The 122,800-nt window shown below is 34.9% G+C and overlaps 6 protein-coding genes and 1 pseudogene across 6 annotated transcripts; all 7 read left to right on the top strand.

Moving 5' to 3' along the window:
* The first annotated feature begins 20,851 nt into the window (after positions 1–20,851).
* LOC128205309 (uncharacterized) lies at positions 20,852–57,160 on the top strand. Its single transcript, XM_052906843.1, has 6 exons — positions 20,852–21,045; positions 43,888–44,044; positions 49,896–49,978; positions 50,916–51,006; positions 52,644–52,655; positions 54,609–57,160. The coding sequence occupies exons 1-6, from the start codon at positions 21,029–21,031 to the stop codon at positions 54,801–54,803; spliced, it is 555 nt and encodes a 184-aa protein (XP_052762803.1). The 5' UTR covers positions 20,852–21,028; the 3' UTR covers positions 54,804–57,160.
* A 5,358-nt stretch (positions 57,161–62,518) lies between these two features.
* Positions 62,519–63,376, top strand: LOC128204528 (short-chain collagen C4-like). The gene is made up of 2 exons (XM_052905940.1): positions 62,519–62,588; positions 62,778–63,376. The coding sequence occupies exons 1-2, from the start codon at positions 62,519–62,521 to the stop codon at positions 63,374–63,376; spliced, it is 669 nt and encodes a 222-aa protein (XP_052761900.1).
* Positions 63,377–72,563: 9,187 nt separating this feature from the next.
* Positions 72,564–73,389, top strand: LOC128204527 (uncharacterized). Its single transcript, XM_052905939.1, has 2 exons — positions 72,564–72,633; positions 72,785–73,389. The coding sequence occupies exons 1-2, from the start codon at positions 72,564–72,566 to the stop codon at positions 73,387–73,389; spliced, it is 675 nt and encodes a 224-aa protein (XP_052761899.1).
* Positions 73,390–76,459: 3,070 nt separating this feature from the next.
* LOC128204525 (uncharacterized) lies at positions 76,460–85,921 on the top strand (annotated as a pseudogene).
* An 8,728-nt stretch (positions 85,922–94,649) lies between these two features.
* On the top strand, positions 94,650–95,530 carry LOC128204524 (short-chain collagen C4-like). The gene is made up of 2 exons (XM_052905938.1): positions 94,650–94,719; positions 94,926–95,530. Exons 1-2 carry the CDS (start codon positions 94,650–94,652, stop codon positions 95,528–95,530), a joined length of 675 nt encoding a protein of 224 aa, XP_052761898.1.
* A 20,173-nt stretch (positions 95,531–115,703) lies between these two features.
* On the top strand, positions 115,704–116,707 carry LOC128204523 (uncharacterized). The gene is made up of 2 exons (XM_052905937.1): positions 115,704–115,902; positions 116,106–116,707. Exons 1-2 carry the CDS (start codon positions 115,704–115,706, stop codon positions 116,705–116,707), a joined length of 801 nt encoding a protein of 266 aa, XP_052761897.1.
* Positions 116,708–121,521: 4,814 nt separating this feature from the next.
* Positions 121,522–122,619, top strand: LOC128204522 (foot protein 1 variant 1-like). Its single transcript, XM_052905936.1, has one exon. The coding sequence runs from the start codon at positions 121,522–121,524 to the stop codon at positions 122,617–122,619; it is 1,098 nt and encodes a 365-aa protein (XP_052761896.1).
* Positions 122,620–122,800: the final 181 nt, after the last annotated feature.

The following is a 122,800-nucleotide window of genomic DNA, read 5'->3' as shown; positions in this document are numbered from 1 at the left end:
GGCAAAAGCTTTTTAGTGACTGCTCCCTTAATATGGGCTAACATACAGCCACTTGTCCTAAAAATAGGAGGGGCGTAATTTGCTACATGTGCTGTTAAGAGGGGCTTGACACCATAATGATGATTCCAAAATCGGCAAATAAATTATTTCCACAAGACAAGCCTATTATGTCAATACGAGCTAGAATGAGGTCAATAATACACCTTTTTTATGATTAAAATATTTTGTCGCCGTCTCAGCTGAGTTAACCCGTTTAAAATTGGTGCATAATGGTTTTCCAGTGTATATTTGGCATGGGAAAATCGAGCAAATATATACCGAAGCTTTTTTAAAACTTTCTGGGTTTTACGTGGTAGACAACCCCAGTAAATTTGAATGGAAAAACTGCGAAAGAAACCGCTTTCGTAAGCCATGTGATACATCAGTAATAAGATTTAATGCGTTGTGCACAGCAATATCAAAGTTTTGACAATTTGTTCAAGCAATTGTACTAGGTGGAGTCTAGTCCCTTTAAAACATGGATCATGTGATTAAACTATGGCATAGTCAGATTACAGTAAATCTTGTAAAATCAATTGAACCATGTCAGTTTCCATAGAATCCTGGAGCAACATGTAGCTGGGAAAGATTTGTCATATTTTTAAATTTTAATATCGTTTCCGATCAATATAGGTCCTTGGGCGTAATTGGAAGTATTTCACAAACTTGAATGAGCATAAACAAGTTTATTTTATAATTATTTAAAATCAATATATGTATAACAAACATAAATTTTGACTTATAAACCTTTAAATACTAAATAATGCATTTATGGCGAATATTCATTACTGATTATAACAAGATTGTAACCGTGTTATCTAATAGCTGAAAACACAAAAATAGTAAATGATTGGTGAATGCTAAAAGATTTACAGTGATCTACTATAATATCATTAGGTAGAACTACTGTGTTTTGCACATTTTTTCAAATTAAACTTCGTAGCCTTCATAAAATCCATTGTTTTCGATAATTATTCATCCTTTTTGGAATATTAAAACAATAGTTTTTAATTGTGGTAAATCGTATTTGGGAGTAAGAGTGCATCTTAAATTTAATAAAATACAGTTAAAATAACAAGTGGTAGCTAATACATGTACTACTGATGAACTTGAATTGAATATACATGTATAAAGATGTGATCATGCCAAAAAACTCATAATACATTCAAGTGACATTCTTATCTAAAATCAATGCATGCATAACAAACATAAATTTTGAGCGATAAACCTTCAAATACTTTCTAATAAATAAATTATTTATTAGTAAGTATTTGAAGGTTTATCGCTCAAAATTATTATTTAATAATGCACGAATGGAAAATATTAATTACTTGTAACCAGATTGTAACGATTTATTAAATAACTGAAAACGCACAAATATTGAATGACTGGAAGGTCCTAAAAGATCTACAGTAATCAACTATCATCTGATTAAGTAGAAAAAAATGTTTTCTGCACCTTGCTTTCAAATAAAACACAGTATCCTTCATAAGAACCATAATTTTCGATATGTATTTATTTTTGGTGAATTATGGAAAAACATATGCATTAATTGTGGAGTAAGAGTGCTTCTTTAATTTTAAAATTTGCAAATTTAATGATTAAGTGATTGATTTAAAATGCAACATTAATAATAACACTTTGATCTGCATTGTCCAAACTGGGATCAAACACGATTTTTTTTAGAGATTTTGAAGAAGTATGGCTTCAGGCATTTTTTATCAAGCCCAATGGTTCACAGCAACAGTACACAGACTCATAATAAAAGTTATAATGTTCATGCTAATTTTTTAAAATGAACAAAAAACATTTTTAAAGGGACTTTACTCCGTATGATGAAATTGCGAAAAAAAGAAGAAAATTGTCAAAAACAGGTATATACTTGGTATCGATGTGTACAATGCATTGAAACTTACTTACTGAAGTACCACATAGTTTACAATTAATTCATTTTTCGCAGTTTTTTCATTAAAAAATATTACTAGGTATGTCTACCTAGTAGAATTCATTCCTTATGCATGATTGGCTAGTCGGATGTTATCACGTGATATTACCAAGTTAGGTTTATAGTTTACGTATTCCAACTGTTTATAAAAAGCCTTTGTAGTACAGTGGATACAACACTGGACTGCAATTTAGGCAATACCGTTTCGAACCCGGTCTCCGACTCGATTTTTTTTTACAATTATGATAACAAAGAGTAAAACATTTTATTAAATAATTGTCCTGAGATTCGTTACAGAATTATTTTTTTGTGCCAATCTGGTGTACAGTCCCTTTAAGTGTTGAACTTTAATATTCTTCTATTATTTTTCCGAAACAACCCGCTCGATTTTATTTTTTAGCATTCATCAGGTTGGTTGGAAGACATTGGGCTGATTGTTCAGAACTTTGTATATACATGTATATGTTAACTACGTGATTAACAACAATAACGTGACCTATTTGATGTGTTCAAAAATTAAAATCAAACCAGAAAAGCGGAGACATTCTTGCATACCGGATGTGTGTTTCCGGTCATGTGACCGGTGCTGGAAATTATTAGTCTTACACCCCCATGTAAGATGAGTCACGCGCAACAACGCGCCACTTTTTCCTTTTATTGTATGGTTTATGAAAAGTATATTATGCATTTCATTAAAGTGCAATAAAAATATAAGTAAACAATACCTTTAATTAAAATTGGAAGCAAATAATCGTAAAAGCGCTATTTTTAAAGGAACTATTTGACGTCGATAAGTGATTTAAAATTTCTGCGCTTAATGACGTCAGTACACGACGTCGCACGCGCTTTTTTGGTGAAATGTACAAAAGCACTTTTTCTACGTCAATTTGTCCACAAATTCATATTTTAGGTATACAAGAAAAATATCAACCCTGTTTTTCCGGTCCGGATCGAAAAATCTGACCCTTGGGCACGGCTGCGTCACCGGTAACTCGGCAAGCCTCGTTGCCGGCTTAAGCGCGTGCCCTCGGGCCGGATTTTTCTACCCGTACCGGAAACACATGATAGATACTTATACTCTTCTCAAAAATTGCAAGGAACACTGCAGTAATAAAATTTGAAAGTTAACAACGATGATTTTTATCACACTGTGAACGTTAAAAAACAGCGATGATGTAAATGGCATCAAAGTTCTGAGGAATTGGGCCACAGAAGATGTTTTAAAAATAGTTTGATACCATTTCTCCAATATTCACGAGAATAATACACTTAATAATTATTTCAAAATTAATGATCCATGAATATAGTTGACTTGTGCATTTAGATATAGTTATAGATAATGAAATATGTTTAGTTATTCAAAACTACTTTTGAAGCTGCACTCTCACAGATTGAACGTTTTGACAACTTTATTTTTGTCTTGGAACGAGCCAATTTTGGTGAAAATCCATGGAAACCAGTGATATGAGACTGCAAACAAAAAATAAGATCGCAGATTTTAATATTCAAGTTAAAAAAATGATGTTTTATGCATTTTTCTTAAACCGTTTGTAACGGTTTAAGCCATAACACATTAATTTTCAAACGGAGATATGAAAATCCACGATCTGATTTTTTGTCAGCAATCATATATCATTGGTTTGCAGATATATACGCAAAAAATTGCTCTTTCCAAGACAAAAAAAAGTTGTCAAAATGGTATATCTGTGAGAGTGCAGCTTTAATGTCAACTTGTTTAATTGGATGAGTTTAATCATACAATTTTTCTGTTCATATCAGAATCAATAACTGTCTAGGCTTTGTTTATGATAGATAAGTGAACTCATTATGAGACTCATTTTTTTCACCAATATGGTCTCTCTGCAAGAAAGGTAGGCTTCAGACTGATTTGGGACACCTCGGCCATTTTCCATCAAAAACCACCTCGAATGTGTGCCGGTATGTCAGTACAAATAGTTCATAAATTTTAAATGACAGTCCTATTAATAAATTATATACTTTTAACGTGTATTTTGTATATCTAAGTTTAAAATGATTTCCAGTGAAGTGTATTATTGCATAAACAAAGATTCCCAAGAGTAAATTCAAAATATTTCACTGCTCAATTGAAATTGCTACGCGACCTACTTGCAGCGTAGTTAAATATTAAGATTTCTTATATGTAAACCGTCCATATATATCAGGGGGTGTTTTCGATGGAAAATGGTCGAGGTGTTCTGAATGCCTTCAAACTGGGACAGCAGGAGGCGAAACAGAACAGACGAGTATTCGCTGTCTTCTACTAAGCACTATATTGAACAATCCAAGCACCAGGCCAATGCCGAAAAGGTAGAAGGAAAATCCCAGTATCTCGAGTAACGATCCAAGTTTTAATAAGCCTGACAGCATCAAGACTTCATTTACAAAGGAAGTTAATCCAAAGCAAACTGAAATATAAGAAAAAAATATATGAAAACTATAGACAGTATACCGAAAGACGTTAAAATATGGTATCAGTAGCTCCCTTGCTTAGCGCTCGGCATTAAAAAGTCAGTACTGGGAAAATCAGCAATCATAACAACTCGGCCATCTCCGGCAAGCTTCGAGAAAGACTTATTCCTGTTGGATACAGGCCGAGGTGTTCCGATTGGGAATATAAGTTTCTTGCATACCGGACGTGTTTCTTGCATACCTGGAAAACCCCATCTTACATACCCCATGTAAGACGAGTCACGTGCAACAACGCGCCACTTCTCATTTCACATATTGCATGATTTATGAGAAATATATTATGCAGCGTGCCCGAGGGTCGGATTTTTCGGAAAAACATGATTGATATTTTTTCTTGCATTTAGTAACCTAAAACAATGAGTTTGTGGAAAATTGACGTAGAAAACGCTCTTTTGTACATTTCATCAAAAAGCGCGTGCGACGTTATTTACTGACGTCATAGCGCGTAGTAATTTCAAATAACTTATCACAACATTTTTTACGATTATTTATTTTCAATTTTAATTAAAAGTCTTGCAAGCCAATATATTTGATTGCGCTTTATTGAAACGGCATAATATACTTTTCATAAACCATACAATAAAAGAAATGGCGCGTTGTTGCGCGTGACTCATCTTACATTGGGGTTGTAAGATGAGTTTTTTCAGCACTGGTCACATGACCGGAAACACACGTCCGGTATGCAAGAAAAATCCAGGGGCAAATGTAAAATATTGTGACCTGAATGTTCATGCTTTTATATTATTATTTATTTATATATTTTTTATCAATTGCATGTCGGCAATCTAGTGTCTGAGTGACAATTGCTCCTGTTCGAAATTCGGTTCTAATCTTGAAGGTGGTATTAAAGAAATTCAAATGAATTAAGTTTTTTTCGAATTCCGTTTGAAGAATGAGTTGCTTGCTTGATGTCATTATCGGGGTTTGAATGCAGTTGTGCTAGTAACAGTGTGTGGAGTCGGAAGGACTCCGCGCATATTTTTACCAGCCCAACTGCATTCATATCCCCGATAATGACATCAAGCACGCAGTTCATGACTTATACTAATTCCAATATTTCATTATTTCTTATCAGAAATGTTTATAAAATACTTAATATCATTTTTGTCATATTTTTCCTTACAGTATTTCTTTCCCACCCATGCTGTACATAGAACGACCCGACCGGTTAAAACATTTTATTGCTTCTTGTACAAAAATATTCCCAAAATAAAAACACTTTTTAACGTAATATTGAAACGTTAATGACAAATATGCATTAAACAAATCATAAATAAAAACTTGTCAACTTTTTGTTTACAAAATTGTGGACACAATGCAGACACAAGTACGCGTTTTATATTAATACGCGATGATTCGCGATCCGAACATATCGTTATGTTGCGTTCATCGCAAAATATTTACACCTCAACTTCCATTCCTTAAATGAACTGCCTTTTGGCAATTGCGTTTTAAAATAATAGTTGCCATAAGTGTTTGAATTTTACGTTTTAATGTGATTTCAAGTGGCTGATCTTTTCCCGCGTTATTGTGACGCCATTTGAAAAAATGCTTCCGGTTACATTCGGGTCGTTCTACTTACAGAATGAGTAGGAAAGAGTTACTGAAAGGTTTCTTCAATGGAATAAAGTATTTTAACAATTATTGAATGAAATAATGGTGTAAATATAAGGAATGAATTTTGACTCCACACACTTTGACCAGCCCAATTGCGTTCATACCCCGATAATGACATCAAGCCCGCAATTCATTCCTTAAATATTCGCAATTTCCGAAAGGCCATTCATTGGTCCAATAACATGAGCGAGTCACTTTAGTGAAACTAAGATGACTGACTGTAGCATCTTGTACACAATAAGTTACAATAATAATAGTAGAATTATTGATAATAAACAGACAAGTACTGATCGAGATGTCCATTTTCAATTTTAGCTAAGTTAGTATGTCATAGGTCAGGGCTGCAGTGACTCCATTAAACCTGTAATAAAATTGGTATTAAATCGGGTTAGACAATGATGGGTTCTCCAAACATGTGCACAATCTGGCCAGCATCAATATCGATACCAAGTTTCTTGATACCTTGGGGTGAAGCTTTCTGGATAGTTGATACATTGAGAAGAATTAATCACTTAACAAGTAATGGTTGCCGCGACCTTGACCTAATGACCTTAAATAAAAGGGGTCATTAGCAATAACCCTACTAAGTAAGAGGACCGTTAAGCGACTTAGATATATTCAGTGAAAACCATTTTTCTAGTTATGGTCACCTTGACCTTAACCTAGTAAATAGGTGTCATCTCCCAAACACTACAAATAAGTATGTAAACTTAGTTTAAGAACTCTTTAATTAGTCTGGATCAGGAGTTTTGGACTTTATGGTCACTATGACCTTGACCTTTGATCTACATTACCAAAAATCATTAGGGGTCATCTAGTGGTCACAAACGAAAATGCTGCAATTCCTCTAGCCTAATGCGGTACAGTCTTTGACAAGTTATTTATTGATGACGATGATGGACAAAATGATCCCTTTGCAACTGCCTTGCTTTCCAGGCGACAAATGACTATATAGTCTAAATGTCAGAAATCTACACGTACCTCCAATTGCGTTCATGGTTTGCAGATAAGAGACTTTCTTATAGCTCCAGTCATTGTTGATAACCTGTTAATGAAATCATTATAGTACAGCATTTGGTCAAAATTCACCCTTCAAGCCCTTCACTGGTAAATTGTCTTTCAGGCTTGCTCAAATTCTGAATTTTATGTAGCAGGGCTTGTAAAAAAAATGATGCCAAGCAGAAGTATAAGAATTCATGGTTGTTCATCCAAGTCTAATTTCGATGATTTGATAGTATACTGTAACAATTACAATACTTTTACCCATTGTGGATGGATTCACAGTTACTTGGTTTTTGGACTGCATTTTTGGCACATATCATAGAGTACTAAAACACATTTGTTTATGATTCTCAGTCTAAGAGATCACCCTAGGGACCAATCGACTGGCCAAAAATGCTGTCCAAATACCAAGTAACTGTGGATGGATTGACCACTAATTAGTGTTACTTTCATTGCACAAATATGATGTTTCTGATCGGTTGGCATTATTTTTCTACAAATACCCCTACTTGTGCATTCTCTTTAGTTTCTGCTATGAAATCACTGTTTAAGGGCTGGCAACAATGCAAAAGAGGGTGGGAAGGTCAAAAACTAAAACGTTTAAAAAGTTCATGTTTTATTTATTTTTTAGGAACGATCTTTTTGGGAGCGAAACATAGATTCTTGGTGACATGTTTTGGGGTAGTAAGTAGTTAAACAAATTTTACAAAAGAAGATTGTATCAAATTTTAGATGAAAACACATTATTTCGGAAAAGTCTGTCGACATTATTACTTTATTTTTATGTAAAAATGCCCAGACTATACCAACAATGATTTGAGAGTTAAATTCTTGATGATATCTTGTCAAATAAGTTAATCAGTTATTCCGATAAATTTGACTGGTATACATATTCTTTTTGTATTACGACATTTCCAGGAAAATGTAATTGCTTTTTGATTGGAAATTTGATAAAATATTGTTTCAACTGATATATGAATCATGCTTGTTAAATATTGAACAACAACACTAAACAGAAATAGATTTTTTTAAACATTTTAAATTTTGGTCCTTCAATCGACTTTTGCATCGCTGCCGGCATTTAATCGGAATAACTCACTCCCGATTTCTTCTGATCATCGATTATGATTTTGGTACGATTTTAATCGCTTATAAATGCATGTGCATACCATTTTTCTAGACATCACAATGAGTAAAAATGCAAAAATCAATGAATATAATACAAGGTTAGTTCTTTATATAAAAGGAAGTTGTACTGTTAACAACCCCAAAAATAAGTTGCTGTATTAGTACAGGTCTATGAAAGTCATCCTCGGCACCCCAGCGTATCATAACCTATATGATACCCTGGGCAAATCAGCTGTAAAAATTTCGTACTCATGAATAATCAATAAGGTAAAATCCAGCCGCTTGATTGGTCGCATGAGACCCACCTCATGCGGTGCGGAAATGGCCGAGCAGTTACGGATGTAATCTCGGTTCGAAATAATCCAATGAGATCACGGCTTACAAATCGCTTTAGGCAGGATATTGTTAAATATGCCAACGGCTCTTCACAAAGCAGATTCTTTCCTTTTTGTTATCGGCTATTTCATTGGTCGGAAAATGCTTATGATTATTCAATATTTACGAAGTTTTCCTAGCCAATTTGCCCAGGGTATCATATAGGTTATGATACGCTAGAGTGCCGAGGATGATGAAAGTCGACAGTCAAAAAGTCAACAGATGCCAGCCCGATTGTTTAGAACTTTGTTTAGTAAACAGCAATTTTAACGACATCATTGCTAACTTTCAAATCTTTACTCCTCTGGAAGCATAATTGATATAATGTTTTAGAACTGCTGTTTTTTCTAACAAGATTTAGACAACTGGTTCTCTATTTGTTTTATTTAAATATATGAGTCCATTATAAAAATGCATATATCTATTACGCTTCCACCGCAAACACGACTTGTAAGTTAGCAACGATTCCGTTTATCATGTTATTATTATATTTTAAATGTTTTTAGTGGGTAAAAGTCAAGATTTTATTTTAGACTTTTTATCCATTGTGCCATAAAGACAGAGTACTGTGGATATTTGGACCTTTTTACAATACATTGATAATTGAAAACATCACGTGATAATTAACCAATCACATACAAATGAAATCGATATATGCGGTTAATAACGGGATTCAAAAATGTGGTCTTCAAAGGCAATATTTGAACAAAAAACAACATTTGCTGAAGGCTCCAGCTGTCAATATCTGGGTTTTAAAACTCCTTATGATTTGCCACACTTTATTTCGTATTAGAAAGTGTATTTTACCAAACAATCGGCACATCAGAATTTGGAAAACACATATATAAAACTCATGCAAACTTACCATGGTTGCTTGAAGGATCATCGCTAATCCAAAAAGACCACAGCAGATGCCACCGGCTACCACCAATATCAGCCACCAGATCGACACTGGGAATAAATTACTTACACTTTGAACTTCAAAATTCCCCCAGGGCCTTATAAGTAAAAAATGGAAGAAGCCTTGCTTTTTCATTTCGGGTAATTTGAACGCGTGAACGCTTTAAATTGGAAAACTGGAAACTAGTGGTTTCATACTGCTTAAAGATTAGATCGCTGCAGGTTTTTATATAAATTTACGTTCAAAAATTGATGTTTTTAAGCATAAAACATTACATTTCAAACGCAATTTAAACACGGCGACCTGATCTTTTGTCAGCAGTCTTAAATCAATAGATTCAATACATTTACAAAAAAAAATTGGTTCCAAGACACAAAATATTTATTTTTGTCAAAACGATAAATCTGTGGGAGTGCAGATTAATATTCTCGACTGGAATTCATTGGAGCCATAACATTTTGTTAAGACGTGCTGGAGCATTTGCAACGCACTTGTAACAAAATTGTTAGTGTTCCAATGATTGTCCGGCGTTAATTACATATTAATAACATTTTATTAGAAATACGCCTCAACTTGTATATATATAAATTATGTAGGGTGCGGTAAGTAAATTGTAAAGAACAATTTGAAAGACCCGCTGATGTTAACAATTACCATACCTTCTGTTCCTTCATTCCAATCAACAACGCCTTTGTAGTCTAAACATACATCTACGTCAACTGCAAGACCGGACAAACAGGCCTTAAACAATCCAGTATTCATTTGTATCTCTGGTGTAGAAATCTGCACCCAGTTTGGGGTGGCATAGCCGACAATCAGTAGAACTGCACATACAGACTCAGTTGCCGCCAAAATAAGTGCCGTTTGCTTGACCTGTTGTAAAAATGAAAATAAAACAATTTGAATTGTAACCGCCAAGGAGACCAACATACTGGCGTTTATTCATTTCCAGTGAACTATTGTAACTGGATCGCAAAAATATACGATTTCATTTTATATTTTCTCCATGATTTTCGTACATGTGAAAACAGTGACTTGAAATATTTCAAACACAATTCAATATAGTGCAAAATGCGTTTTAGCCTATTAAATAACTTGCTTTTTATACCATAAATGACTCTATCATTTTTATGTCAAACACAATAAAAACAAGAGGGCCATAATGGCCCTAAATCGCTCATCTGATTATAAGTGTTTAACCTTTGTAATCAATATATAGCTTGATAGGTTTTCTTAAAGCTGTACATATGGTCCAAATTTCAAAATTGAAGCTTCAAAAATAAGAAAGTAGGTCAAAAGGTCACCTGACAATGTCAATTTGGATATATGTTTTCAAACTGTACACATGCTCGAAATTTCGTAACAGAGACTTCATTCTTGATATTTGTTTTCAAAATTCTACACATGGTCCAAATTTCATTGCTGTAGCTTCAAAAATAAGAAAGCAGGTCAACAGGTCACAGTCAAGGTCATCCAACCACAACATTGTTATTTGTTTACAGAATTGTGAACATTGTCAAAATTTCTTCGCTGTAGTTTCAAAAATAAGACAGAAGGTCAAAAAGGTGGGACCAACTTTGATCCAAGGGGTATTATATGCACACTCCTGGTAAAGTACCACTATATGACTACTTGTAACACATTATTAAAGGTCTGGGCCTAGCAGTTTCAGACAAGGAGATTTTCAAGAATACCCTATATAAGTCCACAGGAAACCTCATGGCATAGCCAGTTTTGACCACAGAGGCATACTTTGATGTTCACAAGCAATTGTGTTAAGTACAGACACACGAACAGACAGTGCACCATCCAATAAAATCAATAAACTGCCTAAACCTTTGAGTAATTGATAAAACTACCAATATAACCATTCTACCATCCAACACAACATATCTTTCCTTCTAAATATGACGTTTAAATTGTTGTGTACATATAAGGTTTATTCACTAACCACGTAAAGGGAAAGATTGTTACTTACAATAGTTTACATGTAGTTCAAAAGTCTGATTATTAAATTCACCATTGAGTAAAAATGAAATTCTTCTAGAAAATAAAGAGATATAATATAATAATTACTTCAACCTATAAACCTATAAAAAGAGCAATTATTACCTTAGAAGTGACTACTTTGAAGAATTAATAAAGTATGAAATGTATTTCCTTAATTGTTACTGAAAATAGACAACTAAAAATAGAAAATGCAATCTCCGACAGAAAGTGAGTCCATATGGCAAGATTTGCTGCCCTTGTTTCAAGAGTAAACTTTACATAGCTATCAGATTTTAACAAAATGTATTTGTAGTGAACATGTAACCCACATGGCCATTTTTGAACCCTTTGGCATACTTTGAACAAACTTGGTAGAAAACTACTAGACAATGTTACAAACCAAATATCTAATCTCTAGGCCTCATGGTTTTTGTCAATAAATGATTTGTAGTTTTTCCTTTAGGTTGCCATGGCAACCAGAGTTCTGCATGGAATTCATTTCTTTGAACATTTTTGAAAGTGTACCAACCAAAGATCATTCTTATCAAGCAGTGATTTTTTGGAATTATTTTTACCGCCTGTGCCTTGCAAATTGGGAAATAAAGTTTACTCTGGGAAAAATACAAAATCAGGCCAAATAGCTAATATAATGGAACATATACATGTTTTAACTTTTTTATGCATACATTATAACTATGCTGTGAAAGAGTAAGTCTTGTCAAGATTTTGTTTATATTTCAAGAAATTCATTGCCTTATTATTCATTAACGTAATCTGCATTTATCAAATTGGGAAAAATTATGAAATTTTGGGAAAAATGGACAGTTTTTCCCAAGGGGAAACAGCCTTTAGAAGGCAGTAAATTGCACCAAAAAATCACTGTTAAAATTTCAATAAAATTGCCCAAGCGGTTCACGAGAAGGTGATATCTATAAGCAATTGTTGACGCTGGACGACAGACGACGGACGGCAGACGCCGGACATAGACCGATCACAATAGCTTACCTTGAGCACTTTGTGCTCAGGTGAGCTAAAAACAAGGCCCCAACATGACGAAATTACTCACTGAATCCTTCAATCAAATCTCAATCTCAGTCTTGAGTTGTTTGAAGCACGCCAATTATAAAGTGGACTGGTAAGCCTCAAGATTATTGAAATATGAATATTAGTTTCAAAATTTCTTAAGACAAGGCTGAAGTATTTATTTCGCCAGCAGCTATACAAATTCAATGGCCGAGATTAGCACAAGCCCGAACGTCGGACTCGCTCGTTAAAACAAATATGGCTAAACTGGTATAGTCTCACTATCACAGATTGACAGTTTTGAGATTTTATTTTTTTGTCTCAAAATAAGATGATTTTGTTATCAATGTCTTTAACTCAGTACTATAAATAACTCACAAGAGAGCAGAGAAACGGTCAAAAATACTTTTTTCTTAACACGCTAGTAACGTTTTAGCCATTAAACATCAATTTTCGAACATAAATATGAAAAACTACGTGAATTATTTTGAAAGCAGTCTTATATCACTGGTTTCAGATTTATGCAAAAAATGTCACATACCATGACAAAAAATTAAAGCATGTTTTTAAAACGGTCAATCTTTCAAAGTGTAGCTTTTAATCATAATGACTGTACAATAGAGGCAAATATACTGTCTCCCCATTACATTAACGTACAATAGGTAAATTGATCGATGATATCAAACGCACCTAAATACTGATTATCTTCCATTCTACTGGTAAGCAAAGGTAACCACTGCCACATGTTCAACATCACTTATATATGAAGCAGAAATGTATAAATACTATAATTGTATTTGATATATTCCACTGTTTTAAAATTTTAGCCAGTTCTGCTATCGAAAACAAACATCAGCGTTCACAGGGCTTGGACACAGTATCGACGACGTCATTCTCGAATGTACTGATGCATTCAGTTTGGCGCATTTTCCCCCCTATAAAATGCACTTGAATGTCTATGAAATATAACTTTTAGTGCTCACTCGGTAAGATATTTTACGATCTTACATTGTTACAAACAAGAATCCTCTATGCATGCTTGAAAACCTTCCCTTTGTGAACCGATTCTCAGGATTCATACCAAATGGAACCGAAATTCATATTTTGAAAATGAAAGCAGATTTTTGGGCTTAGAAATCAAAGCCAACAAAATGGTATTGTTGTTCCTACGAAGTTAATTATCAGCTTTAATATGTACTATTAATAAGAAGAATATATGTTGAGTAATTTATAGACTTCAAACCCAATGATATTAAAATGCATGTAACATATATGTTTTCATCACCTAATGTGAATTTTTTTACCGATTATGATAAGCTGAAGTAATAAGTACACTCGAGAATATTCGTCATTTATTGCTGTTCAATGGAATAATAAGATACATGCACAACCAACAGGAAGTTGAGGTAAACTGGGATTCTTTGAGGTGTAACAATTATTCCTGGACAATGAATTCTGGATCATATTTTATATTTCATTATTAAAATCACATGGGTATAGGTGTCTCAAGACGAAGTTATACCACTATGGCAGTAATTCTGTATGCAGTTGATTCTGAATGACACTAGCGGCATTAGCGCCAGCAATGTAGGCCACAAGATAAGACTTTGGTTAAGGCCAGTTGAGCTATTTTGGGCTATCTTGGCTTGATAATTAAAAGAATCGTCAACAAGCGTTCTGGAAATAAAAAAAAAACAAATAACTTCTAATAATTTATACATCCCTGGACCTGGTTACATAAAATGATTTATTTTATGCATCGAGGTGTATCTTAATACTAAAACGCTAGTCCAAATAATTTTTGTACGTTGAAGGATATTTTTACGATTTTTATATGGCAAATCATTAAAATAAGCCCGTTTAAACACGTCTATTATTTTAGACTAGGCCTAAAAAATACATTTGGTTCGGGTTTTCCGACCCTACTTATTTTAAGTGCTTTTCAATATGTTAAATACCTTAAATGCTTTATACAGAAGATACCTTAACACCATTCTCCAATGATGAAAAAAGCATTTTGATATAAAGCTTAATGAAAAAAGCCTACCTACCCTACCTATTTTTGAAAGAGATGTTACCCTAATGCACCAGTCAATTGTAAACACGATTTTACCATCTGTCCGGGGTTGGCTGGACCGAAAGTCAAAGTCCCCGCTATTCCCCGGACCTGGGGGAGCCGTGGTTACAATTGACAGGTGCATAACCAAACCACAGTGGCTTGATGACAAAGGCTCATTCAAGTCATAATAAATAATTTTAACTAGCCAAAATTATATTTTATACATACTTGAACATGTATATCATCGATATATTAGTAATACATTGCCATAAACATAAAACGAGGTTTGAAAAAATTCAAAAATACCATTTAAGGCCCTACTAAAACGCTTGCTTTTAAATTCTCAGATCATGATGCAGTACCAATTACTTGCTGATTTGTTTTTAACTGATTAATGTACCTATCCTTATAATTCCAGTGGGCCTTGAAAGAAAAACCAATAACAGAATGACACATTATAGTGAAGATTTTAACAAGAAAAAGAATCAACCTACTTCGTTGGTCGCCATTTTGTTTACATGATGGCACGCGCTTACAAACTCTGTTGACGTACATTAATGACGTAACATTGATGACGTATCAGAAAGGCTAGGAGTCAGTCCGTTTGATAATATTTATTTAATTAAAACGTGTTGTCATACTTAAAGTGACACTCTCATTCAAAATCAATACATAAACATGTATAGTTAACAAGCATAAATTTGAGTGATAAACCTTTGACTTATTACTAAATAATGCACTTATGGAAAATATTAATTACTGATAAAATGATTGTAACCGTGCATTAAAATAGCTATATAATAATGCAAAAATATCAAATGATTGGTGAATGTTCAAATATTTAAGTAAGTACTGTGATCTTCTATCGTGTCATTAGGTAGAATTGCCGTGTTTTCTGTACCTTTCTTTCAAATTAAACTCGGTATCCTTCATAAAAATAATTGTTTTCGACATTTATTCAATTTTTTTCGTAAATTGAAACAATTGTTTTAATTATGGTGAACCTTATTTGGGAGTAAGAGTGCATCTTTAAACCACATGGTTGTACAAAGGTTAGTACATCTGAAGAATTTTTCGCATTTTTACTGTAATCATTTTTGGAAAATATATTTCTTCTAAAAATTGATCATATAAGTGACTGTACATTAATTGGTATTTAAGAGATGAAGTTTTACGATCCTGTCAAATTAACCAAATATTATAGAAGAAATTTCACATTTATTGAAAAACGTAGGCGACGAGCATAAACTGTTAGAATTGTTTCTATTTTGGAATTATCACTTATTCTATCATGATTTAACGGTTCGCTTTAGGCGGCGGATATGCGTTCATAATAATGTAACGACCCGTTGTAGGCGGCGGATGTGCGGGGAAGGGATCTGTTGGCCTTGGTTGACGTCGCACGTTACAAATGGTGGCAGCGGTAAGATGTTGACAACTGTCGAATAAGAGTTGCCTTACCCACGAATTTCCCAGGCCAAGACTCGGGAGGGGAAAGTAATGTAACGGTCCGCTGTAGGCAGTGGATATGCGTTCATAATGATGTAACGATACGCTGTAGTCGGCGGATGTGCGATCCGCTGTAGGGATGTGTGTTCATAATAATGTTACGGTCCGCTGTAGGCGGCGGATGGGCGTTCATAGTATAAAATTCCGTTATAGACGGAAATACGTTCATAGTAGGTATGTTTACTTGGTTGGAAATATGCAAAATAGCAAAGCCCGGGTTCTGTGTGGATAGAGATTTTACTGTATATAAAGATCAGCGGATCCCTTCAGGGTCGAACATGCTTTTCTCTGAAGGGATCTGTTGGTGTTTGTTGACGTCGCACGTTACAATAATATAAAAACGCATATCAGTTGAACCGTGCATCAAGTTAATATAAACTGAATGGTTAATCTTGTTTAAGGACATACTTTGGTTTTAAACACGGCAATGTAATCTAGCCATTGCGACCACCGGATTCCACTGGTATTGACACTTTACATGTTATTGTTTTTGAGTTTTTTACTAGTTGAAGCGAGAGGATCGTCAGAGTATACTCTGGTACGCTCGGCTGAACCTTAAATAGGGCAAAAAGAAAGAAAAAAATGTGTTTATGGTGATAGTCTCAAAATCAATGCGACGAGTATATAAAGCAATGCATAGCAAGTCAAATAATTCGCCAGGTACACATAAAGCTATGCAAAGCAAGTCAAATAATTCACGGAGAATATAAAGCAATGAATAACAAATAAAATAAATCGCCGCGTATATGTAGCAATGCATATCTTCAGTGTAGTCAAATAATTCGATGAGGATAGCAATGCTCTAATTATAGCTAGTCAAATAATACGCCGAGTATAGCAATGCATAGCAAGTCAAATAATGTGCCAAGTATAGCAATGCATAGCAAGTCAAATTATGTGCCAAGTATAGCAATGCATAGCAAGTCAAATAACACGCCGGGTATAGCAATGCATAGCAAGTCAAATAACACGCCGGGTATAGCAATGCATAGCAAGTCAAACAACACGCTGGGTATAGCAATGCATAGCAAGTCAAATAACACGCCGGGTATAGCAATGCATAGCAAGTCAAATTATGTGCCAAGTATAGCAATGCATAGCAAGTCAAATAACACGCCAAGTATAGCAATGCATAGCAAGTCAAATAACACGCCGGGAATAGCAATGCATAGCAAGTCAAATAACACGCCGAGTATAGCAATGCATAGCAAGTCAAACAACACGCCGGGTATAGCAATGCATAGCAAATCAAATTATGTGCCAAGTATAGCAATGCATAGCAAGTCAAATAACACGCCGGGTATATCAATGCATAACAAGTCAAATAACACGCTGGAAATAGCAATGCATAGCAAGTCAAATAATGTGCCGAGTATAGCAATGCATAGCAAGTCAAATAACACGCCGGGAATAGCAATGCATAGCAAGTCAAATAACACGCCGGGAATAGCAATGCATAGCAAGTCAAATAATGTGCCAAGTATAGCAATGCATAGCAAGTCAAATTATGTGCCAAGTATAGCAATGCATAGCAAGTCAAATAACACGCCGAGTATAGCAATGCATAGCAAGTCAAACAACACGCCGGGTATAGCAATGCATAGCAAGTCAAATAATGTGCCAAGGAAAGCAATTCATAGCAAGTCAAATTATGTGCCAAGTATAGCAATGCATAGCAAGTCAAATAATGTGCCAAGTATAGCAATGCATAGCAAGTCAAATAATGTGCCAAGTATAGCAATGCATAGCTAGTCAAATAATGTGCCAAGTATAGCAATGCATAGCAAGTCAAATAATGTGCCAAGTATAGCAATGCATAGCAAGTCAAATAATGTGCCGGGTATAGCAATGCATAGCAAGTCAAATAATGTGCCGGGTATAGCAATGCATAGCAAGTCAAATAATGTGCCAAGTATAGCAATGCATAGCAAGTCAAATAATGTGCCAAGTATAGCAATGCATAGCAAGTCAAATAATGTGCCGGGTATAGCAATGCATAGCAAGTCAAATAATGTGCCAAGTTTAGCAATGCATAGCAAGTCAAATTATGTTCCAATGAAAGCAATGCATAGCAAGTCAAATAACACGCCGAGTATAGCAATGCATAGTAAGTCAAATAATGTGCCAAGTATAGCAATACATAGCTAGTCAAATAATGTGCCAAGTATAGCAATGCATAGCTAGTCAAATAATGTGCCAAGTATAGCAATGCATAGCAAGTCAAATAATGTGCCAAGTATAGCAATGCATAGCTAGTCAAATAATGTGCCAAGTATAGCAATGCATAGCAAGTCAAATAACACCTCGGGTATAGCAATACATAGCAAGTCAAATAACACCTCGGGTATAGCAATGCATAGCTAGTCAAATAACACGCCGGGTATAGCATGCATAGCAAGTCAAATAATGTGCCAAGTAAAGCAATGCATAGCAAGTCAAATAACACGCCGGGTATAGCAATGCATAGCAAGTCAAATAACACGCCGGGTATAGCAATGCATAGCTAGTCAACTAATGTGCCGAGTATAGCAAGCAATGCATAGCAAGTCAAATAACACGCCGGGTATAGCAATGCATAGCAAGTCAACTAATGTGCCGAGTATAGCAAGCAATGCATAGCAAGTCAAATAATTCGCCGGGGATAAATAGCAATGCATAGCAAGTCAAATAATTCGCAAAGTTCATATATCTCAATGCATAGCAAGTCAAATAATTTGCCGGGTATAATTTGAGATGGCAATGCATAGAAAGTACATAAAGTAATGCATAGCAAGTCAAATTATTCGCGGAGTAAAATTCTATATTGCAATACCGAGCCAGTCAAATAAAATGTTAAGTACATATACTAGTATAGCAAATCAAATTACGATGGCACAGAGGTGACATGTGTATGTTTTTATTTATCCAGTGCGTACGACATACTAAGTCGTGGGCACACGACATAATTAACCAATCAGAATACACTTTACATACATGAATGTTGTTTGAAAATGGCTGATAGCAGAAACGATTTAATTCCATTATATTTTGAAGTGACACTCTTATTCAAAATCAATACATACACATGTATAACAAACATCAATTTTGACTGATAAACCTTTAACTACTTACTAAATAATGCATTTATTGAAAATATTAATTACTGATAACAAGATTGTAACTGTGTATTTAATGGAAAAAGCGCATAAATATTAAATGATTGGTGAATGCATAACGTAGAAATACCGTGTTTTATGCTCATTTTTTTCAAATTAAACTTGGTATCCTTCATAAGAATCATTGTTTTTGACATTTATTCATCCTTTTTGGAAATTAAAACAATATTATAAATTGTGGTAAATCTTTTCTGGGAGAAAGAGTGCATCTTTAATGCAGGGTTAACGTATGAAGAATTTCGGTTTCATTTTGCGATCAGCATAATATACACATATCACTCAGACATTTACATGGTTACGCGGGTGAATGTTGCTACGAAGAATCTATGGTGACCCTCTGTACTGTGGTTGACGTTATTAGCAACGCAATTGAACATTCTGGACCTCTGCATGGATACTGAGTCATGCGTCAACGTTGCATTGTCAATGGTTTACGGGTTCGGGCCAACGATGTTGCTACCATCCTTCGTATATTCGACCCTCGGGGTAAATTAAACGTGACAGCGTAAAGCTAACACCTTTAAAAAATCTACCTTAAAGTTCCCAAAACGTATACTAAAATTAATATTAGCTTCTAGTGGTGATGGTGTCCGGTTTGATCATTTGGGCGAGTGGAGGACGTATTCATATCATGATTTGAAATCAAACATAGAGCGTATACATTGTATTTTTATTCCAATGCCAATAATGTTATTTAACAGTGATGCGAAATCTAGTGTTACAGTAGGATATTTACACAATATACGAGGAGTAATCCAGAATTAACAGGACTGCCCCCTATTTATGTATCGATTAGTCAGCAACACCACTTCTATCGTTACTACCCCTTTCATTTGATCGCACAATAATCAAGATGTGTAATTATTTCCCGTATATGTTTATTGCATCATGCCAAATATCTAAATTGCTGACAGCCATGCTGACAACACAACTTGATTATTGTGAACGGTGGCACAGAGCATGAGTTACTATGTCGTGTGCACGAGATAAGTAACTCGTGCAGAAGAGTTACTAAGTCGTGCGCACGAGTTATTGTCGCCCGCACAAGTTATTGTCTTGCGCACGAGTTACTAAGTCGTGCGCACGAGATTATAAGTATCTTCCATGGCCGGGAGTGTAAGATAGGTTCATCCTCAGCCGAGCGTAGGGTGTTTTGCGGAAACAAGGTTTACCGTGGCATCGAGTTGACATCTGTATGTTTTAATTTATCTCGATCGCACGATATACTAAGTCGTGCGCACGAGATAAATAAAAACACACTCATGTCAGCTCTTAGCACCGTACAAATAACTGATAATTTAATTCAGCAATGCATAAACAGTCCAATTATTCGCCGAGATCACATATGATATAGCAATGTATAGCAAGTCATTTAATTCCCCGAGTAAAGCAATACATTGCAAATCAAAGTATTTCCCGAGAATATCTATATCATTGCAAAGCAAGTCAAAGAATTTTCTTAATTAAGCTGTATCCGTTGGCTAGCAACACAGCGACGACGTATTAAGCCAACCTTTAAGTATCGAAAAGGCATCGTATAACACACAGAGCGAGCGGATATAGCTTTTAATAACAATAACAGCTATACCATCAAATTACTGTGGTATTTTGTCTCATTAGAATACTGTTATTATCGCGAATATATTTCCATTTCTGTTTTGTTATTCTGGAAATCTAGGCGTGTTTAGTTGTTCGTATTGATTCGCAGTGTTAACTTCGGTTGACACAAATACTGTGTTGCGCTTTAAGCACTGTTTTGTTTTGTTTTGCTCGTGGATACGAAGTTAATCTTTAAAATGGGCCAGAAGCCAAGGTTGGTAATGTATGCTTCATAGTTTGATTTGGCTTGTATCATTATTATAATAATTATTTAGATAAACACGAAAGCTATTTTTTTCTGTAATATCATAGATTTTGAAAAAAAACTTGTTTGCTTAAAATTATTTATGCTGTATTCACAACATTAATGCTAATACAATTTATGTTATGTTATGTTATGTATAAAGTTGGCAGGATTTTATTTTAGTAAGATATGAAAAGTAGAAGTATTTTTGATATCATGTTTGCATGCTCGTGATAGCTTGTCAAATCTAACAATGCGTAAAAAGTATGCTGTTTCTGGTTTATAGACCTAACCTCTTTTGCCCCGACCCTAAATATTTCCATTGCTTCAGAATTTGTTTTTGAAATCATTTGTTTGATGTTTTTCTTTTATACGCTAAAAGTGGGGTGTTTTGGCTTTAACACTATCAAAGATGCTAATAATGGTTGTGTGCATGTCCTTAAAGCTGCACTCTAACAGATTAAACGTTTTAACATTTTTATAGTTTTTGTCTTGGAACCTGCCAATCAATGCAAAAGTACATGGAAATAAATGATATAAGACTGCTTACGAAAATTCAGATCGCAGATTTTCATATTTTAGGTCTAAAAATGATGTTTTATGCATTTTTCTTATACCGTTAGTAACGCTTTAAGCCATTAAAATATTTTTTTCTAGCGAAATATGAAAAGCTGCGATCTGATCTTTGGTCAGCAGTCTTATATCACTGGTTTGCAGAGATTTACGCAAAACATGGCTCATTCCAAGACAAAAATAAAAAAGTAGTAAAATGGTACATATGTGAGCTTTAAGCCGTTATACATTATATACATGTATTTGTGGTCCTTTATACAAGTTCACATAAATTATATACACTAACGGATTTAGGTTGGAGTGTCCCCTCATACCGGTAAAGATTGTAAATTATCTTTTATTTTAAATATTATTTTTGAAGTTTAACCGATATCACCTTGATTAATTGAAATGTGATAAAAAATATCTAAAAAATGAGAGAAGAAAATCATTTAAGGTGATACTCGTATTTAAAACCAATACATAAACATGTATAACACATATAATTGTTGACTGATAAATATTTAACTACCAAGTAAATAATGTATTTAATATGAAATATCAATTACTGATAACAAGAGTGTAACTGTGTATTTAATAGCTGCAAACGCACAACTATTTAATGACTGGTGGATCACATAATATTTAAGGAGATATACGATCGTCTATGAGGTAGAAAAACCGTGTTTTCTGCACATTTCTTTATCAAACAATTAAACACGGTATCCTGCATAAGAAACATTGTTTTCGATATTTATTCATCCTTTACGATAGATAAAAACAATTGTATTAAGTGTTGTACTGTTTATTTGGGGGAGTAAGAGCGCATCTTTAAATTAAAAAAGTTTATTTAGCTGAAATCCAGACCCATTTTGCTTGATAGGTTAGACCACTGCGTATGTGATCAGTTGTGTCTGCTATGTAGCAAAAACCATCATTCGGAACTCCTCGGCCATTTTTATCGAAAACAACCTCGGATATATGGCGGTACATCAGAAGAAGTAGTTCGTTAAATTTTGAATTATATCATTAATTAAATGTAGTGTTTAAGCTCTTATTTGTTGATCTGAATAGTATTATTGCAAACATAATTAAGACCCAAGAGTTTAATCATTAAGTTAAACTGCTAAATTAAATTACTACGCGATCTACTTGCAGTGTACCGATTTCTTACATTGTAAACCGTCCATATACATCCGAGGTTGTTCTCGATAAAAATGGCCGAGGGGCTCCGAATGATAAAATCATCAGCCAACAACTGACTAGTTATCTAATTGTTTGGAATAATTTGGCCATTTTCCGTCGAAAACAACCTCGGATGGACATGGACGGTTTACAATGTCAGAATTCTTTTAACTACGCTTCAAGTAGATCGCGAAGTAAGTTCAAAAGAGCAGTTTAACTTAATGACTTTACTCTTGATACTCTTTATTATTTATGCAATACTACACTTTACTGACAATTTATTTATATTTAATTGTTTTCGATGGAATTACTTAGAGGTGTTCCGAATGGTTATCCAGTGAGAAAGCAAGTTTGGTTAGCTAAAAAAACCAAGGTTCATGTTCGTTTCATAAATGTGCACATATAGCCAAAAACGTGGCAAATTTTACAAGATGGTACAGCATATTGGTAAACACCCTGTCGGAATATAAATAAATTTCATGTGTAAGAGGGGTCGATCGAAATATCTGGCCCAGAGGGCACGTGCGGAAGCCGATAACAAGCCTCGCCAATTTACCGGCCATGGCGATGCATTTCGTGTCTTTATAACATCCGGTAGATGGCGAAAATGACACGCCTAATACTATAAATATCTAAAACAGGCGGCGGCTATGTGCCACACTACCTAACCCTAACCCAACCCCAAATGACGTGTATAACCAGCACCGACTACGCCCCGCCTACGTCCGCTACTTGACGCTATTTAGACTAAGTATTTCTTCTATCATACCTAAAACGTAAAATTTTAGTAAGAATTGGCGTTTTAAATGCTGCCTGTACTTAACCAAAAAGCGCTTGCAAAAACATATACAACTAAGAAATAATTTGTTCAAACTGTGAATAAGTTTAAAAAATTCATTTTACTAAACACTGCATAGCAATAAGAACTACAAAGCACCAAGGTTTGGTCATCTGTAAGAAACCAAACACACGGATAATCATTACTCAAGTTAAAGTAACCATAAAGCATACATGAAACAGCTTGTACACTTATATAGATATTTCCCGCGTCTCTCATGGTAAGTCTCTTATTTGTACTGCATTTTAAATCTATAAGGTTAAACGACCAGGTGAACTAGTTTATTGTGAGACGCATTTAAAGCGCTCCGTTTGCAAGAATAATTACATCATTTCCGCGTGATGTAGAGCATGAATAATTACATCATTTCTGCGTGATGTAGAGCATGAATAATTACATCATTTCCGCGTGATGTACAACATAGGAACATAATAAAATATAGACACTCATGAAATACGATATATCTTTTTATGAAAAAAAAAACAAGATTAGAAATTGTCATATTCAAGGTGAAGGTAATTGTTCAAGTACTAGAAAGCCAAGGGCAATCGGAACACCTCGGCAATCTCCGCCATACGACGATCCTCGGTAGTTTGCCGGTGACTTAGTAAAAGTAGTTCGTACAATTAATATCAATACTATTAATTGACTATTTGTTTTAACGTCCAATTTATATTTTTAAGCTCAAATCAATTACCAATGAAGTGTCCTTTTGCATAAATCAGTAAAATTTCTAAGAGTAAAGTCCGAAGGGTTTACTGCAAAATTAAAATAACTACGCGATTTACTTGCAGCGTAGTTCAATGTAAAGATTTCTGACATTGTAAACCGCCCATGTTTCGAAGAAAAATGGCCGAGATGACTGATTGAAGAGAGCGAGAGCGTCATGTCAATATAAATGAATCTACATTGCCACGTAAGCAAATAAACGAAATATAGGAAATGTAAAACTTTGCTTTGATTGGTCGCATAGCAAACAATGAGCTAGTACAATATTTCTAAAATCGCCGGTTGGTTGTCAATAACGCAAAGTGGCGGATCCGTGGTCTAGTGGTAACACACTGGACTATCAATCCAGGGGTCGCAGATTCGATTCCCCGTCGCATCACTAAAAAATACTAATCGTCTTCCGGGAGGGACGTTGAATGGGGGTCCCGTGTGACACAGTGCTATACACTGGAGCACGTTAAAGAACCGGGGTAGCTCTAACCAGGGTTACATCCTGTCTGTGCACTATGCTCCAAAAACCTAAAATGACCAACAATCTTAACGGAGCACTAGCCGAATGGGCAAGGCTCGAGTGCGAGTATAAATAAGCTTACATACACAATAACGCCAAGTGGCATATTAACTACCGACTAACAACATTCTCAGCTATGGTGCCATACCAAACACGAGTATTATCTGTCAATGTTAACAGATATTAGATAGGTAATAACAATAACAATAATAACCGAATTTATTGTAGCGTATGAACTTTCTGTATGTGATTTTACTCGTTTGTTTCACATTGTTTGTAACTACGCATACACGTTGGCATTGATCATTATAAACATAATTATGTGTTGATGATAATTTACATTGTACAATACGAACTGAGCTGTCTGTCTGTCTGTCTGTCTGCCTGCCTGCCTGCCTGCCTGCCTGCCTGTCTGTCTGTCTGTCTATCTTGACGTATTGCTTAAACTGTACATTGAATTATCGGTATGCTGTATATGCATAAGATATGACACATGCTGTTATGTTTTGTTCTGTTCTGTTCTATTACACTACAAAAGTTGTTTGGATTTATAGTTTACTTGAATTGAATAGAACAAAAAGTACTACATGTGTATAATTAAAAAACAACATGGTGATTCTGGCTGTCGAGGCAGGTGGTGTTAATTGCATTGCGCTCAATAATTAATCTCAATCTTACTACAAAAGTACTGCTATAAGTGCACGTACTAGTTGTTTGTACTTCTGTAGGGTCTAATTTATATAATTTATCTGTGTCGATTACAACATGTTTTTGTCCATTACAGCATGTTTAAGTCCTTTACATGTGTCTGTCCATTACAACATGTATCTGCCTATTACAACATGTGCCTGTGCATTACAATGGGTGTCTGTCCATTACAACATGTGTCTGTGCATTACAATGGGTGTCTGTCCATTACAACATGTGACTGTCCATTACAACATGTGTCTCTCCATTACAACGTGTGTCTGTCCATTACAACGTGTGTCTCTCCATTACAACTTGTGTCTCTCCATTACAACGTGTGTCTGTCCATTACAACATGTGTCTCTCCATTACAACGTGTGTCTCTCCATTACAACATGTGTCTGTCCATTACAACGCGTGTCTCTCCATTACAACATGCTTCCAATACAACATTTGTCCATTACAACTTGTGTCTGTCCATTACAACATGTGTCCATTACAACATGTGTCCATAACAACATGTGTATGTCCATTACAACATGTGTCCATTACAACGTGTGCCAATTACAACGTGTGTTAGATGTCAGAATTAGATGTTAGAGGCTACAGACTCAATACGAGGTTTCTATAACCATGCTTTGTTTACCCTTGCTGCCAATATACAGACTCAATACGTCTTTTCTATAACCATGCTTTGTTTACCCTTGCCATGTTTTGTTTACCCTTGCTGCCAATATACAGATTCAATACGAGGTTTCTATAACCATCCTTTGTTTACCCTTGCTGCCAATATACAGACTCAAAACGAGGTTTCTATTACCATGCTTTGTTTACCCTTCCTGCCATTATACAGACTCACTACAAGGTTACTATAGCCATGCTTTGTTTAATCTTTCTGCTGTTTTAAGTCTCAATACGAGGTTTCTTTAGCCTTGCTTTGTAAAGGGTAACTTCCTGCCAATATACAGTCTCAATAAATCTGAGACTGCGATTAACAAGTCCTGCTTACATTTGTTATCAATTGATCTTTCTTTCTTTGTGGAGTGCACTGATTTTACATATATAGAAACAAATAACACATATTGTGAGCCCAGTTGTGATATTAATATCAAATGCCACTTCGAATAGTCGAACTAAAACAAGAATCACGCATAGACAAATTACGTGAAATGGTATTGACATTTTTCTCATGTTCCCTGTTGTTTTTCACGGGAATTATTTGCATATATGATGGTATTCAGATTATGTTTATTACGTTCGTAAATAGTTGTGAGACCATTGCAATTGGAACACCTCGGCCATTTCCATCGAAAATAAACTCGGATGTATGCCGCTGGATTAGAAGAAATTGTTCATGAAATAATATTAAAACTGAAATTAAAGCTGCACTCTCACAGATTGAACGTTTTGACAACTTTTTTTTATTATTTTTGTCTTGGGATGAGCCAATTTTTGCGACAATCCATGAACACAAGTCATATAAGACTGCTGACAAAAAATTAGATCGCAGATGTTATATTTAAGTTCAAAAACTGATGTTTTATGCATTTTTCTTAAACCGTTAGAAACGGTTTAAGCTATAACACATTAACTTTCAAACGGAAATATGAAAATCTACGATCTGTTGTTGTTTTTTGTCAGCAATCTTACATCATTGGGTTGCAGATATTTACGTAAAAAATTGCTCTGTCCAAGACAAAAAATAAAGAAGTTGTAAAAATAGTAAATCTGTGAGAGTGCAGCTTTAATATAGTCCTTCAACGTGTTATATGTATAACTAAGTTCAAATTTATTCCAAATGAAACATTTTACCACATAAATAGATAAGATTCCTAAGAGTAAAGTCCTTTTATCTGCTGAATTGAAATTACTACGCCATCTACTTGCAGCTTATAGTTAAATTGTAAACCGCCCATATACATCTGAGGTTGTTTTCTATTGAAAATGGCCGATGTGTACCGATTGAAATCCTTGCTGTGTCTTGTTATTAAGCCTGTTTCTGGCGTTGATAAATGTCAAGGCGTATTTTAACTGAGTAAAAATCTGGCATGTTCCAAAGCGCAAAATGTAGGACAATTAATTTAACCATTTTCTCAATTGAAATATTTCACCGAAATTCAACAGTTGATCTTCTATTTATTCTAAAATTATCTCTCCTAACAATACAGATGATGCATTTTATAAAAATCAGCTTTAAATAATGCACCAGTCAATTGTAACCATTGCCCCCAGGTCCGGGGAATAGCGGGGACTTTAACTCTCGGTCCAGCCAATCCCGGGTAAAATCCCCGCCCTGTGGGCTCAAACTGCTGAAAAAATCCCCGCCAAATGCCCACGCATCCCAGGAACCCTAGGTAAGGCCCATTCCCTGCTATTTTCGGCGCGATAACAAAATCCTTGCATTCACTCGGCACTGCGGGGCAACCTGGAAGGTAAAAACATTGCCCATTTTCACCGCTATCTCCGGTATACCCGCAGACCTGGGGGTTGGGGTGGGTGCGGAGGGGGGCTGGTTACAATTCACTGGTGCATAACGTATAACAATCAGGATTTTATAAACTTAGTTATTTTACTATACTGTTGGTGCTCTATAATTATAGTTATCACTAAAACGTCATCTTCCTTAGCAATGACACTACTAATAATGAAATAAGTCTCCAATATACGATCATTTTCACAAAGATGATATTTTCGATAATTTAGGTTGCCATATCCAAACATAACCGTAATTTAAAGCTGTACTCTCACCGATTTGACTTTTTGACTTTTTTTTGCCTTGGAATAAGCCAGTTGTATGCGTAAATGTCTGGAAACCAGTGATTAAATACTGCTGACAAAAGATCAGAACGACCCTTTTCATATTTGCTTTTGAATATTGATATTTTATGGCTAAAACCGTTACTTACACCTGAAATTTTCGACAGCTTCCCTATCAATTGAGATCTATTCTATTGTGAGTTATCTTATATCATTGAATTGAAGGCATTGATACCAGAATCCTCGACAAAAACTAAAATACGGTCAAAACTGTCAATCTGTGAGAGTGCAGCTTTATAGACCTCGAAGCATTTCATTTCAACACACACGTGCATTCAAGTAAAATATAATTGGAATTTTCAAGTTTTATTAAGTGTATTCGTTTCATGTTGGCAGGGTACGTTGTTATGCAAACCCCGAATGTCCCCACCCCCATATAAATTACCCGGAAGGCAAATTTATTCCAAGGTTTATAAATAATAATGGTTGATATAACAAGTATTAAATCACAAGTATTATAATTTTCAATAATATTATTCAGAATTTAAGTATAATAAAAATAAATCATGTGATTTAGTACTATTTACTGCTGCCCAATCATTAATTATATTTTTAGTCATATTTTTCATATATTTATTATTATTATTATAGTTTTGCCTCTTTGATTATAATAAGCGGTGGAGGCATAGGGCCTTGGCAAATCCACGGACACTCGTTGGGCTGACTTCCAGAAAGTTATAGTCTTAATTCGTTGTAATATGATGATATTTATGAAAAAATTCGTATGGAAAATTTATTTGTATTTGAAAGATTGCTTTATTTGCTTAGTATTCAATTTCATTTAAAGAGACTAGACACTAGATGGTTCCAAGCTCGCCAAATACAGTATTTCCTCAAAACAAGCTTAACATTGTCAATACGAGTAAGTATGAGGACTATAATACAGTGTGTGTATACCACGTGATATATTGCGTCATAGATGCTAACGAAGGGAGGTAATATTTTGCTTCGAATAAAGACTTTAATCAAAGCACTATTTCTTCACCATTTTAAATAAAACATAGCGCCATATACACCGCTTACGGAGCCCCGCCTTCGGTCTTTTGCCAGAGTTTGATTGAGAATTAAATTTCTTAAAACACTTCGACAAACATTTCCACAAAATTACCGTCTGGCGGAGCACTGTCAAAACATTAGTTAGGAAACAGGTTTGTCGAAATGTTTGATAAAACTTATTACCTTATCAAACTCCGGTACTAAAACAAAGTCGGGGCTGTTTAACGACATAGACTGCCCTATGTTTCATTTAAAATAGTGTAGTAAAAGAAAAGATATCTTTGTTTTAAGACTTCATTTTAAGCCAAATGTTGCCTTCCGATGTACCATATATGACGTAATTTATCACGTGGTATACACACAATGTAATGCATTAGTTTGCAAATTAAAATAACAATTTCTCTTTGCCTCAGCTGTGTTTACCCGTTTAAAAAAGTGCATAACGGTTTTCTTGTTTAAAGTGTGTATATTTAGCAGTGGAAGTCACGTGATTAGTACAGACACATATACCGACGCTATTTTTAAATTAACTGGTATTTATGTGGTAGACAGACCCAGTAAATGTCGAATTGGAAAAATACACAAAAACTGCGAAAGAGATATACGTCGTTAACGTTGTGACACATCAGTAAGTTAGATTAAAAGCGTTGTAAACGACGATATCATTTTTATGTACGTTTATGACAAGATCCTTTTTTCTTGCAATTGTATCATGTGGTGTCTAGTCCCTTTAAATTCCTGATCTTTTGACATCTTGTTTTATTATCGTTTATGATCATTTGCTTTGCTTTGAAAAACAAGATGCGAAATGTTATAGCCGAGCTGCGCTTGAAAATCCCTGTGTGTGCTGACTAGATTCATACTATTTTTGTTACTTTGATCTATCTACAGATATTGTGTGTCAATCCTGAAATTAATCTTTTTTTTTCAGTTTAATACGATTGAAATATGAATGCGTACAAGTTTCTGTTTGAAAACTGATATTACTTTCTTATCATATAATAATATTTGTGAAATGGTTTTTGCATGGGCGTGGTCGTTAAGACCTTCACAAAGAAACACTCTGTCTGAAGTTATTTCAAGATATTGATTGAGACTATAAATTGCGGTGAAATTTTGTAAATAGTAAAGGTTTATACGATACATGTACAAACATTTTGATTTGTTTTGTGGTCTTAAAGCTGCACTCTCACAAATTGATCGTTTCGACAAATTTTATTCTTTTGACTTGGAATCAGCCAATTTTGGCATAACTGTCTGGAAATCAGTGATTTAAGACTGCTGACAAAAGATCAGATGGCATTTTTTTCATGCTTACGTTCAAAAATTGAAATTTATGTCGAAAAATTCATCTTTCCTTAAAGCATTTGGAACGCTTTTAGCAATAAAACATTAAAGTTCAAACATACATATAAACACTGCGATCTGATCTTTTGACAGCAGTCTTATATCACTGGTTTCCAGACATTAATTATATTTAGTTGGGTATATGGGTCATAACGGTGTCTGAAAAAAATGGTTTATTCTTAATAAGTGATGATTTGAGTATACAGATTACAATGTCATGTGCCAGAACGGACAAACGCATGAACAGTTATAAACATAGCAGTACATTAACTGTAGACATAATAGAATAAACTGGACAAACGTCAACCTTGTGCAAGAACTCAATAATTGCATATAAACATATAGGGTTATTATGTTATCGCATTAAGTAAAACATTGTTGTATTTAGGTTCTGTATGAATAAAGGAAAGAAATCCTTAATATGAAAATAGCATAAGCTGACTTAAATGTGCGTTATTGTACATCATGTATCATCAAACATCAAAATATAGAATATAGGTATGTTATATATATTGCTTAATCTGCATGATTGTATTATGCTTGCACGAAAGCGTGCGAGAAACCATGTCCTCATTAGTAGAATATATCTCTTCTTGTGATTAACCAAGTCCTAATTAGTAGACAGTATATCCTTCTTGTGATTAACCAAGTCCTAATTAGTAAACAGTATATAGTTCTTGTGATTAACCAAGTCCTAATTAGTAGACAGTATATCCTTCTTGTGATTAACCAAGTCCTAATTAGTAGACAGTAAATCCTTCTTGTGATTAACCAAGTCCTTATTAGTAGAAAGTATCTCTTCTTGTGATTAACCAAGTCCTAATTAGTAGACAGTATATCCTTCTTGTGATTAACCAAGTCCTAATTAGTAGACAGTATATCCTTCTTGTGATTAACCAAGTCCTAATTAGTAGACAGTATATCCTTCTTGTGATTAACCAAGTCCTAATTAGTAGACAGTGTATCCTTCTTGTGATTAACCAAGTCCTAATTAGTAGACAGTAAATCCTTCTTGTGATTAACCAAGTCCTTATGAGTAGAAAGTATCTCTTCCTGTGATTAACCAAGTCCTAATTAGTAGACAGTGTATCCTTCTTGTGATTAACCAAGTCCTAATTAGTAGACAGTAAATCCTTCTTGTGATTAACCAAGTCCTAATTAGTAGACAGTATATCCTTCTTGCGAGAAACCAAGTCCTAATTAGTAGACAGTATCTCCTCATTGCGAGAAACCATGTCCTAATTAGTAGACAGTATCTCCTAATTGCGAGAAACCAAGTCCTAATAAGTAGACAGTAAATCCTTATTGCGAGAAACCAAATCCTAATTAGCAGATAATAAGCCATAATTACGAGGTTTTTGGTACATAGCTTATTATCTCCAAGTTACGAGATATTAATACGATTTTCCTAATGAGTTCATTGTATCTTCTAATTAGAAAATAGTATCTGCTAATTACGATCTAGTATATCTTAATTAGGATTTATTATATCCAAATAGGAAAAAGTATCTCATAATTATGAGAGTGTGTATCCTAATTAGGAGATGATTTATAAAAACATGTTATGGACAGTGTCCCTTAGAAGCTTCCATTTGTTTGTATTTGTAAAATCATGATGCGTTTTCTTATATCGTCATTTAAAGTTGCACTCTCACAGATTGAACGTTTTGACATTTTTTTTTAAATATTTTTTTGTCTTGGAACGAGCCAATATTTGCGAAAATCCATGGAAACCAGTTATATAAGACTGCTGACAAAAATTAGATCGCAGATTTTTATATATAAGTTCAAAAATTCATGTTCTATGCATTTTTCTTAAACCGGCTATAAAACATAAATTTTCGAACGGAATTATGAAAATCTGCGATCTGATCTTTTGTCAGCAATCTTTTATCATTGTTTTGCAGATATTAACGCAAAAATATGCTCTTTCCAAGATAAAAAATTAAAAAAAGTTGTAAAAATGGTATATCTGTGAGAGTGCAGCTTTAAAACAATATTCTTAATTGTGGTAAATATTATATGGGAGTAAGAGTGCAGATTGTACACAGTAGATCCGGTTGCTGTGCGGTGTCGTTTGAAATCGATCTGAGGGGCAGATGGGGACACATATACCGCGCATTTAATTGTAACAGTTGTCGTTTAGTTATTTCCCAATGGGTTGACGTGAAATATCTCATAGTGCATTAAAATATTTCCATTATGATATTAATTACGATAAATTTATTAGAAATCGGAAACTAAGACTACCAACAAAAAATATTCTTATCTCTCACCATAAGGCATGTTAATTTGGCATTGGACTTATATCTGTACGGCAGGCAATCAGAGATATATTAAAGTTTTTTTTCTACCTTGCGATATAACATGATTCCTTTGTTAAACGATTTCCCAAAAGACCAACAGATGTACGCATTTAAACGGACTCCCTCACGATTTCTAAGCTAGCTGTTTAACCTTTCCCTTTTGTGCGTATTACATTAAAAATACATTTATTTAGTTTTTATTCAGAATATTTTTTGTTAATACATATTTAAATATTTGCCCGGAAAAGCATCTTTTTTGCGGAAAAAGTTTAAAAACTAAGGCTGTTTAAATTTAAAAAGGTGTTTTGAGTGATAAACCTTTAACTTCATTCTAAATAATGCAAATTTATGCAAATTTTAATCACTGATAACAAGATTGTAACGCGTTTATATTATGTATATTCAATTTTCGAACGTAAATATAAAAAAAACTGCGATCTGACCTTTTGTCAGCAGTCTTATATCACTGGTTTCCAGATATATCCGCAAACATTGTCTCATTCCAAGACCAAAAATACATAAAAAGTTGTTAAAACGGTCAATCTGTGAGAGTGCAGCTTTAAGATAATTTGAAACTCATTTTCTTATCTCTCACAGCAAGTTTTTTTCAACTCACGTCTCTTTTATTTCCAATACCTCAGCAAACCTCATTTATTCTCAAAGTCATTACACCAGACACACGTCATTGTAAGTTCTTTGCCCCCTTGAACAATAGTCACATTAAGTTCACCTTAATGATAACCGTTACTAGAGGAACGAATGACGTAGAAGCAAATATTGACAATAAGTTTTTTTTTAACTGTTTTTTCAAAAATGTCTTTATGAGTCACTAGTGTATTCAGGGGGAGGGTGGCGCAACCCCCCCCCCCAAAAAAAAAAGCCGTTCAAATTTGCTTTTGTATGTCAACAATCGGAAACCCCCCGCTCAAAATGTATCATTTAGGAGTTGAATTATTTAATTTATTGAGGGAGTAACACAACTCCCGTATCTACATTTTAAGCAATACAAATTTTGATTCAGAGGAAAGGGCGCATGTCAAAAGATTGCGACCCTAAGTTACGCCCCCTCTAACGTCAATTCCTGGAACCGAATTGAAGGCATTGATACCAGAATCAGCTGATTCTTAGACAAAAACTAAAAAATGGTCAAAACTGTCAATCTGTGAGAGTGAAGCTTTAAAGACCTCGTAACATTACATTTCAACACACACGTGCATTCAAGTGAAATATAATTCAATTGCAAGTTTTATTAAGTGTATTCGTTTCATGGGGGCAGGGTACGTTGTTATGCAAACCCCGAATGCCCCCACCCCCATATAAATTACCCGAAAGGCAAATTTATTCCAAGGTTTATAAATAATAATGGTGGATATAACAAGTATTAAATCACAAGTATTATAATTTTCAATAATATTATTCAGAATTTAAGTATAATAAAAATAAATCATGTGATTTAGTACTATTTACTGCTACCCAATCATTAATTATATTTTTAGTCATATTTTTCATATATTTATTATTATTATTATAGTTTTGCCTCTTTGATTATAATAAGCGGTGGAGGCATAGGGCCTTGGCAAATCCACGGACACTCGTTGGGCTGACTTCCAGAAAGTTATAGTCTTAATTCGTTGTAATATGATGATATTTATGAAAAAATCGTCTGGAAAATTTATTTGTTTTTGAAAGATTGCTTTATTTGCTTAGTATTCAATTTCATGTAAAGAGACTAGATACTAGATGGTTCCAAGCTCGCCAAATACAGTATTTCCTCAAAACAAGCTTAACATTGTCAATACGAGTTAGTAGTATGAGGACTATAATACAGTGTGTGTATACCACGTGATATATTGCGTCATAGATGCTACGTAGGGAGGTAATATTTCGCTTCGAATAAAGACTTTAATCAAAGATAACTTCACTATATCTTCACCATTTTAAATAAAACATAGCGCAATATACGCCGCTTACGGAGCCCCGCCTTCGGTCTTTTGCCAGAATTTGATTGAGAATTAAATTTCTTAAAACACTTCGACAAACATTTCCACAAAATTACCGTCTGGCGGAGCACTGTCAAAACATTAGTTAGGAAACAGGTTTGTCGAAATGTTTGATAAAACTTATTACCTTATCAAACTCCGGTACTAAAACAAAGTCGGGGCTGTTTAACGACATAGACTGCCCTATGTTTCATTTAAAATAGTGTAGTAAAAAAAAAGATATCTTTGTTTTAAGACTTCATTTTAAGCCAAATGTTGCCTTCCGATGTACCATATATGACGTAATTTATCACGTGGTATACACACAATATAATGCATTAGTTTGCAAATTAACATAACAATTTCTCTTTGCCTCAGCTCTGTTTACCCGTTTAAAAAGTGCATAACGGTTTTCTTGTTTAAAGTGTGTATATTTAGCAGTGGAAGTCACGTGATTAGTACATAGACATATACCGATGCTACTTTTAAATTAACTGGTATTTATGTGGTAGACAGACCCAGTAAATGTCGAATTGGAAAAATACACAAAAACTGCGAAAGAGATATACGTCGTTAACGATGTGACACATCAGTAAGTTAGATTAAAAGCGTTGTAAACGACGATATCATTTTTATGTACGTTTATGACAAGATCCTTTTTTCTTGCAATTGTATCATCTGGTGTCTAGTCCCTTTAAGTTCCTGATCTTTTGACATCTTGTTTTATTATCGTTTATGATCATTTGCTTTGCTTTGAAAAACAAGATGCGAAATATTATAGCCGAGCTGCGCTTGAAAGTTCCTGTGTGTGCTGCCTAGATTCATACTATTTTTGTTACTTTGATCTATCTACAGATATTGTGTGTCAATCCTGAAATTAATCTTTTTTTTTTCAGTTTAATACGATTGAAATATGAATGCGTACAAGTTTCTGTTTGAAAACTGATATTACTTTCTTATCATATAATAATCTTTGTGAAATGGTTTTTGCATGGGCGTGGTCGTTAAGACCTTCACAAAGAAACACTCTGTCTGAAGTTATTTCAAGATATTGATTGAGACTATAAATTGCGGTGAAATTTTGTAAATAGTAAAGGTTTATACGATACATGTACACACATTTTGATTTGTTTTGTGGTCTTAAAGCTGCACTCTCACAAATTGACCGTTTCGACAAATTTTATTCTTTTGACTTGGAATCAGCCAATTTTGGCATAACTGTCTGGAAATCAGTGATTTAAGACTGCTGACAAAAGATCAGATGGCATTTTTTCATGCTTACGTTCAAAAATTGAAATTTATGTCGAAAAATTAATCTTTCCTTAAAGCATTTGGAACGCTTTTAGCAATAAAACATTAAAGTTCAAACATACATATAAACACTGCGATCTGATCTTTTGACAGCAGTCTTATATCACTGGTTTCCAGACATTTATGCAAAAATAGGTCCATTCCAAGACAATTTTTTTTTTAAAAGTTGCAATTGTTTTTATTTTTTTTTGTCTTGGAATGAGCCAATTTTTGTATAAAACCAGTGATATTAGAAGGCTGACTAAAGATTATAGATCGCTCTTGTTCATTGTTATGGTCGAAAAAAAAATGGTTAAAAGTGTTACTATGCATTAAGAAAATTGAAATTTTCGGCCATGTTTCGAACTGAATTGAATGCATTTACACCAAATTCAGTTGATTCTGAGACATTTTACTGACACACCTGTCTATCTGTGAGAGTGAAGCTTTAAGGGTCAGGCTCAACTACTTTATGCAGACAAACTTTAAAAGTAAAATAGCGAGAGGGTGCTATTTTTAATTGACGGCTTACTATGGTTATATTTAGTTGGGTATATGGGTCATAACTGTATCTGAAAAAAATGGTTTATTCTTAATAAGTGATGATTTGAGTATACAGATTACAATGTCATGTGCCAGAACGGACAAACGCATGAACAGTTATAAACATAGCAGTACATTAACTGTAGACATAATAGAATAAACTGGACAAACGTCAACCTTGTGCAAGAACTCAATAATTGCATATAAACATATAGGGTTATTATGTTATCGCATTAAGTAAAACATTGTTGTATTTAGATTCTGTATGAATAAAGGAAAGAAATCCTTAATATGAAAATAGCATAAGCTGACTTAAATGTGCGTTATTGTACATCATGTATCATCAAACATCAAAATATAGAATATAGGTATGTTATATATATTGATTAATCTGCATGATTGTATTATGCTTGCACGAAAGCGTGCGAGAAACCATGTCCTCATAAGTAGAATATATCTCTTCTTGTGATTAACCAAGTCCTAATTAGTAGACAGTATATCCTTCTTGCGAGAAACCAAGTCCTAATTAGTAGACAGTATCTCCTCATTGCGAGAAACCATGTCCTAATTAGTAGACAGTATCTCCTAATTGCGAGAAACCAAGTCCTAATAAGTAGACAGTAAATCCTTATTGCGAGAAACCAAATCCTAATTAGCAGATAATAAGCCATAATTACGAGGTTTTTGGTACATAGCTTATTATCTCCAAGTTACGAGATATTAATACGATTTTCCTAATGAGGTCATTGTATCTTCTAATTAGAAAATAGTATCTGCTAATTACGATCTAGTATATCTTAATTAGGATTTATTATATCCAAATAGGAAAAAGTATCTCATAATTATGAGAGTGTGTATCCTAATTAGGAGATGATTTATAAAAACATGTTATGGACAGTGTCCCTTAGAAGCTTCCATTTGTTTGTATTTGTAAAATCATGATGCGTTTTCTTATATCGTCATTTAAAGTTGCACTCTCACAGATTGAACGTTTTGACATTTTTTTTTAAATATTTTTTTGTCTTGGAACGAGCCAATATTTGCGAAAATCCATGGAAACCAGTTATATAAGACTGCTGACAAAAATTAGATCGCAGATTTTTATATATAAGTTCAAAAATTCATGTTCTATGCAATTTTCTTAAACCGGCTATAAAACATAAATTTTCGAACGGAATTATGAAAATCTGCGATCTGATCTTTTGTCAGCAATCTTTTATCATTGTTTTGCAGATATTAACGCAAAAATATGCTCTTTCCAAGACAAAAAATTAAAAAAAGTTGTAAAAATGGTATATCTGTGAGAGTGCGGCTTTAAAACAATATTCTTAATTGTGGTAAATATTATATGGAAGTAAGAGTGCAGATTGTACACAGTAGATCCGGTTGCTGTGCGGTGTCGTTTGAAATCGATCTGAGGGGCAGATGGGGACACATATACGTCGCATTTAATTTTTACAGTTGTCATTTAGTTATTTCCCAATGGATTGACGTGAAATATCTCATAGTGCATTAAAATATTTCCATTATGATATTAATTACGATAAATTTATTAGAAATCGGAAACTAAGACTACCAACAAAAAATATTCTTATCTCTCACCATAAGGCATGTTAATTTGGCATTGGACTTATATCTGTACGGCAGGCAATCAGAGATATATTAAAGTTTTTTTTCTACCTTGCGATATAACATGATTCCTTTGTTAAACGATTTCCCAAAAGACCAACAGATGTACGCATTTAAATGGTCTCCCTCACGATTTCTAAGCTAGCTGTTTAACCTTTCCCTTTTGTGCGTATTACATTAAAAATACATTTATTTAGTTTTTATTCAGAATATTTTTTGTTAATACATATTTAAATATTTGCCCGGAAAAGCATCTTTTTTGCGGAAAAAGTTTAAAAACTAAGGCTGTTTAAATTTAAAAAGGTGTTTTGAGTGATAAACCTTTAACTTCATTCTAAATAATGCAAATTTATGCAAATTTTAATCACTGATAACAAGATTGTAACGCGTTTATATTATGTATATTCAATTTTCGAATGTAAATATAAAAACAAACTGCGGTCTGACCTTTTGTCAGCAGTCTTATATCACTGGTTTCCAGATATATCCGCAAACATTGTCTCATTCCAAGACCAAAAATACATAAAAAGTTGTTAAAACGGTCAATCTGTGAGAGTGCAGCTTTAAGATAATTTGAAACTCATTTTCTTATCTCTCACAGCAAGTTTTTTTTCAACTCACGTCTCTTTTATTTCCAATACCTCAGCAAACCTCATTTATTCTCAAAGTCATTACACCAGACACACGCCATTGTAAGTTCTTTGCCCCTTTGAACAATAGTCACATTAAGTTCACCTTAATGATAACCGTTACTAGAGGAACGAATGACGTAGAAGCAAATATTGACAATAAGTTGTTTTTTTAATCGTTTTCTTCTTTAAGAGATCAATATACTAACATACATAAAAAAAACTTTCCTTTTCATTGACAGAACATTATTAAGGAGTAAATCTTTTTTCTTAGAAAAAAATAAGGCTGGGTGAAGTATTCATCACTCATTGAAAGCTTAAAGGTCAATAAAACGAAGGTCACAATATAAAATTTGCGAAACCTATAACGCCCCATTAATGCACTAGTCAATTGCAACCAAGCCCCCCCCCCCCCCGGTCCGGGGGTATACCGGGGATAGCCGGGGAATTGGGCCGTGTTTTTACCTTTCAGGTTGCCCCGCAGTGCCGGGTGAATGCGGTGGTTTTGTCTTCGCGCAAAATATAGCGGGGAATGGCCTTACATAGGGTCCCTGGTGTGCGTGGGTATTTGGCAGGGATTTTAACATCAGTTCGTTCCTGCAGGGCGGGGATTTTACCCGGGGTTGGCTGGACCAAGTCAAAAGTCAAAGTCCCCGCTATTCCCCGGACCTTGGGGAGCCGTGGTTACAATTGACTGGTGCATTAAATAAGAATAATTCGACAATGAATATTGGTATTTGTATTTATGATGTATATGGCCCGTTTTTGGTCCTTATCAATTGTGGGTACAAAGATTGTCAAGTTCAAGGTCATACTCTTTTTGTGGAAAAAAAGAGAAATATATCCGCAAAAATTAAAGCATGGTTTGACGCAGGCACATGAAACTTTGTAGCAAGGTTGCACCGTAACCAGAAGATGACTTTTATTGATTTAGGGTGAGTAGGTCGGTGGTCCAGACAAAAGACATTATATTTGTAGAAAAGATGTCCACTAAGAAACTAGAGAATGGGATGAAGTAGGATAATGAAACACTGATGATAGTTTACTTTGTGGGAACAAGGAGTTAGAAGGTCAAGTTCTACATACTATTGCTGTGAACCTTGTGCAAAAATTTACAAAAACTTATTAATTTTTGAAACAATGCTTTTATACTTCATATTACCAAAATGTTTTAATACACCGTACTAATTAAATGTACTTGTATTGTTTTTCGGCGAGGCAGTATAAGATTGAGTTTGAATTCGAATTTAAACCAATCGATTAGTTAAAGGCGCAGTGTTTCAATACACAACAAAATCATGCTTTGATTGACTTTTATTTCAGTAGGAAAATGTCATTTAGTACACGCTAGACAAACACTTTCACGTGAACTGTATCTGAGTCCTTGTAAGATATGTATTGATTAATACTTCTTTTGCTTTGCTCAGTATTTTAAAATGTCTTTATGAGTCACTAGTGTATTCAGGCGGAGGGTGGTCCAGTTTTTATTTTGATATTTTTGAAAAGTTAATGGACATATTAGATTTAGACCATAACTTAAATTGTTATAGCCGCGGCAATTTGAACAATAAGTTTCTACATTTTGACTAGAGGTTCTCTTACAGGCTTTATCTTTGAAATGTTCATACATAAGGGCTTTTTCTGGTAATAAACTAGTTTGGGTTTTATATTGGTTTCACGAACTGTGTATTTTTGTAACAGTTTCAAAGACAAAGATGACCAGTTTTATCATTTGTTTTACAAAATCCGAAACTGGTTTTCGAACTATCGAAACCACCTCCGGAGGCGGTTCGGGTGGTTCGTTCCATCCGAAAACTAGTTCACTATGATAAAAAAGACATGGCGGACAGTGATCAAACTCGTGTGTTGAAATATCATATACTAGTAGTTAAAACGACGACCATCTGGGGTAAAATCGTTTTGAACGTCCCCCAGATGTAATGGCTACATGCAGAAGCTCCACCGTGTTACAGAAGCTGTACAAAAAAAACACATGCATTTCATGCCAAACAGGTTTCCAAACCACCGAGTTTAATTTGATAAAAATGAACACAAAACACGGTATTTCTCCCTCATGAGACAAAAGTAGACAATAGTAAATATTTTAGCATTTATCAATCATTTAATATTTGTGCGTTTTCAGCTATTAATATTTTCCATATATGTATTATTTATTAAGTAGTTAAAGGTTTAACACTTAAAAATTATGTTTGTTAATTCATGTGTATGTATTGATTTTGAATAAGAGTGTCGCTCCCTTTGGCACGATGTTGCGCGAGAGTTGCGTTGACGGGGGAAACCGGAGAACCCAGAGAAAAGCCATTTGTCCGGTTTGGTTGTCACTTACCAAACTCACATGCGCCCATGCCGGGAATCGAACCCTTGGGCCGTATTTAGTAAGTGTTTTAATTGACCTGTAATTAGCTGAACAATATGCTGAATGAAATCACTGAGCCCTGAACACCTTTGTGAGTAGCGAGTTCACTTACCTCTGCGCTAACCGGACAACCGAAATATTCATCTATTAAGTGAATGCTATAGCTCAAGCACGACCCATGTGTGTATGTTTCATATTGTATTTTATAGGCTTCGTTGTTTCTTATATACGGGATTATCAGTAAATTTCACTGTTCAAAATTTGATTTGCTAACCTAAATTCAAGACATATGGTCGATATAAATGGCATGTTAAAACTGTCGTGCTTTAAAATTATTCTCCGAAGTATTAAATGTTGGTTTTCATTCCAAGTATTTTCTTTCTAAAAGCAAATTTATATATATAATATAAGTTAACGCATAAGATGATGTATTTGTTTGATGGTAATGGTAGGAGAAACCCAATTTTCCTTCTCAAAATTGTATTATTACGATTTTGTTTGAACATTTTCAGCTGTTCCATTAAAAGTAAATGAGCTATAACACTCGGTAACCGGTCTTAATCTAGTTACATATTGTTTTCAAGGACAAGGCACACATGTATTGAAAAACAATTACTCCAGTTGTAAAGGGACTAGACACCAGATGGTCCCCAAATCAGCAAATACAGTATGGTCTAAAAACAAGACTAGAATTGTCAAAACGAGCTAGTATTAAACAATACATTAAACGATTAAAAGAATATGTTGTCGCTGTCTCAGCAAACTTGACCCGTTTAAAATAGTGCATACTAGTTTCCAAGTTTATATTTGGTCACGTGATTAGTTCAGATACTAATACCGATGTTACACTTCAATTTACTGGTATTTACATGGTAGACAAATCCGGCCAATTTCGAATTTGAATAATTCGCAAAAACTACAAAAGATACATGTATCGTAAGCAATGTGATACATCAGTAAGTAAAATTCAATGCGTTGTACCCAACGTGTTAATTTTATGTAAGTTTTTGATAAAAAAATCTTGCAATCGATTCATCTAGTGTTTAGTCCATTTAATGATTTTTCGGCGGAGTTGAGCCTTGGTGTTCTTATTCGGTCTTCTAAGTAGAATATTTAAGCCATTCACACCCTTGTATGTTGTTTGTTTGTTTGTGGCGGACCCGTGGTCTAGTGGTATCACACTTGATTATCAATCCAGGGATCGCAGGCAAATGTCCAACGTAACGATAGGATTTGCAATGTTTGTAATTCTGGAGAGGTCGGAGACGAATTTCATTACTTATTCAAATGTAGTTTTTTTTTAATCAATTACGAAAAAAACAAATTCCAGAGCGATTCCAAGGAAACACAAATTGTCTTAATTTTGAATCTCTTATGAATGAAAACAATGAACAAACACTTCGTCAATTAGGCAAATTTTTGGCTATTATATTAAATCATTTCAAAAACCCACCAGGCATTCCAAACACACAAAACGTAAGATAATCATAGAAGCATGTTTTTCCCTTTTTTTTATAAATGTGTAGCCACTTTTCCGCATTATTTCTTCATTCTGATAGTAACAACCCACAGCCTGGTTATTGTAGTTATTAATATACTGTTGTATAACCTTTTATCACATGTATGTATGTGCTAAGTGTGTCAATAAACTTGTAAACTTGTAAAGGTTCGTTTCCCCGTAGCATCACTAAAAACTACAAATCGTCTTCCGGGAGGGACGTTAAATGGGATCCCGCGTGACAGTGCTATACACTGGTTCACGTTAAAGAACCGGGGTAGCTCTAACCAGGGTTACATTCTGTCTGTGCACTATGCTCCAAAAACCTAAAATGACTAACAATCTTAACGGAACACTCGCCGAATGGACAAGGCCCGAATGCGAGTATAAATAAGCTTACTTACATACACATTTTGTTTATAAGGTCAGCAGTTTAAGCAATCGAGTTGCTGGTTACACAAAACGATGGTAAGAAGCGTGCCTGTTTGATGGGTGGGTTAACTAGTGGTTTCTTAAATACATATAAATTAATACTGTTTGTTAAAGCAATTTTTATTGAAATCATTATAGTTGTAGGACATGCCTGTTGACATATACAGAATTTAAGCCATTTTGTCTCTTATTGCTACGATATTTTACAGACTCTCCATTTATTTATCCACTAATGTATGGGACAATAATATAACAAAATTGATTACACTGGTAATTTACTATTTATAATATTCATTTTCAAACATTTGTAATATAAAAAATCAAATCTTTATATGTACCCATTTCACTCGTTTGCCTTTGTGACATTTATCATTTGATATTACCTCAATTATCCATGCTTGCATTGGAATGAGTGAAATAAAGGAAACTTGACTTGACTTAAATACCTATTACTGATGCTCTTTTAGCAAGAAACCGGAGAAGATATCAGAGCAGCTTATGGAGAACTACCTGCGGGCGGAATTTAAGGCAATGGACAGAGACGAAGACAACAGACTCAGCAGACAAGAGGCTATTGATCTTCTCACCATGATTGGCTGCAACAAGGCCAAAAGGAAAATGCAAGTAAGATGTATTTTCTTTGGTCACGGAGCTCTCACAATGATAGGTTGATGTAAGTTCATGAGGACACTGCAAGTACGATTTTTTTGTTCGTCACGGATCAATCCTCCGTGATATATTGCAGTAAACCCAAGAAAACACTGCAAGTAAGACTTATTGTTTATTTGTCACGGATCTTCCCAACATGAAAGTTAGACTGCAGTAAAGCCAATAGGACACGGCAAGTAAGACTTATTGTTTGTTTGTCACGGATCTTCCCAACATGAAAGTTAGACCGCAGTAAAGCCAATAGGACACTGCAAGTAAGACTTATGGTTTGTTTGTCACGGGTATTCCCAAACCGAACGTTAAACCGCAGTAAAGCCAATAGGACACTGCAAGTAAGACCTATTGTTTGTTTGTCACGGGTATTCCCAAACTGAACGTTAGACCGCAGTAAAACCAATAGGACACGGCAAGTAAGACTTATTGTTTGTTTGTCACGGGTATTCCCAAACTGAACGTTAGACCGCAGTAAAGCCAATAGGACACTGCAAGTAAGACTTCTTGTTTGTTTGTCACGGGTATTCCCAAACTGAACGTTAGACCGCAGTAAAGCCAATAGGACACGGCAAGTAAGACTTCTTGTTTGTTTGTCACGGATATTCCCAACTTGAACGTTAGACCGCAGTAAAGCCAATAGGACACGGCAATTAAGACTTCTTGTTTGTTTGTCACGGGTATTCCCAAACCGAACGTTAGACCGCAGTAAAGCCAATAGGACACTGCAAGTAAGACTTCTTGTTTGTTTGTCACGGGTATTCCCAAACTGAACGTTAGACCGCAGTAAAGCCAATAGGACACTGCAAGTAAGACTTATTGTTTGTTTGTCACGGGTATTCCCAAACTGAACGTTAGACCGCAGTAAAGCCAATAGGACACTGCAAGTAAGACTTATTGTTTGTTTGTCACGGGTATTCCCAATTCGAACGTTAGACCGCAGTAAAGCCAATAGGACACTGCAAGTAAGACTTATTGTTTGTTTGTCACGGGTATTCCCAAACTGAACGTTAAACCGCAGTAAAGCCAATAGGACACGGCAAGTAAGACTTATTGTTTGTTTGTCACGGATCTTTCCAACATGAAAGTTAGACCGCAGTAAAGCCAATAGGACACTGCAAGTAAGACTTCTTGTTTGTTTGTCACGGGTATTCCCAAACTGAACGTTAGACCGCAGTAAAGCCAATAGGACACGGCAAGTAAGACTTATTGTTTGTTTGTCACGGGTATTCCCAAACTGAACGTTAAACCGCAGTAAAGCCAATAGGACACTGCAAGTAAGACTTCTTGTTTGTTTGTCACGGGTATTCCCAAACTGAACGTTAGACCGCAGTAAAGCCAACAGGACACTGCAAGTAAGACTTATTGTTTGTTTGTCACGGGTTTTCCCAAACCGAACGTTAAACCGCAGTAAAGCCAATAGGACACTGCAAGTAAGACCTATTGTTTGTTTGTCACGGGTATTCCCAAACTGAACGTTAGACCGCAGTAAAGCCAATAGGACACGGCAAGTAAGACTTATTGTTTGTTTGTCACGGGTATTCCCAAACTGAACGTTAGACCGCAGTAAAGCCAATAGGACACTGCAAGTAAGACTTCTTGTTTGTTTGTCACGGGTATTCCCAAACTGAACGTTAGACCGCAGTAAAGCCAATAGGACACGGCAAGTAAGACTTCTTGTTTGTTTGTCACGGATATTCCCAAACTGAACGTTAGACCGCAGTAAAGCCAAAAGGACGCGGCAAGTAAGACTTCTTGTTTGTTTGTCACGGGTATTCCCAAACCGAACGTTAGACCGCAGTAAAGCCAATAGGACACTGCAAGTAAGACTTCTTGTTTGTTTGTCACGGGTATTCCCAAACTGAACGTTAGACCGCAGTAAAGCCAATAGGACACTGCAAGTAAGACTTATTGTTTGTTTGTCACGGGTATTCCCAAACTGAACGTTAAACAGCAGTAAAGCCAATAGGACACTGCAAGTAAGACTTATTGTTTGTTTGTCACGGGTATTCCCAAACTGAACGTTAGACCGCAGTAAAGCCAATAGGACACTGCAAGTAAGACTTATTGTTTGTTTGTCACGGGTATTCCCAAACTGAACGTTAAACCGCAGTAAAGCCAATAGGACACGGCAAGTAAGACTTATTGTTTGTTTGTCACGGATCTTCCCAACATGAAAGTTAGACCGCAGTAAAGCCAATAGGACGCTGCAAGTAAGACCTATTGTTTGTTTGTCACGGGTATTCCCAAACTGAACGTTAGACCACAGTAAAGCCAATAGGACACTGCAAGTAAGACCTATTGTTTGTTTGTCACGGGTATTCCCAAACTGAACGTTAGACCGCAGTAAAGCCAATAGGACACGGCAAGTAAGACTTATTGTTTGTTTGTCACGGGTATTACCAAACCGAACGTTAACCCGCAGTAAAGCCAATAGGACACGGCAAGTAAGACTTATTGTTTGTTTGTCACGGGTATTCCCAACATGAAAGCTAGACCGCAGTAAAGCCAAAAGGACGCTGCAAGTAAGACTTATTGTTTGTTTGTCACGGGTATTCCCAACATGAAAGCTAGACCGCAGTAAAGCCAAAAGGACGCTGCAAGTAAGACTTATTGTTTGTTTGTCACGGATCCTTTGATCTCTTTAAGATAATACACTTCGTTAGGTTTCGAAGATGTGTTAGTGCATTTAAGATATTAAAGGACGGTCCAACTGAGACATCTTTACCTACAAACATAAAAACTCATAAATTGCCACAAGAGTTTAGTGACTTTTTTGTTAAGAAAATAGAAACCATCAGATATGAGATAAAATCAAAATTAGTTCTTAACCCAGTCGAATCAGAAACAGAACAATTGAGTGTTGAAAATAGTCTGACTCACTTTGAAACAGCATCAGCAGAAGAAGTTAGGAAAATAATCAATAAATCTTCTATTAAATCATGTGAACTGGATCCGATACTAACATGGTTATTAAAATCATGCCTCGATGAACTTTTACCATTTCTTTCGAACATTATCAACATTTCGCTCAGCACAGGAAACGTTCCATCAGAGTTTAAAGGATCTTATGTTCGACCTCTTTTGAAAAAACAAACACTGGATCAAACATTTAAAAAAAATATAGCCCTGTTTCAAATCTATCATTTGTATCAAAGACACGAGAAAAAGTAGTGAGTTCTCGCATTGATGAACACTTGACAGAAAATCAACTTCAAGAAAAACATCAGTCAGGCTGTCGTAAATTCCTTTCGACAGAAACTGCACTTATCAAAGTCCAAAATGATGTACTTAAATCCCTTGACCATGGTAATGCAACCATCTTAGTAATGCTAGATCTATCTATCGGCAGCTTTTGACACAATCGATCACAAAACTTTGTTACAAAGACTTGAAAGAATGTGTTCGTAATCGCTGAAAAAACACTGGAATGGATAACATCATACCTTCAAGATAGAAAACAGACAGTATACATTGATGGGGTGCTGTCAAACCCGGTCACACTGAATTTTAGTGTTCCACAGGGGTCCGTATTAGGACCGAAATTTTATACAATGTACACTAAACCCCTTGGTGCCATTTGCAAAGAGCATGGGCTACAATACCATCTCTACGCCGATGACTCACAGCTGTATTTATCTTTCAAACCATTAGATGGCATTTCTAAGGAAGAAACATTACAACGCATTCAATCGTGCCTTCGAGACATAATATCATGGATGAATCTAAACATGCTCAAACTTAACACTGATAAAACAGAAGTCATCATGTTCTCATCTCCTCATAACTCCAAACACATTGAAGATCTATCGGTAACCGTCGGTGGCTCGAAAGTTAAACATTCTGTTAATGGAAAAAAAATTAGGTGCCATCTTTGATTAAAACATGAACATGGAAGATCACGTTAATTCAGTATGCATATAATGTTATTTACATCTTAGACAAATAGGCAGAATTCAGAAATATCTGACAATTGATGCATCTAAACAACTTGTGACTTTATTGGTTATCTCGCGCCTAGATTACTGCAATGCACTACTGTATGGAGTTTCTCAAACATTAGTCAACAAACTGCAGATCGTTCAAAATACAGCTGCCTGCATCATCACCAGAACCTTGCGGTACGATCAAATCACACCTGTACTTAAAGAACTACATTGGCTTCCAGTGCAATACAGAATTCAGTTTAAAATTTTAACGCATACCTACAAAGCTTTAAACGGAAAATCACCAGAATATTTGGAAGAAATGCTATGTGTTTACAAACCACGGAGAAATCTGCGATCTCAAAACAAAGCACTAACTTTAGTGATACCAAAACGTAAAACTGTAACCTACGGCGACCGACGTTTTGAATATGCAGCTTCGAAACTGTGGAACGACCTACCATCCGGTATGAGAGACTCAAGTTCATTGTGTTCTTTCAAGCGTGCACTTAAAACACACTATTTCAAACAGGCGTATGAGTAGCATTTTTACCAGGAATGATCTGTGACAGTGATTCACGAAGACTGTGTGACCATTATGTGATTTTAAACATAATTTTACAACCTATTTTAATTCTACCATGATCTTTTAGTACAGTTACATATCCCATGTAAACTGTTTTAGACTATTGATACAATATATAAATGCAATTTAGATGTCAGGCGTAAATTATATTAATATCATTTTTATTTTTTTCAATGTTTCGCTAGACTATTTTTTTATCGTATGATATTGATATTTATTGTTTTTAATTCAGACGACCAGTTAAATACCACATTTCATTTTATTGTGTTTCATATTTTTTAGTATGTTGTACATTTATTGTTCAAAAGCTGTCTAGTATTTTAATGATATTGCTTGTAGTTAGCTACTAGTATCAGATTATATCGTTGTAAAGCGCCTTTGAACGTGTATATGAAAAGGTCGCTATATAAGTTTGTTAAATAATAATAATAATAAAAAGGGACTGTACACCAGATTGGCACCAAAAAAAGTTTTTTTCTGTAACGAATCTCAGGACAATTATTTCATAAAATGTCATACTCTTTGTTATCATAATTGTAAAGAAAAACATACCAAAGTGTAAGAAAGAAATCGAGCCTGAGACGGGGTTCGAACCAGTGTCGCCAAAATTGGAGTCCAGTGCTGTATCCACTGTGCTACGAAGACTTACTTTAAACAGTTGGAATATTTAAGCTATATACCTAACATAATCATATCACGTGATAACATCGACTAGCCAATCACGCATAAGGAATGAATTCTACTAGGTAGACATACCTAGTAATATTTTTAATGGAAAAAAAATACGAAAAAAAAGCGAAAAATAAATTAATTGTAAACTATGTGGTACTTCAGTTAGTAAGTTCCAATGCATTGTACACATCGATACCAAATTTATGTCAGTTTTTGACAATTTTCTTTTTTCTCGCGGTTTTATCATACGGAGTACATCCCCTTTAACATCGAGATTATTTCTGTGTTTGATTAATATTGCTTAATTATTATATTATTTGTGCATAAACTACATTTTGAAATACCACCAAAATGACGCTACTTTTATGATATGATTTATTAAAGTGATGTAATAATTTTGCAATAGAAATTGACATTGATTATATTGCAAATTTATTAATTTGTTTTTTAAATAGCATAGTGCCTATATAAACACACTCTCGGTGAAAACCTTAATATATATATATATATATATTCTAACTTTAAAATGAAACTAAACCAATGGCAACAATTAGCATAAATGATCGATGGCCTACCTTCAAGTTTCTCTACTCCTCTGTGTCTTTTGCCTTATTCAATTTCTCTGCTTCAGGAATGGGACTACCGAAAAGCCGATATTGTTCTTTTGGAGGATTATATCGAGAATTTCAAAGATGACAAGTACTTACAGAAAAGGTAAGACAATCGGAACTAATACTGTTGCATGATTAAAGGTGTAGCCACCAGATGGTCTTGAATTGCCAATGCGAGCTAGTAGGAGGCCGATGTTACATAACTTTATATGAAATAATAAACGCAACAATCATGTTGTTGCCTATCCTTTTACCCCCGTTTAAAAAAGAGCATAATGGTTTCTCAGTTTAAATCATTTCTGTTTATGAGTACAGATAAATACCAACGCTAGTTTTAAACTTACTGGAATTTACGTGGTAGACAGCCCTAGTAAATTTCGAATTAGAAAATGAGCAACAAATGCGAAAGATGCATGTGTCGTTAGGGATGTGATACATTAGTAAGTAAGAATCATTGCACTGTGCACATCGATGTCAATTTAATATAATTCTTTTACAATTTTCTTTTTTTCTTGTAATTGTATCATCTGGTGTCTAGTCCCTTTAATGTATACGTAATTATACATGCAGCTTTGCTCGCTGTACTTTGCATTTCATTTTGGAGCCAGATTACAATAGACATTTCAATGTAAATAATCGTCAACCATTTAAAGTGACACTCTTATTCAAAATCAGTACACACACATGTAAAACAAACATCCATTTTGACTGATACAACTTTAACTACTTACTAAATAATGCATTTATGAAAAGTATTAATTTCTGAAAACAAGATTGTAACCGTGTATTTAACAACAGAAAGCGCAAAAATATTAAATGATTGGTGAACGCTTAAAGATTTACTGTGGTCTACTGTAGTCTCATAAGGTAGAAATACCGTGTTTTAGGCACATTTTTTTTCAAATAAAACTGGGTATCCTTCATAACCATTGTTTTCGACATGTATTCCTCCTTTTTGGAATATTAAAACAATATTATTTATTGTGGTAAATCTTTTCTGGGAGTAAGAGTGCATCTTTAATGTTTATTGTGGTATCCAGGACCATGAAGTACCGGCAACTCTTTCGTTTGTTTGACAAGAACGCTGACGGGCGGGCCAGCAAACAGGAAATAATCAATGGACTTGAATCGGTGAGTATAGAAGTTTATTCAAGATAAAATTGTCTTAAGGTATATTTTGGGGAATTTCCAATATAAAACGTGACTTGGCCTTTATAAAATTACTAGAGCCATCCTTAGTTATTCCGTAAAGGCCTGGGGCCGTATTCAATAAGCATCTTAGTAAATATTTTCAACTTAGTGAGAATTTCGTAATTTTTGACAACGATTATTTTAGATACCCGCTACTTTTTATCAGACCTATTCATATGCATATATTGTTCAGACCATTTTCTTGCTTATTTTCATATTCTTGGTGTACAAACATTGGTCATTTTCTTAAAATTCAAATTAGAAAAATGGCAATTTTTCACTTAGTTGAAAATTATTACTAAGATGTTTATTGAATACGGCCCCTGGTCATATCGAGCCCATGACGCATCTGTGCAACGACAAGACATAAGAATGCTCATTATTTCCATTATCTAAACATTATACCCACAAGGTACATAGTCATAAAATATAAATACATTTATATAACGTGAGTTTAACATGTCACATAATACAGATTTAACACATGAACTTTCAATAAATACATATGAACAATTTGCCAAACGTGAACGATGCTTATAGGTGGGGATCACTACTAAGTCATTTGATCACACGATCAACTATTGTCTGTTATCAACTGTAATATTATCCTACAGTGTGGAACATTATCAAAACATGTGTTGACAATTTTGATACTGAAAGTTTTGTTAGTGATTCAGCACAAGCCTTAACACCCTTGGTGATAGATAATCTTCCCAAGTGTCCTTTTTTGGTTCCATAGAAGTTAATGTTTGATGTACATGCTTCTGATTAATTTTGCTAAAACTAAACGTACACAGTTTTGAATCATTGATAGCTGCAATATTTCGATATTTCAACAGCATTTAATACCTATATTAAAAATCGTTCAATATATTATAGACAGAAATCTGATCAGAAGCGAGAGTATCACTCTCATCCAAAATAATATTAACATCAGAATTTAGTGCAGCGGCGCGGAACAAGAAAGGCTTAATTGTTGGTCATTTTTGGTCATTTTTTTTAGATTATGGACCCTCGCATCTTTGTTTGAAAATATATCCATAAACTCCCTTTTATTTTTCAACTTAGTTTTTTTTGTCTTGTGTAAGCATTCCAGCTTAAAGCTGCACTCTCACAGATTTATCATTTTGACAACTTTGTTATTTTTTTGTCTTTCAAGGTGCCAATTTATGCGAAAATGCATGGTCACCAGTGATATAAGGCTGCTGACAAAAATCTGATCGCAGATTTTTATTTCTAAGTTCAAAAATTGATGTTTAATCCATTTTTTCTTAAACCGTTAGTAACGCTTTTAGCCATAAAACATTAATTTTCGAATGGAAATATGAAAATAAGCGATCTGATCTTTTGTCAGCAGTCTTAAATCACTTGTTTGCAGATATAAGCGCAAAAATTGGCTCATTCCAAAAAATAAAATAAAAAAGTTGTCAAAATGATAAATCTGTGAGAGTGCAGCTTTGAATCAGGTTTATTTTTTAAATAAATGCATTCCTTAGAAATATCTTATTGTAAATAGCCTTTCTTATTTTTTTAAATATCCACAGCTCATTGTCATAGAATATTTTTGTTCTTTTTAGATCTGCATAGAGGTAATGTTATTGTCGTTTGGCATGTGTATTTTAAATTGTATTGTTATGTGTTTGTCACATGACGCATCGACAGTAGTTTGCTTGGAATGAGCTCCTGCTTTAGTGTCATATGAACTGTAAACAATTTGTGTCATGGATTGACATTCATTGTTACTCTTATGCGGTTGGGAATTGCAATTTAACAGAGAAAATGTTAATTCTAAGCTCCATTTCTCCGCCAGAATGACACATTCACTCCTTTCTGAAATCCTTACCTAAAAAATCGATACCTTAACAATTTAGGCCTAAACATACATTTAGTTCGCGTTACCCGACCCTACCTACTAAATAGGCGCCGACCCTAACGTTTATATAGTCAGTTGATAAATAAGTGTTCGTTTTAATATGAGACCTTTAAAGATTTATACAGAAGATTACTTTAACCTACCTACCCTACATGTTTATGAAAGGGACGTAACCCAAACCAAACCATTTTTTGGCCTTATCATTGATTTTCTACCATCTCCTTCGCAGCAACACCGTTCTTAATTAAAGTAAAAAACGCTTTGACTCTACGGTGGACTCGTGTCAAGTGAACCCGTTCCAAGGCGGTACTCTACGGTGCCATAATTGTGACATGCGTGTGTTTTTTTATATATCTCGTGTGCACGAAATACTAAGTCTTGAGCACGACATACTAAGCCGTGCGCACGAGATACTATGTCCGTATGTCGTTCGCACGAGATAATAAAGTCGTGCGCACGACATAATTAGCCAATCAGAATACACTTTAACAGTCATGTTTGTAAGGTGTATTCTGATTTGCTAATTATGTCGTGCGCAGAACTTAGTAACTCGTGTGCATGGCATAGTATCTCGTGCGCGCGACATAGTATCTCGTGCGCACGACTTAATTATCTCGTGCGCGCGACATAGAATCTCGAATGCACAACGTAGTTCGTGCGCAATACTTTATTATCTCGTGCGCACGACATAGTATCTCATGCACATGACTTAGTATCTCGTGCGCACGAGATAAATGAAAACATGCACATGTCACCTCTGTGACACCGTAGTACTCCCATCGATTGTCGGTAAACTAATTTGATGCCTGTGTGGTTTGCTTGTGGTCAGTTGTATGTGGTATGTGTACATTTACCCATATAGTTTTTATTAATCCTATTGTATTAACTTCAATTTTAAACCATTATTTATTTATTTATTTATTCATTCATTCATTCATTCATTCATTCATTCATTCATTCATTCATTTATTTATTTATTTATATATTTTTTATTTTTTTTTTATTTTTTTTATTTATTTCACTTTATGACATTTCCTTCTTTTCTGAATCTTCAACATTTATTTTAGTAATTTATTAATTTGAATCGTTATACATGTAATGTCATTTAAATGTAATTACATTGTCTCCGCCTAGATTTTCAATATTATAAGTGAATAACATAAAATATAATATACCGATAATAATAAACGATACTCTACATCTATACTCATTTGCTGCGATGAATATTGCTAATGCATTAAAGGTTGTTGTTGCTGTTGTTGTTTTCCTTGGTTATTGCCTTAGGCCTCTGAACAGTTTTTATAATTGATAAACTACAGTCGAACCTCGTCGGCTCACACTCGCTTGGCTCGATTTCATCGTTGGCTCGAACTGGATGTTAAGGACCGATTTGTTTGGTACACTTTAGTGAATATTCCTGCGTTTTTTTGGTTAAATTTGCTAAAAAAGAGTTTTCTACATTTTCCACAAATACTAATATAGGTATGCAAGAACGAATAACAATCATGTGTTACCGGTCCGAATAAAAAAATCCATCCCTCGGGTACGCTGCCTAGCAAGCCTCGTAGTCGGCTTACGCACGTGTCGGGTCGGATTTTTCTATCCGGACAGGAAACACATGATATTCATTATTATTCATCTATGTTATTTTTATGTTATTTCTTGGCAGCAACTTGACATAGAAGTCGACGACAGCACGCTTAAAACAATCGAACAGATGGGTGCAGACAAAGATGGCAAGATAACGTATGAAGAGTTTCTTACGAAACAGTTCCAGATCCTTATGGAGAAGGACAAACCGGCGGTCGACAAGGGCGAAACATCGCCACATTTGACGGACGATGAGGCGAACAACGGGATGTAGTGTTGATTGTTGTTGTTTTTTACTCGATTTATGAGCATTCCAAATATTTTCATTCGTCTGAATGAATATATTTAAAAACGAAACATTCGAAGCAGGTGTACGTTGTGATGACATTCCTAGACATTCCTCAACAGTTGTATATCACTTTTCTATATTAACCCACGTTTTTCATTTTCACATTTTTATTCCATCATACGAAAATATACTACACTACCAACCACGCGTTTTTGCAGCCGTGGAAGAGATTGCGCCATCGCTGAAAATCGCGGCGATATATTTCGCGGTCGCCAACCCGATGGTACGCGTTATCACCGCGTTCATCTGCTGCTTCCGCGAACGACTTTCAAAAACATGCACGCGGTGGCTTACCGCGATATGCAGGTATTTTTATGGGTAAAGGTGGTACAATTAGAAGATAGAACATGTGAATTAAACCGTGCTCGCAAAATGGAATTCATTCGATTGCGAGGGTAAACAATCTCACCGCTCTTATATTAATACTAAAAACACAACCAGAACACAACGCATTGAAAAACGTGCGCAGTTTTATTCAATATAGTATATTCACAATCACACAAGGTGACAATAGCGTCTAAATAGTTTCACAGTTGCAAAGCATACTTTTCAGGGATCAAACTACGTTTTGAGTACGAACCAAGATTTGTAAACTACGGGTCAAGTTGGTATGAGTTGAATAAACTTGACTATAATTATATTTATAGGACGGGAACAAAGAATACAAACTTCAGAAAATTGACAGTTATCTTAATTATCTTCATTAATTAACACTACGCAACGCCGTGTTTCGCGGTGACTCGACGCGGTGGAACGCGGGGAAATTATAGAAATGAACGCGGTGGGCGTTATGCTTCAATCGCGGCGTATATTGAAAATAAGGTTAAAAAGATAACGTCCGCAGTGGAAAAATCGCGACGATGTGCAAAATGAGTAAAAAATCATGGTTGGTAGTGTTATGTGTATCACTTCTGAGAAATATGTAGGTGTTCTTGGACACTGGCACCTGAATTTCAAACTCAATCTTTTTCTTTAAAATAAAAAAACCCTTATAATTCGAAACTAAGAATTAAATACTGTACAAAATGCATATTTATAAAAATAATATTTTCTTCACATTTTTGTTATTATAATGTTTAGTTGGGAATAATAAGATATTTTTTGGATTTAAAAAAAAATGAATGAATTTGAAAATCCGATGCCAGTGGTCTTGGATTATTGATAGTCAAAAAATCACGAGTTTGTAAATAAACTTTGAAGCTGATATTTTTTTCTATAAAATATGTGAAAATATAGTCCATATTTGACATTGTTTTGTTGTTTGACTCCCATCGATTACTTTAAACATTTTTTTCATACATGTAAATTTCCGTCTAAATTGTTGCATGAAATAAACATAAAATATGGAAACCGGAAAAAATATCCGTATTACAACACTGTTTTCTGAATATGTATAACACAGTTGGCTAGTGCGCATGCGCAAATCAACTTCCGCAATACTACGCAAAAGAAATAGGACAGTTGTTGAATATTTTTAATGCTTTTGTAAAGACAATTATTTTACATTTTATTTAAAAAAGTGCTTTTAGGGTCTGACATAAAGCAATTCTTACGCTATTCTGTTGATGTGTGGATTTTCCTCGCTTCTTGCGTAAATATAATTTGCACTCGACTATCAATCTCGTGGGCTTTGGTTTGAACGAAAATCTTTACAATCAAACGACGAACATTATACTCCATATGTATTCTTTTGTATTTATTTATATAAATTCATATATCTCTTTATACCTGTATATTGTTGTATTTTTATCTGCAGGCGAGGCGTAAGAAAATTATATACATTAATTATTCGGCCGATTGTCCAGAACTTTGTTACAGTTAACAACGTTGTTAACTTGGTATTTGTTAATTTTCAAAGCGTTACTGCTCTCGAAGTTGAATGAATACACTTGTGATCTGCTGCATTGCAGATGTGCTTGTTAATATCCAAATATGAGAGCCCATCATTAACAAGTTCATGTTTAAAAGTTAACAATGATGTCGTAAATCACGTTGTTAACTTTAACAAAGTTCTGAAAAATCGGCTCCTTGTGTTGTTTTTTGTGAAGTGCCTTGAAGTTACTTGAATTACATGTTCTCTTTTTCAATTTACTAATAACATGAGTATTTTGCATAAAATGTATGGTTATGATAAAATGTAGTAAAATTATGTATTTGGCAAAGCCTGTGCCCAGAGTTTGTAAAGAGTAAAATGATATTGAAGTTATTCAGCATGAGAGATTAAGATATATTTGTTGTATAGGCATTTATCTTTGTTCATTTAAATAAAGGTTCTCTCCTTGTTTACATCGTTCTTTTTGGTCTACCATTCATACCGCTGCGCCCGGCTGCCGACTGAATCATCAAGAAGACCAAAAATAAACACGGAAAAGTTATATTACTCTCAATATTTATAGTAATTTCGTGGTAAACGTTTGGCAAAAATCATGAATCTTGAAAATGTCTTTGTTCCAGTATTTAAGTGTCTAGCACATGGTAAGAACACCTGCAGTATTTACGATTACGATGTGCGATTACGTCATAATAATTGGAAAACAATATTAAATAAACAATAACGTATCGTATTGACTTTTATTAAGTTCGAGTAGGTTTTTCCCGACATATAAAACATAAATAATAGTCAATTATACATTATCAGTATTAATCAGACTTGTAAACATTTACACGTTTGGCGAATTAATAGTCGGAATAAATGTCGCTTGGTCTTCGGGTTCTTGTGAATGTTTTAAAACAGAGTTAGGCCAAATAGGCAAAATCAGACAACAAAGCATTGCTTTATTGGGTGAGCAAATAAATCGGAACACGGCACTATTTTTGAAATATTTTTAGTTAGACTTGCACCACAACTACAAAATCTTCCATCAGCATACTAGGATTCAAGACCAATTGGTTGATATAAATGGTATTTATCAAGATACTACCAATCGGCATGAAAAATACTTTATTAACCGCACAGTCAAGGACTGCCATTTTTGTCCTCGGGAGTACCTAAATATGGAACCGTTTTAATTTGTTGATTTTTTTATGTATCCTTTTAAAATTATTGCTACATCTTTTGTTTTAGTAAATTAATAATTCATTTTATTTCCAGCTTGTTATTTTGTCATTTTTGTCAGTAAAATTTGACGATTTAAGTAAAAAAATATACAGACTGTACCAGTATGATGTGATTGTGGCAAGCATGAACATTTGAACATGAAAGGCTTTGAATGATAGCAGCATTTGATATACTCACCGGAGAATTGTATTCATTGGAACGTTTATTTAGGGCAAACGTCTATATTGATTAAAATCGTAAACGCTTTTATAATGGATGTATCCATATTATGGTACTGTTCCGATTAAGGTACTCACCCAGTATATACTTAATTTTGTATTGCTAATCACAATTTAAAACAAATATCAAATGACTAGCTTTTTTAAAAGAATGGGCTATAGCTTGGTTCTCGCTATACGGAGGTTGTTTTGACGAGCCACAATCAGCTGGAACAAACTAAACAGGACAGAACAGATACTTTATTGAGACTTGTACAAAGAACATCATCTGCTCAACAACAAATGAATAATAAATAACAAACGCATGACATGACATAGGTTAGAAATTATATGAAATAGAATAATAAATAAAAAAATACAATAAATAAAACTGAGCCCGATTTTGTTCTCCACCCGAATTGCACATTATTAAAGTCAATTTACTTTCTTGGTGTTTGACTCTCCTGACTTACTACAGGGTTCCTTATATTATTGTAAGATACCAAAAAATCATATGTTCTAAAGTTTTAATGTTCGGCTATAGGTTGCCGATATACTGTTCGTAGCGTTAACATTGATCATACCTCCATTTACCAATGCCGAAATGCCCAAACCTGAGTAACAAATGCCTCCCCACACCAAATGTCTGATATGGTTGCCTAATCTTGCTACTGGAAAGACCTGAAAAGTTTAAACTTTCTCGACTACGATGTTTGTTTTCAATTGTGCAATAATTTAAACATCTCTTCATAAACATGGAAATCGTAGGTTTAATCCTTCCATAACTTAAGATACCTCAGCCGTTCTAAACACGAGTGCCAAACGGGGACTCTTACTCTTTTAGAAGCTGTGTAGACAAAAGAGCCGAGGTAGAGAAAAAGAGCGGAAATTATGATAAAAGGTAAGTATGACTTGTTATTTTAACGAATATCAAGATTATGAGGGCTTATTTGAGAAATCGGGAAATCAGTGCCGTATGAATATGTTTAATCTTCACACTTACTTTAATTATTTTGTAAAATACTGTTAATGGAAAAGTAAGATTGATTCAACCACAAAACGCATGCATTTTTACAAACAGAAAAAGAACATTTCCAACATTTTTCAGCTGACTTTTACTAAAATTAAAAGTGCACATAATACCTGCAACAGTAAGTGATTTGTTTTAACTTTGGCTATGTGGCTATATTATCAGGTACCATAACCAAAACCACATACAATTTCTAGCATGTTAAGTGGCTTAATACCTTTGCTAACTGATGTCGTAATACGCCTGCGTTAAAGTATCCACTTAATCAGAGTGCAGGCACCGGTAGATAAGTATTAAAAACTCTTAGTTTTCTCCTTGATGGTCTAGGCACCAGCGAAGTATGGTAAGAACACACAAATGTTTTCAACGAAACTAGGCCAAGCTTGCGATTAATGTCGGTAAATAGTGAACCTCAACACAACTTGTATAGAGTACCAAATATTAATCAAGTGTACAAAAAAGTAACACTAAAAAGCATCAATCCGATCGATGTACTAGCGGTCAGTTTCAGAATTGATAGAATTTAGCATTTAGTCGACCAGTTTTCGTCTATTTACTACTTCTTATATCACACACTTTTTTTTAACCCAACGCATTTAATTAATTTTTGTATTTTTGTTTGGAGTTAAAAAATGGCCAAGAAACAGAATCCATATGGTTATTTATCATGTCACTTGAATACATATCAGTCCAATAACAAGGTGCCGTGTAAATTTCAGATCGTTAGAATAGTAGACCACATGATGTGTATATGCAGTCAGTTGGTTATGTGACCGCGAAAACTGACTTATTTTCTGTTCTAAAATGTCCGAGAAAACGCACAAAAATGCTTAAGTATCTTAACCATAGTTCGCCAACAATCAACCTCAGCAGTCACTCGCCCTGGAAATTTTGCACTTCACTTTTCACTTTGCATACTAATGATACTGACAAGAAAATCGGCAAGAAAATCTACATTTGCACTTACCCAACCCGGAAATGATGAAAACTGATTGTGCAGCATCCAACGATTGATAATTCCATTTCTGTGGTGAATGACAAAATCTCACTTTCAACGGAAATGAATTCTCTGTTGCAGGTGGAAATCTGGAAATCCAAGCTTAATTCTTTAATATCAACATGAATAAGATGTATTAAAAGTTTGGCGATTATTTGTAAACACTCGGGATCTTGAACCATGATCTGTGAAGTCTGTGACATGCGAAATAATTGTTACATCATTAGAAAATGTTTGGTGACTGATTCATGTTTATGCACTTTTAAAATGTTTTATAGTTTGGACTGATATTGACGTATTACAATGAAATGAGTTTGACTATAAACGTATTGAGTAAAAATTTTGAGAACTATTTTTGGGCACATATTAACATGGGTACCGAGTGTGCCGATGTCAACAGGGAAAAAACAGTTGCCCCCCCCCCTTTTTTAAAAAGTACTTGTACACTTTGTGTTAATTTATCGTGTTTTAACAAACAAAGGAACAGAATAAATAGAATACTAGGTAAGTGCCGTGGATGGAGAAACCTTATATGGCTCACCTACGAAGTTTATTGGGTTCGCCTTCGGCTCACCTGAAGAATTCCTCCGTCTTGCCAGATAAGCTTCTTTCATCCACGGCACTTACCTAGTATTCTCTATATAGATGTTGGGATAGTAATACTTAACCCCATTGACATTTCTGAGATTGTTGCACCAATTATCAGCTGGACTGCAATTAAACACTCACAAATATATCGATACTTTAAAGAATGCAACTATATCTTAGACTGTATGTAAACACAACATTCGAAACATGCCGAGTTGTTTTGAATTATTAAGCAGCGTATTCGCTCAGCCTCCAACGTTTTTGGATTTTGGGTTCAGCTCAACCCAGAAAAGGAGTATAATTTTTTAATCGTATGAACAGGCGGTCTTGTTCATTCCCGACCAAAGAAAGGCACTCGAGATTACTAGTTTTATTTTAATTTTATGGTTCTTGAGTGCAATCAGCAGACGATTGATGAAAACATTCTAATTCGTTTGTAAACATGCATGTATTTCATGGGAGTAACATTCTTACTACTTCTTAAACAGTATGTTTATAAAATAACCGAAATACGTGTAAATGCCAAAGAATTCCGCCCAAGATGATCGTTATATTAGATAAAAGACAAGTCATACTTACTTTGTATATTTTTTTCCGCTCCTTGTCTCTTTCTTGAAAATGACTTTGGCTCTTTTTATTTACAGCTCCTAAAAGAGCAGGGGCCACTGCTTCGCATTCCTGCTATAGCCATCATTGATCATTCAAATAATTATCTGCTGTTTGCCCTCTGTCACGTACATATGAGCATACAAACGTTTACAATGTGTAAAACTCAAATGTAAACAAACAACCGAAATTGGTTTCAAGGTTTCAAGATATATTTGAATTCAAGGCTTAACTATGAACAAAAGAGTTGTAAAATAATACATATAAACAAATAACATGGAACAAATACAAAATAACTAAATAGTACATGTTCGTAGGTCTGAACAAAACATTTACGTTTAAATCTAAATTGCACAAAGCCATGTATGCCGGTACATCAGTAGAAGTAGTTCGTAAAATTTAGAATAATAGAAAATATTTAGTAATGTATTACTAACTTTAAATTGATTGCAAATAAGTGTTTAATTGCATAAGTAATATTACGATTCCCAAGGGTAAAGTCATAAAGTTTAACTGCTAATTTGAAGACACTACTTTTGAAAACTTTTTCGCTGACATAATGAACTTGCTTAAGGTAGCATGATTTCTATTAAATATTTAAAACTTTAGGTTGCATTGTAAATATTTGCATTTTCGTATTGAGCATATTCAAGAGCACCTGTTTAAACCTCTTTTGGCAACCTACAAGCAAATTGTCAATTCACATTTTATATGAAATCAAAGTTTCACATGACTTACTCTTTAGAAATTGAAAGGTGCCTTTCACAGCCAATGGTATTATTATATTTTCTTTTATCATATCATTAAAAGGTTTGCAAATAAAACGGATTAAAACAAATTGTAAAGAGTATACAAGCTAGAGTGGTCACCAAACAAAATAATCAAAAACACTTAAGGCAACGAAACGAGATGTCAAATATTTAATATTTAAAGACATAACATTATTACGGCTTTGCAAGGTGGCATGTTATGACAATAAGCCGTTAGTTGTACCCAGGCTAGCATCGAAATAAAGATATACAGATCCTAACAGGAATGAAGAACTTATATGTTATTTTGTTGGCAATGCAATTTGCAGCCGTTTGCTTTGCACGGGAGCCTGAGTGTTCAAGGTTTCATTACGAGGAAAAACTGTTAGAGAAAGTGATCAGATCGGAAATCAGAATGGAAGCGTTTGAGGAAGCATTTAAGAAGACAACTGATTCTGTGGAAGAAACTATTCAGACGGTAACAGGTAAGCTAGTTTTCAGTCTTTGAATATTAAGCGTTGTTTGATAAAATCAGGCTCATGATGTAAACAGTATTAATTATTGACAATAATCGCTCCATTGGTACGAAAGTCAGCATTCTGCAAATAAAAGGAAGTACACACAGCTTATTATTACTACATGTACCTTTAAATACTCATTTGTCTCTATTCAAGGCCTAACAAACAAAGTGCAAGAGTTGCAGAGAGAAATAGAATCGACCAAATCAGTCATAAGCAGTGGAATATACATACGATGGGGTCGGAGGTCATGCCCTGGAACCACGGAACTGGTGTACGAAGGGTTTGCTGGAGGTGGAGATTACGATCAAAATGGAGCAAGCAGTAATTATATTTGTCTGCCAAAGGACCCAATCTTTGATTGCGATGAAAGAACAGCGGGTTCGGTAAGCAGGGTTTACGGTGCTGAGTATGAAACAAGTGATGCAACATTTCACACGGATTTACATGACAAAGAAGTTCCATGTGCCGTCTGCCACGTTATTGGAAGAAGCGTTGTCATGATCCCGGCGAAGAATGCCTGTTATAGCGGATGGCATACGGAGTATTCTGGCTATTTGATGTCGTCTTATCACGGCCATAAAGGGAACAAGGAGCTCGTTTGCATGGACGGAAACCCTGAAATGGCGGATGGAAGTGATGATGGTAACCAGAATGGTGCTTTGTTTTACTTTGCAAAAGCTGCTTGTGGCTCGTTAAAATGTCCTCCTTATAGCGAGAACAAGGCGTTAACCTGTGTTGTGTGTTCGAAATAGAAGGAAAAAGCTTATAGTGTTTATTTGAAACAATGTGCATGTAATTGATCAGCATACTGCATGTATTGGCTTTGCGTACATAATTTAACCTTTTGTCGTTTTAAGACAATATTGCATAAAATGTATGTTTTCGGTCCAATATCGTGTTGTGTTAAAACGCAAAAAAAAACCCGAGCGTTATCGGTAGAAAACGTGCATTATTCAGTAAATTAAGTGCCGTTAATGACCGGCTTTTTGTTTTACATCACTCATGAAGTCACACAAGCACATGTTATGGAGGTTACTTTGAACTTACTGTTTTTGCATTTTCGTGACATTTAACAGGTTTTTTTAAACACAAACGTGCTACGCACTCGGACTGTAAACCATTTTGCGGGCCTTTGCAGATGGTAACGACCTCAAAAAGGTTTATCAACCCTATAATGATATAGTCAGTAAAATAAATATTTGTATAATTAGATTGCACTAAAATGTTAACTTTTGAATACGGACAGATGTAGACCAAACTTTGCAAATACTTTCAAAATATGGCATTAGAATGACGACCTGAGTTTTTAACATTAAAGATTGAGATCACATTATAAAATGTACCTAAGGCCTCACCAAATTGATAACTTGTTCATCGGATTTTTTTCCAAAAAAAAATGGGGCGAGCGAGCGAAATAATAATAAAAATATTTGTTTTGCATTTAGCAAAAAAGAGGAGCGAGCGAAGAGCGAACAAATATATATAGTCATTTAACTCACTTTTGATCACGTTTTATTCACTTACTAACGAAATAATGATAATGTTAACAGTACAAGGATAACATCTAGTGAAAGAATGATAGCACTACAAGATAATTATATACAAATATTAGTTTTGAGATCAAACAAATGCTATTTGAGATCAAGCAAAGTATTTCTTTAAACTATTTAATAAATGAGAGAACTCAAAACCACAGTTTTCCAGTTTTTTAACATTTTTGTATTTTTTTTTATCAAAATACACTATGCATGGCTAAGTTAAAGCCTGGACATGCCTGCCCAATGACATACCAAAAATAATTATTCTATTAACCTAGGTTTTCCACTTTTTCTTTGGAAAACTAGGTTAAAAAAATTATCTATTTAGGTAAATTGTCATATCTTATGCCATGGAAATGACCAGACAAGGTGACTTAGAAATAACTCACAAAATGAATATAGGCATTTGCAATCTAATATAAAGTACAGCTATCACTTTTACAATGACTACACGATTGGCCTTGGTAGCCCTCTAAGTTCGGGTAGAGAATTTACAAAAACCTACACTGTACTGCTGACCATTTTGGCACCAAATATGTCACAAAAAATTCCAGCCAGCGCCAGATTTATACATACCTGAAATTTCTACCTGGACCGGTGTAGTAGGTATAGATGACCGATTGGAACCTGTCTTTTCACTGTAACGGTCATCCGAATTCACGTTAGACATGCCCAAATCAAATTCAAACTTTGGATAATCACCAACTGTCATTCACGGTGAAATTCAGCACTTCTTGCCCAGTTTACTTTCAGCGGAAGCCAAATTTAAACAAACACATTTGTCCAAAATTTGATCAAATATTTAGTGGTGACAGGTCATAGAATTGTCATTTGTTTACGTATTTTTCAAGAATCAGGAAGTTAAATAACTGTTTTAGCCGGTGATAAGTCTTGATCGTCTAGACGCTTGCATCCGGGTCTTTATCGTTCATTGTGATCCGTGTTGACGTCATTAAATCTGATCAGAGGGGCTGAATGATTGAGACTAGCCGGTGTTTTGGTAATTGTGACGATCGAAAAACTCGGTTATGTGCAAGGAAAAAGGCTACATTCCACTGAACAAATAAGCGCTCGTAAAAATAATAACTCATTTTTTTAGGTGATGCGGGCAAGTGATTTTGTTTTGATTTTCTGAAGAAATAGGTACAGGAAATCCGATTAACAAGTTATTAATTTGGTGAAGCCTAACCGTCAATAGTTATTATACAGAGCTATGTGGGAGTCACAAATTCACATTTTCTATTCAAAGATTCAATTCCCAATAATGCCTTGCACTTTTACAAATACTCAGCGCAGGTCATGATAGGTCAGGGGGCGGATCCTTCGTATATTGTAAACACAGTCAATCAAGGGGTCAATAGGGGTCAAAGGCTCAGTTCCCCGCCGCAATACTAAAATTACTTATGGTCTTCTGGAGAGACGTTAAATGGGGGTTCCGTGTGATGGTACTATACACTGGTGCGCGTTAAAGAACCAGGATAGCTCTAACCAGGATTAAATTCTGTCTATGCACTTTGCTCCAAAAACCTAATATGACTAACAATCTTGTCGGAGGAGCACTCGCCGATTGGACTTTGCCCATGTGCGAGAATGAATAAGCTTACACACAACCAAACTCAGTCAGTCAGCGCTCCGATAGCTCAGTGGAATAGCTTTTGCTTCGGTTGCAAAATGTGGCTGATTGAAACACCTGCCGTGTTAAAACCGAAAAGCGTTCAAATATAATATCAGTATCGCACTGAGTATTGCCCCGGGTATCTTATATCTAGGGTTCTTAAGTCTAGTTAAATATGGATACGACTGCGAATTACAGTCACTTAAATCTCATGTAATTTATGGCATTTTAACAAAATTTAAGTCATGATGGCGTGATGGCGGGGTCAAGTCATCATGCAGCCAATCGGCGAGGACATATACCTTGATAAACTCAAATAAACAAACACATTAGTCAGCCTTGCTATGTTCACTGGGCGGACTCATTAGTTGTTAAGTGGTAGTGACTAGTCTAGAAGGGAATATCAGACAAATCACATCGCTGGGACGTAGGACACTAACTTATTATGTGATAATTGTTAGTTCCCATCTTCTGGCTTTCTCGTATCTCTTCTGTTTAGCCGTTGGAAGACAGAGTCTGGAAACAAACGTCTGCCAATTCACATCGCTTGGATAAAACTGACACCCACCTTTTAAGTGATAATTCTTACATCTCACCTGTTTGTGATTCCTTTTGACCCAGCAAGTGTGTTGGCGATGTATTTGTCCCTGAATACTTGGTGATAATGTTCATCTCTTCCAAAGATGAATGGTTTTCTGCTAAAGTCGACGCGTTAAGAATTGGGTTTTGAACGCTTCGAAGGTTGTATTGAGGGCTAATAGGAGTAAAAATATTGGTTGCCGGAAATGAAACACATTAGAGGCCTGGGAGTTGTCGCTGTAATTGTTGACGTTATATAATGAAAGGCAATTGCTCTGCATCAAATATATTATTTTAAATAAAACGGTGTTCATAGCACGTGGTTTTAACGTCATACACAAACGGAATATTGATTGGTGTTTCGTACATTTTCGGACGGAATAAGTATTTGCGAATCATTTGCTTGTTCAGAATTAAGAAATGCTTCAAAATAAAGCGCTATCTAACCACATTGCGATATTGTATACAAACGAAAAAACTCACGAGAAACTATTCAGTAGCCTGAGGGAGTGTGAGCAGTAAACATTGTGTCGTTTTGAATTTTTCTGTCACACTTACGATATAAGAAACTTCTCGTGCACATGAATATAAATTAACATCAATTGCAATAAGCCATGTGGCCCATGAAGACAAAACACAATATTTACAAAAACAAATATAAACAATGGAACACACATATACATTTTGAGAAGGCACACTAAACTTGTTTAACAATTCTCGAAAAATATATTGTAAGATGTGATACATTGCAAGTACACTATATTTCCATTGAATTTATTACAACTTGAAGAAACATATTTTCTTATGAAATATTATTTTATTTAGGCCAGCTTCGGCTGATTACATGTTAAGAGTTATAATATTATACCTCATTAAAACCGTTGCGCATAGTTGGCATCAGTTAAAGCCCCAGTGACACTTAGCATTGGATTAATAGAGAAAAATAATAATAGTGAGTATATAACTATGAAAGAGTCTCATATAGTGTCATGTCTGATAAATTCCCGAAGTCAACACGATGCTTGACTAAAAAGAAAGGTTTAGGAAATACCAACGAAATTCCGAACTGGACCACTGACTCGCTATATGCTAATGAGGTAGATAAGTGGGCGGAGCATAGCGCTTTACAAACAGTACCTGAGTTGTTACCGGAATAGACTTGAGCAATGACTAGAGAAATACTGAACAATTTCAATAAAATCGAATAAAGAAATTAAGACCCTATTTCTAAAATAAATGTGGTGCAAGTATTTTCGAATGAAAACTTATCAATAAATGTTGCTTGCAGATTGGTAATACCCCATGCTTTTGTAAAATGCACTGTTTTGTATTTGGCGAAAAAAAAGTGTAGCAAATCATTAGGAGTGTTAAAACTAAGATACCAAAAGCTGGAACCTATCAGCAAATGGTGATACTTGCTCGTTTTTGAAGACTACAATTTTCGAATAAAGGAAAAAGCTTTGTTGTAGCATAATAATTTGATTGATATTTCCACGTGATGTTATCAATGCATGGCGAAATATCTCATACCATTAAGAAAGTCCAGGTGGTAAAGTGGTTAAGATGTTGAGTCTTTGGTTTACTTCGTTTTTACTAAAACCAGCAACTCATATATGCAATACCAGACCGGCAGTTTATTGAGTGATGACATGCAGCCGACAAAGAATAACACATGTAATATATGTAAAACAAGTACATTTTAGCACTAAAATAAGCATTGGCTACAAAAGTCCTACAATGTACCACCGACCGGCCAGGAAAAACCAGAGACGGTTAACTCTTGAAACCTGTGCTCGTTTGCCAAGGGTCGATCAGCACGTTTTGCGAAATTATAGTCTGAATAACTGTCGCTATGCCTTCGGGTTCTTGCGAATGTTTAAACACAGAGGCAGGCCAAATGAACAGGACCAGACAACAAAACATTGCAATTTATCCTGTATTGTGTATTGTAACTTACAATTTAAATCACATATCAAATGACTTGTTTTTCAAAAGAATAGGCCATTACTTGGTTCTCGCTATACGGAGATTGTTTTAACGAGACACAAGCAGCTGGAACAAAATAAACAGAACAGAACAGATGTTTTATTAAGACTTGTACAAAAAACATCATCTTCTCAACTACAACAAATAATAAATAAACAAACACCTGACATGACATTGGTTATACATTATATGAAATTAAATCATTAATAAAAAAATACAATAAATGAAACTTAGCCCGATTTTGCTCTCCAACCGAATTGCACATTAATGAAGTCAATTTACTCTCTTGGTGTTTGACTTTCGTGACTTACTGCAGGGGTCGACCTTATTTTTTGGAAGATACAAACATTGTCAATATAATATTAGTAATTAATGTTCGGCTATAGGTTGCCAACATACTGTTTATATCTTCAACATTGTTCATACGTCCTTTTACCAATGCCAAAATGCCAAATTCTCAGTAACAAAAGCCCTCAATCCTAAATGTCTGATATGTGTGCCTGATCATACTGACTGTTAAAATTAAGCATTCTAGACTACGATGTTTGTTTTAAATAGTGCCATAATTTAAAAAAATATCTCCATAAACATGGATATCGCAGGTTTAATCCTTCAATAACTTTAGATACCTCAGCCGCTCTGAACACGAGTGCCAAACAGTGACTTCTACTCTTTAAGAAGTTGTGTAGAAAAAAGGGCCGACGGTATTTCCAAGCTAGAGGAAAAGAGAAGAAATAATGATAACACGTAAGTTTAACTCTTTGTTTTACCGAATATCACAATTATGAAGGCATATTTGAGAAATCGGGGAATGCAGTGCCATATGAATATGTTTAATATTCACACGTACTTCAATTATTTTGTAAAATACTGTTTATGGAAAAGTCAGATTGATTCAACCATGAAACGCATGCATTTTTACGAACGGAAGAAGAACATTTCCAACATTTTTCAGCTAACTTTTACTAAAATTAAAAGTACACATAATACATGCAACAGTAAGAGATTCGTTTTAACTTTGGCTTTGTGGCTATATCATCAGGTACCATAATCAAACCCATATACAATTTCTAGCATGTTAAGTGGCTTAATACTTTTGCTAACTGATGCCGTATTACGCCTGCATTTAAGTATCCATTTAGTCAGAGTATAGGCGCCGGTAGATAAGTCAAACTGCTAGTTTTCTCCTTGTATGGTCTAGGCACCAACGGACTTTGATAAGAACACACAAATGTTTCCGCTGAAACTAGGCCAAGCTTGCGTTAAATGTCGGTAAATAGTGTACATCTACACAACTTGTATAGAGTACCAAATATTAATCAAGTGTTCAAAAAAGTAACACTAAAAAGCATCAATCCGATCGATGTACTAGCGGTCAGTTTCAGAATTGATAGAATTTAGCATTTAGTCGACAAATTTTCGTCTATTTACTACTTCTTATATCACCCAACGCATTTAATATTTTTTTGTATTTTTGTTTGGAGTTCAAAACTGGCCTAGAAAAAGAATCCATATGGTTATTTATCCTGTCACTTGAATACATATCAGTCCAATAACAAGGTGCAGTGTAAATTTCAGTTCATTAGGATAGTAGACCACGTGATGTGTATATACAGTCAGTTGGTTATGTGACCGCGAAAACTGACTTATTTTCTGTTTTAAAATGTCTGAGAAAACGCACAAAAATGCTTAAGTATCTTAACCATAGTCCCCCAACAATCAACCTAAGCAGTCACTCGCCCAGGAAATTTTGCACTTCACTTTTCACTTTGCATACTAATGATACTGACAAGAAAATCGGCAAGAAAATCACATTTGCACTTACCCAACCCGGAAATGCTGAAATCTGATTGTGCAGCATCCAACGATTGATAATTCCATTTCTGTGGTGAATGACAAAATCTCACTTTCAACGGAAATGAATTCTCTGTTGCAGGTGGAAATCTGAAAATCCAAGCTTAATTATTTAATATCATTATGAATAAGATGTATTCAAAGTGTGGCGATTGTTTGTAAACACTCGTGACCTTGAACCATGATCTGTGTAGTCTGTGATCTGCGGAATAATTGTTACATCATTAGAAAATGTTTGGTGACTGATTCATGTTTATGCACTTTTAAAATATTTTATAGTTTGGACTGATATTGACGTATTACAATACAATGAATTTGACTATAAGCGTATTGGGGAAAAAAAATTGAGAACTATTTTTGGGCACATTTTAACATGGGTACCTAGTGTGCCGATGTCAACAGGGGAAAAACAGTTGCCCCCCTTTTTAAAAAAAAGTACTTGTACAATTTGTGTTAATTTATCGTGTTTTAACAAACAAAGGAACAAAATAAATAGAATACTAGGTAAGTGCCGTGGATGAAGAAACCTTATATGGCTCACCTACGGAGTTTATTGGGTTCGCCTTCAGCTCACCTGATAAATTCCTCCGTCTTGCCAGATAAGCTTCTTTCATCCACGGCACTTACCTAGTATTCTCTATATAGATGTTGGGATAGGAATATTCAACCCCATCGACATTTCTGAGATTGTTGCCCCAATTATCAGCTGAACTGCAATTAAATACTCACAAATATATCGATACTTTAAAGAATGCAACTATATCTTGGACTGTATGTAAACACAACAATCCAAATATGCCGAATTGTTCGCAGTTATTAAGCAGCGTATTTGCTCAGCCTCCAACCTTTTTGGATTTTGCTTCAGCTCAACCCAGAAAAGGAGTATATACATTTTTAATCTGATGAACAGTCGGTCTTGTTCATTCCCGACAAAAGAAAGGCACTCGAGATTACTAGTTTTACCTTAATTGTATGGTTCTTAAGTGCAATCAGCAGATGATTGATGAAAACATTCTAATTCGTTTGTAAACATGCATGTATTTCATGGGATAACATTCTTACTACTTCTTAAACAGGTTGTTCACAAAATAACCGAAATACGTGTGAAGACATATGTATATGCCACTGCATTTCGCCCATAATGATTGTTATATTAGATAAAAGACAAGTCATACTTACTTTGTATAATTTTTTCCGCTCTTTGTCTCTTTCTTGAAAATGACTTTGGCTCTGTTTATTTACAGCTCCTAAAAGAGCAGGGGCCACTGCTTCGCATTCCTGCTATAGCCATCATTGATCATTCAAATAATTATCTGCTGTTTGCCCTCTGTCACGTACATATGAGCATACAAACGTTTACAATGTGTAAAACTCAAATGTAAACAAACAACCGATATTGGTTTCAAGGTTTCAAGGTATATTTGAATTCATGGCTTAACTATGAATATAAGAGTTGTAAAATAATACATATAAACAAATAACATGGAACAAATACAAAATAACTAAATAGTACATGTTCGTAGGTCTGAACAAAACATTTACTATTAAATCTAAATTGCACAAAACCATGTATGCCGGTACATCAGTAGAAGTAGTTCGTTAAATTTAGAATAATAGAAAATATTTAGTAATGTATTACTAACTTTAAATTGATTGCAAATAAGTGTTTAATTGCATAAGTAATATTACGATTCCCAAGGGTATAGTCATAAATTTCAACTGCTAATTTTAAGACACTACTTTTGAAAACTGTTTCGCTGACATAATGAACTTGCTTAAGGTAGCATGATTTCTATTAAATATTTAAAACTTTAGGTTGCATTGTAAATATTTGCATTTTTGTATTGAGCATATTCAAGAGCACTTAATTAAACTTATTTTTGCAACCTACAAGCAAATTGTCAATTCACATTTTATATGAAATCAAAGTTTCACATGAATTACTCTTTAAACATTGAAAGCGTACTTTCACAGCCAATGGTATAATTATATTTTTTAATCATCTCATTAAAAGGTTTGCAAATAAAACGGATTTAAACAAATTGTAAAGAGTATACAAGCTAGAGTGGTCACCAAACAAAAAATCAAAAACACTTAATGCAACGAAACGAGATGTCAAATATTAAATATTTAAAGACATAACATTATTTTGGCTTTGAAAGGTGGCATATCATGACAATAAGCCGTTAGTTGTACCCACGCTAGCATCGAAATAAAGATTTACAGATCCTAGCAGGAATGAAGAAATTATTTGTTATTTTGTTGGCAATGCAATTTGCAGCCGTTTGCTTTGCGCGGGAGCCTGAGTGTTCGAGGTTTCACTACGAGGAAAAGCTGCTATAGAAAGTGATCAGATCGGAAATTAAGATGGACGCGATTGATGAATCATTGAAGAAGACAACGGACAATGTGGAAGAAAGTATTCAGACGATTTCAGGTAAACTAGATTTTAATTTTTGAAAAAAGGCGTTGTTTGACGAAATCAGACTCATAATGTTAACAGTATAAATTTTTGTATACATAACTTTATTACAACTACCTATACCATCACCTATACATCATTAATAACTCATTTTTCTCTATTTAAGGCCTGACAAACAAAGTGCAAGAGCTGCAGAGTGAAATAGAACCACTCAAATCAGTAGAAGTCATGAGCAGTGGAATATACACGAGATGGGGTCGGCGGTCATGCCCTGGAACCACGGAACTGGTGTACGAAGGGTTTGCTGGTGGCGGAAAATTCAATGATAAAGGAGCGAGTAGTAACTACATTTGTCTGCCAAAGGACCCAATCTTTGATTGCGATGGACGAAAATCGAGTTCCGTAAGCACGGTTTATGGTGCAGAGTATGAAACCGTGTATGCAACGTTTCACACGAATTTATACGAAGAAGACGTTCCATGTGCTGTATGCCGCGTTGTAGGAAGAAGCGTTGTCATGATCCCAGCAAGGAATGTCTGTTATAGCGGATGGCACACCGAGTACTCTGGCTACTTGATGTCGTCTTATTACGGCCATGAAGGGAACAAGGAACTCGTTTGCATGGACGGTAACCCTGAAAAGGCTGAAGGAAGTGATAGTAGTAACCCTAATGGTGCCCTGTTTTACTTTGCTCAAGCTATATGTGGCTCGTTGAAGTGTCCTCCATATAGCGAGAACAAGGCGTTAACATGTGTGGTGTGTTCTAAATAGAGATATACAAACGAAGGAGCTTAGACTCTTCAATTGAAACAAATGCTTGTGTTTAACAATATTATCTTAGGGAAAGCTCCATCAATTTGTTTCGCTATAGGGTGTTATGCGTAGTTCTATATTTCATTTGTTTCACCAAACTATTTTGGAATAAAGATATGAGTTATTATTTTGTAGTCGTGCACGCTCATTCTAAGTATGGATCGTGGATTAAACAACATAGTTCGTGTTCTTTATAATCAAGTCATATTCCTGCTGTAGCTTGTCTGTATGCCCACTTATTTGTTTTTGACTGCTATATGAATAGTATGTCAAATTTAACTTTAAGTGTTGTACTTCTTATCACGGCTTATGCATACATTTAAACAAGGAACACGATGTTATTTGTGAGAAGTAATTAAAACGCTACACTGGGTTTAAAGGTAAAAATGACAAATCATGCCACTATTCACTGATAATAAACACATAGTTGAAGATTGACCTATCATTGGTTCGGGATATTACACGTGTGGAATGCAATACACCAGGTTCAATTGAACGTACTCACTTTATATTCATTATTTGTACTGATTTTGCAACCGCATAATAACCCCTTCGCCCGGCTTCGGCCCTAGTGTATTTAACAGGACGTTGCTTTTATATTTCAATGAGCACTAAGTATCAAACAAATGCTCAAATCAGCATCACGGTTTGTATAATTTAAATATATTGTAAGTTTTAAAGTGACTCGTTCACATTTCATTATAAGAGACGTTATAAAACCTGAAAGAGTCCCTTTAACAACCAGTGGTATATTTATTCCTTCTTTCCAAATTTGCAATTTGAACTCTTACTGATGGGCACTGTTTTTGTCTTAAAGTCATACATAGGACTTTTTGCGAATTCTTGGTATTTTGCTGCAGCCGTGAGCCCTTCCTATAAGTAAAGTATATTGAAATATATTCAGATAGCATATTTGCAGGGTGCTGATTTTATATTCTAAACGAAAGTCGTATACATTCCAATTGGATGCAAAGCATACCGACTTAATTATAATAATAGTGATGTTCCTGTTATACCTGTTTGCAGGTATTGTATTGAATTTTAAGTGTTACACCTCATATTTGTATACACTACCAAGATTTAAACAAACAATTAATCCAAAAGGGCTCATTCGCATGAATGCTGAAATCAAGAAGCTCGTCTGTTTAGATTCTGAAAACAAGGAGCTCGTTTGCATTTCTGCTGAAACAAATGGCTCGTCTGTATGGATCCTGGGAACAAGGAGCTCGTTTGTATGTACGCTTATCCTAAAAATGCAAACTGAGGTTAAGTAGAGACTAAAAAGGGGCCGTTTGTTATTGTCACTTAAAATCTTTTCGATTTCTCTCCTCGAATTTTTCCAACGATGGGACGTGATCTGTGAAGTTCGTGGGTTTTGGTATTGCTCTTCATTGTTTAATGCCATAATTTTGATTATCGATAGTATGTATCGAGCCAAATGATATCATATTATTAATGCAATCATGTTTAATTTGAAAATAGCTTAACTTCTTTTCTAGTTGTAATTCATATATTTCAAAGACAAGCTTGTTAAAGCACATCCGTTGTAAAATCCCGGGTTTCTCACCGTTTCAGCTTACAATGCTTTCATGGAAAATATCCAGTGTTCAATGCGGCCTCCTATAAGCCCCCGTATGGTGTTCACAATATAAAAAAACATGATAATCATGGCAGAGATCCCTGCTGTTGATGGGTGATGGTAAAGAGTAGCGTTTTAATACCCTTGTTCTACCACACTATCCCCTATTTTTTCAGCCCGCGGTCAATAGTTACAAATGTAAGTAATTAGACATTTGGAAACACTGCCAGGACAATACATATATGCCTATATGCTGCAATATTCACGGAAGTTCTACGGGCAAGGCATTCTAAAAAATATATCAGTCCATTTATGTATACATAGTGTACAGGCTCGGTTTATGCCAATGCACTTACGGTAATTATTCCAAATAGGTAACCGGTCATCGGGTATCTCCGTACTGCGTTTTTTGGGTCAAATTAGAACAGTTTAGACATTCGATCACAGTACACAGGCTCAGATAATGCCAGTCTGCCTAAGGTGGTAGCATTTAATACGCCACTGGTCACAGTGAAGCAGTGTAAAAAATACTCGAAAGCATGGATATGGAATTTCTGGAAACCGCTCAAATTGGCTTTCATCAAACGATGCACATCCCAGTAGTCTTCATGCTAGCGATCAACAACGTCTCGAATAGGTTACATTACTCGGTCCCATCCATGACAGCTGGAACTTTAACCTCAAAACGAGACTGGTTTAATAACTGACCACAGCATTGAATAAACAAACAAAACATACCAAAACATTTAATAAATTACCTAATCCATAAAATCACACACATGTTATAGAGCGTAGGAAATGAGGACAATGAACCATAGATGAACTTGAAAAATGGAAATTTAAAAGATGCACTTTTACTCCTAGATAGAATTTACCACAATTAATAATGTTGTTTTACTTCTCCAAAAAGGATGAATAAATGTCGACAACAATGGTTCTTATGAAGGATACCAAGTTTAATTCGAAATAAATGAGCATACAACATGGTATTTCTTCCTTATGAGTTTATAGTAGACCACAGTTAATCTTTTAGCCTTCACCAGTCATTTAATATTAATGCACTTTTTGCTATGAAATACACGGTTACAATATTGTTATAAGTGATTTATATTTTCCATAAATGCATTATTTAGTAAGTAGTGAAGATTAATTTGTCAAAGTTGATGTTTGTTTTACATGTGTTTGTTTTGATTTTGAATAAGAGTTTCACTTTAACTTCTTTTTGGCTAACATTAATATAGATACATTATGACAATGTTCTAATGTCCGCCGTTGTTGAAATAATACTACGACAATTTACTGAACAATTAGCGAAAACGAATGGTTACATTACGAAACAAACATGTAGTCATTTTATTAGCAGCAGTTGGCTTTGCGCGGGAGCCCGAATGTTCGCGGTTTCACTACGAGGAAAAGATGTTAGAAAAAGTGATCAGATCGGAAATCAAAATGGAAGCATTTGGCGATTCATTTAAGGAGGCAACTAGCTCCATGGTTATACTAATGCAGACGATTACAGGTAAATGAATGTTTGAGGATACAATCACCATTATTGCTATACCTAATTGAAAAGTATTTAAAGGAGTGATCATTATAAGTGAGAGACATTGGCAGAGACGGTTTTAAATACTTCCGCATTTTATTTTAACCTCTTGTTTCATAGAACAAGTATGTATTCCATCAGTTGGCAAGACGGAGAGGCTGTAAAGCCTAAATTATCGTATTCGTTATTCTATTAAGGTTGAAATTATTTAGCTGATTACAGAAAAAAAAGTTTGAAGTTAAACACCCAACCGCAATTTAGTACGAAGTGATAAAGGAGTTTTGAGGGAGTGACAGATACTCACAATGACTGTTCATAAACGGTAACGGAAACAAAGGAAGTGTTTATTTATTGCTATATATTTATAAAACAGTATTCGGATAACATTTCATTGAGTATTCAGTAAGGGAGATGGAAGTAGTTTTGTTACTGGAGTTATTTCCTTTGATAAGCGGTTAGATTCTATGAAATAAAAACTTTAACCGAAATATCGAGACATTCAACAACGTATGGCAGCCATTAAAAAGTCATTTTCTTTTGGCACGGCGGTGATATGGAGTGTAGGGGATTTAGCCATTTTACAACATTCGTAACTTTGACCATTTCCTTCAGATGCCTGTCTCACATGGCGACATTGTTTGACGATGTTTTAACGCTGTTTATGTAACATTTGGCATTTGATAAGCATATGCTGTAATTTACAAGAGTGTTCGTGTTTCCATTTACCAAGTGCACAAAGAATTAGTCGGTTCTTATTCTTAGAGTTTAACAACACATAAATGTTATTCCATAAGGCATTTCAAACATATTTTAAACGAGTTACTACACACCATACATCATTATAATAGTATGCAACGGTTACATCTTTAGTTTTCTTTTGACAAACTGATGTTGAAATTTCGCTGACATTATTGCATTGCTAAGGGGTAGCATAATTTTAAATTTGTGTAAAGAAGGTAATCACAGAATACGTAATTTTTGCGTTAACTCTTTAATTTTGTACTTTGCATTGTAGATATTTTGCATTTTTAAAAGTATTAAGTACATATTCTATATTCAAGATTTCTATTTTGGCAACTTACAAGCAGCAAACGGAAGAATAACAAAGTGTACAGAAAAGATAAGCTGGAGTGTCCACCGAACAAAGCTATCAAAAACACTTTACGTAACGGAACCATATCATTTATCAAATATTTCAAACATTTGTATGGCTTTGTTAGGTATTATATCACAACAATAAGCCGTTAGTAGAGCTCAGCCTAGCATCGGTAAAAAGATAAACGGATCCTAGCAGAAATGAGGAAAATATGTGTTATTTTGTTGGCATTACCATTTGTAGTAATTTGCTTTGCGCGGGAGCCTGAATGTTCAAGGCTTCATTACGAATAAAAGCTGCTAGAGAAAATGATCAGATCAGAAATTAAGATGGACGCGTTTGATTAAACATTGAAAAAGACAACTGGATCTGTGGAAGGAAATATTCAGATGATTTCAGGCAAACTAATTTTTTTTTTTTAATAATAAGCGTTGTTTAGGGAAATCAAACTCATACTGTTAACAGAATCAATTATTGGCGAGACTCGCTCCAGCGACACGAAAGGCATCATTGAAAATGTAAGGAAGTACACTTATATTACTACAAATACTATTATAAATACATCATTTATTACTCATTTCTCTCTATTTAAGGCCTGAAAAACAAATTGCAAGAGCTGCAGAGTAAAAGAGAATCAACCAATTCAGTCGACGTCATGAGCAGTAGCATATACACACGATGGGGTCGGCGGTCTTGCCCTGGAACCACGGAGCTGGTATACGAAGGGTTTGCTGGCGGGGGATCGTACGGTCACAAAGGAGCGAGCAGTAATTACATTTGTCTTCCGCAGGATCCAATCTATGACGTCGATGGACGGAATGCGGGCGCAGTAAGCAAGGTTTACGGTGCTGAGTATGAAACAAATACTGCAACTTTTTACACGAGTTTACATGACGAAGACGTTCCATGTGCCGTCTGCCGCGTTGTTGGAAGAAGCGTTGTCATGATCCCGGCGAGAAAGGCCTGTTACAGCGGATGGCATACCGAGTATTCTGGATATTTGATGTCGTCTTATCAAAGCCATGCTGGGAAAAAGGATCTCGTATGCATTGACGCAAACCCTGAAACTGCGGAAGGAAGTGATAGCGGAAACCAGAATGGGGAGCTTTTTTTCTTTGCTCAAGCTATTTGTGGTTCTTTAAAATGTCCTCTATATAGCGAAAACAAGGCGTTAACATGTGTGGTGTGTTCTAAATAAGAAGAAGTTAACTGCATTGAAAGGTATTTGTTCAAACCAGTTTGTTTTATTAATCTTGTGATAATCATGACTTGGTGTCTGAAGCGTGTGTAAAGTGGAAGTCTTGTTTTTAGGCACTACTAGCAGTACAAAAACGCTTAATATAATAAGCATAGAATCTTCATGACACTATTGACTTAGTCGAATATGTGTATGCTTCTCTACTATAAGTTTCACCTTGTTATATAATATATTTTCATTATTTGATCATACTTTCATTTATAAAGAGTGTTATTGTTTCATGTTAATCTCAAGAGAATAAATATATAGCAATCATGCAAACTTATCCATGTCAATAGGTGTGCATGTCTGCAATGCGAAGAAAGAGGCTGGGGCGATGTCATAGCTTTGGTGTTATTGCCGGCGTCGCTGAATTCGAAAAACAACAAAATATACTTTTTGCCATTTTGAAGCTATTTCATTTGGCTGGATCGGATTGATTATTATAGACAAGATCTAACATTTGCCCCTAGGGACTGGTAAGATTATGTTCAATGTTGGTAAGAATGTTTCCCTTGAGTTCCAACCGCTTGTAAAATTAGAAAACATGGAGTCAAAATCCAGGGCGATCGTAGAAAAATCTTTGAAACATAGGCATTAGAATTAGTATATATTTAATAACCTTAATCAGAATGTTTCCCCTTCCTAAGCTCTTGGATTAATTTAAAACTGGGTCACATATGATCTGAAATAATGTAACTAGGTCAGATTTGAGATAAATATGTCTGGAACCATGTCATGTTATTGATTTGCTCAGAAAGTTTTCAAACGTAGACAGAATGTTTCCCTTGATGAATTCTAATCGTATTTTAAGCATGGGTAACATGGCGTCAAAAAACTCTGTCGTCAGGTCAAACCTTCAAGAAATCTTCTGAACAAACAGAGGAGATATATCCTATCGAGTTATCATGAAACTTATTAAAAATTTGCCTTAATGAAATATTGGCTAAGTTTGAAACTAGGTCACTTGCTAGGTCCCATCTTAGAAAAACATTGGGAATACTACAGAGGCTTTTTTTCAATATTTCTGGTCAAATCTTCATGTAACTTAATCAGGATGTCTGCCCTGATTTCGTAGCAGCGTGTAAAATTCCGAAATTCTTTACTTATCACAAAGTGTTTCATATCTAATTTATAAAAGTTTGTTACACTTAATTATAATGAGAGTTGGTAATATGTCCCAAATACCCTCCCAATTCGGAATACTATGCTTGGTACAGGGCGCTACCCACTTGTCACTTTAATGTTACATGCGTTACGAAAGCAAAAAAAGACATCAAGATTTGCATCAAATCGAAATGATATAAAGATTTTCCATGACCAGAGTGTTATAATAGTTTGCTTTGTTACAGTAACATTATTACCACTGCATTTGAACAAGTTGCCCTTATTTGCATGGAAGGCAAACGTCATCCGGTTGAGTTGATATAGATAGTGCCAATAAATATACATGCACACGAATTTAGATACAAATGACTTATTGGAAAATTTACAAATGAAATTCAACATGGCAGTACAAATATTAATCGGAATTCCTCAAACGGATTTCATGAGTAAACATACGGCACATTCTTCAAACGGATTTCATGAGTAAAAATATTTTCATTAGAACTATTATTTATAGCATAACATACGGCACAGGAGTGATATAACCCATGCAATATTTTTCATATATCACTAGTGTAATGGCTATGCAAATTAGGTAACCGCATCGCAGAAAAATGAGTTCAAATGAGTTCATACGCGCTGTCAAAAAATGTAAACAAACATTAGAAACGATGTTTCAAAAGAAATCATGTCGGTGTTAACAAACTCAATTCCACGAAGAAACAATTGGTGAATAAGGCTGGCCTAAATCCAAACAAACACCTCCCTGATCACAGCGCCAGATAATACCTTGTCCGAAATTGATTTTTTATATGAATGACAACAATGTTCCTGCGAACCAGATTATGCAAACATCGGTACATTGCATCTATAAATAACGATAACCAACGATAACCATTTAAATCCAAATCAACACAAGGAAATGTCCTGTACTCTAATGAAAAAACTTCTACTTCCTTTCAAAATGCTCATTCTAGGTTGTTCAAGGAATGCTCAAGTTCACACACTGTGACAGTCACTGGTTCCACATGAAATCCCACTTTTTCTGGTGGATTTTACAGCATTTATGTAGCTTGAATTCACGGAAGTAATGTCCATGTGCGCATCCGTGCTGTAATCGATTAGCTACAAAGCAAATTTGCACTATTGAAGCGACTGTGACGCTGACTTATGTTCTTTTCAAACTCCAACCGCCAAATGACACACTCGCGTGATTACTGGTGACGTCACGCAGTTATGACATTGCTATTATTATTGATTTGCTTAATTTAAATGGATTGAAATATGTTTTTTTTTAAGTGAAAATCGGTTGATTATTGTGACATGATTTATGTCTTGTATTGTTAATAAAATGTTTTTATATCGGGCTTTTATATCTTCTTATCTATCCAAAAATATATTCAATTTTCTCAATGAGCAAAGGGTAATAATTCTGGTTTACTAATCGTTTGTCAGGAACAATCTAGGTTCGAATCCCGAGCTCGTTCTTGTTTTGTTGTTACTTGGAGGTAAAAGCATAAACATCATAATGTTTACTGGACTTAACTAGTATTTTTATTATACGTACAAGGCATCAAAAATGTCCTTCAAACAACGTGAAATGCCTTTAAATAGAACGCATTGCAATACGGATAACAATATAAAATGAATTTAGATAAAACATAAGTAATGGTTCACATACTATGTGTGTGACTGGCTTGAACTCACAAGATATATTTAACAACGTAACGTTCCGTAGACCAAAAAGCTCTTCCAATTGAGCAATTAAAAAGGATTGTTGTTGAAAAATGGTAAGAGAGAAAAAAAATAATATTTGCTCCTAAATGAAATGTTACTTAGAACATGTTCACGTTCATTTTTAATTTCTAAGTACCAATTTGTGAAATATATTTAATCGAAGGCTGTTTATAATTAGGAAAACGCCAACAAAGTCGGAAAAGTACTTATTTCGAAAATCGAGTTTAATGTTTCGTTTGTGAAATGTTATACGTGGCTCTTGTTTTTTTACGGTAATTGCAGTCAAGTTCGAATAAAGTTCAAATAATATCGACTTTAACAGGAGTTTTACGTGTTTCTTCAATTCACGTAGTGTGCCTGACAACAATGGTTTGATAATTCATTGTTACTTTCCTTTGTTACATGTGTTTTTTCCCGTACAAGATCACCTATGACTTTTAATATTCACAACGATTTTTGTTCAAATAATTTCAATATATTGGCAAGAAAGCTTGAAAGGTTTGTTGCCACACAGCAATGATGTTACTAGTTTTTACATATAAGAACTCATCCTCATGAATGAGTATTGAAGTTATTGAACATGTTGTTCTTCTGCAATGTACATATTTCAGACAGATCTGGATTTATTGAGAGGAGCCGAAATTGATCAAATAGTGTTAACAATTTGCTAGGCTGAGCTATTGAAAAATAAAGCTTAGATAGCCTTACTGTGATTGTTAAATCAAATAAATCCAAAATCTTATTCCTGAGAAGTTAGAAGCCAACATTTTGATTAAAATGAAGACTTAAACTTTCTTTTTCTTTTTCTGCACCATTTTAAAATGAAACAAAGGGCAGTCTATTCCGCTGAAGAGCCCCGCCTTCCTTTTATTACCAAAGTTTGATTAGGTAATTAGTTTCTTCAAACACTTCGACAAACCCGTTTCCAAAATAATGTTTAAACAGTGTTCCACCAGGACATGGTTTTGCGAAAATGTTTGTAGAAGTGTTTTAGAAAACTAAACTCTGAATCAGTACAGTCAAAACTTAATTCTTTTTAGCTGGAAGTGTTCATGTTTAATAAGAGTTGCAATCATTGTGTACGTGCAAACCTTTCTTCAGTTAAAACGTAACCAACTGTTATTACATGCTATTTTGTGGTTATAATGAATCAAGAAATTAACAAACGCTTCACTGTATCTTGTTGGGTTTGAAACAAAAGTATTCATGCTTTAGAATGCTAGAGTAGAGCTTTATTTCTCATATGTTCTGTTTAACCTGATTTCTCATATGTTCTGTTTTACCCGAGTTTAACAATCATTGTTTTAAGTATGTTCAGTGTATACGGACATAAAGTTAAATACTACATGTCAATATTATTACCATGGTAACAACCAATAATAAATCAAAAGTGTTTTTTACCACATAAAGCTACTTAAACGAAAAATCAAGAAGCATGTCATACATTTTAGTATTTATAATTATCTTTTTGCTAGAACATTACAACACTTCGAGAAACAACATATACTTAGAATTACACAATGGGTTCGAATCCCGAATGCAACCAATGCATTATTTCAATACATCTTTAAAACTCTCTAGCATTTTGAGTAAGGACCTAAACATAAGTCATTGTAAATTTAAAAATTTGTATTAAAAAACGATTATAATTGATATTTTTTATGATTATATCATACTGTTTTGCCATTTATTTTGAATAAATTTGATTTTGTAAAATTATCTTGGTATTAAAGTTGTAGGTAATACAAAATATTCGGATACAGGAATTTGTAACGAATACCAAAGACGCTAATTTACCATTTAATTGTATGATATACTAAAATATCACTTTTTATTTGATAATTTTAGCAAGCAAAACACATTAACTTGTTTTATAATGGTTTCAGAATCAGTTGCAATAACAACATATTTTCATTGATGATTTTTGTTGTTCTTGTCAAGAAACATTTTAATCTTCTTTCCCTTCACAGGGGTGAGTATTTGTTTCATTTGACAGTTTGTTAATTAAAACACCAACTATGATTTGTTTCACTTTAGAGCCCTTTTGTTCAGGCGTCTTCACATATTAATATGGAACACATAAAGCAATAACTTTGACCTAGACAGGGTGATGATGCCTCTCCATCGTTATACCGTTTTCTGTTCAAAAATATTCTGCGTCGGCTTTCAATTTTCAATGAATTATTGCACAAGTACCGACAAACTTCTGTTATAAAGGTTGTGTTATACTAAATTAATTCAACGAACAAATGCTCCACGGACTTCAGCCCGGTCTTCCTTTCCATGATAATATTAAAGATTAAAGTACACATGTGATCAATGTATTCTTCCGACGTCTTATTATTTTTAATGCTAATACCATGTAAACATTCAAAAGGTGGCAATTCATTATGAAGTAATGTAATGTAAACACCACCTGGGTGTGCACGTTGTACACATACCTTTATGATGTACTTACAATAATAAAGTGGAGAACAAAACCAAGTCGGAACATGAACGTGCACCTGCCCAAGCAGCGTTTACAATCTCTAGTTCTCGACAATAAATCGATATTTACTGCAACTAAGTTTAACGATATGCTTTGTTGACACCTAATATGTTTTTACAATACTGAGTATGAACACGCTCTATATAAGTTGCCTTGTGAAAACCTCACAGCCATAAATAAAAATTGGTAGTACTAGCAAATCAAAAAATATAATCGTTGTTTAATACTTACATTTGTAAAATAGAGATAATATAAATATTTATTAATTTTGAAAAATTGCATTCCTTGACTTACCCGCAATAAAGACATGACGGGATGGCCAGAACACCCTTTCTTTTGTAGCATTGTTGAGTCCTGGAAAATCAATTAATTTTCGAACACTCATGTCTTGCAGAAAATTGTTCATAATGCGTATCAATATTCCGTATTAAATGTATGACGTTAAAACTACGTGCTTTGTTAACCATGTATATGCAATAACATACCTGCTTGCTTTTGGTGAGTCTTTTGTTTCGTTAAATCACATACTCCAATAGTATTTCAAATTTTATTTCAAAATCATTTCCAATAACATGTATCTAAAACATGAACTATTGAGTCCTACAGAACATAATATCAATATAAAAGTAGTTAACTATTTTTCCGTTTCTTAAATAAATCGCTATTTCACATTTCTTATTAAAAACTTTTAAGCTCTCTATCCTAGAAATATCGTTCATTAAAAATGTTTGCAAGGATTATAATCAAACAAAAAAGGGATGTGAAGATATAGCAAACTAGAATGTTCATCAAACAGAATTATCAAAAAGGACATTGTACAATATAACATGATAATTTATCAAACTGATAAAATCAAGGTTTACAATAATATGATAATTGGCAGTTATTTGTGCGCATCTCGTAACAAAATACCGTGTATCGACATAAAGATTTAAAGATCCTTCCAGAATGGGGCGAACATTTGTTTTTTTTGTTGGCTTTGTCACTTGCAGCACGGGAGCCTGAGTGTTCAAGGTTTCATTACAAGGAAAAGCTATTAGAAAAGGTGATCAGATCAGAAATCAGAATCGAATCGTTTGAGGAATTATTAAAGAAGACAACTGGCTCCGTGGAAGAAAAGATACAGACGATTAAAGGTACATTCATTGTCTATTTTTAAATTGTAAGAATTGTTGATGTTGACATTATTTATTATCCGCACGCAACAGAAATGTTTATTTTTGTTTCTTCTAGAGTTGGCAATGGTTGTATTTTACAATTGAAGGATTGGGCACCTAAAGTATTATCAATACAGTTTTAAACACATCAAATCAAACACAGTGCAGGAGCTGCAGAGAGAAATTCAAACATTGAGGTTCGCTGAAGTAAAGAGCAGTGGTTTATGCACGAGACGGGGACGGCGGTCATGCCCTGGAACCTCGGAGCTGGTGTACGAAGGGTTTGCTGGCGGTGGAGAATTCAATCAAAATGGAGCAAGCAGTATTTATTTTTGTTTTCCGCAGGACCCAATCTTTGATGGTGATGGACGAATAGCGGGTTCCGTAAGCAGGGTTTGCAGTGCTAAGTATGACACAAGTGATGCAACATTTTTCAAGAGTTTACATGACGAAGACGTTCCATGTGCCGTCTGCCGGGTTGCGGGAAAAAACGTTGTCATGATCCCGGCGAGGAATGCCTGTTATAGCGGATGGCATACCCAGTAGTCTGGCTATTTGGTGTCGTCTTATTTCGGCAATAAAGGGAACAAGGAACTCGTTTGCATGGACGAAAATTCAGGAAAGGCAGAAGGAAGTGATGCTTGTAACCAGAATGATGCGCTGTTTTACTTTGCTCAAGCTGTTTGTGGTTCTTTAAAATGTCCACCATACAGCGAGCAGAAGGCGCTGACATGTGTGGTGTGTTCCAAATAGATAGTAGAAATTGTTATTATTTTTGAACCAACCTACACGTATATGAGCAGCATCCTGCATGTATGAGTGTTGTGGACACTGATTCTGATTATTGAATGCATTTTATAATTCACTTTCACCACCAATTCGTCCATTAAAGAAGTTATATTCAATTTTGATCTAGTGTTCTATATGCATTGTTCAAACCAGTTTGTTTTAAAAAAGAATTTGTGACACACATACCTAGGTATATATCTATAATTAGTAGTTTTGTCTTCAGCTATTTTCTAGTACAAAAACGCATACTTAATATATATTTATCATGAAACTATGGATTAAAATTAACAACATAAGTGTTTCTCTACTTTAAGTAACTTACTACATGTATATAGCGCATTTTCATTATGTAAGTATTCTTTAATTGTTAAAAGCGTATTTTAATTAGTTAATTTCCTTAGAATGGTGAGAATAAGTCTTATTGTTTTATTTAAATTTAAAGAGAATGGGAAAAATATAATACAATAATGCAAACTGATACATACCAATTTTTGAGCTCATCCGCATTTGGATGAAAATAATCAAAGCAATGTGACTTGGCCTTGATGTCGGCGTCTTCTTTTATATAATAAAACTTACTGCCAGAGAACTAAATCTTATCAGCAAGACCCCTACCTCTGGTTCCGAGTATAATTTAGTAAATCCCCTTCATTGATTGAAAAACAACAGATGAGTGTTGGTGTTTGCTTCGTGCGGATTAAAGACACGGTTTCTTTCATGATGAAGATGTGAATTGCCAAACAGTGACTCCTACTCTGTTAGGAGCTGTAGAGAAAAAAGAGCTGAAACCATTTCCAAGCTTATGGCAAAGAGAGGAAATAATGATAAAACGTAAGTATGACTCGTTATTTAACAAAATATCACGATTTGATTGCTTATTTGAGAAATTGGGGAATCAGTGCCTTATGATAGTACAAACTTCAGACTGAGAAAAATACCATTTCAAGCATTACACATGTATGGCAAACATTCTTTTTCTAAAAGTTATGTTCAAATCAAATTGATTTAAGCAATACAATGTATGGCATGCTTCTCTTACGAACAGTCTAATGTTGACAATTTGTGTGCTCGAAGGAGTGCGTTCTATTCAAATAAAAATGGCATGAGCTGTAAATACCAGAAATGACCTAATTATTTTGATCAACCGGACAAAGAGTGAAATGCAACACAATTCAAGCAGAAAATTTTAATACAAAGCAATTAGGTCCCATGAGGTTACAAACTACTTATTAAGGTCCCTGTACTTCAATGTAGCTAGGCACCAGAAAAAATATAATTTCTAGCGTTGCCTACAAACAATTGATATAGGTTTCTCTTAAAAATTTCCCTCCCTTTAAAGATAAGCACCGCTAACTTTTAATGTAAACCGTTTGCATTAGCACGGAATTAAGCAAATTTCTAATGCAGCAGAAAATATATTAATCTCTGATATATTTTTGTAGTTTTTTGGTTTTTTTTCTTTGTATGGCTGCTGAGAACAAAGGGCTCGTTTGTATGGATGCTGAGAACAAAGGGTTAGTTTGTATGGATGTTGAGAACAAGGCGCTCGTTTGTATGGATGCTGAGAACAAAGTAATTGTTTGTATGGATGCTGAGAACAAGGCGCTCGTTTGTATGGATGCTGAGAACAAAGCGCTCATATGTATGGGTGCTGAGAACAAGGCGCTCATATGAATGGATGCTGAGAACAAGGCGCTCATATGTATGGATGCTGAGAACAAAGGGCTTGTTTGTATGGATGCTGAGAACAAGGCGCTCATATGTATGGGTGCTGAGAACAAAGCGCTCATATGAATGGATGCTGAGAACAAGGCGCTCATATGTATTGAGCTGAGAACAAGGCGCTCGTTTGTATGGATGTCGAGAACAAAGCGCTCATATGTATGGATGCTGAGAACAAAGCGCTCATATGTATGGATACTGAGAACAAAGGGCTTGTTTGTATGGGTGCTGAGAACAAGGCGCTCGTTTGTATGGATGCTGAGAACAAAGGGCTCGTTTGTATGGATGCTGAGAACAAAGCGCTCATTTGTATGGATGCTGAGAACAAGGCGCTCATATGTATGGATGCTGAGAACAAGGCGCTCGTTTGTATGGATGCTGAGAACAAAGCGCTCATATGTATGGATGCTGAGAACAAAGCGCTCATACTTATAGATGCTGAGAACAAAGGGCTTGTTTATATGGGTGGTGAGAACAAGGCGCTCGTTTGTATGGATGCTGAGATCAAAGGGCTCGTTTGTATGGATACTGAGAACAAAGGGCTTGTTTGTATGGATGCTGAGAACAAGGCGCTCGTTTGTATGGATGCTGAGAACAAAGCGGTCATATGTATGAATGCTGAGAACAAAGGGCTCGTTTGTATGGATGCTGAGAACAAATGTGCTCGTTTGTATGGATGCTGAGAACAAGGAGCTCGTTTGTATGGATGCTAAAAAACAAAGGGCTCGTTTGAATGGATGCTGAAAAACAAAGGGCTCGTTTGTATGGATGCTGAAAAGGCAAATTGTAAAACTGTAGAGACCTAAATGATGACCTGTTTAAATTTATACGACCTGTTCGTCACTTAGAACCTTTTCGATATCACTCCTCAAGTTGGTCCAACGATAACACTAGATCTGTGAGGTAAGTGAGTTTAGCTTGACAGTTTATTGCTGAATGCCGTGATTTATCTTTCTGTATCGATCGCATATATCCAGTCACAATACTATCTTATTATCAGTGCAATCTTGTATACTTCCAAAATAGCTGAAAATGAATTTCTCCAGTCTTCAAATTGTAATAAATTTAAAAAGGCAAGCTTATGGGATTCAGCATATCTGTTCCTTGAATGATTATACAAACAGACCATAGAAATATATCAGTCGTTCATACAAAATACGAGTTTAAAACAAACAAAATGGCACAATAATTGCGGTTTATTGCCCTCGTGATTTGTAAAGATTGTTCGGCAGATGTTCCGCAGTGTTAAATTTCTACATTCGTAAATGGTCACTCGACTGTTCTTGCTTTTAATTGAACGTCGTTGTTGATGATAATTCTACGAAAATATCATTATAATTAACTCGAAACATGGTAACACCAAGTAACAAGCCATTTGTATTAAATCTTATTTTATTGACAGCCGTTTGCTTTGCGCGGGAGCCTGAATGTTCGAGGTTTCATTACGATGAAAAGATATTAGAAAAAGTGATCAGATCGGAAATCAAGATGGAAGCGTTTGGCGATTCATTGAAGAAGGTATCTGGATCCATCGATGTGCAAATGCAGAAAATTACAGGTAAATGAATGCTTGAGGCTGGAATCACCATTTCGGTACTCGTCGTTGAAAGGGTTTTAAATCATAAGGGACGTAGAAACTAGTTGTTCGGTTAGCGCTGTGGTTAGCGCACTCGCTTCTCACCAAGGCGACACGGGTTCGATTTTTTGCCTGGGCGCATGTGTCTCTGGTTTGTGGTCACCAATCCGGACAAGTGGGTTTTCATCGTAACATCGTGCTAACGAGAGTGATTAATATATTGTTGTAATAACTTGTTTCACAATCGTTGTAAAACAAATAAGTTTAAACTAAACAATGAAAGTGCTCGCTACACTGTCTTTCATATTTGGTCAACACCACTATTTTAATAGAACAATTGTGTATTTTATAAGTGAGCAACGAGCCGCGTCTGTAAATATATTTATTGTCTTAACCATCTAGTTCCTCTTTTTGGTACCCTGTGGTGAACGGGTTGTACAGTACTGACAGGTATTCTCAAGGGCAGTACATGCACGTGAATGTAGAAACTAAAACGTCGGAAGTATAATTGACAATCTTGTCTAATTGCTTCTACGCACTTAAATATTTCGGATACCATTTTATTAAGAATTCAGTTAGGATGGAGGAATGTTCACCATTATTCATCGTATAAATTGCTGTTTCTAGATGGAGCTCATTATTTGAAATGGTATCTGAATAATCATTGACAAATCTGTTTTTCGTACTTAGTATAAACATTGTCAACATAGTGGGCAGAGATTTGGCTGTTGGGTCCCATTGTTTTCAAAGGTAGTTGATAGCAAATTTAGTAGGGTATTAACAGCACAGGTTTTAATCTAAATATTCCTATGTCTTCATTCTAGAACTAAAAAACACAGTTCAAAAGCAACAGAGAGAAATTGAATCACTAAAGACAGATGACGGAAAGGCAAGTGGTTTATATACGAGATGGGGTCGGCGGTCGTGCCCTGGAACCACGGAACTGGTGTACGAAGGGTTTGCTGGCGGTGGCTATTACAAGCACGAAGGATCGAGCAGTAATTACATTTGTCTGCCGCAGGACCCCATATTCGACAGCGATGGGCGAAAAGCAGGTTACGTTAACACGGTATACGGTGCTGAGTATGAAACTGTTTCTGCAACATTTCACACAAGTTTACATGACGAAGACGTTCCATGTGCCGTCTGCCGCGTTGTTGGAAGAAGCATTGTCATGATCCCAGCGAGGAATGCCTGTTATAGCGGATGGCATATCGAGTACTCTGGCTATTTGATGTCGCAGCATCAAACTCATGCTGGGAACAAGGAACTTGTTTGCATGGACGGAAACCCTAAAAAGGCGATAGGAAGTGATGGTGGTGATCAAAATGGTGCCCTGTTTTACTTTGTTCAGGCTGTTTGTGGCTCTTTAAAGTGTCCCCCATATAGCGAGAACAAGGCGCTGACATGTGTGATGTGTTCTAAATAGAACATTTGTAAACGTCCTTTATTGCGCAAGTATAGCGCCATACATAAAATTTTGCTCGTTTGAATCCTTAGCGAGTATCGATTATTTGAATACAAAGAGATAGACCTTTATCATCAATTAATGTTATTGTTAAAAGTTTGCTTGTACCGTTACTTTGTACATATATATGGCTGCTTTATATAGATAACTTAGAATGTAAAAACATATGTACATACATAAAGTATAAATGTAAGTGAACTTTGTATGCCTGGCGACCACATTTATGTTTGTAGCATTTGAAAGGTTGGTATGTGTAACAAAGGAATATTTAAAACTCTTTAAGAAGCAATATAACAAATGCTTCCGATTTTAATTAATAAACGCTTCCGATTTAAAGTAAAATTAACAGGGATACAAACTGCAATAACTTGTTCTATAATCATTTCTGCTTTACTTGGTTATCAGCAGTAAATGATACCTTTTCAATTGATATCAAAATGAAGTGGGGTGTATTTTAAACTACAGCTTATAAATAAACAAATATAATGCATTTGTCAATCGAATGTCTTCCTACAGATCTATCGAAATAAAATTAATGTCCTAATCTCAAGAGATAAGCACCAGACAGACATATCTGTTGTATTTCTATAGGAGTTATGCTTGGCTTGCGCTGAGGACTCATGATGTGTGCAAAGAGGTACAGTAAATAATAAAGGACCATATCATTTGAAAGGAACCGTAAAACTAACATATTCTGATAACGCCGACGACGAGCTGAGGATGTACAATTTAGGTGTACTACATAAAATCCAAACAGAGCGTAATCTTGAAAAAAAAAACAATGACGTTATCATTAAGGCTTCATAATACGAAAGACTAGGAGAATTTATGACGTCGCTTTATTTTCAAACATCATTGCGGTCGTAGTTTAATTTCTGTATGTCTTTTGTGAACATCATTTCTTTAGTTTATATTCATTTTAAACATGTATGCATATAATTCAAGATAACATATTCAAGTGTTTGTCAAAGTAAAGTGTAACGCGTTTTATGAAAAATACTTATTATTTTCAGTTATCTACTTATTCATATGAAATTATAGATGAACAGAACAATTTCTTCTTCTTCTTTTTCTTCTTTTTCTTAAAAGTGACGTTCGATTTGTAAAGCAGTTGTCAGTAAATTTGATAAAGTAAAGCAGATGTTCGGTCTTCCCTATGGGATAAGAAAGATCGGTTATTCATGAAAATAAAAATAAATGCTTTATTGCTCATTTATAAAGCTGCTTGCGCGATTCAGCCAAGTTATTACTACAAAAAGATGATTGTTTATATTATAATTTACCATTACAAACATATGAATTCAACACTGTTACGGACCTATGTCACTTTCAATGTCAATTAGGTACAATAGCAAAAACATCATATCATAAAACAGAACACTTTTATAGTAAAAATTGATGTGTACTTTTTTTCAAACATAATTAAATACCATTTTTTAAAATTCTTTTGTGCCAATAACTTTATATTACTAAAAGATAGATAACACCTTTTGACTGCGAAATAGTATATTTCTGAACCTTTTTAAATATTAGCATTATATAAAATTCCACGAGACAACAAAGTATGGTCGCACGGCATATAAAGTCCTTTAAAATTACTTAAAATAACATAATGTACAAAATGCAATATGCAATTATACTGAAACTGTTATATGATGAAATGGCACTGTCTGGCGCAAACAGAAATTATGAACAATGAATTTTCAATGAACAACTGCACAAGTACCGTCCGTCACACTTCCGTTATAAAGACTATGGCATACTAAACTAATTCAACGAATAACTGTTTCACGGCCTTTACTGTCATTCCTTGAAATTATTAATTACAATAGTGATTTGGAAAAATCAATGTAATATTCCTTCGTCTTATCATTTTTAATGATAAAATTATGTAAACCATCAAAAGGAGGTTGTTCATTATGATGTAATGTAAACAGAGAATGGTTGCGAATCAACAAACTAATGCGCACTCACGTACTAGTTAATACTGATAAGTTTAAAAGTCGATGTTTATTAGTTGGGAACAGAGATACGCACATCAATCACGTCATGTACATGCCATTTTGACCGTTTACGATTCACACACCTTCATGATGCACATATCGTGATAAAGTGGCGAACAAAACCAAGTCGGAACATGAACAATAACCTCTCTCTTGCGACAATTAATCGATACTTACTGCAACTATGTTTAACAATACGATCACGAGACATTAAAAGGGAACATGTGTTTAGAACAAACTTCCTTCGACTTCTAGTAGATCATAACTGACAAAATTACACCAAACATGTTGTATGGTCGGAAGTTGTTGGCATTTGAATTTAAGCAATATAACATTTTTGCTTGTGCAATTAGTAATTTTGGTCCCCAAAAGTCTGATTTTCATTTCATTTCATTTTCTTGTCAGAACTGTGTGTGTTCATTCCGACTTTGGAGTGTTTGGTTTTTGACATTAACCCATTATTATTTGTTTGCTTTAGGTTTCAACACGTTTGTTCATTCTTATAGTCATATGCTTAGAGGTTGACAAACCAAACTTTTAAAAATATCCGCATTTAAGGTAGCACACATCAAATTAAAACCTCAACTTGAAACTCTTCAATATGCTTTCGCCTATGTTGTTAAGCACATGACTACAAATCTTTTGAGGGTTTTATGGTAGCGGTTCGAGTCGATTCAGAAGCATTTATTTGTTTTTTTCTGTTATTTTTTCATTAGCTTACAGATTAATTTCAATTCTACACATTTATATTATTACCTTCTTTTAGGATTTTCTTACTTGCAGCTATGAGGTGATTGGGAATTTCAAACTCCCTTTTTTAAACGAGACGGTAAAACATTCTGATTTTTTTCATAATGTTTCAAAAAGGTTAAAGTTTATTATTGATAAGGAACTAGTTATGAGTTTTTTCTAGATCTTGTTTATTTTGCTTTAAAACGTCAAAGTTCCAACTTTTATGCGTCAAAACAGTGTGTTTAAATAGTAATACGTTATTGCTATTTCAGTACAGTTAGATCATATTTGTTGATAATGTGATTAATAATGTTTTATTTATAAAAGCAAATATATTTTTTGTTACTTTGAAACCAAATAATTACCAAAATGTTGAAAAAGAATGATTTTCATGTCTAGGGTGATGTCGTTTTTATCAAAAATTCTGAAAAGGGGGTAGGGTAATACAAACTTAAATAAAGTTGTTATTTGACGGTAAATATATGTTTAAACTTTGCGTTTAAAACCAGGAATTGATTCACATTAAGAAATTATCAAGCTGATCATAGTTTGAAATGATGCCCATAAGGGGTGTGCTACCTTTATTTAAAATTGTTTTTTTTTTGCACTTTGAACACAATTAAGTGTATCACAAGAAAAATATTTCTCTAACAAAACCTCAAATAAACGGAATATTCACCAAACAAACTTCTACATAATGTATCAAGATCATTTATCAAATGTTTTATCTTAATAAAACAAAGGAACTAAATTTACGCACAAGGACTAAACTGATAAAATTATCGATGTTCAATCTTATCATAATCGATTCCTGTTAGTATTCAATCGACGTTAAGATTTAAATATCATAGAAGAAATGGAGAGAAATGATATTTTCTTGGCAATGTCATTTGAAGCCGTTTGCTTTGCGAGAGAGCCTGAGTGTTCAAGGTTTCATTACGAGGAAAAGCTATTAGAAAAAAGGTGATCAGATCAGAAATCAGAATGGACTCGTTTGAGGAATTATTAAAGAAGACAACTGGCTCCGTGGAGGAAAAGATGCAGACGATTAAAGGTACATTCATTGTCTATTTTTAAATTGTAAAAATTGTTGATGTTGACATTATTTAATATCCACACGCACCAGAAATCAAGTTGTGTTTTGTTTCTTCTAGCGTTGGCAATGGTTGTATTTTACAAATGAAGGAGTGTATACATAGAGTTTTATCTAGTATATAGTTTTAAACATACTATGTTTATATTCATATGTTTTTATTTCAGCACTATCAAACACTGTGCAAGAGCTGCAGAGAGAAATCCAAACATTGAAGTCCATTGACGTAAAGAGCACTGGTATATACACGAGATGGGGACGACGGTCATGTCCTGGAACCTCGGAGCTGGTGTATGAAGGATTTGCTGGGGGTGGAGAATACCAGCAATATGGAGCAAGTAGTAATTATATTTGTCTGCCAAAGGACACAATCTTTGATGGCGATGGACGAAAAGCGGGTTCAGTAAGCAGATTTTACGGTGCTGAGTATGAAACAAGTGATGCAACATTTCACGCGGATTTACATGACAAAGAAGTTCCATGTGCCGTCTGCCACGTTATTGGAAGAAGCGTTGTCATGATCCCAGTGAAGAATGCCTGTTATAGCGGATGGCATACGGAGTATTCTGGCTATTTGATGTCGTCTTATTACGGCCAGAAAGGGAACAAGGAACTCGTTTGTATGGACGGAAACCCTGAAATGGCGGATGGAAGTGATGATGGTAGCCAGAATGGTGCTTTGTTTTACTTTGCTCAAGCTGTGTGTGGCTCGTTAAAATGTCCTCCCTATAGCCCGAACAAGGCTTTAACATGTGTTGTGTGTTCTAAATAGAAGGAAAAAGCTTATATTGTTTATTTGAAACAATGTGCATGTAATTGGTCAGCATACTGCATGTATTGGCTATGCGTACATAATATAACCTTTTGACATTTTAAGACATTATTGCATACAATGTATGTTTTCGGTCCATTATCGTGTTGTGTTAAAACGCAAAAAAAACGGGCGTTATCGGTAGAAAACGAGCATTATTCAGTAAATTCAAGTGCCGTTAATGACCGGCTTTTTGTTTAACATATGCGCTTTCAGGGCTCGCATCATAACAATGGCAGCTGATCGACCTGCAATGCGTTCAGTAAGGCGAGCTTTTACAAAACGCTCGCAAACGTTTTGTTTTTCATCCCTGTTGCAACGCAGCGCATAAACTGCAAGTGGGGAACCAAAAAACAAACGTTCGCCGCAAACGTCTTTGCTGAACGCACTGCAGGTTTCTGACCAAAAGTGGGTCAACGATTCCAACTTTTGCACAAAGACAAATTTCAGCATATATAGCTGTATAGAAATATCAACAAATTAAATAAACCGCATTTAACTTACATATTTTCTTCTGAGTTGTCTTTTCCTAGCAGGCTGATGTGTGCTTACTAGATAGTACTTCATGCAGTTGTTTTGACATTTGTTTCCCTGAAAAGCACTAAATTAAGTCTAAAACGTTTAACACCTCCGAACTTTAGTTATTTCTGTCGATTTTATTCAGAACAAACGATCTAAATGAATATGATTCCATTACGTCGTATGAAATGAACAAAGAAGTTTCAAATATATTTTCTCTGATGCTGAAAATGCTGTACATTTTATCAAGAACATGTTAACAAATCGTTCAGGCTTATATTAGTTGTCAAAACAAATAACGGTTAAAGAAGAACTATATCGGTAATTAATCGATTACCCAATAGGTATTGCGTGTAAATAATCCCAGTAATCCAGTCAATTTCCATAAAAACAACACTTTCCAAAGAATGAACACTGGAAAAAATGGCGTTGAAACAAAAATGCAATTGCCGAGTTATGTTGCGGCCCTAATCGAGCTTAATGTAAAACTTTTTCAATGACATCACTCATGAAGTCACACAAGCACATGTTATGGAGGTTACTTTGAACTTACTGTTTTTGCATTTTCGTGACATTTAACAGGTTTTTTAAACACAAACGTTAATCATGGTGTGTATTTTATGCAATAATAGCGATCATACACCTTTAAAATAAATATTTGTATAATTGCACTGAAATGTTAACTTTTGAATACGGACAGATGTAGACCAAACTTTGCAAATACTTTCAAAATATGGCATTAGAATGACGACCTGAGTATTTAACATTAAAGATTGAGATCTCATTATATAATGTACCTTACCATCAAAAGTTATTCTACAGAGCTCTGCGGGAGATTCACATTTTCTATCCAAAGATTCAATTACCAATGATGTCTTGCACGTTTATAAATACTCAGCGCAGGTCATAATAAGTCAGGGGGCGGTTCCTTGGTCTTTTGGAAACACACCTGCCAGTCAAGGGGTCAATAGGGGTCAAAGGCTCAATTCCCCTTACTTATTGTCTTCTGGAAAGAAGTTAAATAGGGGTCCCGTATGATGGTAATATACACTGGTGCACGTTAAAGAACCGGGCTAGCTCTAACAAGGATTAAATTCTGTCTTTGAACTATGCCTCAAAAACTTTATATGACTAACGAAGCTTCAAAGGTTGTATTGAGGGCTAATAGGAGTAAAAAACATACATATTGGTTCCCGGAGATAAAAGACGTTAGAGTTACCAGTTAGAGTTAGAGCTCTATCAGTATAGCTGCCTGGGAGTTGTCGCTGTAACTATTGAAGTTATACAATGAAAAGCAACTGCTCTGCATCAAATACATTATTTGAAATAAAACGGTGTTCATAGCACGTGGTTTTAACGGCATACACAAACGGAATCTTGATTGGTGTTTCGTACATTTTCGGACGGAAAAAGTATTTGCGAATCATTTGTTTTTTCAGTAGTAGGTAATGCTTAAAATAAAGCGCTAGCTGACCACATTGTGATATTGTATAGAAAGGAACAACCCACGAGAAACTATTCAGTGGCCTGAAAGCGAGTATGAGTAGCAAACATTGTGTCATTCTGAATTTTCTTTTGTCACACTCACGATTTAAACGCTTCTCGTGCACATGAATATATATTAACATCAATTTCAATAAGCCATGTGGCCCTTGAAGGCAAAACACAATATTTACAAATACAAAAACATACAAAAGAACACACATATACATTTTGAGAAGGCAAAATAAACTTGTTTAACAATGCTCAAAATTAATTTGTAATTTGTGATACATTGCAAGTACACTATATTTCCATTGGATTTATTAACTTGAAGAATCATATTTCATTATGAAATACTATTTTATTTAGGCCAGCTTCGGCTGATTACATGTTAAGAGTTATTATATTATGCCTTATTAAAACCATTGCTCATAGTTGGCATCAGTTAAAGCCTCAGTGACACTTAGCATTGTTTTATTAGAGAAAAATAATAATAGTGAGTATATGATAGAGTCTCATATAGTGTCATGTCTGATAAATTCCCGAAGTCCAGACGATGCTTGACTAAAAAGAAATGTTTAGGAAATACCATCGAAATTCCGAAGTGGACCACTGACTTACTATATGCTAATGAGGTAGATAAGTAGGCGGAGCATAGGGCTTTACAAACAGTACCTGAGTACAATTTCAATGAAGTTCAAATAAAGAAATTAAGGCCCTGTTTCTAAAATAAATGTGGTGAAAGTATTTTCGAATAAAAACTTATCAATAAATGTTGCTTGCAGATTGGTAATACCTCATGCTTTTGTAAAATGCACTGTTTTGTATTTGGCGAAATAAAGTGTAGCAAATCATTAGGAGTGTTAAAACTAAGATACTAAGAATACAATTTTCGAATAAGCGTATAAAGCTTTGTTGTAGCATAATAATTTGATTGCCATTATCACGCGATGTTATCAATGCATGGCGAAATATCTCATACCATTAAGAAAGTCCAAGTGGTAAGTGGTTAAGATGTTGAGTCTTTGGTTTACTTCGTTTTTACTAAAACCAGCAACTTATATATGCAATACCAGACGAGCAGTTTATTGAGTGATGACATGCAGCCGACAAAGAATAACACATGTAAGATTTGTAAAACAAGTACAATTTTAGCACTAAAATAATCATTAGCTACAAAAGTCCTACAATGTGCCACCGACCGGCCAGGAAAAACCAGAGACGGTTAACTCTGGAAACCTGTGCTCGTTTGCCAAGTGTCGTTTAGCACGTTTAGCAAATTAATAGTCTGAATAACTGTCGCTATGCCTTTGGGTTCTTGCGAATGTTTAAACACAGAGGCAGGCCAAATGAACAGGACCAGACAACAAAGCATTGCAATTTTTCCTGTATTGTGTATTGTTACTCACATTTTAAAACAAATATCAAATGATTTGTTTTTAAACGAATAGGCCATTACTTGATTCTCGCTATACGAAGGTTGTTTAAACGAGTCACAAGCAGCCGGAAAAGAATAAACAGAACAGAATAGATATTTTATTAAGACTTGTGCAAAAAAACATCATCTTCTCAACTACAAATGAATAATAATCAAACAAACATATAACATGACATAGGCTATACATGTTATGAAATAGAATCTTGAATTAAAAAAAAAATACAATAAATAAAACTGAGCCCGATTTTGCTCTCTACCCGAATTGCACATTAATAAAGTCAATTTACTTTCTTGGGGTTTGACTTTCGTGTCTTACTCCTCGGTTCCTTATCTTCTTGGAAGATTAAAAAATTGTCAATATAATATAAGTAATTAATGTTCGGCTATAGGTTGCCAATACACTGTTCATATCTTCAACATTGTTCATTCGTCCATTTACCAATGCCAAAATGCCGAATCCTCAGTTACAAACGCATTCCCACACCAAATGACTGATATGGTTGCCTAATCTTGCTACTGGAATCGACTGACAAATTCAAACTTTCTCGACTACATTTTTTGTTTTAAATAGTGCCACAATTTGAAAATATCTCCATAAACATCGAAATAGTAGGTTTAATCCTTCCATTAACTTAAGAAACCACAACCGCTCTAACCACGGTGACTCCTACTTTTTTTAATAAAAAATGGACACATGATACAGTTAGTAATCCATTATAGGTGTGTCATTGTGGCTATATTATCGGGTTCCATCAGCAAAACAACATACAATTTCTGGCAACCACACATACTGGTGTAAATTGGCTCAATAAAATTGCTAATTTCAATTCAATTCATTTTATTCAAATAAACAGAGGCCAGCGGCCCAAAAAAACACAACATACAGCAACATAGTATTATCATTCGAGGTGTGAAACCAAAAAAGTTACATCTTCTTCTTTATTTTATGTCACTTATGAACCTTTTCGCATTCAACCTTCAAATTGCAATATAAGATATACATATTTATCATGTTTAACAGATGGTACACACTAATTGTTAACTTTAATATTGTATTATCATTTTCAGTAAACATTTAAGAGTAGAAATCATTTAAAAGATTACCAGATGGATGCAAATTCCAAAGATATTGTCAACGAATTATACCGAATTTAGGACTATATATACAGTCTCTTACTTTGTTGAGTATTTATATATCTATCAAGTTTCATGTTTGTTTGCCGTATTACGTTTGCTCCTTGATGGCCAGGAACCAACGAACTATGGTAAGAAAACACAATAGTTTCCACTTAAACTAGACCAAGCTTGCGTTTAAGTAATAGGTGAATTAAGTAAGATTTTAATGATAAGTAATGGGTGGAGCTAGCGTAGCGAACGAGCCCTTTTTGCGATTAAAATATTAACTGACTTAGAATGCAACCTCATTGGCTAACAAATTGTAAACGCAAAATCTGACTCAGGAAGTGTGAATCGAATAGTTGGCAGTAGACGGACCTTTTAATACCCGCGTTAGTTGAAATTCTTAATGATTAAGCGTATTACTTAATAAATGTCTATCTGTAATTTCATTGGCTGAGAATATAGTCGATAGGTTGTATTTTAATGTCAGTAAATAGTGTAACTCAACAAAAGTTATATATAGTACCAAATAGTAACACTAACAGTCATCAATCGATGTACTTGCGGTCAGAGGATTACAGAGATGATGGAATTAAGCATTTAGTTGACCAGTTGTTTATGTACTAGTTCTTATATCACACTATTTTCTTAAAACTTTGTTTGGGGTTACAATCTGGCCGAGAAACTAGCTGGATAAGCTGGATTACAATTAAATACTCACAAATTTATGGATTCTTTAAAGAGTAAAACGATATCTTAAACTGTTTATGTATATGAAAAGCTACAGAAATTAGCACATTAGTCAAATGTTTAAACATAAACCCCTGTTTAATGGCACAACGCCAAAGACATTTTACACAAAAACAAACAATCACAAACCAGGAACATGGAACAGCAGCACAAAACTCCACAAATAACACTGTGAATATATACTATATAAAAAAGGAGGATTTATAGGTACCGCCTTGGAACGGTCAGTAAAATGCAAATTCTTAATATGCCGAGTTTTATTACATTATTAACCATCGTATTGTCGCAGCCTCCGCCTCTTTTTGGATTTGGCTCCAGCTTAATCCAGAAAAAGAAATAAACCTTTTTAGTCCGATGAACAGGTGCTCTTATTCATTCCCGGCACTCGATGAAACAAGCTCTATCTTAAATGTATGGGTCATAATGATAAGGGATACTCAGCAGAATGTTAATAAAAACCTGCTAATTTTGATTGTAAACATACATGTATTTCGTCGGAAAATCATTCTAACTAGTTCATAAAGGTTACGTTTACAAACAAGCGATATACGTGTGAAGATTGAACATTATTGTATGCCACTGCGTTCCCCGATATCTCAAATCATTAAGTAATGCCGTAAGGGCCAGCGCCTGTGAATGTGTTGATCTGAAACGCGATTCTCAATGGTACGCTGATGAGAACGCGATAGTACGATAACGATAACGCGATCGTACGATGATGTTAATGCGATAAACTATCGTAAATTAAGTTTCGTGATAACGCGTTTACATCATCGTCATATTGTACTGACGTGTATTCATAACTGTACTCTCGTGTTTTCATAACGTTCTGTCGTGCTTTCGTCATCGAACTGTTGCGCTTTCATCATCGAACTGTCGTGTTTTAATAATCGCACTATGGTGTTTTCATAATCGCACTTTCGCAGTCATACTTACGTTTTATGATGATATCCGTTCTTTGGCTCTAGCTCGGAAGTGTCATTGGCTCTTTTTTTATACACAGCTCCTAAAACAGCTGGAGCCACTGTTTCGCAGCAGTCCAACGCAAAGAGACAATTGAAATTGACCTAATTTTGAAAAGTATTCTGGTTACTAGAGTCATTTCCCTTTATTTCGGGCAAGATTCTATGAAAAAACTTAATTTAAAATAAAGCGACGTTCAACAATTCATGGCAACCATTGGAAAAGTTTACTAATTGATAGTTTTACATCTACCCTTCCGATACCTCTCCAATCTGGCGACATTCCTTTAGCGCTTTTGTACATGTAATATTTGGCATTGTATTAGCAAATGCTGAAATTCACAACAGTGTTTCTGTTTCCATTTACAACAAGTTCGCAAGGTATCAATCGGTTCTCATTCTGTTGAACAATATTTCAAGCATATACTAAACGAGATACTACAAATCATACACGATATTAAACTAGTAGGCAATGGTTGCTTGTTTTTTGTTTGTTTTATTTTGACAAATTGATGTGGAAATTTTGCAGACTTAATGGCATTGCTAAACGTAGCATAACTTCCGATTTGTATAAAAAAGTTATCACAGACTATGTATGTATTGCTACCTTATGGGACCATAGTAAATTGCAGTAAATCTTTTAGCATTCACCAATCATTTTATATTTTTGCGCTTTCAGATTTAAAATGCAGTTATAATATTGTTAATAGTAATTAATATTTTCCATAAATGCATTATTTAGTTAGTAGCTGAGGGTGCATCACTCATTATTTATTTTTGTTTTACTTGTGTATGTATTGATTTTGAATCAGAGTGTCACTTTTATCATTTTTATTCGATTTGGAATTTTGAGATAACAATATTATCCCTTTAAAAGGTTTGCTGATTAAACGGAGAAAACCAACGTGAATGGAGTGTTCACCAAACAAGACTATCACACACTTAACACAAAGAAACAAGATTATTCATCAAATGTTTTATCTTTAAAGACATAAAATTATTACGACTTTGTAAGATGTAATATCAATAAGCCATTAGTAGTACTCAGGCGAGTATCGATAACACGATACACAGATCCTAGCAGAAATGAGGGAAATATATGTTATTTGGTTAGCGATGCCATCAATAGCTGTTTGCTTTGCACGGGAGCCTGAATGTTCCAGGTTTCATTACGAGGAAAAACTGCTAGAGAAAGTAATCAGATCAGAAATTAAAATGGATGCGTTTGATGAATCATTAAAGAAGACAATTGGTTATGTGGAAGAATATATTCAGACGATTACAGGTAAACTTATTTTCAATCTTTGAATAATAGGCGTTGTTTGACGAAATCAGACGCATAATGTTAACAGTATTACTTTTTGACGAGACTCGCTCCAGCGATATGAAAGCCAGCATTGATAATGTAGAAAAGTACACATAACTTTATTGCATCTACGTATAACATCACCAATACATCATTAATAATTCATTTCTCACTATTTAAGGCCTAACAAATAAAGTACAGAAGCTGCAGAGTCAAATAGAATCAACCAAATCAGTTGAGGTCATGAGCAGTGGAATATACATACGATGGGGTCGGCGGTCAGGCCCTGGAAGCGCGGAACTGGTGTACGAAGGATTTGCTGGTGGTGGACATTACACAAACAAAGGAGCGAGCAGTGGTTACATTTGTCTGCCAAAGGACCCAATCTTTGAAAGCGATGGACGAAAAGCGGGTTCCGGTAGCACAATGTACGGTGCTGAGTATGAAACAAATACTGCAACATTTCACACCAGTTTACAAGACGAAGACGTTCCATGTGCCGTCTGCCGCGTTGTAGTAAGAAGCGTTGTCATGATTCCCGCGAGGAATGTTTGTTATAGCGGATGGCATACCGAGTATTCTGGATATTTGATGTCGGATCATGACGGTCATCCTGGAAACAAGGAACTCGTTTGCATGGACGGAAACCCTGAAAAGGCGGAAGGAACTGATGCTGGAGACCAGAATGGTGCGCTGCTTTACTTTGCTCAAGCTATTTGTGGCTCGTTAAAGTGTCCTCCATATAGCGAGAACAAGGCGTTAACATGTGTGGTGTGTTCTAAATAGAGCTATACGAACGAAGGAGCTTACACTCTTCAATTAAAACAAATGCCTGTGTTTAACACTATTACCCCAGTGAAAGCGCCATCATTTATATTTCATTTGTTTTACCAAACTACTTTGGAATAAAGATATAAGATATTTTTTTGAAGTCGTGCACGCCCATTCTTAGTATGAATTGTGGATTATACAACATATTAAATAATATCCCTGTACTTCAACCTAAATAGACATTTTTAGACTAGAAAGAAAGGTCATTTCGAGCGTTTCTTTAAAATTTATTTCACATCCAACTGATTTAAGCAATGAAACATGTACGTCATGTTTCGCCTAAGGACATTCCCGCACTTTGAGCATAAGCACCGCTAACCTTTCATGTAATACGTTTTATTTGCATTAGCCCGGAATTAAGCAAACTTCTTATCCAGCAGAAAATATTATAATCTCTGTGATATTCCTGTTATACCTGTTTGCAGGAACTGGATTGGATTTTAAGTGTAACACTGATAATAATATGCACTACCAAGATTTAAACAAAATATTAACTTAAAGGGGCTCATTCGTATGCATGCTGAGAACAAGGAACTCGTTTGTATGGATGCTGAGAACAAATGGTTCCTCTCTATGGATCCTGGGAAATTAGAGCTCGTTAGTCTGTACGCTTATCCTGAAAAGGCCAACTGAAGTAAAATAGAGATCAAAAAGAGGTCCTAATTTATACTGTAAAAGATGTTCGTGGCGCGTTAAATGACTTTGTTATTGTCACTTAGAATCTTTTCGATTTCACTCCTCGAATTGTTCCAACGATGAGGCGTGATCTGTGAGGTTCGTGGGTTTTGGCATGACTCTTCATTGTTTAATGACATAATTTTGATCATCGATGGTATATATCAAGCCAAATGATATCGTAATATTAATGCAATCATGTTTAATTTGAAAATAACTAAACTTTTTTTCTAGTTTTAATTCATTGATTTCAAAAGGCAAGCTTGTTGAGGCACATCCGTTGTAAAAACCAGGTTTAAAACCGTAAACAATATAAAAACATGAGCTACATGGCAGAAATATTATTTTAGAGGATCCCTGATGTTGGTGGGTAATGGTATAGTTTAGCCTTATCAATAACCTTGTTATCGAATTCTACCACATTATTCCCTGTTCTTTCAGGCCCCCGTCAATAGATACCCATATATGTAATTAGACATTTTAAAGCACTATCAGGTCATATGCTGCAGTATCAACAGAAGTTCTACAGGCACAGGCATTCTTAAAATTATATCAGGCCATGGTGTACAGACTCGGCTAATGCCAATGCACTTAAGAAAATTATTCTAATTACTTAACCGGTGATCGGGTATCTCCGTACCGCGTTTAATTGGTCAAATAACAGTAGTTTAGACATTCGATCACAGTACACAGGCTCAGATATTGCCAATTCGCCTAAGGTTGCAACACTTAATACGTCACTGGTCAAAGTGTTTCAGTGTTCAAAGTATTTCTGGAACAACTTGACGCTCACCAAGGTCTCCGTAAAGCAAAGGATATCGATGTTTTTCGGTCGTGCTCAAATGGGATTCCATCAAACGATGCGCTTTCCAGTAGTCTTCATGCTAGTGATTAACAATGTCTCTGAATAGGTGTCATTACTCGGCCCCAGGCATGACACCTAGAACTTTGACCTTAAACGGGACTGGTTTGATAACTGACCACATCATTAAAGTGACAAAAAAAATCCATAAAATCACACAAATGTTATAGAGCGTAGGAAATAAGAACAATGAACCATAGATTAACTTTTTTTGGTTTACATTAATATAGATACTACAATTCACACAAAACAACCTGCATCGAACAACAGCCACTGTTGACCACATAAACATTTCCATAACTAAGCAAAGAACAGCTTTAAACCCACCAGTGTCCAATTGCAGCTATTTGAATAAGTTTGTAAACCGACCATACAAAGAAATCAGTCATTCGTGCAAAATGACACAATAAACGCGATTTATTGCCCCAAGATATATAGAGATTGTACAGCGAATGCGTTAAATTTAAATTTATACTTTCGTCAATTATTATAGACCGGCTTAGTGTTCTACTGTACATCTGTCGAAGATAATTATACGACAACTTACTGAACGATTTGCGAAAAAGAATAATACCATTAGGAAACAAACATATAGTCATTTCATTGGCAGCCGTTTGCTTTGCGCGGGAGCCTGAATGTTCGCGGTTTCATTACGAGGAAAAGTTGTTTGAAAATGTGATCAGATCGGAAATCAGAATGGAAGCGTTTGGCGATTCATTGAAGGAGGCAACTAGCTCCATGGATGTACAAAGGTAACAGATTACAGGTAAATGAATGTTTGAGGGTTGAATCGCCATTTTCGGTACGCATAAATATTTGAAGGTTTTAAAGGAGTGATCATTTAGCAGAGCTCGTTATACATACTTGAACATTTAATTATAACAACTTGTTTTTTTTACAACAATTGTGATTTGGCAAAAACGAGTGGCTGTAAACCAATACTATCGTATTTACTATTATATTGGGCTGGCAACTATATAGGTGATTTCAGGAAATGAAATGCATAAAGAATAACCCCCTGCTGAAATGATTTTGAGGGAGTGATAGATAATCACAATGACAATACATGTACGTGAATTGAAACATCGGCACTGTTCGTCACACATATATTTGAAGTTGTTTATTACTTCGTGGTCATCATACAGGATTTTGATAGCATTTTATCCTGCATACAATTCGGTACAATAACAACGTGCCGTGTAAATTTTAGTTTATTAGGATAGTAAACAACGTGATGTTTATCTACAGTCAGTTGGTCATGTGACCGCGAAAACGGACTTTTTATATTATTCTGAAATGTCAGAGGAAAAGCACAAATAATGTTTCAGTATCTTATCAATAGTCCGCCAACAGCCGACCTCAACAATCACTCGCCCATGAAGTCCCATCACTCTGTATAATATTGACACTTGCAAAAACAATCGGTCAGAAAATCTACATGTTCACTTACCCCACCCGCAAATGTTGAAAGCTGTGCACCATTCAACGATAGTTAATTCCAAGTCTGTGGTGAATGAAAAAATCTCACTTACAACAGAAATGAATTATCTCTTTGCCGGTGCAGTTCAAAACATCAAGCACTATCAACATGAATTGACTCTTTTTAACACGTGGCGATTGTTTGTAAGCACTCGTGATCTTGAACCATGACAAGTGCACTGTAGTCTGTGACTAGCAGAATAATTGTTACATCATCAGAAAATATTTGGTATCTGATTCAGGCTTTGTTTTATTGATATTGACGTATTAAAATGCAATTACTTTGACTATAATCGGATTGAAAAAAAGTTGAACAGTTTTGAGAACTATTTTTCGAGGCGATTTAAATAATGGATACCGAGTGTGCCGACGTCAACTGGGAAAAACAGTTGTCCCCCTTATTTTTAAAGATATTAAATAATATTAAGGTTATTTATAGTGTTTACAAAACACAGAAACTGGATAAATAGAATACTAGGTTAATGCCTCAGATAGAGAAAGTTTATCGGCTTACCCGATAAATTCCGCAGCCGAGTCAGATAAACTTCCTCCAACCACGGCACTAACCTAGTATTCGCTATTCATTGAGTATTTAGTAGGTGATGAGAAATGGTTGCACACCCTTATTTATTATATTAATCACAGTATCTATATGGACGTCATAATTAAAAAAAATATTCGTAAATCATTGATAAATTATGATTCTCGTACTAACATTGACAACAAAGCCGGAATACATTTGGCTGTTTTTTCAAGTGTTCACAAGGGTAGTATTAACAGCGTTAGTAGCTAATTAAACATAGCACAAGTTCTTCTCTAAATAATTCTTTGTCTCAATTTTAGAACTAACAAATGCAATGCAAAATCAACAGGAGAAAATTGAATCACTGAAGATCGTTGAAGTAAAGAACAGCGGTTAATTCACGCGATGGGGTCGGCGGTCATGCTCTGGAAGCACGGAGCTGGTGTACGAAGGGTTTGCTGGTGGCGGTCATTACAATGAAAAAGGAGCGAGCAGTTATTACATTTGTTTGCCGCACGACCCAATCTATGACGACGATGGACGGAATGCGGGTTCCATTAGCAAGGTTTACGGTGCTGAGTATCAAACAAGTTCTGCAAGGTTTCACACGAGTTTACATGATGAAGACGTTCCGTGTTCCGTCTGCCGCGTTGTTGGAAGAAACGTTGTCATGATTCCAGCAAGGAATGCCCGTTATAGCGGATGGCATACGGAGTACTCTGGATATTTGATGTCAGAGCATTATAGTCATTTTGGGAACAAGGAACTCGTTTGCATGGACGGAAATCCTGAAAAGGCGGAAGGAAGTAATGCTGGTAACCAAGGTGGTGCTTTGCTTTTCTTTGTTCAGGCTGTTTGTTGTTCTTTAAAATGTCCCCCATATAGCGAGAACAAGGCGTTAACATGTGTTGTGTGTTCGAAATAGATATTAGAACATTTTATTTATTTATCGAAAACAACCTACATTTATATTAACACGATCCTATATTTAAGTATCTTGTGGACACAAAATTCAACTTTTGTCATTAAAACATGTTTTTAAAACAAGTATATATGCAAATGAAAAAACCCTCTGATCAATAATTGCATTTAATGATTCACTTTCACCACCAATTGTCCAATAAAAGGAATTAATATCTATTTTGGTTATTAAATGACTTTAAAGTTAATTTGTACAGACCAGATGTCTTATTTTTCGAATAATTTTGTGCAACTCATACCTAGGTGCCTGAAGGTTGCACAATTTGTTCCATGATAAGGATTCTTGTCTTTGTCAATACTCAATACTGACAGTGAAAAAACCGCATGCACGTTTAATATATAATGTTAATGGAACTATTGACTTGAATAGTTATGTTTATTTTTCTCTACTATAAGGTTCACCTTGTTATATAGTGATTTTTTAGTATCCTTTCATTGTAAATAGTGTATTTTAATCATGTCAATTTCAAGACATTTTGGGAAATGTAAGTGTTTTTGTTTATGTAATTCTCCAGAGTCTCTATCGGTGTGTTCAGTGAAAACACGCGATTGTTGAAATTATTGCACTTTTAAAGAACGCGCGAACGTATTATTCTCACAACAAACTGGTAGTCAGTGTGCGCTGCAGTCTAACTAATTTTGTGTCCCGAACCATCTAGGTTTGAATCTTGGCCAATCTGGTTTCTTTACATTTAAGATCGAATGTCCAGATCATTACCGCTTATTGGACTTGCCAGCAAGTCCTTTCCTGCTCTGCACGAATCCTGTTAAAAGCTCGTGATTTTAAGACTGTGTGACTTCTTAATTATAGCAGTGTCTTTATGACACATTGTTGTCCTATCAACATTTAAGTCGCAGTATGATCTTTCTTTGTAATCATACCATGTAATTTCAGGGACAAGCCCGGAAGCCAAGGCACAAGGCTAATGCAAAACAATTTAATAATTTGAAGATATTTTGTATTGCCATTGAAGTACATTAATCAAATGTCTACCGAATGTGCTGCTTCAAGATGTATATTGGAGATTGAACAAGTCCCCATTTGCCATTTATGGTTGTATTCACTTAACAAATGCATACCATTATGAACATTGAAAATATTGTTGCCCTCATTTTTAACATAAAATGTACGAAACATTAAATAAGTTGTGCATGCATGAGAACATGTGAATACTTCCATGTTGAAAAATAATGCGCAAACATAATTGCAAAGCCTCGCCCTCAAACAACAAAGACCCACTTCCGAAAAAAACGACTGGAACATGTATTAGGTCGGATTAATTGAACAGAAAAACACGATAGTACATTTTGCTTTGTCAAATTATTTTTGTATTACATTATGTAAGTGGAACATATTGTGGTTCGATTTTTATTCATATTTTCAGGCATTTTAAGTAAGTATTAACGCTAGATAAAGTATCTCTATATTACATGCTTAGAATAAACACATTCATCGAAATATTTATAAACGTCCTTGTGTTCCTATTATTTCACACCAAAGTGCATAACCTTTCGTGTCTGTTGTTTTTGCAATACCTTGTTGAGATAACACCATAAATCTTGACAAACTTGACATTCTAGTTGAAGTGTAATGTAGTGATTTATATATCACAGTGGCAGAGGGGACATAATGCTTTATTGTTTAACACTTATATAAACATTTATGTGTTGGTAAAAATCGAGTTATGAACTGCTATTAACTGTTCACATGCTATACATTGTTTCCAACTAAATATAACTATCACTTTTTTGTATGTGTGTACTGTAACAATGTTTTTCTTATATTGGTCAGGACGTATTTCGATCCGCATGTTTGTAAATAATTGAAGTAGATAAAATAAACGCCTTTTTGGTAATATTCAGCACGTATTACGTGTTTGTATTACCTGACTTTTTATGCTTTATTTGAATAAAGTAATTTGATCTCAAACCTTTAAAAAACGTGATATATCCCCTTTATTTTGATTATTATTTTTTAAGATTTTCTCTTCCGTTTAGGCAGGATGATTCTTCATGAGCATAATGATTGTGGGCTTCGATATCTGTTATCCATAGTGCCATTATTAAAGAAATCTCTTAAAAAACATGGTAATCATAGATTTAATCCGTCAAATTACTTAAGAAACCTCAGCCGGTCTGTACACGAGTGCCAAACAGTGACTCCTACTCTATTAGGACCTGTATATAAAAAGAGACTGAGGCATTTCAAAGTTAGAGACAAAGAGCGGAAATACTGATAAATCGGAGGCAGGACTCGTTATTTTACCGAATATCACGATTATGAGAGCCTATTTGAGAAATCGGGGATTGCAATGCCTAATGAATATGTTGCCAAACCTCACAAGTTCTTCAATATTTTGTAAAATACAGTAATTTTGATCCAGACAATATATACAAAGTCTCTCATCTTTTGAAGTATTTAAATATCTACCATCTATGTTTAGCTTGCCGTATTACGCCTGACTTTTAAAAATCCAATAAATCAGAGCCCCCGCTCCGACATATAAGTAAAGCTGCTAGTTTGGTCCTTGATTGCCCAAGAACCAACGAACTATGGTAAACTCACACAAAAGTTTTCACTTAAACCAGACCAAGCTTGCGTTTAAGTAATAGTTAAATGACATGAAGTAAGAATGGGCGGAGTGTGCGTAGCGAACGAGCCTTTTTACAACCTGAAAACATTACTCAAGGTCACCTTACTGAATAAGAATACAATCTCATTGGCTTTAACATTGTAAACGCAAAATTTGACGCAGGGAGTGTGAATCGGATAAGTGGCTGTAGGCAGACATTTAAATACCCACGAAAGTTTTAATTTAACCGTAGTACTTAATGAATGCATATTTGCAATTTCATTAGCTAAGAATGTATGTTATCTCCTAATGTCGGTATATAGTGTACCTCAACAAAGTAATATATATATATATATAACCAAACAGTAATACTAACAGTCATCAATCCGATCGATGTACTAGCTGGCAGTTAATTACAGAATTGATTTAATAACCATTTAGTTGACAAGTTTTTGTCTTTTTACTATTTCTTATATCACACACTTTTCTTAAAATTTTGTTTGGGGTTAACATCTGGCCAGAAACAGTATTGATATTGTTATATTTATGGTGTCAAAGAATTATTTTGCCCAATCGGCATTTCTCAGATTGCTCGGCCAATTATTCGAGTAGCAATTAAATACTTATATATGATTGGATAATTTAAAGAATACAACTGTATCTTGAACTGTATTTAAACACAGCATTCTAAATATATCTATATAATTTGCATAATTTAGCAGCATATTCCGCATTCATGTTTAAGACATCATTGAGCATTTAAATAAGTATTTGCTGTGTGCTCTTTGTCCCGTTCAAACAAATGTTTACAACTTGTACAACTCAAAAGTATTTTTGTTATTGGAGTGATTTCCCTTGATACGCGGTTAGATTCTATGAATTAAAAACTTTAACCGAATATCAAGACATTCAACAACTCATGGCAGCCATTAAAAAGTCACAATCTTTTGGCACGGCGGTGATATGGAGCGTAGGGATTCAGCCATTTTATAACAATCGTTACTTTCACCTGTTCTCGTCCGATGCCGGTCTCACATGGCGACATTCCTTGACGATGTTTAAACGCTGTATATGTAACATTTGTCATTTAATAAGCATATGCTGTAATTCACAACAGTGTTTGTGTTTCCATTTACCAAGTTCACAAGGAATCAGTCGGTTCTTATCCTAAGAATTCAAGAACACATAAATGTAATTCCATAAGGCATTTCAAACATACTGAACGAGTAACTACCAATCATACACGAGATTATAATAGTAGGCAACGGTTACATCATTCGTTTTCTTTTGACAAGCTAATGTTGAAATTTCACTGACATAATTGCATTGCTAAAGGTAGCATAATTTAAAATTTATGTAATAAAGGTAACTTTTGCGTTAAATCTTTAATTTTGTACTTAGCATTGTATATATTTTGCATTTTTAAAAGTATTAAGTACATATTGTATATTCAAGACTTCTTATTTTAGCAACTTACAAGCAGCAAAACGGAAGAATAAAAAAGTGTAAAGAAAAGATAAGCTGGAGTGTTCACCGAACAAAGCTATCAAAACACTTTACGTAACGGAACCATATCATTTATCAAATATTTCAAACATTTGTATGGCCTTGTAAGGTGTAATTTCACAACAATAAGCCGTTAGTAGTCCTCAGCCTAGCATCGATAAAAAGGTAAACGGATCCTAGCAGAAATGAGGAAAATCTGTATTATTTTGTTGACATTACCATTTGCAGTCGTTTGCTTTGCGCGGGAGGTTTCACTACGAGGCTGTTAGAGAATGTAATCAGATCAGAAATTAAGATTGACGCGTTTGATGAATCACTGAAAAAGACAATTGGATATGTGGAAGAAAATATTCAGATGATTTCAGGTAAACTAATTTTCAATCTTTGAATTATAAGCGTTGTTTAGGGAAATCAAACTAATAATGTTAAAAGTATTAGTTGTTGGCGAGACTCGCTCCAGCGACACGATAGGCATCATTGAAAATGTTGGAAGTACACAAATATTACTACATATACCATTATAAATACATCATTAATTAATGATATCTCGCTTATTAAGGAGTGAAAAACAAACAAAGTGCAAGAGCTGCAGAGTGAAAGAGAATCAATCAAATTAGATGAGGTCATGAGCAGTGGTATATATACACACGATGGGGTCGGCGGTCTTGCCCTGGAACCACGGAGCTGGTATACGAAGGGTTTGCTGGCGGCGGAGAGTACGGTCACAAAGGAGCGAGCAGTAATTACATTTGTCTTCCGCACGACCAAATCTTTGATAGCGATGTACGGAATACGGGTGTAGTAAGCAAGGTTTACGGTGCTGAATATGAAACAAATACTGCAAATTTTTACACGACTTTACATAACGAAGACGTTCCATGTGCCGTCTGCCGCGTTGTGGGACGAAGCGTTGTCATAATCCCGGCGAGAAATGCCTGTTATAGCGGATGGCATACCGAATACTCTGGATATTTGATGTCGTCTTATCAAAGCCATGAAGGGAAAAAGGATCTCGTGTGCATTGACGGAAACCCTGAAAATGCGGAAGGAAGTGATAGTGGAAACCAGAATGGGGCGCTGTTTTTCTTTGCTCAAGCTGTTTGTGGTTCTTTAAAATGTCCTCCATATAGCGAAAACAAGGTGTTTACATGTGTAGTGTGTTCTAAATAAAAAGAAGTTCACTGCATTGAAAGTTATTTGTTCAAACCAGTTTGTTTTATTAATCTTGTGATAATCATGACTAGGTGTCTGTAGCGTGTGTAAGTGGAAGCCTTTTTTTGGGCACTACTAGCAATACAAAAACGCTTAACATGATACTAAGTATTTATTTTTCATGACACTATTGAATATGTGTTTGCTTCTCTACTATAAGTGTCAACTTTTTATATTATGTATTTTCATTATTTCAACATACATTCATTATAGAGTATAACTGTTTCATGTTAATCGCAATAAAAAAATACGAAAATAAATATATAACAATCATGCAATATTATCCATGTCAATTCTTGTGCTCGTCTGCATTTAAAAGAAAGAGGCTGAGGCGATGTCAAAGCTTTGTTGTCGGCGTCGCTGAATTCGAAAAGCAACAAAAGATACCTTTTAACATTTTGAAGATATTTCATTTTTGTTCATGGATTTAGATCGCATTAATTGGCAAGAGAAACGAGATCTTAGTTTTGCCCCTGTCGATATATGGTTGCATTCAACTAAAGGTCTATACATTACCTTCTTTTAAAGGTAGTCATTATTTATTCAACGTCTGAATGTCCTCTATCGTATATATGTTAACAAAATATTCATAATGCATTGAATGTTTGTTTGTTCCAGTTTAAGATAGTGTAGGAGAATAATACACAACTTGATTATAGCACGTGCCATATTTACACATGATGTACCTATGATAAATATCCCCCGCTAAATCGAAGGTTTCGGGAGGTGGTATTAATTTGGCGTTGTCCGTATCATGCTACATATTGTTTAGACGATGCTCAAACTTGGTCAGAATTTCCTCCTTCATTATATCTCGTCCGCTTGTAAATTTTGGTGACATGGTGTGACGTCGGGTATTTCGGACTGTTTCACCCGCACAGGATCATTTTCATTATTTTCTCATAGGAATAACATGACGAGTATACATGTGCACGAGAGTATTTGTAAAAGTGTGAGTGTGACAGTTTTTTTTAACGATACATTATTTACTAATAACACCTTCTCGATCACACTATTGAATAGTCAGTCCCTTTGGAGCTTTTTCGTATTCATAGAATATATCGCTTTATGACCACCATATCGATCCTTTCTGTTGTAGCATTGTTCACTTCTAGAAAAGCAAATAATTTGCGAACATTTATGTCCGGCCGAAAGTTGTCCAAACTGCGAAAAAATATTCCGTTTTGTATAACGATAAAACCACTTGCTACGTACACCGTGCATATACAATAACATACCTGCTTGCTTTTGGTGAGTGTTTAAATTAATTGAATCACATACTCCAATATTCAAAATGAAGTGCCTTAAGAAAACTTAAAATGTGTTCTATTTTTCCAGGTTTAAGTGACTCAGTCTTTGCATAGATATGAATCATATCTATAAATACTCATTTGCTTTACATGCTTTTTGGTTTATTTTTCTATAAAAAATTCACTGTTTGTATTATTTGGAATTGATTATAACCACTGTTACATGACTGAATGATGTCAAAATGGTAGAATATTTTAAAATTTATTTCAAAACCATTTCAAATAACGTGTATTTAAAACATGAACTATTGCGTTCTACCGAACATATTATCAATATAAAAGTAAAGTTAACTATTTTTACGTTTCTTTAATAAATTGCTATTTCACATTCCTTAATAAAAACCTTTAAGCTCCCTATCCTAGAAATATTGTCCATTAAAAACGTTTGCAAGGATAATAATCAAACAAAAAAGGGATGTGAAGATATAGCAAACTTGAATGTTCATCAAACTAAATTATCAAAAAGGACTTTGTACAATATAACATGATCCTTTATCAAACTGATAACATCAGGGTTTACACTAATATGATAATTGGCCTTGATATGTGCTCATCTCATAACAAAATACCGATCACCGACATAAAGATATAAAGATCCTTCCAGAAATGGGGAGAACATTTGGCATTTTGTTGGCTATGTCACTTGCAGCTGTTTGCTTTGCGCGGGAGCCTGAATGTTCAAGGTTTCATTACGAGGAAAAGCTATTAGAAAAGGTGATCAGATCAGAAATCAGAATGGAATCGTTTGAGGAATTATTAAAGAAGACAACTGGCTCCGTGGAGGAAAAGATGCAGACGATTAAAGGTACATTCATTGTCTATTTTTAAATTGTAAGAATTGTTGATGTTGACATTATTTAATATCCACAAGCACCAGAAATAAAATTTTGTTTTGTTTCTTCTATCGTTGGCAATGATTGTATTTTACAAATGAAGGAGTGTATACATAGAGTATTATCTATATAGTTTTAAATATATGATGTTTATAATCATATGTTTTTATTTCAGCACTATCAAACACTGCGCAAGAGCTGCAGAGAGAAATCCAAACATTGAAGTCCATTGACGTAAAGAGCAGTGGTATATACACGAGATGGGGACGGCGGTCATGCCCTGGAACCACGGAGCTGGTGTACGAAGGGTTTGCTGGCGGTGGAGAATTCAATCAATATGGAGCAAGTAGTAATTATATTTGTCTGCCAAAGGACCCAATCTTTAATGGCGATGGACGAAAAGCGGGTTTAGTAAGCAGGGTTTACGGTGCTGAGTATGAAACAAGTGATGCAACGTTTAACAAGGATTTACATGACAAAGAAGTTCCATGTGCCGTCTGTCGCGTTGTGGGAAGCATTGTCATGGTCCCGGCGAGGAATGCCTGTTATAGCGGATGGCATACGGAGTACTCTGGCTACTTGATGTCGTCTTTTTACGGTCATTATGGTAACAAGGAACTCGTTTGTATGGACGGTAACCCTGAAAAAGCGGAAGGAAGTAATGCTGATTCCCAGAATGGTGCTTTGTTTTACTTTGCTCAAGCATTTTGTGGCTCGTTAAAATGTCCTCCATATAGCGAAAACAAGGCGTTAACATGTGTGATGTGTTCTAAATAAAAAGGAAGGAGCTATATTCTTTTAATGTTACCAATGTTCATGCGTATGAGACGCATCCAGCTTGTATGGGTCTTCTAGCATTTAAACATATAAAATTTAAAAATATAATTTGACAAAGTTATGCAAATAAAAGCAGCAGATTATTGTATGTTTTTTATGATTAACTTTGACCACCTATTTGTCCATGAAAGTAATTTAATTCACTTTAGTCTTGCTCCCTAATTGCATTAAAAGTAAACTTGTTCAAACCAGATTTTTTTTATTAATTTTCTGATACTAATCAATAGGTGTCTGAAGCGTGTGTAAAGTGGAAGTCTTGTTTTTGGCACTACTAGCAGTACAAAAAATACTTAATATAATATTAAGATTAAAATTATTCATGAGTCGAATATGTTATGCTTCTCAACTATAAGTGTCAGCTTGTTATATTATATATTTTCATTATTTTATCATGCTTTAATTTATAAAAGTGTAACTTTTTCATGTGAATTTCAAGATAATGACGAAAATAAATATATAACAATCATGCAATATTATCCATGTCAATTGTTGTGCTCGTCTGCATTGCGAAGAAAGAGACTGGGGCGATGTCATAGCTTTGGTGTTGTTGCCGGCGTCGCTGAATTCGAAAAACAACAAAACTTACTTTGTAACATTTTGAAGCTATTTCGTTTTTGTTTATGGAACTAGATCGCATTAATTGGGAAGAGAAACAATATCTTATAATTGCCCTGTCAGTCTGTGTTTGCATCCAACTAAAGGGCTATACATTTCCTTCTTTTAAAGGTAATCATTACTGATTCAAAGTCGGAATGTCTTCTGTGGTATAAATGTTGACAAAATATTCGTAATGCATTGACTGTTTGTTTGTTCCAGTTTAAGTTAGTGTAGGAGAATAATACACAACTTGATTATAGCACGTGCCATATTACACATGATGAAGTTATGATAATTATCCCCCGCCAAATCGAAGGTTTCGGGAGTGGGATATTGTTTTGGAGTTGTCCGTCCATCCGTCTGAAACCATATCATTATACAGATTGATTAGACGATGCTCAAACTTGGTCAGAATTTCCTCCTTCATAATATCTCGTCTGCTTGTAAATGTTGGTGACATGGGGTCAATAACTAGGTCACTAGACAATCTTAGAAAAATCTTTGCAACATACTGGCGATATTAAATTTAGTCCAATATTCATGAACATTCCACTCAATGTGAAACTATGTCTGGTTGTGTCAAAAATAAGGTCATTAGGTCAAATCCTAGATATTTTTTTTCTGTAACCATATCATCGAAACGATATCTAGGTAGGGATTGGTTAGATTGGTTACTAGAGTGATTTCCCTTTATTTTGGGCCGGATTCTATGGCAAACAAAACTTAAACTGAAATAAAGCGACGTTCAACCACTCAAGGCAGTCATATTGCTAAACGAAGCATAACTTCAGATTTGTATTAAAAAGAAATCACAGACTACGTTACATTTGCGTTTAATCTTTAAATATGTACGTTGAATTGTAAATATTTTGCTTTTTAAAAGTATTAAGAATATTCAAGAAGTCTTTTTAAAACTACTTTGGCAGCCTACAAGCAAATTGTTAATTCATTTTTCATATAAAATCAAAGTTTCCACTGCATGACTATAAACCTTCAGAGAGTGCCTTTCACATACAATGATATGTTCATTATTTCCATTCGATTTGAAATTTTGAGATAAAAAATATCATCCCATTAAAAGGTTTGCAATTAAAACGGGGAAAACAAAGTGTTTAGAGAAAACAAGCTGGAGTGTTTATCAAACAAAACTATCACAAACACTTAACGCAAAGAAATAAGATCATTAATCAAATATTTTATCTTTAAAGACATACCATTATTACGGATTTGTAAGGTGTAATATGACAAAAAGCCGTTAGTTGTACCCATTGCTAGCAGCGATAAGACGATATACGGATCCAAGCAGAAATGAAGAAAATATATGTTATTTGGTTGGCAATGCCATTGGTAGCTGTTTGTTTTGCACGGGAGCCTGAATGCTCGAGGTTTTATTACGAGGAAAAGCTGTTAGAGAAAGTGATCAGATCGGAAATCTAAATGGAAGCGTTTGATGAATTATTGAAGAAGACAACTGGCTATGTGGAAGAAAATATTCAGACAATAACAGGTAAATTAATTTTCAATCTTTAAATAATAAGCATTGTTTGGCGAAATCTGACTCATAATGTTAACAGTATTTATTATTGACGAGACTCGCACCAGCGATACGAAAGGCAGTATTGAGAATGTAAGAAAGTACACTAATATTACTACCTATGCCATTACCAATTCATCATTAATTACTCATTTCTCGCTATTTAAGGCCTAAAAAACAAAGTGCAGAGTGAAACAGAATCACTCAAATCAGTTGGACTCGTAACAGTGGAATATACACACGATGGGGTCGGCGGTCATGCCCTGGAACCACGGAGCTGGTGTACGAAGGGTTTGCTGGTGGCGGAAATTACAATGATAAAGGAGCGAGTAGTAACTACATTTGTCTGCCAAAGGACCCACTCTTTGATAGCGATGGACGAAATTCGGGTTCCGAAAGCACGGTTTATGGTGCTAAGTATGAAACCGGGCCTGCAACGTTTCACACGAGTTTACATAACGAAGACGTTCCGTGTGCCGTCTGCCGCGTTGGAAGAGGCATTGTCATGATACCAGCAAGGAATGCCTGGTATAGCGGATGGCATACGGAGTACTCTGGATATTTGATGTCGGAGCATTCGAGTCATCTTGGGAACAAGGAACTCGTTTGCATTGACGGAAATCCTGAGAAGGCGGAAGGAAGTGATAGTAGTAACCTGAATGGTGCCCTGTTTTACTTTGCACAAGCTGTATGAAGCTCGTTAAAGTGTCCTCCATATAGCGAGAACAAGGCGTTAACCTGTGTGGTGTGTTCTAAATAGAATTTTCAGAACGAAAAAACTAACAATCTTAATTTGAAACAATATGTATGTGTGTGATTATTATGTCATCTAAAGCGCCATTATTTGAGTTTTGTTACAATATTTATGAAAATTCTTCATTTCCTTTGTTTCTTGAAAAAAAAATGAATAAAAGTAAGAGTTGTTATTCTGTAATGAACGCTAAACCGCGGAATGGATCGTGGATTCCTGCCGTAGCTTGCCTGTACTATTACATTTTGTATGTGACTACTGCATGATAAAAATCCAAATTTAAGTGTTGTCGCGCCTGTACTGCTTTTGTATCAATCTTAACAATAAATTTAAATTCTAAGAAAAAAATCTATGCTATTAGTGCAAATAAGTAATTATAACGTTACAATCCGTTTCAAAAGTCATACAGTTTCACTGATACCGTAAAATAAACACATAGTAACCCGGTGAAAAAACCTTTCACTGGTTCGCGATAATCAACTAGAAGAGTGTTTGACATCTGGTTCATTTGAACGCATATATTTAAAATTCAATATTAGAGTTATTGATTCCAAAATCGAAAAAGCACCGCATCTTCCGGCTCCGGCCCTAATATATTCAACAGTTCGTTGCTTGAACCTATCAAAGTGCTTTAAATATGAATAAGTTAGCATCACGCTGTTTTCTAGTCCCTCTTATAGCCAGTGGTATTTTATTCTTTCTATTATTAATTTTAAATTTCGAATGTTAGTGATAAGATTATCCTTTTGAGTCTAGAAAGGGTTTGTACATAGGATCATCAATGATAAAACAATGGACAATCTAATTGATCTAATGCTTTATCTTCTAACTGATAACATTACTATAACTATGCTATTTGGAATATTGCGAAAATAAGTTTGCGAGCTCAATCTTGCATCGCCAGAAAGGTATACAGATCCTAGCAGAAATGGTTAGAACATTGGGTATCTAATTGGCAAGTCATTTGCCACCGATTGGTTTTTTGCGAGAGCCTGAATGTTCGGGGTTTCATTATGTTTTACTCTTTGCTGATACAATAAAAGGTTCTCTTGCAATGATGAAGTATTGTATATTTTATAATCGAACGTTTTTTGCTTACAGATTGCATAATAAAAGTTCTTTATTGCCCAAAAGGACAAATTCTCAATTTAGTGTGTGCGTTAGAATCTAAATTGTGTCATAAGATAGATCAGTCTTAAACAGACGTATAATGACCTTCAGAATTCTTTAAATCTGCATAAGCAGAAAATTAAAGGCAAAGTTTATTTTCTTCAAGTTTTCATTGTTTAGCACTATAATACAAAGACAATAGGATTTTGTATAGACAAGAAACTAGGTACATTATGACTATGACACCAGACACAATGATTCTATACTTTCTATTTCGTGATATGGTATAACAGAAAAAAGGTTACATACTGCTAATTAGTTTCCTTATACTTGAATATAAAGTATAAACGTCACACTGGAAAAATGCCATTTCTCGGTTTTCAGGTGTATGACAAACATTATTTTCCTTAATGATTAGTTTTAATCTAATTGATTTAAGTTATAAAAAGGGATGTCTCGCTACTCTTTATTCTCTTCTTCGTGCTCGTAAAAGGGCGTTCAATTAAAACAATAAAAATGGCAAGAGTTGTAAATCCAGGAAACGACATATTTTAATCAACCGGACAAATCATTTCGTTTGCATTAGCCCGGAATTAAGCAAATTTCTAACCCAGCAGAAAATATATTAATCTCTGTGATATTCCTGTTATGCCTGTTTGCAGGTATAAGATTAAATTTTAAGTGTTACACCTCATAATAACATGAACTACCCGGATTTAAACAAAATATTGATCTAAAGGGGCACATTGATCCTGCGAACAAATGGCTCGTCTGTATGGATCATGGGAACAAATGGCTCGTCTGTATGGATCATGGGAACAAATGGCTCGTCTGTATGGATCCTGGGAACAAATAGCTCGTCTGTATGGATCCTGGGAACAAATGGTTCGTCTGTATGGATCCAGGGGGCAAGAAGTCGTCTGTTTAGATGCTGAAAACAAGGGGCTCGTTTATATGGATGCTGAGACCAAATGGCTCGTCTGTATGGATCCTTGGAACAAATGGCTCGTCTGTATGGATCCTTGGAACAAATGGCTCGTCTGTATGGATCCCGGGAACAAATGGCTCGTCTGTATGGATCCTGGGAATAAATGGCTCGTCTGTATGGATCCTGGGAATAAATGGCTCGTCTGTATGGATCCTGGGAATAAATTCCTCGTCTGTATGGATCCTGGGAACAAATGGTTCGTCTGTATGGCTCCTGGGAACAAATGGCTCGTCTCTATGGATCCTTGGAATAAATGGCTCGTCTGTATGGATCCTGGGAACAAATGGCTCGTCTGTATGGATCCTGGGAATAAATGGCTCGTCTGTATGGATCCTTGGAACAAATGGCTCGTCTGTATGGATCCTGGGAATAAATGGCTCGTCTGTATGGATCCTGGGAATAAATGGCTCGTCTGTATGGATCCTGGGAATAAATTCCTCGTCTGTATGGATCCTGGGAACAAATGGCTCGTCTGTATGGATCCTGGGAATAAATGGCTCGTCTGTATGGATCCTGGGAACAAATGGCTCGTCTGTATGGATCCTGGGAATAAATGGCTCGTCTATATGGATCCTTGGAACAAATGGCTCGTCTGTATGGATCCTGGGAATAAATGGCTCGTCTGTATGGATCCTGGGAACAAATGGCTCGTCTGTATGGATCCTGGGAATAAATGGCTCGTCTGTATGGATCCTGGGAACAAATGGCTCGTCTGTATGGATCCTGGGAACAAATGGCTCGTCTGTATGGATCCTGGGAACAAATGGCTCGTCTGTATGGATTCTGGGAACAAATGGCTCGTCTGTATGGATCCTGGGAACAAACTTATTATAATCAATAATTTAATCCATAACATCACACATATGTTATAGAGCGTATGAAAAAAGAACACTAAACCATTAAAAAAGAATGATGAACCATAAATAAACTTGACAAATGGAAATTTTAACTTCGGTTTGGTTTACATTCCTTTAGAAACTACAATTCACATAAACAGCCTGCATCGAATATCAGCCACTGTTTATCAAATAAACATTTCCTTAACAAAGCAAA

Source organism: Mya arenaria, chromosome 10 (assembly GCF_026914265.1).
Source record: "Mya arenaria isolate MELC-2E11 chromosome 10, ASM2691426v1".
NCBI classification, from domain to species: Eukaryota; Metazoa; Mollusca; class Bivalvia; order Myida; family Myidae; genus Mya; species Mya arenaria.
This window is presented reverse-complemented; position numbering and strand designations above follow the sequence as displayed.

Excerpts from the sequence above, each read along its gene's own strand:
- LOC128205309 (XM_052906843.1), top strand. Across the intron at positions 44,045-49,895 it reads AGGCCAAAAGGAAAATGCAA|GAATGGGACTACCGAAAAGC; the intron begins GTAAGATGTATT and ends TCTCTGCTTCAG. Across the intron at positions 49,979-50,915 it reads GACAAGTACTTACAGAAAAG|GACCATGAAGTACCGGCAAC; the intron begins GTAAGACAATCG and ends TGTGGTATCCAG.
- LOC128204528 (XM_052905940.1), top strand. The coding sequence starts at position 62,519 with ATGGAAGCGTTTGAGGAAGCATTTAAGAAGACAACTGATTCTGTGGAA. Across the intron at positions 62,589-62,777 it reads AACTATTCAGACGGTAACAG|GCCTAACAAACAAAGTGCAA; the intron begins GTAAGCTAGTTT and ends TCTCTATTCAAG.
- LOC128204527 (XM_052905939.1), top strand. The coding sequence starts at position 72,564 with ATGGACGCGATTGATGAATCATTGAAGAAGACAACGGACAATGTGGAA. Across the intron at positions 72,634-72,784 it reads AAGTATTCAGACGATTTCAG|GCCTGACAAACAAAGTGCAA; the intron begins GTAAACTAGATT and ends TCTCTATTTAAG.
- LOC128204524 (XM_052905938.1), top strand. The coding sequence starts at position 94,650 with ATGGACTCGTTTGAGGAATTATTAAAGAAGACAACTGGCTCCGTGGAG. Across the intron at positions 94,720-94,925 it reads AAAGATGCAGACGATTAAAG|CACTATCAAACACTGTGCAA; the intron begins GTACATTCATTG and ends TTTTTATTTCAG.
- LOC128204523 (XM_052905937.1), top strand. The coding sequence starts at position 115,704 with ATGGGGAGAACATTTGGCATTTTGTTGGCTATGTCACTTGCAGCTGTT. Across the intron at positions 115,903-116,105 it reads AAAGATGCAGACGATTAAAG|CACTATCAAACACTGCGCAA; the intron begins GTACATTCATTG and ends TTTTTATTTCAG.
- LOC128204522 (XM_052905936.1), top strand. The coding sequence starts at position 121,522 with ATGGCTCGTCTGTATGGATCATGGGAACAAATGGCTCGTCTGTATGGA.